The following is a 139,920-nucleotide window of genomic DNA, read 5'->3' on the forward strand; positions in this document are numbered from 1 at the left end:
CAGGACATGGTGCAGAATCCATCTCATCCCCGCTCCTGGCCATCCCAACCCTGCTCTCCGGAGCCTGAAAGGCAGGGTTGAGCTGACCAAAAGCTGGGACAAGATGGGTTCTGTACCACTTGCCTGTCCTCGAGGTGCATCCCTGTCCCCCAGTGCAGCAAGTCCCCATCCACTTCCTCCTGCTGTGGCCCCAGCCCCACTCAAGGAGCTACGTGCCAGCAAACATGCCACAGGGCACAGTCCCCACTGCTGCTAGACTGGCAAGCAGTCACACCGCAAAAAAGGGAAGAGATGGAAACCACACAAAAGAGTCAAAGTCCTGTGCCAGGAAGGGGGCATTGTGAGAGCTCCTGAGTGGCAAGTGGATTCATCTCTCGCAGCCCAGCCTGGAATATCGAGAGGCTGTTAACTGCTGGGGAATCCAGGAAGGAGCTGGGCACGATTGTACTAAGGGCTTATGGTACTCACCAACAGCTTCACATAAAAGCAGGGCTGACACTACAGCAGCTTCTGGACATGGTGAAGCAGAGTTGTGGATTTCTTCCACAAACCAGGCATCTCTGTTTAAATCCAGCAGACCCTGGAGCTCCTGGCTAGCATTGGGAAAGACATTGCTGGTTGCTGGCACTGCGTATTGTGTCAGTGTATGAAGAGGGAGTCACTGTATCTGAGGCACTCCGAATTCACTCTGGCTCTAGCCAAGGATACTCCAGCTGTAGCTGCTCTCCACAAGCTTTGCTACACCAGTTTGTGCCAGGCTGGGATCTGGCTGGGAAACATCACCTTCAAACCCCTTTGGCCGCTCTGGACCTGATGCTGCAAGGTCAGGCAGCTCTGGTGAGACACAACGGGACTCATACTCCAGGCGACACGTCCCGCCGTGTGGCACACCTCAGCCAGGCTACCCGGGGGATAGAACACCTTGGAGCAGAGGGGCCAGGAGTAAAGTGAGGAGGCGAATGGGACCATCAGGTCAGAGATGCCTTTCTGGGGCCAGAGAAGACATGAGTTTGAGCCAGAAACTCCAGACCACAGCAAAGGGCCTTCTCCAGCCAAAGTTTTCCCTGGTAACGCCAAACCCCACCAGCAGTGCTGAGAGGAGAGCCTGGAGGGAGCAGGCTCTGCTGGTGGAGAAAGCCCCCTGGGAAGTTTCCTCACCATGACTGGGAAGCCTCAGTCCCGCACAGGAGTTGGGGGCCAAGGCAAAGTGTGGGCTGGGTACTGCCAGCCCATCTCCAAAGCCTCCTTGCTCACCACAGTGTCCTTGCTTGGCGGAATCCAGCCCCATCCTGCTTCCCAGATGAAACAAAAGAGGAGGAGGGGGAAGGGAAGGGTCTAAGGAGAAACTTCTTCCAACTTCTGGGGAAGAGAAAAGCCTATTCAGGCAGGAAGAATACCCATGTGGAGCTGGTCACTAAGCAACCTGCAGCAATTTGGTATGGCCCTGACACACGGGCAAGGAACAAAGCGGCTTCACTGCCCACCGACAGCCCAGCCGAGCGAGTGCCAGGCAGGAAAAGCCTGGGGACAGAAGGCACCAGCCGCTACAGCCACCGTGAGGGGGAGAGATGCCCAGCGTGGTCTAGAGTTCCTGGGTGCAGGAGTTTGTCCTCCCTGAGCTCTGGAGCCCCCATCAGGCTCTCTCTTCACAAGGAAGCCGTCTGCTGCTCAAGAAGGATTTCTAGTCTGTTCCAAAGCCTGTGACAGCTTCCACAGAGCTGGTGTTTGCGCAAGTCTGCATACATCATTCCCAAGAGAGGCACAGTGTATTTCAGATAACTCCCTGCTCCCACGGACACTACAGGGCTTGTATGGGGAGAGTAGCCAAAGCAGGCTACACCCTCTCTCAGATAAGCTGAATTCTTCAGTGAGATTATCAGTGGAAGGGGTTGTCCTTTGCAAACAAACTTACTGAGACATGAGAAACTACTTGGCCTCTCCACAGCACAAGCAGAAAAAGGGACAAAGGAAATTAGACCGGACAAACTCTGCTGACAATCCATGCTGAAATGCCTCCCTCTGAGCCCAGGTGTCCCTGGAGATGCCACTGCCCCCAGCAGAAATGCTGCACAACAGGAAAACCACTTGCAGCCACAGCAGGTCCATAGGGACCAGCCAGTGTGCAGCTGGGCCCTGATCCAGAGCCTGATGAAACTGCAGAGAGGCACTGGACCTGCCTGGGCACTGGAAGTGGCTTTTTGCCTGCATGTGTCATGAGGGAAACATCCAGCCCTTCATCTATTTGTCTCCAGCACCTGATAGATCTGGAGAGCAGTTGTCAGGACAAGGACAAACTCACCAGGTGTTTACCAACTTCCTCAGGGAGGTGCTTGGCCAGCTCTGAACCCTGTCCCACGACAGCAAGGTGAACAAGTTAAGGATGTTCAGGTACGTCCACACAAGCTGCAGAGCACCTGCAGCTGGAGGCATTCTCATTAACACTCCATCCTGCCCTTTCCTGGCGGCATCATCCACTATCTCAGCCTGTAAGCAACTGCTTTGGACGCACGCTAAATAACCACATCCCACAGGGCTGCAATGAAAAATCAGCTTGGCAAAGCAGTGTCATTTATTTGGTTCGCAAAACCCCTTCCAGAAGGCAAATATGCTGCAGACTCGCTGGCTGCAACCAGGTCCCTCTCACTTCAAGGATGGAGGGCATCCACCCCTGGACTTGGAGAGCTTCCACCTTCTCTGGCAAGAGGGCAAACACGGCGCTCCTGGCACAGCTGGGAGCCAAGTGTGCCAAAGCACAGCTAAGCAAGGACTTGGCACACCAGGACCAAAACACAACGTTCACGTGTCCTGCAGCCAGGGCAGACCCAGAGTGAGAGGCACCAAGTCCAGCATGCCTACTGCACCACAAAGAGTGTTTACCCGCCCTTGAGCTGATGTTTCTGCTCCTTCAGAGTTCTCACGATGAGGCCACACTGGGAAGCAGAAGTGAGACTCATTCTCTCTCAAATCAGTCACCTGGAAGCGTCCAGTCAATTCTTTTTATCTAGAGGGAGTAGAGCAAGAACACCACCTCAAGGAATTAAGTCAATCTGAAACAGAATCTGTGTGACCACCCCCATTCACTGACTGAAGAGGGAGCTGGCTTAGACAAGACACCCAGCTCCAAGATGGGCACCACTAATGTAGAGGATCCACCCAGAATAGAAGTAGCTCCAGCCTGAGGAGCACCTCCTTGTAAAGAGAGAAAACCTGGGTGAAGATGCAGGACAGCGGACCGTAAGGAACCCAGATCCATCCTGGATTCTCTCTCCCAATACCAGTGCCTACAGCCATCAGCAACAGACTTGTAGCAAAGTCAGATGGGAGCTCTTTGCCAGCATGCTACGTTTTCTTGCTATTCTTCTCCTGGTCTGTATCATTTGCACTTTTGTAGAAACATTGTGAGAGAACAGAGGTGCTGAAGGAGGAAAATACCTTTGTGGGTATGAAATGTGCCTGGAATTCCAGACCTAACCTTGGCTATAGTGGTTCTCTTCCATTCCCAGTGAGGTGGTGTTGAGATTTCTCAGGTAATGGCCCCTATCACACAATCAAGATCCCTGGTAAAGCTTCATGATATTCTCATCGTGAAGCTTTTTCCATACTTCCTTCTCCAAGTTGAAGTCATGGTTAGTGTAGAAAATCAGACGTTTCCAGACCTTGTCATAGTAGTGATCCGAGTACTTCTGGTGACCCTCCGTGATGTAGCCATAGGCGCTCACCTGGGAAAGACAGAGAGCTCACTGGGGAGAGGAACCAAGGATGGAGAGCACTAAGTGAAAGGACACAGTTCCAAAAGCAGGGAGGGAGCACAGGACAGGGATGCTAGTCAGTGGGTCCTCCAAGTGACCCTGCATGTAGGCCCAGAAGGACCAGACTGTGAAAACGGGCTCCAGAGAGCGTGCTCGCCTCTCACTCTCTCCCTGGGAGGCAGGACAGTTCAGGCCACAGCAGGCTTCACAATCTCTGTGTGAACTACTCTGGGGCTGTTCCTCTTGCCTTCCGTCTGCTCCTCCATAGCTGACAAGAAATAATGTACCCTCAAGGCAGATGGTAGGCAGGGTTGGAGCCAGCCCTGCTCTGCCCTGTCATCCTATCCCTCCTTCCAGACAGTGCTGTGTGCAAAAATCATCGTTCCCTTACCCGGTCACAGAGATGGAGGGCAGTCAGCAGCAGGAAGGCCCCTGTGGTGGGTCTGTACAGGCGCCAGTAGGGCTTTTCCAGACTTTTAGATTTCAAAAACCTGCAAGAGGAGAGAAGGAAGCACAGAGCAGTTACTGGGTGTGGTGGTTCAAGCTGGGCACACCGTGTCCCCCCAGTGGCCTGTGTGGCATCTTCCCTCCTTGCAGCAGTTCGTGGCCACATGAGGCATTTCAGACAAGCCACCGATGTGCCCACGTGGGCGGTACCGCTGCGTGCTCAGTAAAGGGCAAGGCCAGCCCAGAATGCTCCGTCACCTGCAGTGAACCCTAAGCCCAGCTCTGCCCCTATGGAAGTGGTAGGTCTTGAGGCAGTGGGGATAAAGAGTGGGTGGATTAAAGGATGGACTGTGTTCAAGCCCACTCTTTAATCTGCCCTTTGCCTTGCAGTGCAGAAGTGGCTTTGAAGGTCCCTGGTATATCCTGCTCCCCACCCACATTTAGGAGTGAAACGAGACATTGAAAAAGTGCAAAAGAGGGTCACAAAACCCACTAGGAACTGCAGTGCTTTATGCTAGAAGCTGTTAGGAAGGCAGGAGTCCACACCTGGAAAAAAGAGCATTCTTGGAGAAGATCCGGGTCAGAGGGGAGAGAGTAGAACGAGCAGGGCCACGCAACTCATCTGGCATTGCATTTGCCTTCTCTCAGAGAAAGCAGAACTCAGCTCCCAAGGAGATCAAAGGCTAAACACAGCCAAAGCAGGGCACAACAGTAGCTCTTCCAACATCTCTTGCTCACGTGTGGCCCACGATTTGCAGATCTGACAGCAACAGTGATCAGCAGGCTGGTGAAAAGGATTAGCGAGGCAAAGAAGAGCAGCCGTGCCAGGCAAAGGGGATACCAAAGAAGTGCCTATCATTGTGTTTGAAGGCACAACCTCCTACATCAATAAGGGATCTCAGGAGAGAAGGGCTGTTACAGAGCCTTCCTCCAAGGGGCTAAGCAATGGGGAACATGAAAGGTCAGTCCTGAACTAGATCAACTGTTCTGGCACTTCACAGAATCACAGAATAACCAGGTTGGAAGAGACCCACCTGATCATTGAGTCCAACCGTTCCTATCAAACACTAAACCATATCCCTCAGCACCTTGTCCACCCGTGCCTTAAACACCTCCAGGGAAGTGGTTGAGTCCCCTTCCCTGAGGGGACTCAACCACTTCCCTGGACAGCCTGTTCCAGTGCCCAATGACCCTTTCTGTAAAGAATTTTTTCCTAATGTCCAGCCTAAACCTCCCCTGGTGGAGCTTGAGGCCATTCCCTCTTGTCCTGTCCCCTGTCACTTGGGAGAAGAGCCCAGCACCCTCCTCTCTACAACCTCCTTTCAGGTAGTTGTAGAGAGCAATGAGGTCACCCCTCAGCCTCCTCTTCTCCAGGCTAAACAACCCCAGCTCTCTCAGCCGCTCCTCATAAGGCCTGTTCTCCAGCCCCTTCACCAGCTTTGTTGCTCTTCTCTGGACTCGTTCCAGAGCCTCAACACCCTTCTTGTGGTGAGGGGCCCAGAACTGAACACAGGATTCGAGGAGCGGTCTCACCAGTGCCGAGTACAGAGGGAGAAGAACCTCCCTGGCCCTGCTGGTCACGCCGTTTCTGATCCAAGCCAAGATGCCATTGGCCTTCTTGGCCACCTGGGCCACTGCTGGCTCATGTTCAGTCGCTGTCAACCAACACCCCCAGGTCCCTCTCCTCCAGGCAGCTTTCTAGCCAGACTTCTCCTAGTCTGTAGCACTGCACAGGGTTGTTGTGCCCCAAGTGCAGGACCTGGCATTTGGCCTTGTTAAATCTCATGCCGTTGGACTCAGCCCAGCGGTCCAGCCTGTCCAGATCCCTTTGCAGAGCTTCTCTACCCTCCAGCAGATCGACACTTCCACCCAGCTTAGTGTCGTCCGCAAACTTGCTAAGGGTGCACTCGATGCCTTCATCCAGGTCATTGATGAAGACGTTGAACAGGGCTGGACCCAGCACTGAGCCCTGGGGAACCCCACTTGTCACTGGCATCACTTCAGCAACACTCTTCCCACAGATAAACTTGCCATTTGTCCAGGACCTTTTCTGGATGCAGAAAGTCAAACTGTCTGATGGCTGCTGCTTCTCCAGCTCAGAGACGCTGGACATCTACATGCCACTAACATCCCACTGCAGCACCACCAAGAATCCCAACTGATTGCACACTGACAGCAGTTACCCCCAGTCTGCTGGTGTGGCTGAACTGCAGTTACAAGGGAGCAAGCAGGGAGGAGAGAGACAAACACAGACAGAGAAGGGGCTGGCCAGAAATATTAAGCCTAGTAAAGCACATAACCCCCATCACCTGTTTTTCATGTATCTGAGGAAATCAGGGTGAACCACCAGGTATCTGTCCATCGTGAAGTCTTCATCAAATCTCTCCCGGGGCCTCTGCCTAAGGACAGGAATGAAAAGATTCAGGACAAGCTCCTGTATTTCATTACAGTTCAAAAGCATCAGCCCTGATGCACTTGGTGAGAAAAGAAGAATCACAAATACTGTCAAATTATTCAGCAATGTTTCCCAGATTGTGACAAAGCGTCCATAACCCAGGTGCATTGCAGAGGAAGAGATCGGGAAGGAGAAACAACAGCAGGAGACAGGAATATCAAAAGCACGTGTGTGTATAGACATGAATTGGTGAAACCAGGTCTTCATCCACGAGTAAGCCATCAGACCAGATAACATCATGTGTTCACCCCAGAAGGCCACAAAGCTTTCTCCAAGCTCTGGCCACACATTACTGAAATCAGCTGCTTCTGGGAAGGAGGTTTATTGGTTACAGCAGTGCTCAGAGCTGGGGAGGAAAGAAGATAATTCTCCAGATAAATCTACAAGAGAAGAGAGGCTTTAACCTTGCTTTACCCTGGCCTGCACCTCAGCAGGGCTGAGCGCTGTGGAGAGGAAGATGGCACAGCAGAGAGTTCCAAACCAAACGGTGCATAGGTAGTTTCATTTACCCATAGTGGTTCAAGAATCCTTTCCTGATGTTCTTGTTCAGTAGAAGAGCCTTCAGCCACTCGTAGTCTCTAGCTCCCTCCAGGAAGTGAATGTATCTGATGTGCTAAGAAAACAAGGGAACGTTAAGAAGCAACCCAAGCATCCTTTAAAAATGAAAAGCAAGCAGGCATCCAGGCTCACTGAGTTTCTCAGACACATATCGTTGGTCTGCAGCATTTAACTATCCCACAGAAGCAGAATGAAGAAAACACCTGATGTGCAGCTACTTGTACACGTCACAGGGCTGGGGTAGGACGCAGCTTGCCACTGCAAACACCACTCCGAGCCAAGCCAACGCGGGCTCCGTCATAAGGGTAAAGCAATGGTGCTCAGCCCCTTTGCTCCTCATGCATGGCGAGATCAGAACTGAAGGCCACAGACTTCCCTGTAAAAGCTGTGCATGAACACATCATGGACCCGACTTACTTTACCCTGTGGGATGTTGCTGAACCCTCTGTGTCCCAAGATCTGGAGAGAAGACACCAGGGAGAAGGCTGTGAATCCATAAAAGGAGGTTTTTGTCCCCACATCTTTTTCGTAACCTTTGATTACAGCCCCGCTCACTCTGGCCATAGAAATCAAACACAGAAGCAGAGTTAGCAAGCGACCATTGAAAAACCTCACATCCAAGTTTATAACAGTAAAACACAGTGTTGGTCTGGAGGAAGAGAAGATTAGGCTCACTTGAGCTACTCCTCTTGGTCTGCAGGAGAGCTGCCTCCCCCTGCTTTAGAGATGGCTCTTTAAGGCTCATCTGTGAATCCTAGGTGTTTAGGAACTTCTCAATTTCTTTTTATTTTTTCATCTCCTCCTGCCATCAGTCATTTTGGCTCTAGGGAGTCAGTGCAATACTAGGAGAGATGAAGTTATCCAGCCATAATTACCTGCTACAGAATAAGCTAGCTGTGTATCTTCTAAGAAGAAAGCCTGCCTTACCGGAAGACGTAGTCATGGGAGTCAATCTCCTGGCCCATCCCAGAGTTATTCAATATTCCTCCGTTCCCCACCACGGCACAGCTGATGCATGTCGGTTGGCTGCTGTTGCTATTGGCCAGGAGCAGCTGCTGGTGGCGATTTGGGGGCAGCAGGGACATGACCTCCTGCACCACTGTGAAGCAAACAGGGTGGAGAGTTAACATCAAGAGCCGTCAGGATGGACACAGTGAAACCACCACTGTTCCCACCATGAGATCAGCTTAGCCCAATTCTTTTGACATGGAGACGCTGCAGACCTGCAGCTACTTGGCATAATGTTCCTGCTGGGAGTTTGAGGTCCCATCCTGACATGCCCTGAGGGACTCACATGAATAATTCAGCTCCATGAAGCCATACGGAGGTGCAAAATGCTCCAGGCGTTGCCACTCACTGCCATTGAAGTATCTCTTGTCTGTGAAGAGCACGATGTTGGGCAGGAAAAGATCTCGCAGCCAGCCAGACTTGGTTGCTTTGGCCTTCACTGATTCAGAGCAGGTCTTGAAAAACAAAAAGAAAATAATAAAGGCTGATTAGCAGGGACCTGATAAACCTGACTGAGTGTCAGTGTTTGTGCACCTGTATGTGAAAGTATTGGAAAGAAGCGCAGAAACTCCAGTGGTGCATCATCCCCTCCCCTCAGTGTCCTCACAACCATAAGCAAGAGGCATAATTTCAGCTCTACATCGATAACTAGCTGGTGGGACGACACCTACAAGGAAGCTGGAGTGACTCCAGGTCTCTGAGACTTCTCTCTTCAGACCAACAGACCGGCAACGCTCATACGTTCTACTGGCTTTAGGCCTCATTAATTAAGGGCAAATTAACAGGTCTAACCTGAACACACCAAACAAGGCCAGCAGTCCCTGTTGGCAATGCTTCTCGCAAGGTCCTGGCCTCAGAGCGCACATTGAGCAAACACTCTGAGGAACATGCGAGAACAGATCACCGCTATCACTTCCTTTAAAGATGAGAAAAAGCATGCAAACAACTTGTTCAACACAATAGATTAATCACAGAGAAGCATGTGGCTGAGAAGGGAATCCAAGCCAGCTCAACCTTTCTAACAAGAGGAGCCTCATTGCAGCTGGCAAGAGTTAGGCTGTGTGTGCAGATGGAGAGCAAACAACTCCCCTGCGCTGGATTTTCCACTGAGTCTATTTGGGTTCTACTTTCTTCAATGCCTTCCTCGAGTACCTACTGCAATACCTGCTGAAGGACAAAGCAAGAGATGAAGCAGACCTGCACGCTCAGCTCAACGCCCCAGCCATCACCAAAGCCTGGCTGTGTTCTCCATGGCTGCGCTGGGCTCTGCTGTGGGTGAGGATGACAGCCCGGTCACAGCTTGAGGAGACAGTCACCATTCTGACTGTCACAACAGGAATGCAATGAGGACACTGGGGAGGGTTTCATGTTGGCATCATTCCATTTGCAGCACACTTTATGTCTAAAGACAGGGACGTGCCCCTCATGCTCAACCTGTATTCTGCACTGTTCAAGATGTGGTACTTCTTGCGCCTCCCCAGCTAGACTGGGTCGATAACACAGGAACTATGGAAAAGGCTGATCATCAGCAAGTGAAGGGGGTGGGAGTGCTTCCAGTCACTCTCTCTCTCTGCAGAATTAGAGATCAGGTTTGGAAATGAGACCTGACACGCAATATCTGGATCCATATCTTCACCAAATACTTTCTTGTGTGCCCTTGCTCCACTTTTCCCCACTAGGGCAGGGTTTTCCCTACTGTCTCAGCTGTTCTGCACACCCAGATACTCTGCAGCCCATTGCATCTGAAGATGCTCTCAGCTTCCTGCTGTGAGCTGTTGTTTCACACTTCTCTGCCAGCTCCTGCTCAGCGCTTCTGAGATGGCTCCGTGTGCTCTGCAGCTCATCAGATAAAACGGGAGCAGCTGGCAGTCAACCAGCAGGGCCTTCGTGACCTAATCCCACTGTGTCACAGGCAGTAACACTGGGCAGGAGGGCTTTGGCACTGTCTCATGTGGCATGTGCGCTCTTAATTCACCCACTCCCGTTTGTATTCTGGGTGCCTTGAGATCATGGGGAGCTCTGGGAGAAGGATGCGCATTGTGCACCACAGACTGGATCATCTGCCAGACCCTTCTGCTGTGACTCAGTAAGGCTGGGCCAGCGCGTGATCTCAAGCATTTAACAGCCAAATTCTGCATTTAATAGACACAGGTCTTTGGATAACAGAGGGATCTTTGGAGCCAGCTACTCCTCTCAAGCAGCTCAATGCCACACTGAAGAGTAAACCTGTCAGCAAAAGAATGGTTGCACTGCCAAAAGGGGCACTGGGGAACAACATTAAGATACCACGAGGAAAAGAGAACTCAAAAACAATCATCAAAATGATAAAACTCATCCTAGGATTTTTTTATCGACCCAGTCCATCTACCTCTGCTCTCTGCATGTCTCCCAGGGAATCCTGAAGTTGAGGAACACGGTTAAACTTTGCAAGAGCAGCTTCTGCTCCACTGGGGCTACAACAACAAGGTGCCCACAGCCCTGAGAGACTCCTGGAGCAACACCTACATTCCTCCCGATGCCACCAAAACGAGACATGGCAATGGTGGAATCCTGCAGCACTGAGACTCGAAAGAGGCAGAATGGGCTCATCTAAGACCACTGATCTAGAACAGGCACTCCCGTCCTCCACTCACCTGGGTTCCAGCAGCATCTGCATGTCCCAGAGAACTGACCTACCAGTTTGGAGAGCATCTTCAACTGCAAGGGGCACACATGCCCAGAGGACGGTAGACAGGGGGTCAACAGGGAGACATCATTCTTGGCGAACACACAACAACCATCACACCTACCGATGGTGGAGAGGAGTCGTCCAGCAGGTACTTGTCCTCAAAATCCCATCGTGGCTCAGACTTGAAGTCAGCAGCCCTCAGTTTCTTCTTTTTTGTCACTGCACCACCCTGAGGAACAGGTTTGGCAGTTTTCACTGATGCAGGAGGCTCTTTTGGCTTTGTTTGGTCTTTGGATATATTGTTTCCATGAGCTCCCTTCACCCCAGAGGATGGTTTCACTGCTGATTTCTCCTTGGCTCCCTCCACCTTGGGAAGTGGTTTCACTATTGTCTCTTCCTTGGCTTTTTCCACACCTGGGGGTGGTCTCTCTGTTGTTTTCTCCTTGTTTCCCTGCACCCTGGGGGCTGTTTTAACTGTTGTGTTCTTGATTCCTTCCAGCCCCAGGTGTGCTTTCACATTCATATTCTCCTTGGCTGTCTCTACCTTGGCAACTGCTTTTGCCGTTTTCTTCTGCTCCTCCTTTCCTTCCCATCTTGGTGTCCTCTCAACACTATCTTGTTTGAGCCTTTTGATGTCTCTCTCCAAAGTAACCTTTAAAAAGCTCCTTGGGTTCCCATGATCAGAAAAGTTTGAACCCAGTTGCTCTTGGGTGTCCGCTTGTAGTGTGTCATCTGCTGCATGTTGGAAGATGCTCAATGGTCTGAATGCAAGAACAGGAAAAGCGGATACATTAACACACCTTCCACTTAACAATTTCCAGCCCATTTCTAGTGCTCTTGTCTGTGCTTCAGAGCAACCACACGTATGACCGCCACATGCAAAGGACTCGCCTTGGCACCTGCCACTGAGTTTCTGCAGGATGCTGTGTGAATTCAATTTCATTTTCAACTCTGCCACCAAAGCATTATTCAACTTCCCACACCACTCTGGCCTGAATGCTGCTTATCACCCCACTAAGCAAATCCCAGAGGCTACACGCTTCTCTCCAGCACTTGGTTCATGAAACATCCACATTGACAGCGTGTAAACCAGCATGGAACAGCTTTGCCTGGCACTGGGCAGGTCCCCTGGCAGTGTCCCCAGAACACTGCAGGACTGGTTTGGAGGTCCTGAGCTCAGGACGTGGCACACACCATGAAGGCAGCCATCTGGCTCACTTCTTTGCCAGCAGAGCCAAATGCTTCAGCAACAGAGCATGAAGTTCTTCCAGAATTCAGTAAGGGAAGTCTAATAATAAGTGAAACTCACTCCTTTACCATACATCACTCCTTGGGCACGTTTGGGGCCACAAGGCAGCTTTTCCTCTCCTCCTCCCACTTAACCAGCTAGTGCAATGGCATCACACAGCACTCACCAGGTACACCTCTTAAGACAGGTACTCTGAAGCTGTTAAAATAGACTCTGAAGCTTAAAAATGTAAAATTTTTGCATTTCCAGCAATCACTTCTACTATAGCAGCTGCTCTGCTTCTTGATTCAGAGGCACAGGCAGGTATGGGGATATCACAGGAGGATGCAGCTGCCAGCAGCAGAAAAGCCACCTGCAACAAGACTGGGCTGAAACCCAGCAAATAAAATCAGACCAGAAGTGGTGGATTTTTGTGCTAAACATTCATTCCTATCTGCCCACAGCTCTAGGGTGGAACAGGAAAAAGGAAGGTGAAAAACTCCTGCAGCTGAGCTTCTACGTACATCAACGCTTTTCAGAAGAAACCGGTATAGTTGCAACAGGCTGATTCACACTCAAATTTGCTCTTTGCATGATGCATTTGTTCTGGAGAGCTGTGGACTGCTTCCAAGGTGATAAATGGGGAAAAAAAGTACCTCTGGAGACAGCAGGCTGTAGGTAACAGTTCAATTGCTGCTGAAGCCTCAGAGCAGTACAGCATTCATTAACCTGATCAGGAAATTATCAACTAAGGAGGCTTTTAAAAATCATTTTGTACCAGATAACCTATCAAAGGTAAAAGAGGTCATAGTAAATGCCCTATCAGCTCCTCCTCTGCCTCTCATAATCATTAGCCAGTTTCAAGCAAGTCTGCAGCAGCTGCTTTCTATCACAGTGCTTCATGTAGAAACTTGTGTTACTGTTTACTGCTTAATAAGAGGAAAGATTTTATACATACACTCTAAATAAGAGAAACTTGGTAAGGTAGTTCAGGGACATATTAAATCCCTGGGTGATTTTCTGTTGCATTTTTAAGATGATGTTTAAAAACTTAAAATTAAAGAGCAGAGAATGAATGAAACAGGGCAGCTTGACAAAGCACCCCCCTCCCCGACTTTCCGTATTTGCTGTCTCTCAGGGCACAGATTCCACCCCAGCTCTATTAAACTTTAATTTCAAATACTGTGCCAAACAGACAGAGACAAAACCAAGGGCCCTTCACATCCAAAACCTTGCTCCCTGCAGTCAAAACCACACGGCCAAGCACTTGTTCTTGCACAGGACTCTGCCCTCCTGACCAGCATTTTAAATCCAGACACACGGCCAAAGCAGCTCATCAAATTGCAGGCTCTAGAGTCCAGCTGGCAAACAACTAGAGAAGCTCAGTGATTTTTACTGTCATTTTCCTCTCCATTTACAAAGCCCCAGGACAAATAGAGGATAAAGCCATGAAAATGCTGCTTTGTGTATTTTACATTCATACAAAGGTACAGAAATAGAACTGACACACAGATAGCCACATGCAGCTCGTGCCTAGTTGTGTTATACTTCAGTCGCAAAACCAGGGACATTTCCATTATCTGAAACTATGGCAGAATGAAATTACTTCAAGCAGCTGGGCATGGGAAACCAGTTTTTGCCCCAGCTCTGCCACTGGGCTCTGTGATCAAGTACAACTCACTGTATTTCTCTACACCTTTTCCTTCTCCCCACCTCCCTTGTGCATCTTCCGACCTCTCCAAATCGGCAGCTTGCGGTGTGGTCTCAAGTCACTGGAGCTGAGCTAAGCTCAGGCCACCTCCAGAAGTTCCCAGCCTGTTCCCAGCATCATTCCTGAGAGAAACAGCTGAAAACTAACCCCACCAAGATGAGTCAGATGAGCTCATCGGGAGAGCCGGGACCACAGGAGGGCTGATGGGGAGATCTGGGAAGCAGGGCTTCCTATACACTGCACAGGGCACCAACACATAGGCGAGTCATGCTTGTATTGGAAAGGCTCAGATATCTGCTGTGCTCAGGCAAGGAATGGTGCTTCCAATGACATTGGAGACGTTTGAATTGCAGTTCCCTCCACACTCATTCTTGCAGGATTTACTTGACCATTTATAGAAAAAATAATACATATATTGATCATGTCTACACGGCATTGGTCTCCTAGTATTTTTATCAGTAATAAGATGTTGATCTCCCAAAAAATTCGAAGGCATCCCACCAAATTCCATGTCTAGCAATGCTGTCTGGACTAGTGTTGAGTGAAATCCTTCTGGGAGCCACCAGGAAACGCAAATACCACACAATGCCAAAGGAAAACAGGGAGCAGCAGTAAAGCCAAAGCTGCTTTCTTAAACAGCTACACAAAGAAACTCTGGAAACCAGCGATCCAGCAGAAAGAAGTATTTGACCGTGGATCTTCCAACACTATGCTCTGGTTGTACATAACATGGTTTGTTAAAGCAAAGTGGTCATCTAAGGAAGATCAGAAGTGCAAGTTTCAGGGTAAAAAGATGCAGAGACAGAGAGGGAGAAAGAAAGTGAGCACAAGCACCCTATTCAGACAGTGCAAATCACAAGGAAGTAGGTCTCTTACCTGAAAACCAAGCCACGCAAGGAGCCGAAATTAGCAATGAGGATGTAAATATGTGTTAAAACAACGAGCCAAATGAGGACTCTGGGAATTCTAGGAAGTTTTCTCCTCAAAAACCACATGGTGAGATGTCTGAGAGTGACAGAGGCTCTGCTGCTGCTCAGGGGTGCTCACCAAGTAGTGCTTTCCAAAGGCGTGTTGAATGAGAGGGCTGGTCTCTCTGGATTTCCCTACAAGAACTTGCACACCCTTTCTCACAACATCCCCGGACACTTTGCACACGGATACAATTTCTCAGACAAAACAGCAGCTTTCACCATTCCCATCTATCACCCTAAGCCCATTGTGACACAGAACAGGGAAAGAAGCACCTTTTACTGCAAACAACAGAAGTTTCCTATATTTGCCTTAATGAGGTTAGTCTGATATAAGAAGGAAACCCTTTACCTCTAATCTGGTAGAAGCATCACTGGTAGCATTTATGTGAAATACAGAAGTAGCCATAATTACAGTCAAAAAAATTAGCTTTTGGACCACCACCGACCCAAGGACTCAGGCAAGATTCTAGGCGTAACCATGAACAGGTTGTTATTTTCTCCTTCATGGCGTACTTGCCTGTAGCTCCAGCCCAGAAGCAATCCCTGCCCCTGAAAGCTGATGGCTAGATACACATCCATTTTGCCTTGTGATTGTTTTGAAACAAGTCAAAGCAGGACTCCTTGCAAATCCACCATAAAACAGAAGAAGCAAGAGAGGACACGGCTTGGAGTCAGGCAGTCCCCTCCCTCCTCCAATAAAGCTGACCTGTCTATAGGGCAACTGGAAAAACTTGAATCCAGCATCTCCCTTGTCTGAAAGGTGCCAACTTCAGCACACTCTAACCCTGCTACAGCTGACAAATTTGTTACACAGGCTGCCTGTAGCTCTGGCTCCTGAGCAGGCTCGAGAGCGCCACTTCAGCTCTGAGCAACGCACTCTTCAGCTGGCCTTCTTTGTGAGCTCTCAGTCAAGCTTCCCCCAGCATCAACTCCAGGACTGATCTTTCACTTTTGGCTTTTGAACTCTTGTCCCATCACTACACAGGGACCACTGAGTGGCCAGAAAATGATAGCTGTGTCAGTCCACCACTAAAACAAGATATGGATGGGTTTGAGTCTGTAGCCTGTTGTAGAACTGAAAAGAACTAGATCATCCTGGCAACCCCCACAGCACAGCACAGCACCTTGAAACGCAGCTGATTTCAAGGGAGCATCTAATATGTCTGAATTGTTATTTCACATAACACCAGAATACATTGCAGGTTTCTTGTATCTGTGAATCGCTGCCTTCTACATCACTGCCCTGCACAGGACTCTGGTCATTCGGGTTTTGTACAGCAGAACCAGGCTTTGCTCATCAACAGTGTCAGCTGAAACAAAGCTTTGCTAACGCCACATGCACATGAAACGCTCCAAGGGTAAGGAATCCCTGCCGCAACCCTAGAGGTTTGCATTACAATTGATTTGAGCCATGAGCATATTCAGAGCTGGAATATGTTGCTTCTCATTGACAGGTAGTACCTGACAATCCCTCTGCCCATCCCAAGTTGTGCAATACGTATCTCACCCTCTCCTCTTTATGAAAATCAGCGGCCTGCTGAGACATCGACCTTTAGCCCCCAGCAGAGGGAAAGATTAGCAGAGATGAACACCACAGGCACAGAAATGCTTACCTGTATCAGAGATGTAGTTTTACTCACCACAGCAAAGGGCTATTTTAACTCACACGGAGCTGTTAACTATTAACCCTGAGAGTTTAAGGGGAGATGGCCATATTTTTATTTACAACATAGCCTGCTTCTGCACAGCTCAAATCAAAAATTAAGTTCAAACAAAAAAAAAAAGCTTTTGTTGGTGATATCACAGACCTCAGAAGCTAGCACTGACACTGCTACTGAACACAAAGAGAACTGAAGATGTTTGCTCTAAGTTACAGGAAACCCACTCAACAGGTTTCACACCTACCTTGTATTCCTCCACACAACAGCAAAAACCAGCAAGGATTCCCCGTACAAGGTTCGGCTGTAGCTGCATTCCTTTGTTGTCCATACTTCCCGACAAGTTATTCTCTGTGGATTTAAGTGCAAGACATCAGTTATCAGAGGACCTAAGAGAGAAAAGTGAAACAATAACACAGGTTTTGTGATAGGAATAGAGGCAATGGGTATAAACTGGACAGGGGCAATTTAGACTAGACATGGGGAGGAATTTCTTCTCTATGAGAGTGGAGAGGCCCTGGCGCAGGTCACCCAGGGAAGCTGTGGCTGCCCCATCCCTGGAGGTGTTCAAGGCCAGGTTGGATGGGGCTTGGAGCCCCTGATCCAGTGGGAGGTGTCCCTGCCCATGGCAGGGGCGTTGGAACTAGATGATCTTTAAGGTCCCTTCCAACCCAAACTATTCTATGATTCTAGGTTTGAAAAGACTTTGAAGAAATATAATGGAGGTTCTTAGTCCAGGGTACAACCCTGCCTCCATCTACAGCAAAATGTTTCACTACTGCTCAAACTGAACTAGTACGATAGGAGATCTGTTGAATGATTACAGGCACTGAGACAGAGATCAGACACGGTTTTGCCATGTTCCTGGGCAGCCCTCATTAGCTTCTGGCAATTCTAGAGAGGCACAATACAGGTCTGGGTGTGCAGCAGGCAAGCAGCAACTCTGTGTCGCAAGATTTCCAACAGTCCTGAAGCACTGATAAGCAGCAATGGCTCCATTTCAGCCTTCCTCTTGCAAGCATCGTGCACTTTCCAGCACACTGCTTGGGAGAAGCTGCTTGTGAGTGACTACAAGGCTTTTTCTGGTTAATATGGTCCCAAAGGAAAATTCTGGAGGCAGCAAACATTTTCCTTCAACCTTCTCCATGTACCATTAGTGCAAAACTGGGGTTGTTTAGCCTGGAGAAGAGGAGGCTGAGGGGAGACCTCATTGCTCTCTCCAACTACCTGAAAGGAGGTTGTGGAGAGGAGGGTGCTGGCCTCTTCTCCCAAGTGACAGGGAACAGGACAAGAGGGAATGGCCTCAAGCTCCACCAGGGGAGGTTTAGGCTGGACATTAGGAAAAAATTTTTCATGGAAAGGGTCATTGGGCACTGGAACAGGCTGCCCAGGGAGGTGATTGAGTCACCTTTCCTGGAGGGGTTTAAGGGACGGGTGGATGATGTGCTGAGGGGACATAGTTTAGTGTTTGATAGGAATGGTTGGACTCGATGATCCTGTGGGTCTTTTCCAACCTGGTGATTCTATGAAACCAAGAGTCACGGGGAATAGCAAGATAACTACAACCAGGAAAAGGCAGCTTAACTTTTCTTGTAGGGGACTGTGCTGGCAATTGTGGAGAACACGTCCGCAGTACTCAGGACAGCCTGGTGAAAACTGAAGCCAAAAGCAGAGCTGCTCCCTTGTAAAGCTCTGTAAGAAGTATGATTTCTGGGATACACAGGGCTTCTAGAACATGGATGGGGAGATAACAAGTGAAGCACCTAACCCCGGGATTGGCAGCCTCCCAAGGGCCACAGACCAGATGCCAGCCTCCTTTTCCAAACAGTGAGTTTTGCCTGTTTCTCTGGTAGCCCTACCTCCAATCTCAGGAGGGGGGGTCTCTCATAGTGCAGAGACTCCAATCCCAGCACTGCTGCTCCATGTTCAGTGTATCCAGCTTCTAAAATCTATGCCCACAGCAGAAGTTCTTTCATTCTTCAGTGCTGTGAAAACAAGACCTTGTTAATTTTTTTTGTTCCAAGCAAACTCCACCTGGGACCATCAAGTGAAGACGATTATCTGTTAGCCCTTTTCCATCTTTAACAGTCCATTTAATTCCACATCCACTAAATTGCATCCTTAATTATATCCTGGACAGATAAAAGGCAGATTGGCCTTTCTATGTTGGGTTTTTTTATAAACAAACAGTATCTCCATTAGATTGTAAGTTGTGTGCGTTGTGGGTGTCAGCTAAAGTTTGAACTATGCCAACAATTCGTCTGTGTGCACATTCTCCAGGGGGCTGTGTATCAAATCCTGCTTTCTAGCCTGTGCCCGGCATGCTTTCAACTTTTCCATGGCTTTGGGCTGGGGAACAGAGGATCACAAGATGTACTTTAAGAATAAAGCTGTTCTAGGAATTGATCAAGTTTCACTGCAGGACAAACTTGACTTCCGGGGTCGTCCACATCATATCAAAACTGGTACTTGACTGACAGCCTGTGGAATAAGGACCTGCTAACGAAGCTGGGGATGTTTCGACCTGTTCGCTTGAAGATATAAGAACTGAGTGAGTTATAACTGGGAGAGAAAAAGAATGGATGTGACTGCTCAGTGGTCATGCCTGTGGGTTAGTAAAAAGGCTTGGCTTGGAAATGTTAGGTTCTTGTTTTCCCCTCCCAGTTCAGCAGTTCATCTTCAGAAGCACACGCTTTCAGGCTGGGAACCCAGGGAGGAAAGACATTACAAGAGCAAGCTCTGCATAGCTATTTGTCTTGCTTTCACCAAATAAAACCGATAACCCAAAAACTGCCAAGCTTGCTTTAATTCCATGCTCGCTGGCTATTTTCCAGCAAGCTCCTCTCTTTTGCGCCAAACCTTCTCACAAAAGACTGGCTAAACACCCAGAGACAATGGCATTTATTCGGGCAAAGACCCCACCTCTTCTACTGCTGCACTTGCAAGAATATCTGCAGTTTTGTCACAGAGCAAAGCCTCAGAGAACTGTGCCAGGGGGTGGGGAACAGCTTAGTGAGCCAACTGGTCTGTGCTCTCCACAGGCTGAAGTGCCCCAGGAGAGGAAGGCACAGTGGCTTTCATGGTGAAACACTAGCAAGTGCCTCCTTGGTGCCCACACAGTACAGCTGGAAAAGTTGTTGGGTTTTGATTAGTGCCATTTTGTCTGTTTGGTGTCCAGTCCCTCCCAGCTAATGCCCCAGTAAAGAAGCTGTCTTGAATCTATGTCGTAACACCTAATGACAGGAGTTCAAGGTCAAATATTTCCCCCTCTCCCACTCATTAATGGGAACACAGGCAGGTTCCTCTAGCTACATCCCATGAACAATGGAAAGTCCTCGCCTGAAGCAATCACTGGGAGATAGGGTATAAATGCTCTGAATTTGGGAAAATTACAGCCTCTCTTCACTGGAACTTATTTTAGTTCTCTCCAGAAGCACAATGACTTCCAGAGGAGTCATGTTATTGAGCATTTTCCCTGTGGCCACAGCCATAGGAGATAACTTTTCTGTATTGAGCAAAGCAGACTAAGTCTTGAATCACATTGCTTTTCTGCTTCTTGAGCCCTTCACCACTTACCCTGCCCTGCTGCAACACTGAAACAGCTCTGGGCCCAGCACTCCTTTCTCAGATACACAAAGCTAGGAAGACTGATAAGCCACTTCATCTGAGAATTAACAGAAAACCCAGAAAAAAACACTCCCAGCAACAATGGCTGGAAACGTCAGCTAGAGTTACACAGGCTGGAAAGAACCAGGGCTCTTTTATCCAAATGCCTCCCTCCAGAGCCTTTTGTCTGTGCCACCCCAGCAGGAAGCCTAGCACATCACCCGAGAGCTGACAGACAGAAAGACAAAACTGACACCACTTCAGGGCTGATTCGGGTTGTGCATTTTTTTCCCCTTTAAATTCTATTGATGGAAAGGAAGAAAATACTCTATTCCTTGGTCAGGAATCTCTCAGCAAGCTGTTCCTCCAAGGAGCAGGGCAGTACTGCAGACAGGTAAAGAGGTAATTTATTACACTCATGGCTAGCCCATCAGTAAAGCAGCTTCTCTAGCTCTTGTCCTGACAGCTGTCAGGAGCAGGAGCATTCGAGGATCCTTCACTGTTCCAGAGAAAGAAGTATAAGAATCACAAAGCCCAAATCCCTCTCTGCACCCCTGGCAAAAATGCAAGCATGTTATCTCAGCACTTCACATTTGGCTGCAAAACTCAGGTCCTGTAGTATCAATTGCAGAATCACATCTGTGCAGGGGTCTACTAATTTTAGAGCCAAAAGCGAACTAGTTCTTACTGAAGGTCTTTCCCATACTCTTCCCACTGAATCAACATCAGAAACTACCCCTCTTGACACCTGGCCAGACAAGTGAGCCATTTGGCATCCTTTGGGGTGAAAACTGCTAGAGGAATGTGAGATGTAAGCCTACTTCTTGAGTGGTATACATCATTGTGTCCCTGACTTACATTTGGAAAAACGTGGCCTCATGGTGCCTTCCTCTCTGTTCCTGACCGATGGACACATTGGAGAAGGGCAGTCACATTTTTAGCTGCAAGAGTGGCCTGACCACAGAAACCTGTGAGAAGCAAGATGGATTTACTGCTGGAAATCACATGCTTTTCCTCCCTTCTCTCTCTTTTGTCTAATTGCCTTCTATTTCATAGCTCTTCCTCTGCTGTATTTAGATACCTAGAGGGTCCTGTGCTACTGATCTCCATCCTCCTCCTGTTTATTTGTCAGAGGCTTTTGCCTGCCATGGAGAGAAGATAATTCTTTGCCAACCCAACAGCACAACACCCATCAACCTCACCCTAGGAAAACCCAGGGAAAAGTAATTACTTATCAGAAGAGCAGCACACTGTGCTATTGTAGTGGAAATGTGAGATCGTTGTGCCCAGGAAGGGCACGCCATTCCCTCCCAGTTCCCTGGCAGCTGCTTAGCATCTGTTGAATCCAGATTTGTTTCACAGGCCTTAGATCTGTGAGAAGGAAACTCCTGTTGCACCGGCTCAGCCAGATACAAGAGGACCAGCCAGCCTGTTTCAACAACATTATTCATCTCCTTCCGTGAGCTGCACTTCCTAAGATAGGTGTCACTCCAGTGAAAAGCATGGCACAGGGAAGTCAGGCAGGACATACACTGAGTGTCTTTGTTCCTAGCTCTGCAAACTCATATCTCAAACCTTGTGTCCCAGTTTTTAATTATCAAAGGAGAACAACCAGGTCTACAACAGGAACAGCCTAAGCTGTGCTGTTAACAGGACGATGCCAAATTCAGGTGGTGTCCAGCCCTTGTGCTGACCTCTGTGAGCCTGTTCTTACAGCTCCCTCCTCTGCAGCAGGTATTTCACACTGAGGCACTGTCCTTTCATCTAGGAGAAGTTATGCTGCAGAGCGACAGCAACAAAGGCTGGAAGAGACACCTTAAAACACCATCTCATGTGTTTCCAAACTTCAGTGATATCTAAACTCTCACTACTAGAAAGACATTGAGATGCTGGACCACACCCAGAGAAGGGCAACAGAGATGGGAAAGTGCCTGGAGCACAAGTCTTACAAGGAGTGGCTGAGGGAACCAGGGCTGTTTAGTCTGGGAAAGAGGAGGCTGAAAGAGACCTCATCGCTTTCTACAGCTCCCTGAAAGGAGGTTGTAGCAAGGTGGGTGTTGGCTTCTTCTTCCAAGTAACAAGTGATAGGACGAGAGGAAATGGCCTCAGGCTGCAGCAGGTGAGGTTTAGACTGGAAAAACCTCTTCATGGAAAGGGCTGTCCAGCATTGGAACAGGCTGCCCGGGGAAGTAATAGAGTTACCATCCCTGGAGGAATTTCAGAGACATGTAGATGTGTTGCTTAGGGACATGGTTAAGTGGTGGAGTTGGCAGCACTGAGTTTATAGTCGGACTCAAGGATCTTAAAGGTTTTTTCCAAACTAAACAATTCTATAAATCTATAAACCAGTCCTGTGACTCCAGATGTTAACTGGAGCTTGTTTATCTTTCAGCACTTGAGGTTTGCCTCCCTCTATCTAAGCAATCTACACCACTGTGTCATACTCCACTGACTGTCATCTTTGCTCTACCCCACCTTTCAGCTTGGTCAATGTTTGAGTTCATATTTACCCCTTGATACCGTAACTGTAGGTAAACGCAAAGCCGGTAAACTAATAATAATTGATATCTTAAGAGTAAATGCGCAAAACAATCAAGAGCAATAGAACACTGACAGCTCCATAAAAAAATAAGGACCTTTCCGGCTGTTTAACTATGGGTGCTACTCTGTGAAACCATATGGTAAAGCCCTTTGAGAATCCAAGAGCAAATAACAAGCACTTAGTTTTATAAAGTTTATGTAATTTACCCAAAACAATTGGAAATTACCTTACTGTGGTTCCTTCAGTGGATACTGAAAGGCAGTCATTGCCGAGAGGAACACGAGGAGCTATGCCACAGCACCACGCATTTTTCCAGACAAGTCTCTGAAATAGAGAGGAGAGAGCAGTAAAAGGCAGTTAATCACCTGAGAATTTAACCAGGATGGTGCCAACAGCCCCGCTTTTGCCCAGAGGTACGTGGATACCTTTTTGTTTTCAGTTTCACCCAGGCGCTGGTGGCTCCACCACAGCGTCCTTGGAGCCCTGACGGCTGAAGCCCCAGTGCTCCAGCAGCTCACAAGCCTGAGGTGGGATATTTGTTTTGCCACTCCTCAAATCTTTCAGTTGCATAGGAAGTCAATCATTTAAAAATATTTGAGTACATCAAGTCTCCCCCCAACCACATTGAAATAACCACACTGTCTCATGGACCGAATTCTAGGTCCTCCCTAAAATACAATCTGATTTGAGAATTAGATTTATCTCACATCTATAAAACATCTTTTTAACCCACATCTACAAACACACACCATCTCTTTCAAGATAAATAGGCAGCATTTTACTTGCGGAATTTCACATGGTTTGCTATCTAATCTACTCGAGGGAAAAAAAATTCCTCTCTTGTGTTGTGATCAGTTTTTGGCTTCTCTGTTTTCCTGCAAACCAACATCGCCTAGGGCTTGCAGCTGGACTGCAAGACAGTTTCTCTAGAAGGTCAGTTCCTTCAGTTGTTTACAGCTCCCTGGAGAATGCTGTACTCAGCCAGCCTCTCCCTTCTCTCAATATCAGCATTTGACAAGCTCTGGACTCACAACTTCAATTAAACCAGAAGACTGCAGTTCCATTTATGCATAAATAAATAGTGCATGCTTCACTAAAAAGGCCATTCTCTGTACATACCCCAAGCACAAGATTATATGCTACAAATTTGGAAGTGCACCACCGATCTGGAAAGTCAACAAAAATGGTTTCTGAAGGCTGCCAGAGCTTGTGCCAGGGACTCTAAGTTAGATATACTCAGTCACAGACCCTGTTCTACCTGCCCGCTCTGCTACCTGCACCTGAAACACCAAAATCAAGACAGGCTTGGCGATCACCAACATCACCAGGGTTTTCCTGCAGGCCAAACTGAATCACACTTGTGCCTACAAACCCTTGGTCAACAGCTTTATTAACCTGGTTTGAATCAGAGCAGACTCCAGGTGATCAAATCTTGTTCCAACACTGCAATTGGCAAGTGGAATTGATGCATGGAGAAGAGACAAGCAGAACCAGTAAACTACAGACCAGCCTTGCACGATCCCTTCCCATGTGCACCAAAATATGACTTTAAATAAAATACTTATCAACATCGTCAGCTAAATTACCTGAGGAGCACAGTCCCAGCACCCCATCTCCATCCTTCTCCAAAGCGAGCTGTATCCATGGATAGGTTGTGATATTTTGAGCTCACAAAGAAGGAAAGAGAATTGAGAACATGAGACAGGCAGCTAATGCAAAGCCCTGTCCTATTGTAGATTTGTTCAGAGAGAGAAAGAAGGTTTGTAGGAGGGGTTCTCAGCTCACAGCTCAGCTATCCCATCGCAAGCTTACGATGCCTGAGGTTGAGGGGAGAGAGCCATTGCCATCACCACAAGCTCTCCCATTTTAGAACAACATTATGGACGAGCCTTAGGCTCCCAGATGCTAACCCGATGTGTCTGCATGTGTGTGATCACAGAGTCATTGGAACAGTCCCATCTTCTCAGCTGTCAGCCCCTGTGACTGCAGAGAGCAGGAAAAAGCCCACTGTATTTTAAAACCATCAGCAAAAGGGTGTCTGCCCCATCTCTTGTTGAAGAAAGGTGAGCAGGGACATCAACACCATTGTCATGGGCTTCTCAGTACAAATATTACCAAACAGTCATGCATGGTGCAGATCAATCCTGGGTACAGACTATCTATGTACAAAGACAACCCACCCTTTACTAAGAAACCATTTCCCACAGAAGACTAGCGGAGAAGCTGGCACAAAGGATGGTGGGAGCCAAGAGAGAGCAGGCGCTGCTCCCGCAGCTCCATGGGATCCCACCCAGACAGGCTGCATTGCTCAGGTGCCAAGATACACCTCTGTCATGAAGAAGAAACACGCGGAATAGAGGGGCCTCCTAAGATAGCACTTCTGCGGGAAACCAGTGCAAAGGTACTGGATGTGGGTTCATCACCTTCTCTGCCAGTGCATCCAAAGTTTTGCAAGGATAAAGATGCCGCTCCCCACCAGCGCCAGCAACAGAGAAGCTGACTAGCAGCCTAGCATGGATGAAAGGGCATCTCATAAACCTGCAGCATCGCTGCTGAGATGACTGCTGAGCTGCAGGTGAAACAGGAAAATGCAAGAGGAGAGAGGCCATCCCAGTTTTTGCCTGCACAAGTTCTCAGCCTGCAGAACAGGAAACCACTTGCTAACACCACAGTCAGCAGGATCTTCACAGTCAGAACTGCACCTTGTCCCAGGCAGAACATTTCAGTGGTGAACACTTCCCAGGAGGCATTTCTTCAAGGTCCAAGAGTCACTGGTGCAGAGTTCTCTTTTTACGAGTTTATATCACCCAGGAACCCCTCCCTCCTGCAGTAAGTCACACTCTCAGTTAAATTAACACCAGATTTTCTCTCCTAGTTTTGCTTTCCATTCTATCTGTGAGAACAGGGGAAAAAAAGGAAGGCTTGGGAGCAGAGTCCTTTGCAGATGCCAGGGGCAGCACAAAGGATTGCTGTACCTTCTAGTTACCTGAATGATGTGTTAAATCAAACAGCCAAACAGCAAATGCTCCCCCTCAATGGTGCTGACAGGAGCTAAAAAAACCCCAAAAACCCAACAAAGGTGATGTGTAGGACAGCATGCAATTTCCTCGGGACATTTTAGGGAACCATGTCATCAACACAAACCCACCCACTGCCAGTTTAACAGTGCAACTGTAGGACTGTTGAACCTGTCATGGTCTACACGTGGAATGAGAGTGAAGGACTGAGGAACGGCACTCTTGGGTGTCCATAGGCAGCTTGGAAATAGCTGTAAGATAAAATCCCTCCCTAAAACCAAGTTTTCAGAATTCCTCTGCCTCTATCTCAGGGTGACTGTGTTCATATGTGGCAGTACTCTCCTCTTCACTAATGTCATGCAGTTCTATCCTTCCCCAAGGACAGAGGATGAGATGTAGAAATCCTTTATTGCAGGACAAAGGAACACAGCCCATCGAAGAAAAAGAATCGGAAACACTCAACCTACAATTTTCCTGCGGTATTGCCTGAAATAAAGTCTTCTTGCTACAAAGCTGATTTAAGTGTGTGGGTGTGAAAATTTCAGCGTAATCTGTATAGAGAAAAGCTGGGGTTTCTATTTTCTCCATCCAGTTCCCACTGCTCTTTCTACTGCTAAAATGCAGGTAACACCCTGTGTAATTCATCCAATCACTTCACATCACAGTGGAAAAACAAACAAAACAAAGACCATGGAAGAGGAACAGACACCATCTACCCAGGCAATCAAAACTGAAGTGCACAAATGCATACACAGAAATCTTACAAAAAAAAACCCAAAACAAACGAAGTTCAAGGTTCAGCAGGTGTGAGTCTCTCCCCAGCCACTCTGACTACACGTAGACCACATCTTCGAAACATCCAGAAGCTATAACTCCCTCCATTTTGCGAAAGACAGAGCTGTAACTTCCAAGACAAAAGTCAGGTGCTGGGACAAGCCTAGGCAGTCAGTCATTCTACCTCCCAGCAAATCTGTTTCCCAGTGCTGTTCCAGTTTATCCACCCAGTTGCATCATCAGTAAGTCCCTCTTCCCTCGAAAGGTCAGAGTCATCTCCATTAGCTGTTGGGCTGTAACATTTCTCCTCCAAAACGAAACTGCTGGGATTTTAAACAGTCCTTGCTGACATGCATGAACACACTCACACAAATTGAGTGAGAGCCACAGGGAATTTGGGGTGACAGGAGGGATTAGAGAGATCCCTTTCTTCAATGGGAAGCCATCACCCTGAGCCCAAACAGCTTGGGATGAGAGACCAAGGAATGAATCTGATGCTGCTATTCATCTGAAGTCAGGACTTGCTGCACGTATGAACCACTGGCATCCTCAAAACAAGATACTAACTCTTCTGAGCTTTCCCCCATGTTTGCAGCAGCCAGTCCCCAGAGGCCAGTCAGTCCCATCCATGCCTGCATCCCTCCCAGTCAGCTCTGGATTAGCTCAGACACAGGTGCCGTAGGCACACGAGCACCAACAGAAGCCTTGCCAGTGACACAGGATGCAATGCTCTGCACTGAGCCAGTGCCATCGCACAGAGCGTTTTACCTGTTCTCCACAGACAATGATCATCAGAAAGATTTAGTGCCAGCACACTGCACTTTTCCCTGCAAAGTTCTCTGCTACCAGAATTCGTGGTACATGGAAGCTGCAAGGAGCCAACAGCCTGTGTTGCTGGAAGGCACTAAAAATTCAAAGTATCACCTTTCAGAAGAGTTACTGAACCGGTATGGCCATCTTCACTTACTGCAAATGAAACACTTTCACCATTTCCCTTCCCACCCTTCCATTTCCCTAAACCCAGCACTCTGAACTGAGTTAATTTCTACTTCCATCAATTACCAGTAGCAAAATTTCAACAAGTGAGTCATAGGCAAAACAATGTCTCACACCACACAGGCCACTACTCTTTGTTTCCTTTCCAATAAAGGGCTGTGATGTTGACAAGGAAAGCAAATTACAGAGGCAATGATCCACAAAGTCCTCTCTGTAAGGGTCACGGCTATAGCTTTAAGAGAGTTATAAAACAATAAAATAAAGTTACAAGGGCATTAGAACAATGTCAAATAAGTTGCAAATACCTACTTCAGATCTTATCTGATGCTATGGGAGCTGACACTATGGTAGGCAAAGAAGCCCTCAGACTCAAGTCCTGGCCTCTGGAAAGGTGGTTTCCTCCAAGGAATGTGTCTTCTCTTCCCCACAATGTAGTATAAATACAGACTCTGGAAACAAGCTTTTCCACCAGCAGCTCCGAGCAAGGTCATCGTGCTTGACTTGAGCCAACAAAGGCTCATCCCACAGGTGAAACAGAGCTCAGCTCCTGGGGGCTGGTGGATTGAGGGAAGATTTAAATGAGATTTTTCAGAAAAGTTCTGGTCTTGACCAAAAGGAATTACTCAGAAAACATGAGTTTTCCCACCTGTAGTTGTTAGCTAAGCTCAGTCAGTCTCAGGAATGCTGGATAACAGGTGGGTTTCAGCATACAGGATTTGTGAGAGATTTGCTAAAGAGAAAAGGACTGTGGATACCCTTCTTCATTCCCTTTGGGGCAGAGCAGAGCTTGGTCTCTTCAGCCAGAGCTGGGCAGGACCTCTCTGCTGCTTGGATACAACAGCAGCACCACCCTGTGGATAAACAGTACTCACTTTTACTCTCCCACCATACACTGATCTACCGAAAATGCAGTATGTAAACCTGCTTCCAATTCTGAGCACTTTAGGGTTTCCATTTACCTTCACCTTAGGTTAGAAAAGGGGAGACATTTAGGGAAGAGCAGTAACAAATAGCTCCAAAAAGAATCATGCTTCCTACTGCCCAGCAGCTCTGTCACCAGCAGTGTCTCTCTCCAAGCATGGCAACCTTAACCGCTGTAGGGGTGGAAAAACGGACCCCACGGGAGGGAAGCGCTCACCATGCCTCATCCTTGGGTATTACCACTGGAAATAACCTCAAATTCAGGTGTGTGGCAGTAAGTCTGCATGGGACCAGAGGAGAAGGCATGCAGCCTCCCCTGCCACCTCTGGCTCATTTAGCTCTGCCAGTTTTGGAGAAGTGTGGAGCCTGCTTAGGATTCCCCAGGACAATGCTGGTTGCTGTTTCTTCTCATTCTGTAGCAGCATCCCTAACAATTTGGCTTAACACGTGAAAACAGCCACAAGCCCCACAGCAGGTACGACACTTCCCTCGCACAGAAAATAAAATCAATTATCCCCTTTATCTGAGACAAACAAAGGTGAAACAAACCACGTAATACCTCCTCTTTGTTAGTTTATCGTTCCTAATACAACTGAGCAGCTGCCAAATGCCAGAAGCATACAGCATTCCCAGCAGCTGATCCCATCATGGCTCACTCACTACATATACACATCCCTATTTGCTTCAGAAATTAAGAAAGCATTCCAGACAAGAGATGTTCCCCTTTAGAAAAGGGAGAGTCTTGCAGCTATCCAGAGCTGTTGGCTGGGAACCAGGGAATGGATGTGCTTAATGTGCAATAGATCTATTCTACATTTAAAAGAAAACCACAAGGACATCCACGTTTTCCTGTTTGCATCCTAGTGGAAAGGCAGATTCGAAACCACAGTACTAGCACTACACCCTCATCTCCTGAGCTCATCTTTAGGAATTCTTACCACCCAGTGCTACTTCCATAACTCAGTCTGAACATGTACTCATACAATAGAACCTCTGCTGCTTCGCTTGGCATTTAGAGGACTCACAGGAACAACCACATTCCTTGAATGTGCCAAAATCCCTTGAAACACCTTTGTGAGAAAAGCCTTAGTCATATATGGAGAAAGGAAAATCAACCAAAGTGCTGTTCACTTGTCACAAACAGAGGGCAGTGCACACCAATGTATATTTTCCACCTCTCCTGAGGTTACGGTGGCCAGACCGCTTCCAGGTAAGTGTAGGCAGAAAAGGCTGCAACACCAACGGTTCTACTGGGACGCTGCTCTTTGGCTGTTTTTACAGTCCTTATGTAACACCAAAACGCAATTCACCGACAGCAGTGTGGGTAGGAACAAAGGTGAAAGCACCTTCTTAACACAGGAGATGCTTTATACCACACATCCTCTGGTTGATTGCCATCAGTTACACTTCAGTTTCAGAACTCGTTATTTCACTCCTCAAAGGAAATGAGAGTCTCTAAAACGGACTATTCTCTACAACATGACTTTTTAACTTTTTATAACCCTCCACTACTCAATCACATCCCTAAGCACTTCATATACCTGTCTTTAAACTCCCTCTAGGGATGGCATCTCAATCACCTCCCTGGGCAGCCTCTGCCAGGGACTGAGAACCGTTTTGTTGAAGAAATTTTTCCCAACGCCCAGTCTGAATCTCCCCGATGCAGCTTGAAGCTATTCCCTCTTCCCTATCACTTGTTACCTGGGAGAAGAGACCAACATCCACCTTGCTACAACCTCCTTTCCAGGCAGTTGTAGAGTGATAAGGTTTCCTCTCAGCCTCCTTTTCTCCAGGCTGAACAATCCCAGTTCCCTCAGCTGCTCCTCGTAACACTTGTGCTCTGGCCCTTTCCCTGTCTCTGGATTCGCTCCAGGACCTCAATGTCCTTCTTTGAGTGAGGGACCCAAAACTGAACCCAGGATTCAAGGTGCAGCCTCACCAGTGCTGACTGCAGGGGCAGAATCTCTGTCCTGCTGGCCAGTTTCTGATTCAAGCCAGGAGGCTGTTGGCCTTCTCGGCCACCTGGGTCACTCCTGGCTCGCGTTCGGCTGCTGCCAACCAGCACCCCCAGGTCCTTTTCTACCTGGCAGCTTTCCAGCTGCTTTTCCCCAAGCCTGGAGCGCTGTGTGGGGTTGTTGTGTCGCAAATGCAGGACCCCGAATTGAATCTTGTTGCACTCCAGCCTGTCCAGCCCCCTCCGCGGAGCCTCTCTGCCTTCCAGCAGACCCACACTCCCATCCAGTCTGGTGCCACCCGCGAACTGAGGGAGTCCTCAATGCCCTCACCCAGATCACGGGTCAAGACATCGAACAGGACCGCTCCCATGACTGAGCCCAAAGCGACAGCCTCTCCCTCCCAGCCCCAGCGCCATTTTGTGGTGACGCGAGGAGCGCGACCCCGCCCCGCCCCGCCGCGGCGGCTACGGCGTCCGGCCAGGGACAAAGCGGCGCCGCGCGCGTTGCGGACGGGGCCGAGGGGGGACACGAGCGTGCGATGGCAATAGCAGCGCCCTGCTCCCCTCCCCAGGGAGCAGATGTGGCTGGGCATGAGCTGCTCCCAGCCATGGGGTGATCCCTGAATTACAGAATCACCAGGTTGGAAAGGACCCACTGGATCATCGAGTCCAACCATTCCCATCAATCACTAAACCATGTCCCTCAGCACCTCGTCCACCCGTCCCTTAAACCCCTCCAGGGAAGGTGACTCAACCCCCTCCCTGGGCAGCCTGTTCCAGTGCCCAATCACCCTTTCCATGAAAAATGTTTTTGCTGATGTCCAGCCTGAACCTCCCCTGGTGGAGCTTGAGGCCATTCCCTCTCGTCCTGTCCCCTGTCACTTGGGAGAAGAGCCCAGCTCCCTCCTCTCCACAACCTCCTTTCAGGTAGTTGGAGAGAGCAATGAGGTCTCCCCTCAGCCTCCTCTTCTCCAGGCTAAACACCCCCAGCTCCCTCAGCTGCTCCTCATAAGGCCTGTTCTCCAGCCCCTTCACCAGCAGGCGTGGCCAGCCATGAGCTTCTCCCTGCCTCAAGAGCAATCCTAAGGGAGCAGATGTGGCCATGAGCTGCTCCCAGCCACGAGATTGATCCCTGAGTGCAGGCATGAGCTGCTCCTGGCTGTAGGAGCAATCCTGGCAGCAGTCAAGGCCAGGGGAGCAGGCGTGACTGGGCATGAGCTTGATGCTGCGAAAACTGGTGAGACCACTCTTCGTGCCGTGGCAGCACTGGTGAGACCGCTCCTCGAATCCTGTGTTCAGTTCTGGGCCCCTCACCACAAGAAGGATGTTGAGGCTCTGGAGCGAGTCCAGAGAAGAGCAACGAAGCTGGTGAAGGGGCTGGAGAACAGGCCTTATGAGGAACGGCTGAGAGAGCTGGGGGTGTTTAGCCTGGAGAAGAGGAGGCTGAGGGGAGACCTCATTGCTCTCTCCAACTACCTGAAAGGAGGTTGTGGAGAGGAGGGAGCTGGGCTCTTCTGCCAAGTGACAGGGGACAGGACGAGAGGGAATGGCCTCAAGCTCTGCCGGGGGAGGTTTAAGCTGGACATTAGGAAAAAATATTTCACGGAAAGGGTCATTGGTCCCTGGCAGAGGCTGCCCAGGGAGGGGGTTGAGTCACCTTCCCCGGTGGGGTTTAAAGAACGGGTGGACGAGGTGCTGAGGGACATGGTTTAGTGAATTATAGGAATGGTTGGACTCGATGATCTGGTGGGTCTCTTCCAACCTGGTTATTCTATGATTCTATGAAAAAGGCCAAACTCAATAATCAATGCCAATTTGATTATTATGCAGATATTCCTTTAATATATAATATGATGTCGGACACACAGGGGGTCACTTCACCTAATGTGTGTCCATTGAGGCTGGTTACAGGACTTTTATACTGGTTAAACATACATATTCATATAGATTTGGAGAAACACTGCTTAGGTATTCCAGGAAATATTTGTTAAACATATGTAGAACTCATTATCGTATCTCATCACCCACTCTCGTATGTACATCACAGTTCCTTTGTGTCTTCAGAATCCTCTGATGGTCTTTCTGTTACCTCCTTCCTCACTGTGTCCTCTTGGTGAGCTCAGGTCTGTCCTTTGTTCCTGCTGGGGGACTGTCCTTGTTTCAACTAGTAAACAAGCTAAACTCCTGCTACAATCACATTCTTTCTTACTGCAAGCTGGCCAAGATTTGATTCTTATTATTTTTATTATTCTTAATGATTTATTCCTTCTTTCAAGCTTCTGGCCACAGGGGCTATTCCAGGGAATAAGGCCACTGCAGCAATCCTAGGGGAGCAGACGTAGCAGCGGCTGGGGCTCACAAGACGCCAGGGCCATGAGCAGACCCTCAGCACTATAAAATATTCTGTAAAGTCTACAGGACAAGCACAAAAAAAAAATCAAATAAACCCTATCTCTCCTTTGCTTACCTTCAAGAAGAGCTTTAGAAAAGATCCTGCCTTCAGTTTTGAATGAGAGAGAAGTCCCACATGCAAATTTCCTCTTTCTTTCCTTGCATGTTTGACAAAGGAAATTGTGGCTTAGGGACACAGCAAGCTGGCAGCCTGCGTGGTGTTTCGCATCATGAGAGTCCTTTTGCCACTTAAGTCTTTAATGTTGAATAAGCAGAGGTAATTTTCAGACATTAAATTTAGATTAAATCATGATTTGGTAGTAAAACCAGCTTGATTTCATAATACGTATGCCTTCACCTAAGTGAAAGCAATTAGAAGATGTAATTATTCTTAGAAGTCAAATAGTTCAGTGTTACCGAATACACTGTAGTGGGAAACAGAGAGCAGGTAATGAGATATTTGGTTTCTCAGAGCCAAAAGGATTACACAAAATAAAGCAAACCTAATCTTTTAAGCAATCATTCCCTAAAGCTGGGTTCAGAAAATGTTGCCTCCCTTTGTTGGCAGTTATTAAAACTGAGAGAATCCTTCCTGATAATAAAGAATTTGACAGGATTTCTTAGGCAAGAGAAGTCTACCAGAAACATTCAGTTAAAATTAAGAACGCTTGTTGATTTACTCTATCCAAACTTCCAAGGGTGAGTCCAAACTGTGCAAAATACTTGATAAACTCACAGAGCTTTCCTAAGTATGTTGTTTCCCCACATAATTTTTTATTTTATGAAAACAGGTCAGAATTGTACACAATCATCCTTGTCAAAATGCCAGACACCTTTCTGGACTAATGTTACCAGTGCCAAGAGGCGAAGAAATTGTGTTTCCAGGCTGAAGTTAGCTGCTGGTTTCTCAGGCGTGAAGATGAACTCAACAGGGTCAGCCGGAACCACCTCAGATTTGTTTCAGAAAGCCAGCGTGATGGAGGATGAAGTGTTCTTTCCAAGGAGATGAGAGCAGCAACTCACCTCTAACTGGCATACTAATGCCATGGCTTTGGCTATTAATTTTCTAGCTGTGGGCCTGGAAGCCTCTCTGCCAAGAGAGGTGGGGCAGTCTCCATCCTTGGAAGCTTTCAAGGCTCGATAGGATAAAGCCCTGAGTAGCTTGGCTTGGTCTCATAGCTGATGCTGCTTTGAGCAGGAGGCTGGACTACAGCCTTCTTTAGGTCCCTTCCAACCTCAGCTACTCCACGATTCTATTATTTTCTACATCTGTTATAGTCTACATCTATAATCTTTGGCTTTCTTCAGATATCAAACTGATAAAGGTTTGAAGGTGTATTTTTATAAAGCATGGCCAGAAAATAGTTATGAGTTTAACTATTTGTCTGACTGAGACATATGATCCAGCCAGAAAGAGGTAAAAATCTCTGTATGAGGTGAAAATATCCAATAGATCTTCAAGGAAAGATTATAAAAAGGTGAGAAATTATGTCTTTTGAAATATTTAGCACAGACCTTTATGTATTTGCGAAACAATCTGGAACTGCAAAATAACTACTGAAACAAGTTTATAGCGCTACAGTCTCCAGTGTGCTGCATAATAAAGACCAAGATGACTTTTGGGCATAGTCTCCACTGGCTGCAAGGTTATATATCGTACAGTCTAAGCTGCTCCTTCATGTCTCCTTCAGACATCTCTCCAAATGTGTCACTTTTTTCCTTCATGAGCCTGAAGATGGCAGCCAGCTGCTCTCTCTGAACCCTGTCAAGAAGAAAAGGAGAAGTAGGAATAGCGGGTTCCCAGAAGGCACTTTGAGCAAGAACACCGTGGTCAAGGGAAGCACAAAGCCAAATGCAGGTCATTTTACAAGCCTTACTGGGTGCAGGAAATCTGCCTATGTGAGATGAGAAAGAGAAAGCCTCTGGTTCTCCTTCCTCCAGCTTCCCATCAACCTGATTATCTCTCACATCTCTCTGCAGTTCTTTAAATACGGACATAAACCAGACTGCTTTAAAACCATCTTTGGAGTTTCTTAGGACTTACCTATGCCCAAAGTTTCAGGATAACTCGACGTGGAATTTCATAAGACCAACATAAGACCTTCTTGCTCTCTGCAACTACCTAAAAGGAAGTTGTGGAGAGGAGGGAGCTGGGCTCCCAAGTGACAGGGGACAGGACGAGAGGGAATGGCCTCAAGCTCCGCCAGGGGAGGTTTAGGCTGGATATTAGGAAAATTTTTTTCACAGAAAGGGTCATTGGGCACTGGAACAGGCTGCCCAGGGAGGGAGTTGGGTCACCTTCCCTGGAGGGGTTTAAAGGACGGGTGGACAAGGTGCTGAGGGACATAGTTTAGTATTTGATAGGAATGGTTGGACTCGATGATCCTGTGGGTCTTTTCCAACCTGGTGATTCTATGATTCTATGATATCTCAGTTTAGCAGACTCCATAATAAAATCAGATTAAGCTTCATCAACACAGTGTCCTTTAATTCTGTAATAAACGTATGTAGAAACCTTAAAAATAGAGACTAGACTGCCTTCCAGTGTGGATATGACTTTTAATCAGCCACAGGAAGATAAGATCACAGATACAAAACTGCTTTGATTCAAGGATTCATTTGCCAGTGTCAGATGGTGAGATGGACTCATGTAGCCAGTGATGCCACAAGGTGAACCCTATGTGGGCAGAGGCGAAGCAGTGGACCACCTAGCTCAGATTCCAGCCCTAGAAAGTCTCATGGTAGATGATTAACACCCTTCTTGCCATAACAGATGATATCCTGATTTTTCCCTAACCTGACACAGTTCAGCATTGCTGTATGTCCTGCAGGATGAAGACTGGTGTCTGTCACAGGGCTATATCTGAGGGAGCTTGGTCAGAGGGCTTATACTGGTCATACATCTACTGATTATCAGTCAGAGATACAGAAGGGTGGGCAGCACAGGAGTGTCATTCGTTTGCAAGTAGCTCATGAACTGGTGCAGCTGTCTATGAAATCCTCTTTCAGGGCAAAATGAACGTGCTCCTTGGCTCCAGTCAGGGCTGACTGTGGCTGGTTCATCCTCCCTGCTGGACTCCTACCTAGTTGAGATCATATTGCGGTACTGCCGAGCACTTCTCATACATCACTCTCCTGTGTGAGATTAAAAGAACTAATGAAGTTGTGGTGCTGTATGGATGTAAGAAGGGAGAAGCAGTTTCTGTTACTTCAAGGCTCATTTTACCCTTGTGTGACTGCAGGGCAGCACAGATCAGCCACAATTCTAGCTCCTCCTGCCTATTTAGCATCTTTAGACCTGTCCTGGGTGAGAAAGACAGACTCTGGCTTTTACTTCCACATTGTCACCCTGTCAGGAGCCCTCTGTCCCCATCACAGCCAGCATAAGGCTTTAATACACTGTAATTAATCTATTTAAACGCAAGCCATTAGTTAACTGGGACAAGCCCTGTGTGGTCAAGCTATGAGCTGTTCCAGTAATTGGAGGGGTAAAAATACCTATTGACGGGCGAAGCCAGGACACAATCTTTGCTTGAGAGAATGGAGGAGAGCATTAACACATCGGAAGCAACCACACCGTGAACAAGATTGATGGAAGGAGATGGTCAGGAACAAGCAGAGAAGCCTTTGCATGCTGAGCGCCTGCCAAGTGGGGCTCTGCATTTTCCCCTCTCCTGGGCTAAGTCCCAGCAGGAGCAGGAACACCAGGCTGCCCTCCCAGCACCACCAAAGCAGGCAGGGCAGGGGAAAAAAGCAGATCCTGGCAAAAGAAAGCTCATTTGCCAATTCTTTCTCATTGCAATTAACATGTGATTGTCCTAAGGCCAAACATATCCTGATAACGATGTGCGATCTTTTGGTTATGAAAGCTCTGGCCACAGGCTGTCAGGCTGCCTGGATTTCTCTCTCCTCTGTAATTTTTGTGCTCACACGAATAGCATCCAACTGCCCTTTCCAGATGAGAGGAAGGGAAGCACAGTCGTCAGCTATCGATATTTCATTTTAGATCACTGCTGGGCACCAGAGGGCACATTTCCAGTCTGGTCAGAGAAATTCAATACACAGCTTTGCCTGATGTGTCTGAAATGCGTGCCAGCTAATAGCGCTCCACATAGGTCTGCATCCCTCGCCCATAATTTCACAGACATTAACACTGCTGAGGCCTCCCCTAAGGCTCATTTCCTTGTTTCCAAACCTCCAAAAATCAAGATCACAGACAATATTCACTCTATTTTTTAAAGCACAACATCAATGCGTTTGGCCTCAACTTTAGATGTCATGACTGTGCATTTGAAGAGCAGAAATAAAAAAAAAAAAAGAGCTGTGACTGCTGTTACTTCTCTAGGCTACATAATCTACAACAAAGGGACAGCAAAATAAAGATAAAGAGAGAAAAGAGCCTGGGAAGGAAGAGTCAGGCATTGAAAACATGAAACTGATTTCCAAAAGGAGCTTCTCCTATCAAAGGTGACCTTGCAAAACAACTTTGTAGTGCTCCAGGTTGTTTTCATTTTGATGATTTCAAATCAAACCTACCCCATTCACAAATAAAATCATTCTCCACTCCCATAAGCGCTGTCCTCAAAACTTCGTGGAATCAGGAGGTCAAACAGGATTTTACTTATTGCTGACAAAATAGATTAATTAAGGATTTTCAAAGCAGCCTAATTCTTCTTGATAGGCAATTGAATTTGCATCCTTTACTCCCTTAGGCTCTTTTTAGATATTTCAGTTCAAGGCTTGTACAATTAACTGGAGGTTTGGGGCAGTAAGCCATAGGTTTGTTAAAGATCTCCAATTCAAGGACTGAGAGGCACGCCTGTTCACAGCAGCCTAAATCCTGGGCAGAGCTCTGCTTTGGGGACGTTATGAATTGCTCTGCAGCCAAACAAGACCAGGATCCTGCTGCAACATTGCATCGCTCGAGCAGAAATAAGGGAAAATCCCTGACTTTTGCCACTGGTCTGAATCTATTGTTAAGGAAGCCTGTGGTATCATTTATGGGGTAAAAGGCATTGGAAGGCAGAATGCACCTCTAACCTAAAATCTAGATTTTCAACACAAGTCTCTTGAGGAAGAAGTTGCAAGGGAGAACAAGCACAAACCAAATAAACTATTCAAAGGTTTATTGGACCAAACAAAGGCAATTTTTACAGATTCAAGCCACTAGAATTACAGTCCTTAATATAAGAGCCACTATCAGATACAAAACAAACAAACAAAACAAACAAAAGTAAAAAATACCCAGACAGCCATTTGAGTTGAAGAAATAGCTTGACTCGCTGCCACTAGCAAAAATCTGGACTCGACTATAGACTTTGCTCGATGTACATATTGCCATGTAACTTACACATAATGTATATAAGGCATTCTTTGCATAGTTGGGTGCTCGGGACACAGTCAGCCAGCCAGCACTGAGGGGAGACAGCTGCTGTACCAGCGGGACGCTGAAGCAGGGGGTCCAGATGTGCCTAAATCCATATGCAAACCCCTGAACACGCTTGCAGTTGTCGGCTGGGAAGGGGTAGCCCAGCCTCTTCTAAAGCTGAAGCCTCCTGCTGTTCTTTAAATGAGCCCTTTTATTAAGAGTTTGCCAACCCCAGGCGCTGGAAAGGACAACTGTGTACAAGGTTTCAAGTATTGTCTGCATAGGAATTAAAAAGGGAGGAAAGAAAAAGCAGCCTGTTTGGTTTCTGATATGTTTGCAGCCTTAGCTGAGAGGCAATTGTCCTGCAGTGGGAAAGAAACTTTGAAGGACACATCCCCACCCAGCCTGGTGTTTCTACAACATTGCTAGAGGACTCAGTTTCTCTTCTCACTCTCACAAACCAGCTGGGTTTGATTTGAACCTGCTGTGTCTGAAGCAGATACACGTGCCCAGCTGAATTAATCTTCTATATCGCAGAGCTGAGGAGCGGTGCTGAGCTCTGGCTCCAGTGGACAAACCACAGGGATAGCAAGAGGAGAGGGCACCAGAAAAGCATGCAGGCAGAGGAATGGGGAGGGTTATCTCTTCCAGAATTCCCACTATCTCATCCTGAGCCTTGATGCCATAGCTACCTCCTTGGGTCTCTCCTCTGGGGAACCAGAGTAGGGAAAAGTGAGATTCCAGATATTAACAGAAGCCAAAATGTGGTCTCATAAACCTCCACCACCAGCAGAACTGCTAAACTATCCATCTTCATCACTTCTCAAGTCTTCTGCCTACCTACAGAATCAGCTCTCTGCTAAAATAACTACAAAAGCAAGATTTGAGTCAGTCCAGTTACCATCTGCCATCCCTCACTTGGACCCCACTTTGTCCCTCTGCCCCTCAGCATAAAGCAGTTTAGTTCAACATTTGAAATCAGAGGCAGTTCCCACCCCTCAGCAGCAAGGAGGAGTTTGGCCCCAGGAAGAAACAACTTGATCGTCTGGTACAAGGTCCAGGCTGGTCTGGGAGAAGAGCTATGGTTCTCCCACCCCAATAAAGGAACACCACAGATTTCATGGCCTAATACAGCGTGATGAACACGACGAATAGACTACCTGCATATTTAGTGTCCAGCTTGGGTTCTCTTTGGGGGAGAGGGAGAAAGTTTCATCCCAGCCCCCCAAACACAACTCAAGTCACTGCTTGGGCTCAGCCCCAGTCCATGGAGCCACACAACAGCATCTCCTCAAACTTGACACCACAGGATTTTCTGGACAACTCAACTTCAGACTGAGAGGGGATCCCAAGTTTTGAGGGTTTATGGGTTTCTGTTATGGGTGTGGTTGGTTGGTTTTGGTATTTCTTTCAAGCCTTTAAGGATGCCAAGGGATGCCTTTAGGAGGAGGCTAGGGACAACTTCATATAGTCTTCAGTTCTGCAAAGAGAAACAGGGAGAGAAGAGAAATCATTTCAGTCATTTCACCCCTCAGGTTGGTTCATTATTCACATAAATGAGCAGGGGGCAAAATCTGTGTGTGTGGAAAGGCAAGACAACTTCCCACGTCAGGGCAGAACAAGCTGCTGTTTGCAAACCTCTTGCCTCTAAGGAGGTGGCACTTTGCTTCATCAACTGCAGCAGGATAGTGTAAATCAGTAGTGTAAAACCTTTTATCTGGCACCAATCTAAGTTACAACCCTTCTGGACCTACTGATGTGAGCTGGAGAAGCCAAACTAATTGGAAGCCTTTGCTAGCTCCAGGGTTACTGCCTCACTGTCCTGTGCAGAGCCTCCCTGGGCTGCTGGCACCCTTGCCCAGTCCAGATTCCTCTTCCCACCTGCAACGAGAAGAGCTGGGAACAAGTACCAGTTTCACAGGGCAGTGTCCCTGAACAGGTCAGCGTTTCTTAATCTTCCTGTATCTGTTCAAGGGAAGGAGGCAAAACCCCCAGACTCTCTGCATGTCATGATGTTTCCTTTTGACGGGAAGCTCTCCCAACAACCCAGGAAGGAGGGCGAGGTGATCAGATGTGTTTTATGGCTGGGGATATCCAGGAGGTCCTGCAGCACGTTGTGAGTAGAGCCAGGGCTAAAAAATGTGGTCCCTTGTTCTCAGCTTGAACCTTTCAGACACTGCCCTTACTGCCCCAGCATCTCTCACAACCCAACTCTCCACAGTGGGAAACACCCGACAGTAGGCTGGGCAGCTGCCCGTGGACAGAGATGCACTGAGGTAGAGGGAAGCTACAACACACATTATCTGGGTCCTTGCAAACACATATAGATGCAGCCCAGCCTAGTTCATCCTGAATTCAGTAGGGTTCACTGTCCGCAACACCTGAACTCCAGGATGAGAGGGAATGGCCTCAGGCTCCACCAGGGGAGGTTTAGGCTGAACATTAGGAAAAAAGTTTTCACACAAAGGGTCATTGGGCACTGGAACGGGCTGCCCAGGGAGGGGGTTGAGTCACCTTCCCTGGAGGTGTTTAAAGGACAGGTGGACAAGGTGCTGAGGGACATGGTTTAGTGTTTGATGGGAATGGTTGGACTCGATGATCCGGTGGGTCTCTTCCAACCTGGTGATTCCATGATTCTATGATATGAAAGTCCCTTCCTCCTGCCAGCCACAGCATGAAGGCAAGTCACGGCTTCACTTCTTCCTCAGTCTTCTGCCAAAGGTCGCCTTCTCCAGCAGCCTCGCAAGTGCAGCTGGTGACCCGGATCCCGGATGGGAGATGCAGGGTGAAGCATCACATGGGACCGGAGTTACTCAAGCAGCACTGCAGAGGCTCAGTGGCCGGCCCATTAGGACAAAGAAAGGAAATTCTCCGGAGTGGATAATCGCTCTGTGGGATTCACAGTGCTGAGGATCAGATCATCCTGCTCAAGTCACGCAAGCATAATCAGATTTCATGCGTGAGGGCATAAGCTTGTTGCCACGGGGGCCCAGCAGGCGAGGACTCCTCCAGTACATTGCATGTGGAGTAGGGAGAGACGGAGGATGTCAGGGAGGGTGGATGAGACTCAGCTGCAGCCTGCAGCCCCTCACAGGGATACTCACCTCCAGGCCAGGGCCAGGTCTACAGCTGGGGTGAGAAGAACATAAACCAAGCATGAACTTAATGGAGGATTTCTATCAGAGCCATAAATTCCCCAGCTGCACAACAGGGATACCCTTTCTGTTCCTGGAGCAAGCTGTGCAGGGGATTAGACTAAAGAGCAGGAGGCAGTCCATCACTCTGGACGTTGGGGTGATAAAGCCCCTCAGGCTGAGAAGCTCTGACATTTCTGCAATGGAGCCTGAAAGACTTAACTAGCCTGGGATGGAGGCCGAGAGATTTGAGCGACTGCTTGTTCTTGGCTCCTCGCTCCTTTCGCTTATATGAGGAAAAAAATTTTCACGGAAAGGGTCATTGGGCACTGGCAGAGGCTGCCCAGGGAGGGGGTTGAGTCACCTTCCCTGGGGGTGTTTAAAGGATGGGTGGATGAGGTGATGAGGGACATGGTTTAGTGATTGATGGGAATGGTTGGACTCGATGATCCTGTGGATCTTTTCCAACCTAATGATTCTGTGATTCCATGCCCTTCAGATGATGACATCAACCTGATCAGCATGCTTTACCCCAGCAGCACATCAATCAAAACAGGTTTGGGTCTTCTTTTGCTGGAAGACCATGCTGTTTCTTCAGATGTAGATTATCCAAGTATCTCTGCTTTGGTGCCAGCCAAGGGCATGATTTGTCAGTAGGACATGACTCCATGCAAGGAACAGCTGGAGAACAAGGAGCTCAAACATAGCAGGTCCTGAGTTACAAGGGAGGCTCAGGTAGTGAAGGTCTGAAAAGACAATGCTTCAGGAGAAGCTGGGTGTTCTGGTGGCATCGGAAGCATTCCACTCATTCCAATTCAGCCATGGCACTGGCACAAAGCTTTTTGCCTTTGAGAGCAGACAGCAACCCAGCATTGACAAACGGGGTGGGCAGGGGCATTCCCACGCACATTTATCCCTCTCGTGTGCAAATCCACAGCAGCTCTGGAAATCCTGTAGCCCATCCACAAACTATAGCTTTCCAAAGGAGTCCTGGCCCACTCTAAGGATATCCCAGAGCATCTCGCTGTAACAACATCTGGTAAATGCTTTTAGCCTTCCCAGGAACAGTTTCACTTCAAAATCTGATTTTCAGAAGTGTGGAGTATTCCCAGCTCCTTCCCCTGGCAGAGGGAGAAGGTGCTTGTCTTGTCGGGACCATCTTATATGGAGCGGCTGAGAGAGCTGGGGGTGTTTAGCCTGGAGAAGAGGAGGCTGAGGGGAGACCTCATTGCTCTCTCCAACTACCTGAAAGGAGGTTGTGGAGAGGAGGGAGCTGGGCTCTTCTCCCAAGTGACGGGGGACAGGATGAGAGGGAATGGCCTCAAGCTCCACCAGGGGAGATTTAGGCTGGACATTAGAAGAAAATTCTTCACAGAAAGGGTCATTGGGCAGTGGAACAGGCTGCCCAGGGAGGAGGTTGATTCACCTTCCCTGGAGGTGTTTAAGGGACGGGTGGACGAAGTGCTGAGGGACATGGTTTAGTGTTTGATGGGAATGGTTGGACTCGATGATCCGTTGGGTCTCTTCCAACCTGGTGATTCTATGATTCTCTGATCAATCCTCCAGTCTGAATTCCTGGCAGGGGAGGCAAATAGCAGTCTGGCTCCAGACTCTTCTCACTCCAGGCAAGCTAGGACTGATCCTTGAGGATCCAGAGGGGTAAAGCGAGGCCACGTGCAGACCTAGCAATGGGTGGTCGGGCTCTCCTTGGGCAGTTCCCTCCCACTTCACTGCTGGGGATAGTCCCATCACCACTGCTCCCCATTTCTTTACCATGGGGACAGTTACCACCTCATTTCTGGTAGAGACCATAACCCAGTCTTGTCCAGGATTTGGGTATTTCAGGAATATGAGGAATGACATACTAAATCTAAGCTTTCCCAGTGGTCCCAAAAGTGAGGGCCAGTTGCTTCAGCCAACAGGTGAAACACAGAGAGAGAGAAGACTGAAATGCAGAACAGGGAGAGACAGTGCTTAGGACAGTGCAAGAGGGCGAGAAGGCACGAAAGGGAGCTTCTATCAATACAAATCGAAATGCCTCCAGTGGGATTGAAAAGTTGAGAGGTTCACTCAGGAAATACCTACTGCTCCTCAGGAACACGCCAGGAAAGCAGCCGAGGTTGCCGGTGCCTGTGTGACCAGAGAGCACAAGTCCCATTGGCTTTTGGATAGGGACCAGTGAGGAGCCAGTGGAGTCAGGGACTGCGTCACCTCCCGAGTGGACCTTGCCCACCGCAGCTTCAAGGCAGAAGCCTCCCATGCTTCCCAGCTGCAGCAGCAAACGCCAAAAAAGGCCACTGCACAGCCAGGAAGGTGGCTCGAGCTCCTGGCCAGCTCAGCCATGAGGCCATGATCGCCTCCTTCAGTCGTGTGTCCACCCCTTGCAACACTCCTGACCCCCCCAGCCAACACCACAGCAGTAGAGAAAGCCATGGATGGGCCAGCTTGCACTTTCCTGCATCGTTTTTGTGCTCCAGCTCGCTCTCTGCCAGTTTGCATCCAGCCTGGTGTGATGCCCTGAGTCCCTGCAGCCCTTGGTCTCCCCCGGCCACAGGGGAGCAGCAGGAGAGGCAGAGCCAAGCTCCCAGAGAGTTAGCAGGGAGAGAATATCAAGCTGCCCATGCTGCACAGGATTAAGCAGAAGCAGATGAAGACAATTTGTGAGCACTGGGGGAGAGAAACATGGAGAAGCAGCCACAAGCTGGGGCAATTTAGGACCTGGGCCAAAAGAAAAAAACCCGGGAGCTAAAGCAGAGCTGCTGTCTTCTCTGAAATCTCATGTTAGGACAGGGTCAGACACTCACACCCTGCAAAGGCTATGGGGAACAGGAGAGGAGATGGGGAAGGGGCTTCTCGGCCTCCCCTTCCCTGGGTTTCCAAGGGAGGCATCCTGAGTTACTCAGTTTTCAGAACTCCTGGGGACTCCTGACTCAATCAGATGATCTATAAATAGGGCCAGAGCTCAAGTACACTGATCTCATAGGTCTGAGGAAATTTTCCCTGGGGATATGGTGGAGGGCAGGGACTCCCTCCTCCTGCAAGCAGAATCTGGCACCTACAGAAGGAGCATCAGAGCAGGGGGAGCTCAGTAGGAACCCCCAAACACACCGTGCCCCTTTCTTACAAAAGGCAGATGGGAAGGAAACGTGCCTCATATGCTGGGTATTTTACAGCTGAAAGTAGCCTTGCCCATGGTTGGTGCCATCCCCATGGCTAGTGGCCACAGAGAAGCAGTGGCCAGCCTGACCTGAAGAATCCCATGGCCCTAAGCTTTGGGGTCGCTTGCTGTGACTCCTCCTCCCTCAGCCCAGGATGACTATCGTGCTGCAGAAGATGAAAAGCAAACAAATAATAAAAACCCAAAGAAAGCCCAAACTTACCAGCTTCCCTCATCCAAAAGAAGCACCATGCTGGACAGGACAGGACAGCAAAGCCGCTGGGTTGGGGGTGAAGGTTAGCAGAAGAGAAGGGAGGAAAAAAGAGGCCCAGATCCCATGCTATAGAGAGGGGGGAGCACACAGGTGAGTCAGGGCTATGTGATGGCAGCGCAGGGGTGGACAGGGACAGATGCTGATGGAGAGCTCTCCCGAAATGCCATCTCCTCCAACCCATTCCACCTACTTCTTTTTGAAGGACCAGTAGTGGAGGTGTTCAAAATAGGTCACGATCTTTCAACACCATCATTAAACCCCTGCAGCTGCTTCCTGCCCTTGTGTGCTCTGGAGCTGTCATCCCAAGCATTGTCTCCTTCAAATCTGAACGTCAGCATGGCTCTCCCTCAAGACACAGCTGCGTCCCTGCTTTGATCTGGGATGTCTAGCAGAGCAGGAGAAGGTCTCTCCTTCCTGTCATTCCCCAGAGTCAGGGTCTACCCAGGGCACCCTGCCTTGCTGAAACTCCAGAGGCGAAGCCCAGTTTTGTTCAGTGCCTCATAACCAAGAGGTACGTGGAACCCAGCTGGGCAGGAGACAGATTTCCTTTGCTAAACTACCACCAAGTAAAGGACAGCGAGCTCTACAACCATCCAATTCCCCTTGCACTAATTCCAGTTTGCAGTTGGGTCCTAGGGTTAAGTCTGGCCTGGATTCCAACAGCATCTCCATGGCTGGCCTGGAGATGGGAGGATAGGGAGGCAGGAGGAGAACTTGCTCTTCGAATGGGTCACCTGGCTGCAGGAACTGAGCCCGTTAGCCAGGGAAACTGGGCAGCCACCCCTGCCTCTTCCAGAGGCTGGACTGTTGTCTGGGGTATCACCGGCTCCATCCAGGAATGCACCAGCAAACAGCGGAGCACGTCCGAGCAGTTTGGTGCCATCCACTCAGACCCTGCGCAAAGCGTCTGTAAGGATGTTCCAGCTGAGGCCCCACGGGCACCTTCTGGCTCTCCACCTCTTCCGAAACCCCAGCAGCAAGAGAGAGGACAGAGAGGAGAGACCTTTCCACAGACTGTCACATGGGATCTGCTGTCCCTTCTCCAGTCAATACACCTAGTGGTGCAACAAGGACAGAGCGCAGACAGCTCAGCTCCTCGGCATCACTGAAGCCAACCAAGGCTTGGTCAGGACCTGCTCTTCCTCATGGAAAGAGAGAACTGAAAGCAGAGACCTAAGGGAGCCACTTCTGACTGTTTCGTCTTTTATTATGAGTGGAGCCTCACTGCAGCTGTCAATGCTCAACACAGTCCTGATCGTGCTCCTTTCTAACCACAAAAAACCCACACACACTAACTTCTTTCAACCTCAAGGGAGGTTTGACAAGCAGCTGGCAGAGACCACTTCAATCCATCCATGTCAGCCATGCCCTGAAGCCGCACTGAGGAGCCGTTCCTCTTCCTGACTCATCCGCACGAGGTGCCCAACCAGGACAGCAACACCTGAGCAGCCCAGCCCTTGCAGGCCGTCTCACACCTCCATAACCCAGCCAAGCTGCACCACTACCGGTCACATCTCTCAGCCTGAGTGAGCGCTTTGCATTGTAGCAGCTACAGTTGGCAACAGATGGCCAAAAGCCTCAGGTGCAGAAGAGAAGGATTTGGGAATAAGGGCTGCATCCTTCCCCTGCCCTCATCCCCTTCCTGCCCAGACTGTTCTCCTCCCCCAGGGGAGCGAACGCTACGTGTTTCTGTTGTACAAGTCCTGCTTCCCCACCAGGTGTGACTGAGCACAGCCACCACCCTAGCAGATGTGTTTTCCAACTAGATTTACTGTCCTCCTCCCTCACAGAGAAGTCCCTCTGTTTTTTAAGGCTGAAGTAACCAGAAGCAGGAAGTTGTGTCACTCAGTAAAGGTCACATTCCTTCCCCTTTCAGTCCAGATTTAGCACTGGTTTGAAGCCACAAGACTCAAGTGAATACCAAGCAAGACAACCAAAGCTTCTGAAGTGATGCAGGTTAGAGCAGAAGTGGGGTTTTTGGTTAAATAATCCAATTTACTGCAAGCCTGTCTTCTCCTGTCTGAAGCCCTATAGCTCTCCCGCAAAAAAGCAAGTAATTCCAGAATCAGGAGTCTCCAAATTAAGACTCGCATACTACTGATCACCACAGCAAGTAGCCCCAAGGGGGCCTGGGGCAACCCCTTGCGTTTTTGAGGAGCTTGCTTACAAGCTGTTTCACACAGGATCCTCTTAGGAAAACTGGAGGGCTGATAGGGCTGGAAACTAGGACTAAGCCAGTCTCAGCTTTGGTTATGTGCCATAGGACTAACTACCCACTCACCGTAGGACTAACTACCCACTCACTCAGCAGCCCTCATTTTCCAAATCAGGAAACAAAAGTGGTGGTGGGATGTCCCACTCCAGGCATCCAAGATGGAAGAGGCAAGCATCCGAATGTGAGGATCCCCATCGCCCCCGGAGCGCTCATGGAAAGCGAGATGGAGGCAGAGGGAGGTGAACTCATTGGTCTGTTATGAGGAGAGAAGGGAGAGGGAGGTGGGGAAGGAGGTAGGACAGGCTGGAACTCAGAAACAGACCCTCCCCCAGAAAATGAGACCCAAAAGCAAAAAAAACCCACGTTAGCAGATCCCATCAGTGGTACCACTACTTCTAAGAAAAGGCGTGTCCTTACCAAAAAGATTTGCAAGAATGTTTGTGGCCGAGGACCTAAGGTACTTGCTACAGAGATGTGAGATCAGAGGTCAGCTCAATCCTGCAACATAAAGGTGGCAAACCTGGGTCACAGCAGATCGGCAGCACGGTCGGGGTGTGCGGAGTTGGGGAGAGGGATGGGGCTGCCGAGGGAGAAAGATGCAGGACTGGGGCTGAGCTGCTGCGCTCAGCTCGCCCAGGAGCTTACCTGGCAGCAGCCCTGCCCTTACAGCACCTGCGAGGCCTGAAATGAAAAGCTGCTGATGCCGCAGTGAAGATTTGGCGGGGGGGAAATGTAAGCCAGCAACAAAGCAAGACAAACAAATTTCACAAAGCTGCCTTAAAGAAATGAAAAACACAAATATGGAAGAGAAGAAAACAAAGGAGCAATAGGAAAAACACACCTGCCAACAGCCCTCAGCGTGGGAGGCTGCTGACCTGCTGCCCAGGCACTGTCCATGGGTTTTAGGTGCCCTGTCCTGCCCTGGGACCGCTGCGGTCAGACACAAGCTGCAATGCCTGCAAGGTCCCACTTGCCCAGGAAAGGTCCATCACCCCGTGGAACCTGCTCTACAGACCTGAGTGCCACCTCTCTATCCCACCTCTGTCCCCTCAGTGTCCCCAGGCGACAGCAGGAGCATTCGTTGCCACAGAGGAACTAGCTCGAGGCCCTGCAGGACTCTTGCCCCTGAAAACCAGAGCAGCGATTGCTCAGCTGGTTTGGATGGAGCTGCTGGTGCTCAGGGTTTGAACTTGCCTGCTGCAGGTACATTTTTGCATTGGTGCTTAGCAGATCCTGAAAAGCAATTCCCACTGAGCCCCACTGGTTTCTCTCACATGCACTCAGTTCATTCCACTGCCACCCTCCCCAGGCGAAAAATACAGTGACACAAACAGGTCTGCTTAGTGTCTTACAGGTTGGGGGCTTCAGGCATGCTAAAGATAAAACAGAAGGAAGAAAGCAAACAACATTTTTCCTGATGTCACCAATGCAGAATCAACCCTGTGCCAGAGGGATGTAGAGCTCGTCTCTCTTGCTGACCCCAAAGCACACAGCCCTTGCAGACCTTTGTTCCTGGCAGTGCTATAAGGCAGGTGAAGCCCGAGATCTGAGGACAACTGGGAGTCCAGAAGCCAGGGGAGAAAGGGAAGACATCTCTTACTGGGAAAGTCAGGTTTGACATGGGAAAAATGGCTGCAGCCTTGGCTAGTGAGCCCTGTGCACCACCCGACCTCTGCCAGGACCCAAGTAAGTGTGTGTCAGTGCCAGCCCTTGGGCAGGTCTCTAGATTTATGCTGCCCACCACAGAGCCCTGCTCCTGCCACAGAAACAAACCTTGGCAGCTCCATCCTTGCCTTCCCTGTTGCACTCAAGTGCCCACTTGATCCATGTCAGACATTCACACTGTGCTGGTTGTGGTGGTACTTGGACCACAGCATCACAGGCAAGGGGTGACAAACTCCCCCAAACCATTCTGGGAGGTTCACACCACTGGATGAAGAGCTGCATCCCACAGCCTTTGGACACAATGGAGAGAACATCTCCCAGGCTTGATGAGCCGCCACTGGGAAATCAGTTCCCTGCAGCTCACCCAAGAGGGAAGGGGCACCAGCAGCATCCATCTGCTAGGGAGCAATCTGCCACAGAGCCTGCATGCAGGGCAAAGCCCTTGGCTGCAGGACTGGACATCTCTGGTTCAGCATGGGCTCTACACGCCCATGGGCTGAAGGACTCCCTGTGCACGTGGCCAGAGACTTCACACTGACAGCACAGACTGGCTTTGGACAGGGCTTTGCAGCTCAAGGTGTGAGGTTGGGCTTGCCTTCCCTATGTATAGGCTGGGAAATCTCAAGCTAGAAAGCTTGTTATTGATAATAGGACAGGCTCTTCCTTTCTTCATGCAGGGCTCAGGTGGAAGCTTGTACCAAGAAGTGTGAAATGGACAATTCCCCATCTCTCCCAGGCCCACTGTGTGGCAAATCCCCTCCACTTACAGCTCAGAGGCCAGCCCTGCCTACAGACATTTCCAGGCTCAGCCCCATCACAGCGAACTCTAAAGCTCCAAGCTCACTCACTTTGCTCCAGTATTTCGGAGCTACACTTATGTCGTCTATTTGGACGCCATCCTCAGGGTAAAGGGAGGGGAAGTAGCTAGAGACCAGGTCCTCAACAAATGTAGATCAGCGTGGTGCTAATGGGATCAAGGGAACTACAGCAGCTTTCATTAGTTGGGAAATCTGGTCTGAGCATCCAGAGAAGGAGTGTGAACAGCTCCAAAGGGAGACTCTGTGGCCCCATACTGGTCTCCTAAATCATGGTGACTTTATTTGTTCGCATGTCATCCTAGGTGAGAGAGGTCTGGACCACAGTGCAATGAGACATTGAGTTACCAAGGTGTTATGGGGACAGAGAGGTCTGAACACATCCCACTTGCTTCAAGAGGATGACAACCAGACCTTGGGCAAGTAGAAAAAGGAAATGCAATTTACCTTTGTTCTTCCTCAAGTTCTTCTTTGGTCATCATTGACTTGTACTGGTTTCCCCTCAGCTTTCCAGGACTGTATTTAAAAGAGAACGTCTCATCTGTAGCTGGAGAGTGGGAGTGGGAGAGACAAAGAAGAGCAAGAAACTGCATGAGGCAAAGACCTTTTGAAAGCAACAATCAGCAGCAGTGGGCTTGTTCCCTTGAGATGCTCACTGACCCCTGCTCCTGCACACAAACCTCAAACAGCCACCCCAAAACACTGCAGCCACCCCAAAACACTGCAGCCACCCCAAAACATCATTCCTTGTTCATTCCAGTCTCCAGAAAGCCTGGGCAGGGTCGGGAAGGCTGTTTGCATTGAGAGCCAAGGAGGGGCTGGGCAGAGGATGGCAGGACTTCTGGCTGCAGCCCAAAACAGTGAGGACTGCTGCAAGCGAGCAGCCCTGCTTGGAAGCAGACACAAGTAAATCCTACAGCACAGGAACCATATGCTATTGCTCTCCACGGATTCAAAGCCTTCCAGGCCTATCTTGGCTTATCAAGAGATGCTAATCCTGCCCTGATTAGCTCGCAGCATTTTCCACTTCTCCTCTCCAGACCTGCATTCCTCCTCCCTCCCTCTCCTCGACCGGGGCCCTTTCCTGTGCCTGGGGCTCAGCGATGGTGCCACAAGCAGAGCAGTTCCAGGCCACACAGCCCAGCCGCTCTCCTGCAGCCCATGACAAAGCCTGTGAAAAAAGGAGGTGCCACACCGAAAATCCTTCAGTGCAAACGAAGCTGAGCCAAGGCAGCCCCAGGAGCACCAACGCAGCTGGGTCCAAGTCCCTCCGTCACCAGCTGATGGACCTGAAGAGGAAAATGAGGTCTCCTTCTCCAGGCCTGGGTGCTCTTCTACCCAGCTGGCCAGACTCAGCCCTGTGCTAATTAGAGCACCGAAGCTCACAGACTCTGAGCCAAAGCCGATCCTTTTCCAATCGGATTTTGTTTGAGCACTATTTGCTTTTAAAAACCTCTCCCCTTCTTTATATTGCTACAGATGGGAGAAAACAACAGGAGTGGAGGTCAATCCAAAGAGTGGCCCAGGAAGAGCGGCTGCTTTGGGTAGTTACTGGTTGTCTGTGGGCTGTTTATCTGCAAGCCTTTATCTCCCAAGGACTGCAGGACTCGGCTGCGTCACATCAAACCATCCAGCATTACTGTTTCCACATCCACCCAGAAACATCTGCTGCTCCCACCAACCTTCAGAGCCCTGGAGATGCTTCTATGGGGTCCACAAAAGGAAGAGGTTATTGTATTATCTGCATGGCCCTGAAAAATTGCACATTATCCACAAACCAAACATCCAAGATGATACCTCCCAGCACCAGCAAGCCACCCAAAGTGCTGAAATTCTGCTGACTTCTGCGGCAGGAAAGAAAGCCCCAAGTTGTACACAACCCCTGGACTCACCCCCTGTCCCCAGCCACCTAGGAAACGCCTTCCAGTCCTCACTGCTGCTATTGCAGGCACCACATTCATGCAAGTCCCTCCTCCTCCAACTGCTCAAACGATAAACACCCCACATGCTCTCTCCTCCCTTCCTCACACCTGAAAGGATTCAGCATCAGTGGCTTCCCTTTATTTTCCCCTCCATACTGTCCATAAGGATTTTCTCCCTGTGTCCAAGGTCAGCTGCTTGATGGAGCAATTTCTCTATGCTCTGTATGCACTCAGCTGCTCCCAGAGCTCTCACAGACCTTGGGGACCACACACAAGGGGTAGATCAGAGCCTCATTTTGTAAGTGGGGAAGCCCAAGATCTCAAAACCTCGTGGTGCAAGGCTGTGCTGCCAGGTATGGGACTGAGCGTGCCAGCTGCTAGCATGCTGCTAGCGTACAGAGTGCCTGGAGCAATGGTAGCAGGCTGGGAATTTAACAGAAACCTCCTCCCTGCAGAAATCCACATTACTTCCCTTCTTATAATCACCCCATCCCTTATCTTAGGGAGCTTCCCTACAAAATCCTGGATTACTGATCCAGAGTGTTTCTCGAACGTCAAAACACCATCGTGGCTCCCAGGGGAAGAACGAGGCAAACCCTTTCCTTGACATCTGCACAAGCATCCAAACACCAGGACCCCGATGCTCCCACAGCCCCAAACACTCAGCTCATCCATATCCCACTTCCCTCAGTGGGAAAACCCTCAGAACAGGCAGACAAGCAACTCTGGCCAGCTGAAAACAAGCAGTAATGCTGTGGCTTATCAGCCCTTCGGGGGGTCATAAAAGTGCATGGAAAGAAAATTCCGCTGGCTGCTGCTTTGGGACAAGTTAAGAGAAAGGGGAGGGGAAAAAAGAGGGTGGAACATCCTGTTTCTTAGCCTGATGCAGAGCAGGAGCCATTTCGTTACCTCTGTATAGCCTGCTTGATATCAAGGACAATTAAGTTCATTTCCCTTACGTGGTTTTCTACCAAGTACACTGAAATTTGGGATTTTGCCTGTCCCCAAAAGAGCAGTTTAATTGCCACCCTGCCAGAAAAGAATAAGAAACGGGGAGCCTGCCCACCTCCCTGCCCACACGTTGTGGTTAAAAAAGAGCCAGTGTGCGGCTTTGGAAACCACTGGATGTTTTCTGAGCTCAGGAACTTTCTTTGCAGACTGAAAACAAACTTCAGGAAACGCAAAGGAAAAGGGGAGGCCCGGGTTTTCATGTGGACAGTGAAAACACTACAGAAATATGAGGTGACCTACTTACTGGGAGCCTCTGTGAGTTCATATTAAAGAAAACATTTGTCTTTCATCTCTCTGCCCTTGCGTTGCCAGTGCTGTGGCCCCGGGCTGGTGGGGTAGAAGCAGCCCCACAATCACCTCTGCTCCCAACACGCTCACAGCGAGTATCTGCCTCCCCGCTGCCAGCCGTGCTGCCCAAAGCCAGCACAAGGTTGCTCCAGTGGTTTGGGCCACGACAGCAGCATCCCGGGCTGGTGACAGACTGCCCACGCCATCCCCGTGTGCCCCAGGGGAATCCTTGCTGACAGGTTTGCTTGGCAAACTCGGTGGCTTGAGTTGGGCCAAGGGCATCTTGGCTTGGATCAGAAATGGTGCGACCAGCAGGTCCAGGGAGGTTCTTCTCCCTCTGGACTCGGCACTGGGGAGACCGCTCCTCGAATCCTGTGTTCAGTTCTGGGCCCCTCACCACAAGAAGGATGTTGAGGCTCTGGAGCGAGTCCAGAGAAGAGCAACAAAGCTGGTGAAGGGGCTGGAGAACAGGCTTTATGAGGAGCGGCTGAGAGAGCTGGGGGTGTTTAGCCTGGAGAAGAGGAGGCTGAGGGGAGACCTCATTGCTCTCTGCAACTACCTGAAAGGACGTTGTGGAGAGGAGGGAGCTTGGCTCTTCTCCCAAGTGACAGGGGACAGGACGAGAGGGAATGGCCTCAAGCTCCACCAGGGGAGGTTTAGGCTGGACATTAGGAAAATATTTGTCATGGAAAGGGCATTGGGCTGCTCAGGGAGGGGGATGAGTCACCTTCCCTGGAGGGGTTTAAGGGATAGGTGGACAAGGTGCTGAGGGGCCTGGTTTAGTGAATTATAGGAATGGTTGGACTCGATGATCCAGTGGGTCTTTTCATAGAATCATAGAATAACCAGGTTGGAAGAGGCCTGGTGATTCTATAATTCCAACCTGGTGAGAGACCTGGTGATTCTATAATTTCCAATCTGGTGATTCTATAATTCTACGACGGAGCGACGTGTGGGGCAGACAGTGAAGGAAGGAGCGAGGTTGCTCCCCAGCAGAGCCAGGGCACTGCCGTAATTCCCATCTGCACATCGCTTGCCTCCTCCTCCTCCTCCTCAGGCTAAGCTGTACCCAGTCCTGTTTTAAAACACCCGAGAAACGGTGCAAATAATTCTAGCAAGGAGTCAGCAGGAGGTGCTTAAGGAGGATGCTGGGCTGGTGATGGCCCATGGCCAGGGACTGTCATCTCCACCTGATCCTGAACTGCAGCCGTTTTGTGGTGAAGCACAGCAGCCCTGAAACAGACCTGAACCAAAGGAGGCAGCCCGGGGCAGAGCAGCGTTACTGAGCATCGCTTTGGATCCATCATTTCCCAAACCAGGTCTCGCACAGTCCCACACGGTAACATCTCTGATCACTGGTGCTGCGAGGAAGCCTAATGGGGTGGAATAACCCGGGACTCCATCTCCAAAGGCGCTTCCCTCACCTTGCAGGCACAGCACCAGGATTAAAGTTTGATTCTCTGTGGCATTAGGTGTAATCCTCCTGCACCGGGGGATTGCCAGAAGGGCAGACGGAAGGCAGGGGAGGGAAGGGGGAACACCCCAAGCTCTCCTGCCTCCCCAGCTGCCCATGGCCACCACGGGCAGGGGTTCCTGGCGACATCCCAGCATCTTCGGGGCTGCTCGGGAAAGCGGAGTCCCCTGCGGACACACACTCTTGCTTTGCACCATCTGTTTCATTTTCTTAGGAGCGCAGCAGTTGTCACTCCAATTAGACAATTAATCATTTTCCAATCAACTAATTGGCTAATCAGTTAAACATGGCTCTGACCAAAGCCCCGGGGAGATCGTCCTGGATGTGAGGAAGGAGCTTTTGGGGCAGCTTCATCACAAAGCTGCCTCATGGCAAACAGCCCAAGGGCATCTGGGGAAGCAACCAGGAGCTGCTGCTGGGGCAGGAATCTCCTTTGCATTCCCTGGAGGAAGGAGAGCACCTCAAGCACTTCGGGCTTCAGCCCCTTGAACCCGTCCGTACTCTCCTCCATGCAAACTGCTGGCTTGCTTAGCACTCACCCTCCTCATCCTCCGGCTCCCTCACCACCAGCTTCTCGTTTTCTGAGTCCGGATCTTCCTCCTGGAGGAGTCAAAAACAGAGCAGCCGTGAGGAAAAGTTGCTGTGCTGAAAAACACGTGCTCAACCAGGGCACCAGAGCCCATGGGGCAGGGAGGCACAGCCCAGAGCTCCTGGGGCAAGGGCTGGCTGCTCCTTCCCTGCCTCCTTTAGGGAACAGGCCAAAAGGATGCTCGCTAGCAAGCGAGGTTCGTTAGGCTGCTTTCCTCTCACCAGTCAGTGGTGGGGATTTAGCCTGGCTTACTGCAGTCCCACCCAAAGGCTGCAAGTGCCTCCTCATAATCGAGGGGATAGAACCTGCTGTCCCAGTGTCCCCAGGCACAGCCTTGTGCCCAAGCACCCTCCTGGGCTGGCGCCCCCACCAGCACCCACTGCACCCCATCCAGGCCAGGGATGGGCAGGGGATGGAGCTACGAGCCATGGGGACTTCTCTTGTGTGGCCTCAGGCCCTCCAAGGTGGCACGGCTGATGTCTGGAGCATGGACAGGAGCAGCAACAGCACAATTTATTCTTTTTTTATAAATGTAAAGGCATTTTGGAAGTTTTCAGGGGTGCCTCCTGCAAGCTCCAACAAGCTTTATCAAGCTCACATTCCTCCCCCTTGCTGTACACACAGCAGAGTCGTGCAAACAGCAAGAAGGGAGGGAGAGGAGCTTTCCAGCTCTAGAGATAAGACAGAGACCCAGGGCAGAGCCCCTGCAAAGGGCAGCACCCGGCACCCTGGCTGCAAACCCCTGCGAGACGAGCCTTGAGGTCAACAGCACCCCAGAGTCCTCCTGCATCCTCCCTGGCCCCACGCACCTGGTTTGAAGCACTGAGGTTGGTGTGCAAAGAGCAAAGCACGTGGGAGAGAGGGGAAAAGCAGCACGGAAGGAGCCTGGCGAGCTGCTACGCTATTGAGGGGGACGTGGGAAAAGTTGGGGTGAAGGAGACCTGAGGGAAATGAAGATGGTTCGAGAAGGACCCCGCACAGAGCTGAGCGCTGGCTTTGCAGTGCACAGCTTTAGATAAACTGCTGGAGCGTGGTATGCAGCCCAGACCCACAACTAGGTTAGTTTGTCATCGGTGAGGAATGCGCATTATTCACAGCCATTTGGCTTCTTCTCGCCACCCTGCTCTCGGGCTCCCCAGAAGGACAAGCGACCAGGCCCTCCCGCCCCCAGAAGCCACCGCTATTTCGGGCCACGCTTCCAAACATGGGCACTTCCCAGGCTTCCCCCAGGGACGGCTGGGAGCAGGGCAGCACCCAAAGGAGCGGCCTTGGGGAGGGTGTGAGGAGGGAATGCTCAGCATGACCCTAAGGACTCAGTCACGAGCCTGGGGCAGTGGTTCCTCATCATATCTGCCTCTCCGACCCTCCAGCAGCTGGCACAAGAAGGGACAGTTCAGTCTGCGCCATCCCCAGGCATCAGGAACCAAGCATTTCTGGGCATTTAACAGTGGAAGAAAATAGGAAATTTGGGTGCCAAACGTCCAAGGATGGAAAAGGATTTCCACTGCAACCCAGAAGAAGAAACATTTGATGTGAGCAGAGAGGGAGCAGCCAGGGTTGCTGGGCTGGCAGGCAACAGCAACGTGCCACGGGTGTGCTGGGAACTCCCAGCAGCTGGTAGCTCACTGCAGCCCAAGGTTTTTTCTGCTTGGATGGCTTAGAGGCAGATGCCAGCACCTCCCTTCCCCCCGTGCTGCAGCCCTGGCCTTGACATCCCCGTCCGTCATACTCGCAGCAACCTCCTTGTCATCCCCAGAGCCACCCAAGCTGCTTCAGAGCAGCCCCACTTGCTGACCCCCAACAGGAGCCAGACGTCGCTCCCTGCACATCTGAGAAGCACACCTGCACCCGGAGCATTGTTTCTCTCAGCTTTAAATGGACCAAGCCTTAAAATCTCACCCAACCTGCCTTTCATAGACTCATAGAATCGCCAGGTTGGAAAAGACCCACCGGATCATCGAGTCCAACCATTCCTATCAAACACCAAACCATGTCCCTCAGCGCCTCGTCCACCTGTCCCTTAAACACCTCCAGGGAAGGTGACTTTGCCCCGTCCTCGGCCGCTGCTGCCCCAGGACGATGTCCCATCCGCGCAGGGCCACCAGCACACTGTGCGCTGTGCCACCCTCCCCAGCCGGTTCTCCATCCCACACACCTCTGCCTTGCTGGAAAGCTCTGCGTGGTCGCATCCACCCTCTGCTTGTCCCGTGTGCCCGAGGCTGGACTCAGGTGAGGCGTCCAAAGGTGGGATCTGGAAAGAGACAAAAGTTTTGCATACAAACACCCCTCGAGTCCTCCTCATGCTTAACCACCCAGCCCTGAGTCCATGCGGACAAATCTCCAGACAGAGCCGTTAGCCGCTGCCTCCAATTCGTGTGCCGAGCTACAACGTGGCTACTGGAGCAAGAAACACCAGAGATTTCAATGCCCAGCCCTGAAACCAGGCTTTGGAGCTCATGAGCTGCCCTCTGCACCATCCCCATCCCACGGGGCCAGGAGCCTTGCAAGGTGCTGCTGCTGATGGGGAGCAGCTTGGCTGCCTGGGATGCTGATGCAGGAGAGAGGAGAGGGGAGAGGGGAGAGGGGAGAAGGGAGACTGGAGAAGGCAGAGGGGAGAGAGGAGAAGAGAGAGGGGAGGGGGGAGAGGGGAGAAGGGAGAGGGGAGAGGGGAGAGGGGAGAGGGGAGAGGGGAGAGGGGAGAGGGGAGAGGGGAGAGGGGAGAGGGGAGAGGGGAGAGGGGAGAGGGGAGAAAGAAGAGGGGAGAGAGGAGAGGAAGGGCTCACTTCCTTAACGCTTGCAGGGCCTTCCCTGCCAGCTGCCTTCTCCATCACTGGGTGATGCCCCCCTGAAGCCCTCCTGTCCTCACCCACTGCAGTCCCAGAGCTGGAGCTTTCCCCTGCCCTCCCAGCCCCATGTCAGCTTTGAAAGCAGATTGGCCTCGACCCTGTGCAAAGCCTCCCTTCCCCTGCCCTCTCCAGCCCCACCGCTTCCCAGCTGAACCTTCCCGCAGTGTGCTGGGTTGTGGAGGAGGGTTTGCCCGGGCAGGGAGTGGGGACATCATATCTGTTGGCCTTGCAGCAAAATAGCAGCGCCGGCTGGGAGCAGCCTCTAGCCTGGCTTGAAAAACAGGCAGCAGGGATACAACCCCCTTGCCAGCCAGAGCAGAGGAGAGAGACCTCCCTACCTGGAGCATCCCAACACCCTCAGGGAGTCCAGCCCCACATTTCAGGGCTCCTCAGCCCTGCCACAGCCAGAGAGTGCTGCTGGGCCAGCTCCCTCACAAGGATGGGGCAGGAGCAGCCGAGCTGGGGGTCGCTGTGCCCTGGGCATGGGATGCTCTACAAGAGCAGGGACGTTATCCTGCTGCTGGAAAACCGAGAGGGAAGGTGTTGGGACAACACCGGGAGACCTGACCACCAAAGAGACCACTAGAACGCCAAGGGCATTGCTCCTCCATGTGAAGCACAGCCAGGGGCAATACAGGGAGACTGTTTGAGGCAGTGGGGAGTGAGGGAAGTGTGGACGGGGTCCAGATGGCAGCGGGAGCTGCTGGAGGAGCAGAGACCCGAGTGCTTCAGCAGCCAGCCTGCCAGCCAGCATCTCTCCGCAGTCGCACGCTGACCGAGAAAGCCTCCCCACAGGAGGAAAAGGGCAACAAGAAGGGCAGAGTGACGGCACATGTCATCTAGGAGCATCTGGAGGAGACTTGACACGGCCGCCCAGGCCAGCTGCTGCAGCAAACAAAGATCGCATTGCTGCTGGCATCAGCAAGGGGACACGTTCAGTGGCAGCTGCTCGGCCCCGAGGCCACACGGGGCTGGGAACCTGCCCCACGCTCCCTGCCTGCTCCTGCTTGTGGGCAGGATGGACTCAGCCCACACCACAGCACATCCCACGCCTGCTGACATCCAAATCCTACTTCTGCACAGCTTGCCAGTGGCTTTGGAAAGCCGCTGCAGGGTTAAAATCCAACAAGTGCTCTACCTTAAATAACAATGCAGCAATCCATCTGTCTTGGCTTTTGGCAGCTCTTGGCTTTAGAGCTGAAGCATTTGTTGGATCATCAGAAACAGGCTTTTGCCCTTTAGCTCCCACAGCCAACAAGCAAGACGCCCGCGCGTGAAGCTGACTCCAGCAGCGGAGGCTTTGGACCAAAGCAGGAGCAAGGACAAGACCTCCAGGGACATTTTGGGCATCGGCAGCACCAAGTCACTCAGGGAAGATGGTTCAGATGCCAAGAACTTGGTGTTGTCTCCCCAGAATCCCCCCTCACGGCTCTCTCCCCATGCCAGCCCTCTGCCAGCCCTACGGGAGATGGAGGCTGGGCTCCCCGTCACAGCATCATCTGGTTTTCAGCTCATTTCTGGCCATTTCCTCCCCACTTCCTCCAAACCTGGCACAAATCCCTCTGAGCAAGGAGTTTCCCTTCCAGAAAAGGGCACAAGGAGGCCACGGGGCTGGTGCGTCCATCTCCTTAGTTGGAGGGACAGCTCTGGCTCCTGTGGGCAGGATGGTGGGACAAATGAGTGCCCCACTCCAGCTCCAGGAGAAGGGAAGATCCCAGGCTGGAAAGCCAGGAGAGAAAATTATCTTAGATTAAACTCCTGGGCCCTGTGTGTTGCCATTTATGGCTGCACTTTCTGCTCCAAGCCTGATGCAAGAGGCTGCAAGAGGGAAAGAAAGCAGACAGGAGACAGCCAGCCAGAGAGAGAAAAGCCAGGAGGGAAAGGAGAAGGAAAAAGCTTTTAAAAAAGAGAATAAACAGCAATGTTGGGCAGAGTTTAGCAAAGCAAAGCAGCTGCTCTGTTGGCAGCTCCCTTTCACCCCATTGCTGGGCTCTCTGTCCTCCCACCAGGCAGAAGGCAGCTGCTATGGGAGAGCAGTTTTCCTGCCGTGGGCGATGGTTCTGCCAGCCCCAGGGTGCCTGGCAGGGGACGTGCCTCGAGCAGAGGCAGCACATCCAGGTCTGTTCCCCCAAGAGCACAGGGAGCATCTGCTCCCCCCAGCTCCCCCATCACCACAGACAAGGACAAGTCATGGAGCAGCCCTGCTGAAGCTCTGGGGCCATCCAGGCCCTGGTGAGGAACCAGGCAGTGCCAGGTCTGATGAGAAGAACATCAGCATGTCTCACAGTGCGGCGAGGAGTCCCAGCTCCACAGCACCCACCCCTGCAGGCACCGTGCAGCTCCCCCAGCACTGCACCCAGCCAGCCTGTCTGCTGCTCTCCTCCTTTTGGCTCTGGCCTCTGGCAAGAACACCCCATGGGCACCACCACCCAGGCATCTCTTGCTGCCGTGATGGGCCAGATGGCAGCCTCGGGCAGAGAGCAGGGGCAGGCAAAGTCCTTGTGGCCTCTGCTCCAGCAGCACACGGGCTCTGTGCGGAGTTCCAGGGCTGTACCCAACTCAGAAGAGTCTGAGCAGCAGTCTGACCACCCTCTGGAGGGGATGCAACGAAAAGCCCCGACACAGCTGTGCCCCCACACTGTGTTCCTGCACACAAGCCTTGTGTTCCAGCCCTGTCACTGGGATGGAGACGAGGACACAACATGAGCACAGGCTCCCTGGGGCTGGGGGACACACATCTCGCCTCGCTTCCCACTTTGCAGACACCGCAAGAGATGATGCATTCATTATTGCACCCGGGAAGAGACAGGGCACATCCAAGCAGTAATGGGTCCAGCAGGAGAGCCCCACATCCCTTTGGCAGGGCCTGTGCTGCTGCTGAGGCTGCACAGAGGGGTAGCACATCACTGCACCCCTCCCCACCTTGTCAGAGCTCCTGCCCCATCGCTGCATCCCTCCCCACCTCGTCAGAGCTCCTGCCCCATCACTGCATCCCTCCCCACCTTGTCAGAGCTCCTGCCCCATCACTGCATCCCTCCCCACCTTGTCAGAGCTCCTGCCCCATCGCTGCATCCCTCCCCACCTTGTCAGAGCTCCTGCCCCATCACTGCATCCCTCCCCACCTTGTCAGAGCTCCTGCCCATCACTGCATCCCTCCCCACCTCTTCAGAGCTCCTGCCCCAGCCCTGTGGCAGCACAGCGGCAGCCTGCACAACTGCAAATTAAAGCCAGACTAATTAGACACCCTCTCCCCTCAGGCACAGGGAAGGCAGACAGGAGGTTTTAGAGGGGGAGATGCTGACTTTTTTAATTTAAAGAGTGTCCCTGCTGGGTGCTGGGTGGTTTGTGCTTCTGTCACCTGTGTCCAGGGGTGCTGGGAGCCCTGAGAAGGTACAGATTGGGGTGGGGGCAGAGGGGAAAGCCGCCAGGAGCTTTGTAGGAGAGGCAGGTGACATCCTCTTGGTGCCTTTGCTGTGGGTGACAGCACAGCACACTGCCTGAGCCCACAGGGTGGGCATGACGTGCCCTGGCCAGGACGAGCCGGGTACCTCCAGGGGCGAGCTCACTCCTTGCATCCAGAGCCATCCCCTCTCTCCTCACTTTCACCCACTTGACCTGCTCTCTTTGAAGCCACCGGCTATGGTGGCAAACCAGCCAGGCTGCTGTGGCTGGCAGAGCCCCCGGCACTGCCCGCTCGCCCTCCCCATCTCCCGAGCATCCTGGCCAGGACAGCACCCCAGCTCTGGGCCACCACTGCAAACCCTGCCCCATCCCTGCCATCTGCCATTTCCACAGCACAAATACCCATCAGGGAATTGAAGTTTTCCGACCGTTTCTTGCAAGAACAAGACTCGGCAGCCCCAGTGACACCACGGTTCTCACCCAAGAGCTTTTCATTAGGGGATCGCTTTGACAGCACCGCCTCATCCGTTAACAAGCTGGGGACGGGGATGAGAGCAGACAGCGACACACTAATTAACTTTTTTTTCAGTGATGGGAGCCAGCAGAGACGAGAGGAACCACTACCAGCAGTTAATGGAAACAAAGACTCCTGAGCTCCTTTCCCTGTGCTGCACTGCTGCCTTTCACAGCCATAGGCACGACGCCACAACCTTCCATTCCTCCCAGAGAGGGATTTGGGGAAGCCTCGACTCACACTGATTTACCAGCCCGTCTCACATCGCAGCTGCCCTCGCAATAGGGGTGCTGAGCCCCACGGCTGCCCCAGCGCAGGGTGCTCAGCAGCTCCTGGTTTGCAGAAGCAGGAGGGATGAAGGCAGCGGGGTGCACGGCTCCAGCCATTAAACACGCCAAGGCTGGTCTCCCCACACGAGTTCATCCATCAGCATTTTGGTCGAGTGGTTAATGGCTGCAGAGAATCCAGACCCACCTGGCGCAGTACGTGCTGAGCAAAAGGCCGGGGGGGGGGAAATCAAGTGAGCTCTCTGAGTGCCAAGCACAGCCCTTCGCTTGCTGATGTACCAAGGAGCCCCGAGCCTGCAGCAGCCCCGACATTGCAGCGAGCGGACAGCGTCTGGGAGCCTCGTCTGCTGAGTCACATCAGGGGACTGCAGCCTTCAGCCGAGCCAAGATGGGCTTGATAGAGCACGTTTCCACCAGCAGCCACCTGCAAAGCCCCTGCTGCTCTGCCCAGGGCCAGTCTCACCCCTGCCTGCAACACCTGGTTGACAGTGACTGAACATGAGCCAGCAGTGGCCCAGGTGGCCAAGGGCATCTTGGCTTGGATCAGAAACGGCGTGGCCAGAAGGTCCAGGGAGGTTATTCTCCCTCTGGACTCAGCACTGGGGAGACCGCTCCTCGAATCCTGTGTTCAGTTCTGGGCCCCTCACCACAAGAAGGATGTTGAGGCTCTGGAGCGAGTCCAGAGAAGAGCAACAAAGCTGGTGAAGGGGCTGGAGAACAGGCCTTATGAGGAACGGCTGAGAGAGCTGGGGGTGTTTAGCCTGGAGAAGAGGAGGCTGAGGGGAGACCTCATTGCTCTCTCCAACTACCTGAGAGGAGGTTGTGGAGAGGAGGGAGCTGGGCTCTTCTCCCAAGTGACAGGGGACAGGATGAGAGGGAATGGCCTCAAGCTCTGCCAGGGGAGGTTCAGGCTGGACATTAGGAAAAAATTTTTCACAGAAAGGGTCATTGGGCACTGGAACAGGCTGCCCAGGGAGGGGGTTGAGTCACCTTCCCTGGAGGGGTTTAAGGGATGGGTGGATGAGGTGCTGAGGGACATGGTTTAGTGACTGATGGGGATGGTTGGACTTGATGATCCTGTAGGTCCTTTCCAACCTGGTGATTCTATGGTTCTATGATTCTACGGTTCTATGATTCTACAATTCTATGATCAGCCTGGCTTTGGCCTAAGCAGCGCTGGAGGAAGAGGAGGAGGAAGCAGCTTTGGGGATATTTACAGACCTGGGGGAGACTGCAGAGCTGTGGACAGCCTCTCCCACTCTGCCTGCAGGATCAGCACCCGGCTCAGCAGCCCGGGCACTGCTCCCCGCTCACACGTGTGCAGAGCTTGCTGGAACGACACGTCGTCCCTCCGCCGTGCCACCCAGCGCCGTGGGACCGCCAGCCCCAGGCAGGCAGCCTGCTCTGAGCCGCCCTGGCAGCTGCGAGATCACATGCAGGCCAGCGCTCCCCAACACTTACTCAGCAGTGGGAAGCATCCTTCCCCCTTCCCGCTGCTCCCCATCACCCCCCACCCCGCAGCCACCACCTGGTCCCTGTTTTCCAAAGAGATGCTGCTCAGGTCCGGGGCAACTTGCCCTGCTTTGCTCCTATGGTGCAGTAAACCATTTCCCAGGAGGAAAAACTGGACAAAGCCCTCCTCAGCTCTGGTGTCCCCTCTGCTCTGCTGCTCCCCGGCCCCTGGAGCCCAGCCAGCCTTCTGGAGAACACAACTCCCTGTGCCTTGAGTGAGGATAAAGGAGGTGAGCCCATTTCTGAAGGCAACAAACATTGCAGCACTGCCTGTTCAAAGAAATGGGGACTGAAGAGCAGCTGGAGAGGAGGAAAAACATTCCTAAGAGTCAAGCCAGCCAGACAGCAGAAGAACTGGTAAGCTCTGGCAGCACGGGCTACATCCACCTGTCCCAGCAGGGTGCTGCACCTCAGAGACCACAGGAGCGCCCCAGGCCCTGCAGCAGCTCCAGCTTTGGTGCTGAGCTAGCCCAGTCGGGACCCAGCAGGCCAAGGATGGCCCAGGGGCTCTCCAGCTTGATAAGGCACCAATAAATCACATGACAGAGGGACAGATGTGGCTTCAAGGACGCAGGACGAGGGAGGGGGGCATTTGAGAGCCAAACCTTTGCCAAGGGGTGCCAGGAAGGGGAGAGAGTGAGCTCTGAGGTTCATAAACAACAAGGGGAGGTAAGGAGGAGCAGGGGGAGGCAGATCCACATTCCAGCTCTGAAAGCAGCTCCAGGCTCTCCCTGGGCGATGCAGAGCATCCCCTGGGACTCACCCAGGGCCGTCCAGTGAGTCAGTGGAGATGCTTTCCTAGGCGAGGGCTGTCTGGGCGCTGCCCCACAGCCTGGAGACAGTCGCTGAGGATTACAAATCCTGCTAATAATAGCCAGCAGGCGCCTGGCCCACAGGCCTGCGCTCCCCAGCAGAACCACGCCGCTGGCTCACGGACGACGCATCGCTCCTGGATTTCCGAGCCACCCCAATACCCGATTCCCTGCATCGAGATAAGGGGCTGCCCCGGGAAAAAGCCACCAACACCACGAGGGCAGAACCTCGGATTGTCACCCAGTCCCACGTGAGCCAGGCAAGAGCAGAGCAAGCTTTTTCCATGGATGCTGGGTCGGCCTTTTATTTTTAAACAAGATCCGGTGCTGGAGGAGGATTTATCAGGCATTTATAGGCATCGCTGCCCCAGTTCAGTCAGGGGTCAGACCTTCGAGCCAGTGTCCTGCTGGGGTTCGGAGGGAGAGGGACACCAGCCCCTTCCCCCGGGGCAGGCAAGGACACCGGGCTGGGGACAGTGTGAGAGAACCCCACGCTGGCAAGGGGACAGTTTGCAGCAACCCACAGAAGGAGGATGCAGATGAAAAGAATAAAGAATCACTCCCCCAGCACCTGGATTAGCTCTTGGGAAAAGAAGACTCCTAGGGGCTGGGTGTGCACACAGGAGAGAGTCATACAAACACTTGTCTTCTCTTAAATCTTCCCAATCTTGATTATTTTTAAGAGTAATCCGTGGGTGGAAAGGAGGCTGAACCCCCCACTGCCGCACTCAAGGACAACGAGCTTGTCCCCACCGAGGGCAAACCCGGGCTTTGGCCAAGCCCTCCCTTGTCCCCCAAGAAGGACAAACCTGGGCTCCGGTCAGGACCACTCTTGCCCCCATCCAAGGGCAAACCCGGGCTCTGGCTGGGACACCCCTTGTCCCCTGTAAAAGGGCAAACTCTGGCTTTGACCAGAGCCTCCTCTGTCCCCCCAAAAGGGCAAACCTGGGCTCTGTCCAGGTGCCCCCCTCGCTGCGGCGCAGACCCCTGCCCCAGCCCCTGCGGGGGGATGGAGCCGGCCGGGAGGGGACCCTGCGGGGGGACCGCGGCTGCGGGGACCCGGGGGGGGCGTCGCCGGCCTCACCTTGCTCTCCGCATCCTCCTTTGGCGCAGGGATGCTCGGGGCAGCCGAAGGGACGCTGGATGCCGAGGGGATGCTCGGGGCGGCCGGGGGGATGCTCGGGGCGGCCGGGGCGTTGCTTGATGCCGAAGGGATGCTCGGAGCAGCCGAAGGGATGCTCGATTCCGAGGGGATGCTTGGAGTGGCCGAGGGGATGCTCGATTCCGAGGGGATGCTCGGGGCGGCCGAAGGGATGCTCGGGGCGGCGGGGCTCGGCTCCGCCGCCTCCTCTCGCTGCTCTGCAGCCGCCTCCTTCGCTTCCTCGCCCGCCCCGACCTCCTCCACGGGCAGCCGGTTCCCTTCGCCCTCCGGCAGCCGGTTCCCCTCGTCCCCGCGCGCCGCCGCCGCCGCCCCCGGGGCCGCCGCCCCGCCGCCTGATGAAGATGGAGGCGAGGAAGAGGGCGAGGAAGGTGAAGAGCAGCGCGAAGACCACGCTCGAGTCCAGCGCCAGGTCCATGCTGCCGCCCGGCTGCGCGGCTGCCCGGGGCTGGGCCGGATCGCGGCTGCCCTTACCCGGCGTCACCGGCCCGAGCCCTGCCCCCCGAGCCCTGCCCCCCGCCCCCGGCTCCCCCCCCGGCTCCCCCTCTGCTCCCCCGGCTCCCCTCTGCTTCCCCCCCCCCCTTCTCCCCCCTGCTCCTCCTGTTCCCCCTGGCTCTCCCCTTGCTCCCCCCGGCTCCCCCCCTGCTCCCCCTTCTCCCCCGCTTCTCCCCCCCTGCTCCCCCTGTTCACCCCGGCTCCTCCCCTTCTCCCCCCTCTGCTCCCCCCCCCCCGGTTCTCCCTCGGCTCCCCCCTTCTCCCCCCTGCTCCCTCCTTGCTCCCCCTCTGCTCACCTCCTGCTCCCCCCCTTCTCCTCCCCTGCTCCCCTCTTCTCCCCCACTTGCTCCCTCCTGGCTCCCTCTTCCCCCTCCCGCTCCCCCCTTGCTCCCCCTCGGCTCCCCTCTTCTCCCCCTCTTCTCCCCCTCTTCTCCTCCCCTGCTCCCCCTCTGCTCCCCGTTCTCCCCCCAGGCTCCCCCTGCTCTCCATTCTACCCCCCCGCCCCCGCTCTCCTGTGTCCCCTCGGCTCCCCCTTCTCCCCCCCTTCTCCCTCCCTGCACCCCTTTCTCCTCCCCTGCTCCCCTTTCTCCCCCCCGGCGCCCCCAGCTCTCAGGGATGTGGGGCAGCCCTCCCCTGGGGGCTCCGGCTGGCAATAAACGCTGCCCTGTACCCAAAGAGCTGCAGAATCGCTGGGTGGGAGAAGACCTTGGGAAACATCAAGCCCAACTGTACCCAGCGAATGCTCAAGCACATCCCTAAGCGCTTTGTCCGTCTTTCAAACCCCTCCAGGGATGGGGACTCATCCACCTCCCTGGGCAGCCCCTGCCAGGGTTTGAATCACAGAATCACCAGGTTGGAAAACATCTCTTGGATCATCGAGTCCAACCGTTCTTCTCTGCCTCTAAACCATCGAGAACCCTTTCAACGAAGAAATTATTTTCTATTGTTCAATCTGAACCTGCCCTGGTGCAACATGAGTCTGTTCCCTCTCGTCCTTCCATCTGGGAGAAGAACTCAGCACCCATTCTGTTACAACCTCCCTTCAGGCAGTTGTAGGCAGTGATAAGGTCTCCCCTCAGCTTCCTTTTCTCCAGGCTAAACCACCCCAGGTCATAGAATCATAGAATCACCAGGTTCGAAAGGACCCACTGGATCATCAAGTCCAACCATTCCCATCAGTCACTAAACCATATCCCTCAGCACCTCATCCACCTGTCCCTTAAACACCTCCAGGGAAGGTGACTCAACTCCACCCTGTTGGGCAGCCTGTTCCAGTGCCCAATGACCCTTTCCCTGTAATATTTTTCCTAGTGTCCAGCCTGAACCTCCCCTGGTGGAGCTTGAGGCCGTTGTCCCTTGTCCTGCCCCTGTCCCTTGGGAGAAGAGCCCAGCTCCCTCCTCTCCACAACCTCCTCTCAGGTAGTTGGAGAGAGCAGTGAGGTCTCCCCTCAGCCTCCTCTTCTCCAGGCTAAACACCCCCAGCTCTCTCAGCCGTTCCTCATAAGGCCTGTTCTCCAGCCCCTTCACCAGCTTCGTTGCTCTTCTCTGGACTCGCTCCAGAGCCTCAACATCCTTCTTGTGGTGAGGGGCCCAGACCTGAACACAGGATTCGAGGAGCGGTCTCACCAGTGCTGAGTCCAGAGGGAGAAGAACCTCCCTGGACCTTCTGGTCACGCTGTTTCTGATCCAAGCCAAGATGCCCTTGGCCTTCTTGGCCACCTGGGCCACTGCTGGCTCATGTTCAGTCGCTGTCAACCAACACCCACAGGCCCCTCAGCTGCCTCTCATAGGGTTTGCTCTCCAGACCCTTCCCCAGCTCCATTCCCTCCTCTGGATTCGCTCCAGCCCCTCAATGCCTTTCTTGTAGTGAGGGGCCCAAAACTGAACTCAGCATTCAAAGTGCATCTTTCACTAAATATTGTTCTGCACCCAAAAAATCATCCCCAGCCCCTGTGGCACAGGCACCTGCGTCATTCCTAACCGATTGATTTGGGAAGGTCTCAGAGCCTGAGGGCCACAAAGATGATCCCCAGTTAGGACAGGCTGAGAGAGCTGGGGTTGTTCAGCCTGGAGAAGAGAAGGCTCTGGGGAGACTTTGGAGCAGCTTCCAGGGCTGATAGGGGCTCCAGGAGAGCTGGGGAGGGGCTCTTGAGCAGGGAGAGGATGAGGGGAATGGTTTTCAGCAGAAAGAGGAGAGATTGGGATGAGATCTTAGGGAGAAATGTTTTCCTGTGAGGGTGGGGAAGCCCTGGCCCAGGTTGCCCAGAGCAGGGGTGGCTGCCCCATCCCTGGAGGTGTTCAAGGCCAGGTTGGATGGGGCTTGGAGTCCCTGATCCAGTGGGAGGTGTCCCTGCCCATGGCAGGGGTGGAACTGGATGGGCTTTGAGGTCCCTTCCAACCCAAACCAGCCTGTGGTTCTGCGCTCACAGTGGACACACAGGCACCCACAGGTGGGTGAGCTGAGCACTGAAGCGAGGCCTGCACAGGCCGGGTGTCACTGGGCTCCATGAAGGGCTTAACGAGTGCACCTTGGTTGCCCTCAGCTGGGTAATGGAGGAGCTAGAGAGGCCAGGGAAGGGTATCCTGACTCTGCTCCGCGAGGAGCACCTGGCAGCACACCTATGCCAAGCTTCTGAGCGTCGCTCCACCTTCCCCAGCAACTGTGGGCAATATTGGTGGCATGTTTGTGCCATAAACTGCTGTCACACCCCTCAGGCGCGTGGGTGCTGATGCAGCCAGGCTGCGAGAGCCTCCCACCCCTCTGAACACACAAACAGGAGGATCAAAAACCAAGGTGTGCCCCGAAGCCATCCTGAGCCAGCAAGGAGACGGGCCAAGGGGTTGTCAGGCCCTTCCAGACGCTGCCACCAAGGATTTCCTGCCTCTTGAGACTGCTGGGAGGATTAGCCAACCTTTCACAAAGCGGGCTGAAATTAGAAGGCCTAAGCTATTCCTGCCAGGGTAAAACCAGCACGGAGCAATCTTCCAGCTGCAGACACGGGGGCAGACGTGGGAATCCGTCCCCGAAGTTTCCTCCAGGGAAAAGGCTTTGGAAATATCTCTGAGAGCAGAGATTTTTATGGACTGGCTAAAACCAAAACACGAACAAAGACGGGATTAAATCCCCCGGGCTGGAAGGAAGGAAATGAAGCCATGATCCTCAGTGCGGTTTGTCTTTATTGGTAATCCTATCAGGCAGGCGATCGTTAGCATATGGATAATGGTATTCTTAGTAACAACCAACCACAGTGCTTACCTTCCCCTCTCCTGCACAGCTTCCCATTTCTTGGGCCCTGATCATCAAAGCTGCTCTAGACCTGAGCTGGAGATGGTGGCATCACAGCGCTGTCTGCTTCAGCATCTTTGTTGGTGTATATTTGGTCCCATATCCTCCTTTCCTGTCTGAATCCATTCTTTTGCTTGGTGAAGCTATTGACTTCCCAAAGTTTGACTCACTAGATGGAAGCAGCGGAAGAGCACGAGGTCCATGACAGGCAAGGCTGCTCCACCAGGCCAGTAAAAGGGGGTATAAAATGATCTGGAGCACAGTGAGACTGTAAGTCTCTTTCAAGCAGCAATGGGGGTTTGGAGGAGCAAAGAGCCTCGGCCGCAGGGCTTATGGACAAGGTGATCGTGGATTAGAGCCTGGCACAGCCTGGGGGATGGGATACATCGCTGTGTGTTTAGGGAGGCAGTTTGGGAATCAGAAGTTAATATCAGCTCGGTTTGTAGTTCTTCTCTTTTTGAGTAGCCTCAGCGCTGAGCTGACTGCCTGCAGTAGCCATGAGAGCATCGTCTCGAATCCAAGGCAACACTTGCTTTTGGAGCCTGGAAATTGCTCACAGCTGGAGACAGAAGCAGGGTGGGAAACTCATGGCATGGGGTCTTTGCTCCTGTGCCCACACAGACTATCAGCTTTGGGGACAAAGAAGAATTTGGGGTGAGACTACCCGGAGTGGCCTGCTAGTAGGGTGACTTGGGGTGGTTTTGCCTTGCACACTGATGCACGCATTTGCAGCTGTCAGAGAGCCCTCACTTGTTGATATCCAGGCATCTCCTGCCCTCTTTCCCTGGCACCGTGCACTCTCCGTGGCTCGTGGCTGGAAGCCTGTCAGAGGGAGTTTGCCTGCCCAGGAACACAGCAGCGCACGGCTCACGTTGACCCCCTGGAGCACTCCAGCGAATACCCTCCCAAGCACGATTTATCACCACATTAAAGTAAGGGGCACTGCCCCTCATGGCTTCTTCTGAGATTGAGATCACTGATGGAGGAACCAAAGAGGAGCTACAGCCATAGGTGACCACTGGCAGCTTCTGCCTTCAGCCCTGAAACTAGTCACTGTGGGGCCGCTGGAGCCTGCGGCGCTCAGAGGAGTCGTGAGAACTGCAGGGCTCAGAGATCTCTGAAAACCAACACTTCTGGTCTTGGAAGCAACAGTCAGGAGCATCAAGGACACCCCCACACAAACATCTGTTCTAGCCAAGCGAACTTCATCCAGTAACAAGGTGGCAGAATCAGCCACAGGGCTCAGCTCCCCACATTCAGATCTGCAGCAAGAGCCAGACTCTCCTGCAGAATATGAGCCAATGGGGATGATCCCCAGGCAGAAACCAGCCCCAGCAGGTCCCTGTGATAGCCTCTTGTCCCCTCCACAGCTCTCCAGAGACAACTGGATGGAGTAAACTTGCAGCAAGGCTCCCACCAGGAGGGACAGAGGACATCTGTACTGTTCCCCCACCAACTCACAAGGCAGGATCATAGAATGGTTCAGGTTGGAAGGAACCTCAAAACCCATCCAGTTCCACCCCCCTGCCACGGGCAGGGACACCTTCCAGGTTGCTCCAAGCCCCATCCAACCTGGCCTTGAACCCCTCCAAGGATGGGGCAGCCACGGCTTTTCTGGACAACCTGTGCTAGGGCCTCCCCACTCTCACAGGAGAACATTTCTTCCTAAGATCTCATCTCCCTGTCCCCTCAGCTCAGTTTTCAGCTGAAAACCGTTTCCCCTGGTACTGTCCCTCCTCTCCCCGGTAACGAGCACGGTGCCCTCTCCCGGGAGGAGAACAGCTCTGCAGTGGCTCTGGCGGGGACACGGCTGGCCCAGAGCTGCTGTCACAGGGCTGTCAGCTCCAGGGCTGGGGAGCAGCTGATGAGCTTTGCCAACAAAGGGGGATTCAGGGAGCTGCGCTGACAACTGCTCGGGGAATCATCCCCCGCTGCGGAAAATGCTGTGCTGCAGATCTGCCTGCAAGAGGGATTTAGCTCGGTCACCCCTCTGCAGCCCAGGGGTGGGACAGCCAGGAGAGCCTCTGTAGGCACAAAACAGATGATTTACCACGTTGCACGTTCTTACTGCCACAGTAGGAGCTGCTCCCAGGTCCTCTGCGCACACGGGCACATCCCTCCCACCCAAAGTGGGAACGTCTGCTGAAGCAAGCTGGGTTTCGGGACCCCTCTCTCCTCCACAGCCATAACCCAAGCACGGGTCTGCAAGATCCCGTGATGCAAGGGGAGCAGATACTTGCTGGCTTCCAGCAGGTGAAGCAGCAGCTGCTGGTTTGCACAGACCATGCCAGTTCCAGACAGATGATTCTGTGCTCCCAGGTCCTCCAAGAACCCATTTCCCCTCACATAAAACTGGAGCACAGCCTGGGCTTAGAACTGGTCCAAAGTCAGATAACTTCTACGAGTCCCAGTCACGCTCCCCATCACAAATACTCATTTTTATCTTGTCAAGAACAGCAACATCCCTTCCACATGGATGCCAGAAATCAGAAGCTATCCCAGGGAATGTCACTGTCCTTGCCCTGGAGGTCACTAACCTATCCAGCTCTCTGCTTTTTCCCACCTGGCCGTGTCCTGGCTCTGACGCTGCAGGTTTGCTCAGAGAGCTGGTTCAGTTCACAAGTAGCACAAGACTAAATGAGTTCGGCTCACCAAGAGGTCTGAGCTAGCACAAGAACAGGGATGGCCACACCTTGCCTCTATGGAAAGGAAGGATCCTACCAAAATGATCCTACTTGTCTCCATACCTTCCGCTTAAGCTCCCATTCCTAACCCCTCTGAGGCTTCTGGTCTCTCCCAGTACAGCTCTTCTTCCATCGTGTTAAAGTTCATTTTACAGTTTAATCTCTGAGCTCGTCAGGCTCCAAGTCATTGTTGATGGTCTTCAAGGTTTCAAACCAGCTGTACAATTGGCCTTGCCCGTGAAGGTGAGCTGATAGAGCTGATAGTCCTAACAGCAACCCAAAAGTTCAGGGACCCTGGCAGCCAGTCGAGTCCCAACTGCAACAGAGCAGCTGAGAAAAGACACAGCCTTGGGCCTAAACAAGGCAGCGCTGCATCAGAAAAGCATCTCCTGTGGCCCTGGGACGCCCTCCCTGCCTGCACAGCTGGGGCACGGCTGGCCCAGCTGCTGCTCCTCCAGCTGCCCTCCTCCTCCTCCTCTGGCAGGCGGCACAGACCTTCACTGCAGCAGCAGTTCTTCAGTTTCAGGTCCTGCTGAAGGAGAGGACACGCAGGGGCTACAGGCGTCACCCATGGGTGGGAGCCGCCAGCTCTCAAACCAGAAGGGACATGGAATGATTTCCTTTTGCACACATTTCCAATCGTCTCTGCTTGCCTTGACTTACACCTCCCCAGAAATAGAAGAGGTGCTGTCCTGCAGAGGGGCCTTGAAAAAAAGATAAGACTCTGCAAGCATGTTAGTTCAATCCCAAGCCACACAGCTACTTAACGCTGCAGCCAACACTCAAGTAGGAATGCGGCCCTGTTCTGTTTGTGATTTGCTTCCTAACTGCCACAAAAGAAATGGTTGTAATTATTTGCCTTTACACCTAAATGGATGAGAGGAGCAAGGATGCAGCCTAGACAATCCAACCTCCTCATCCCCACTCAGGTAATCTTGTCCTGTTGACTCCTCAGTAACCATTTAACAATTCAGTATGCCATTCTCCATGTTGAAATGAGATATAAGGCTGTAACGGTCACAAAAGGGAACAAAAATCAGAGGAATAAAAATAAATTGAGCCCAGGTTGCAAGGCTACACAGGCACTGAAGGAGGTACCTACCGCTACCTGCAGAACAATGGGATCATCTTCAAGCTGGGAGCACATAAAACCACCTCTCTTGGGAATGAAAAGCAGGAGGTATGTTATAAAATCATTTCTATAATGGCTCTACACTGCTTTTAGCCACAATTCATACCATTTTCTGGAAGGGGGTCTTGTTAAATGCCGAGCACCGACACACTGAGAGTGTCCACACAGAGAGCAGGGGATCGTGTGCCAGTTGTGACTGCACGGAGCCAGGCACAGCTAGCAGAGGGGTGAGCAGGGCACAGGGACAGAGCTGAAGAGCAACTGGAAAGGAGAAAAAGAATTGGTTTTATAGGTGACAACAATCAAGAGGAGTGTTTACATCAGTGTTTGAGAAAGGAAGGACACAGGTTTATGCAGAAACCAGCAAACTTGCTGTGTTCACAAAACCCTTTACTCTGCAAGGTGTTTCATTCTACAATACATACTCCAAAAGGATCCAAGCTGCTGTCTCACACTCTGCTTCACCTTATTCACCCACTAGTTTCACCAGATCAGTAAGAAAAGTTTTTCCACTTTCCCAGTTGTTCCACTACCCAGCCAAATGCGCAAGAGGCAGCTTCAAGCACCTAAGAGCACACTCAGACATGGCTCTTCCCCGAATCCCCGGGCAAGAGGGCAGAAATTCAGTTGTCTACTTGGAGCCCAGCCCGTCCACAGCCACCCTGCACTGTGTGTCTTGTCCAGAAGCTAAGGTGAAAGCAGCACGCGATGCCTGGAAGATGAAACCCCTTCTCACTTATATTAGGTAGCAAGAGAAACACAAGACAAGTCTTCCTGCAACACAGCCTGGGGAGGGCAGAAAACGGCACAGAGCACACGCTGCAGTCTGGTAGCAAAGCTACTGGCATAAACCTTCCCCCAAAGCTGCCACAGACCCAGCAGCTTCCCAAACACCGTGCAGACGTACTAATCACAGGTGAGAAAGAGCCAGAGAATGTGCCCAAAGCACCTCACAGCGATTACCCAAATGCCCACCAGCACACGGCAGCGCTCCGTAAACTTACGGGGTTTTCAGATCACGATACCCAAACCCCCAAAAGGACCAGCCAGCAGGATAATGCAAAATAATTGATTTTATTTAAAATAAAAAGCAAAACCACAATCATCCAAACAAGACAATTAAGAATAACCCAGCTCTGCTGGACAGGGTGATAAAAGCAGCTAATGGCAGCGGCAGGGCTTGGAGCTGACAGCGTGACTGTCAAACGGATCAGTGTGCTCTTTCCTTCCCCCTCTTTGCAAGGGGGATGCCAAAAACCTCCCATAGCGATCAGCCCACACAGGCATTTCGGAGTTGATTCAGTCAACAGTCTCGCTTCCTGCCCCACGATGGCAGGGAGGAAAAGGGGATTGGTTAATTATAAAAGAGGTTGCTGTCTTTCTTCTAAGCATTTGGAGCTTAATGTAACTGAGAAGACAAACTGGAGCCAGTGGAGCCAGGCTGGGAAGGGAAGGAAGGTTTGCCAGTGCTTCCTCGGCATCACCTGCTCCCACAGCACTTGTGCAGGGAACAGGTGCAGAGACCAGGGTGCCTGCTGTTCACATCCACAGATCTGACGGGTATTTATTCCTTTATTCCTGAACTCTCAGAGCAGACAAGTCTGTATTGGTTACCACACCCAAAATAATGGCCAGAGCTCACAAATCCCTTCTCCTTTCGCCAGAGCAGGCAGGCAGGACAGTGACACCGATACACACAGTACAACTGGGAAGCCTGCAGTCCAAACGCAGCACGCAGCTCCCTAAGGCCACCCCGAGGGGACAGGGCAGATCCCCCAGCACCACCAGGCTGAGGCAGCACTGCTGCTCTGGGTCTCAAAGGAATGAGAGGCCCATGGGGTTTGGGTGCTGGACCACAGCAGCCTGCTACATCTAGAGGCTCTACAGTACACAAAAGCAGAGGGGGTGGAACAAGAGACATGGATGCCCCAAGAAGCACAAGCCTAGAGAAGTGAGAGCACAAAACCCCTCTCCCCAGTCAGCCTCCCACAAGCATGGAGCTAGGCACAAGGGGAGCACAGTTTTGAACTTCATTCCTCATTCACCCAGCCTGGAACGAGGGCCTGAGAAGCACCAGCTCGCCTTCTTCCTGTAAGGCCAGTGAAGCTGACTCCGTGATGAGAGATAATTAAATCTATTCCTATTTTTAAAAACCCCCGATCTAGCAGGACCTCCTATTCAGAGGGGGCCATGAAATGCCAACAGTTAAACTCTGGTGAAAACAAAAAGCCTTGTGCCGCTACAATTACCGTACCACACAGCAATTCTGGAAGGGCCTCCGCAGAACACCACGTGGTCAGGAGTGCTGAACAACATCCCCAATGTTTTCTGCTACAAAACGCTAACACCAGGTTAGGAAGTCTCAGGTTGCTTAGGACGTCTGGAACACTTTTATGGGAGAACAACTTCAAAGCATCGTACACAGTAATTACATTTCAGCCTCACAACACCCCTGCGAGGTAGGTATTTTCCTCAAAGACAAGCTCACCATTTCAGCTGAGGCAAGAGCCTGTAAGCGGAAGAACCAGAGATCCCGGGAGTCCAGATTCCCAGGTAGCCAAAACAGACACACCTTTGTTTCATACCAGAAAGTGCCGTGTGGAGAAGCGAGTGCAGCATTGCTGGTATCACGATGCCTGCAGCCCATTTTGGACACCCAGCCTTTCCAAAGAACGCAGGCTTGAATCTTGAACTGTTTTATTTCACACCATGGAAGAGTTCACTGATACGGAAGAATAATCTGTCCTCTGGATCTTCCCACTGTGCTTCTGGTGGTGGAGGTGCAGCTTTCCTGGTGCAGCCATCAGGTTTTCATGAACATGTAAGAACTTAAGACTGCAAAACTGAACCGTGCGTGCCAGATGCAATTGCAAGCAATGCCATCTGACTGACGTATTGGCTGTCCGGCCACGAAACAGGGCAGCAGCCAGTTCTCCAGGGGCTCCCCTCACTGTGACAGAGCTGAGCCTTTGCCTCTCCAGGCCCCCAGAGTCTTCCAAAAGGCAGCAGCCATAGCACACTCTCTCTGAGATGATGTACAGATTGTGTGGGCTCCCAGGCTGTTCAACCAGGCAGGAAAAAAGGCAACCTCGGCCAGAAATGCCAGGAGCTCAAGAAGTTTGTTGTTTTGTTTTTTTTTTAAATTAAGTAATCTTGTGGAAGAATCTGCAGCAGTATGCAGAGCCAGCGTGCTCACGTGTGCCTGGCTATCAGGGGGAATTCAGACTCTGGACAGCTAAAGAGCTTATTGGGAAATCTTTCCTCTCTGTTTTCCTACCATCATGCTGCTCCTACAGAAAGGAGATCCAGAAACAGAGATCCTGACAAACATACTTAGGATTCCCTTGTACAACAGGACATGGCTCTGTCTCCCAGAAGGGAAAGAGTGTTTAAATAGGAAGAGACAAGGCTAAAAACCAAAAGATTATGAAACCCAGACAAGCAACATTCTGGGTTCCATCAAATGCAATATGTATAGGAAAGTCACAGTTAAGGCTACCAATCCGCTTTTCAATTCAATACCAGTGCCTGGGCATCACTGCGTGTTCACTGCAGGCACAACATATCCTCTTTAAAGTTTCCTCTCCCAAAGAACAGCTGAAATGATCCAATACCCACCTCCACGATCCCAGAAAAGCACCCAAGGAAGAACTCCAACCCAGCCAGCTCCCTGCTGTGCAGCTCAGACAAAGGATCATTTCCTCGCAGCACACAGAACCCATTGCTGACACTAACACCAGAAGCCCCTGCTAAAACAAACAGTGGCTCCAACAGATCCCTTGGGGATGAGTGCTTTACCCAGCAAAACACAAACGAAACTACACAGACCTAAGCAACACATTGCATTTTTAAGAAGCTTAAACAACAAGGTGTCCCCCTCCCAGCCCTTTAAAAACGGTATCGCAAGTTCCAGAAACATCTGAACCCATAAACTCAAAAAACGCCATTTAGGTATGTGAACTGCACCGGCTTAACGAGCCCACGGCCCTGTAACTGCCTGGTATTTAAAGCCCAGCAACTGTTGTTATACAGTCAGTTTGTCAGTTGCTGCCTAGTGCTACACATTACGCCTGCACCTAAAGGACTGCAACTACTAGCAAAGGCTGACTTTTTCCCCATGGTTTTTGCTGTGCAAGAAACTCCAGGATTCCTCTGCTCCATCGAGCTTCCCATGGCAAGGTGCTAGTGCATTTTTGTCACCAGTTATCATACAGACACAGAACAAAAGTAATCGGGCTGTTGCTGGTTAAGGTGTTGTACCTTAGATGCATGCGTGTAGACTAAGACCACGAAAGATGCTTCAAGGTTGGTGGTCACCTCCTCTGAAGTTGCTTCAGTGTTTGGAGCATTCATAACACCTTCCCCACCTGAAATACTGGTGTGAGATCCGCCAGACGTTCCAACAGGCCAAAAGGGCTGGTGTTCCTCTCCTCAAGTGTACAGGACAACATGTAAACATATGACAGTGTCAAAGCAAGGCAGGTTTTTAAGTTTACCTGCTGGTTTTAAAAAGAGTTCTTTAAAAACTGACCGTCGTCTTCCTTGCCAGTTACAGGAACCATTAAATACTTGGCATGTCCGTACCCAAAGCTGGGTTCTTAGTGCACTCACTTGGGGCGCAGAGGGGACAAAGCATTGCACAAAACTGGAGTCGGGGCATTCCCCTGGACGTTATAAAGGAGCCAACCTTCGACAGCACATAATGAAGACGGATGTTTGGGTTGAGGAAGAGTAAAAAAACTTAAGGACTGTGAGAAATAGAAGCAGGAGGGGGTAGAACAGAGCTGGCTGGCTGCTAACGGAGCTTCGATCGGCAGCTGCCTCTAGGCGGGTGTTGTAATCGCTCAGGGGTAGCTGCGGCCTCCACAAGACTCCCTAATCCTGTCAAGAAAGTACAACTGCCTGTCAACAACTACAGCATTGCCCTCACATCAGGACATAAGATTGCAGCATGCAGGTTAATTGTGTGCCTATTCTTCCTATAGAACTCTACCAGCTAGGCAAGATTTTACGTTTGAAACTGTTTCTATTGACTAATCCATCCCACAGCTGGAACAGAAAGCCACCCATCCTCACAGACTGAAACAATTAACAAAAAGAGGGAAGAACAGTGAAACCTGGAAAGCAAGCGGTCAGGGCAATGTGCTAGGTTTAATATTAACGGTATTAATTTCAAAATTTGAAGTGCAAACACCTTAAAAATGCGTAGGATTTTCAGAAGAACAGATCTGCACATGCTCTGCATTTTTACAGCTTTGGAAAACCCAGGGTCTGCCATAAGGTTTGTTATCTCTTGCTGCTCACTGTCTGATGTCATGCTGGTGGCTGAAATGGGATTTGGCAATGTCACAACAAACTAATTAAAACCTCCAAGGCAAAAATAAGCAGTCAGTACAGTTCTCTAACTGTTTAATGATACCCTGTACCTGTGATTCAATCATATTCAGGTATGAGCAACTCCTGAAGACAAGAGAGCAATAGATCACAGTAAGATAAAAGGCAACACAGACAGGAGCAAACAGGTCTTTAGGCAGTAGCCTACACTGGGAAGTCAGGCACAATACTGGGAACCTGGACTTCCTCAGGTAAAATACCATCGCATGGCACCCAGTAAGTCACCACAGCACCTGCATTCATGCCAGACCTGGAGTATCCAACAGCTCAGTAACAAGAGCACCCAAATGCAGCAGCGTTGGTTAACGCTGGAAAATGCAAGGAGTTTGCTGCAGCATTTCAGCAACCCGCAAGCTATATGAGAAAAACACTTCCCTTAGCAAAGAATTTCCAAGTTCCTTCCTGCAGTTTACTCCTGCATTTCCAGTGTTTCACTGTTCGTAACCTGGCAAGTCCCAGGAACTGCCTTACTCAGCAGCTTTATACTAAGCAATATCCATTCTTGGTTCTGCAATATTAATGTCCCAGCCCCCAGATTCACCAGAGACTTGCTCTTTTTTCTTTTTTTTCAGTAGGTAAAACCAGACATTTAGGATGAATTTTGCCTTTAACAGATAAAACAGTGGGCCAGACTAAAGCAATCCAGGCAACAATAAGAGAAACTGTACAACTCTTTGAAGATTTTCTGTTTGGAGAAGGCATTGATACCCAAGCCTTGCCTGATCTTTAACTGTTGACTATTCGTTTGTGTCCCTGAGGAACACAGTTAAAATACCTCACCTCTCCCATTGCAAAAAACAAATCAACTTTCTCTATTAGAAGAGACAAATAGGAAAGGTAATAAAACTGTTTATTTAATAAAGTAAAAAAAACCTCTTTAAAAAAAACCTCAAGAATCTTAATTTTCAGTTTGGACAAATTAAAATAATCCACAGACGGAAGATATCACCACTGGCCAATTGCTTTACATTCTGTAAGGGACCCCTTGCCCTCCACCCCTCTACCCTGACAAAAGTCCCTATCTTAACTCTGCCAGCTCTGCCTTTTAAAAAAACAACAGTTGCCATCGGGTCACCTGGAAGAGCTGCGCTCTTTGCTCACGCAGTCGTCCTGGGAAGTTGTATCACCGTTACCCATCATGCTGCATGTTCTCCTCTTTTTCCTCCGGTGCATCATCCCCTCTGTCTCAGAGCCAGAGTCACACTGAAGTAGGAAAAGATGAAATCAGAATTCATAGAAACCCAGTGAGCTGTTTGTGCTGTGGAATTCACTGTAAGAGCTACCTCAAGTAATCAATATCCAAAGAATGTGCTATTTTAGATCAGACTCATGAAGCAAATTCTCAACTGTCTAAAAATCAGGAACAGCTATATTCTAAATTCCATCACTGCCTAACCTGGCTTGTGGCAAGACAATTGTTGTGTTCATTTGGCTCCTAGGAGGACCTAAGCTTCCAAGGGGACTCAGTGTATTGTGGAGAACTTCTGTACTAAAAAAAGACCCCTGGCAGTCCAGGTTTGGATCTTGTCCCCTCTCCTCCTTTTTATAACATTTATTTTGCAGCCATTTTACACAAGCACAGCTTGGCTACAAATCAGCCACAGATTTATATACAATATAAACATAGATCAAACAAACCAAATTCATTTAGCCATACGAGGAGTCTTCAGCAAACAGAACCTGCTAAGACCACAGGCTCCTCCACCATGTGGATTTGTAATTGCTTTCTATTCATTTCTTCCATAAGACACAAGTATTAGGATGAGGACATACAATCGGGTATGGAAAAAACATAATTGCAGGATATGGATCACCTGTTGTAGCAAAAAACATTACCTCTGAATCAGAGTCTGAGGAGCTGGAGCTTGAGGAACTGGAAGAATCGCTAGAACTGTCGGAAGCAATACCGGTAGATTCCTGCAGGTCAACTGAATCAGCCAAGGCTGCCAAGTCAGGATGTTCCTGCTTTAGGATCCTAAATGCAGTTGAAATTCCAGAGTTAGAACAGTAACACTGCATGCAAGTGAATGGGTATTTGGGGGTTTTGTTTTAAATAAAGGATATGAGAAGAAGGTATAAATCTCTTACCTGTACCATTTCCGTGACAATTTGGGTCTCCCTCTTACTGTCTTGTGCCACACCACAGGGAAGTTGGTACAGCTGGCAAAGTTTTGCGTGATGGCAATAGTTGTGTCAAGATTGAGAACTACGTGCCACCAGCCACCTACAAACACAGCACCAATGACAATTTCTGGCTACACAGCAGAAAGCAGGTTCAAAAACAGCTGCGCACACTTTTTTTCCCACAGCACAGGTGGAAACCGGACCTTATCTCCCAAACCTAGGTGAGTTTGCCACCACGTTGTCTTTCCTCAGTCTTATTTCAGTGTTCCCTTTACGGATTCTCATTACAAAAGCTGATGAATGCTCTGACCAAACTTCCAGCTCATGAGCAGCACAGAAGATCTGACTTGACAGCAACACACTGTCTACTGACAGATTATTTAACAGCAAGAGCTGCCATAGCCCGAACCGCACAGAGACCCTCTGTTAAGCTGGAGAGCGCTTTCCATGCCCATTTAGTAAGGTTCTTATGACTACAAAGTAACCTTTCATTTAAAAATAGACGCAAAATTGTTTCCCCACACAGGATAAAAATAGACAGCAGTGTTCCTACAACCCACTTATAACCTCGTAAGAAGATGAAGGAAACAGTTTAATGGAACCTGACAGCTACACAATCATAACAGAAGGTACGCCGAGGAGTCACTAATAAGTGCCAAGCAAATCACAAGGCACTCTTCAAACATGAAGTCTGCTGTATGCTAGAGACAAGCAACGTGGATGGAATGGGCCGTGCTGCACAAGGATGATGCAAGGTTTACAGGTCAGAATTCGGCACTGAACTCCCTCACTTTATCTACTAGCCACTTCACCTCCCAGTTATACCAGGTACAGAAAGTGCAGCCACTTGAAGCGAATGGTTTCCTTATTAGACCTTTCCTCAGGTTTTGATGAGGCATAACCACAGAGAAATGGGTGGGAAGCGTTAGTGCCTTTATATAGTTCTTTTCCCACCACTAAGGGAAATTCATATTCAATCAGAATACTCAGGCTGCAAAACCCAGTCACAAATTTGCTGCAGCGTACATATACTTGAACATTTTCGTCTAAGAAGTTACTAATAGGCAAACTCCTCTATTTTATGCCTTGATGGTTTCCCATTACTGCAATTTAGATCAGGACCACATTCCTGCAACGCTGCAACCAAGGTCCCATATCTTCTGTCATCTGTACTGCAGGCAATCATAGGATCATAGAATAGTTTGGGTTGGAAGGAACCTTCAAGATCACCTAGTTCCAGCCACCCTGCGATGGGCAGGGACATTCCCCTAGATCAGGGCCGCCACGCCACAGGCCACGAGTGTTCAGGGCACAGAAGAAATAACTGCACAGTCTCAAATTGCACCTCACGATGTCCCTTATGAAACAGCTCAGATTAGTTTCTTACATAAGAAATGGCCAATACGAGAAAGCTGAAATATTTTCTTCATCTCTACTACACACAAATGTTATAAATATGCTTTTCTCCCTCAAAATTCCTTACTGGAGAGATTCGTACATACCTGGCACAAAGACTGTCTCGCCCGGTTTCTGCAGGATTTCCAGGGGTTTGAATTCCGGGGGCCAAGTGGGGAGCTGCGTCCTAGGATAGATGACATTGAACCAAGTGATAGCCTCATCCTGCTGGTTCCCTCCCTCTTCTCGCGTCACTTTGATCAGCTCTCTGGGAGTGCTGGTAGGGAACAGGCACCAACGCTTATGTCCCTGGACTAAGGCATTCCACGCGCTCGTTCCCAAGGGATCGATGTGAATTCCTGTTCCAGAACGAGGTGGGCCCATCACAAACCATCTGCATGGGAGATAAAAAAATATGTAGTCACACAGCAAGCACGTGGCTACTTTCTCTTTTCTTCACATCAGACTGAAAATTACAGCTGTTACAGTTCACATGCAGTTAGAAATCAAGGCAGTTACACTTCCTTAAGTTTGACTTCTTGAGATTGTTAGGCTCATGTTACAGCAAAAGATATGACTTGGTTCTAACCTAAAAAACAACATGAATTGGGACTGGAATTGGGACTCTGTGCCAAGAAAGTGAAGATAGCTTTCTAACACAAAATATAGCTATGAAATATGAACAGCTTTTCAAGAAAATATAAGCTTATTTCAAGGTTTACGAATGCGATGATGTTGTAACAGCCTGCCTTAGGATTCTTACTGTGCAGAGGGATTCTCTTAACCCTATGTTTTTGTAAAAATTCTCTACTCATAAATGGACCCAGAACTGCATAACAAGGAGGAACAAACAAAAGGCAATACAAACAAGGAACAGAGCAAAGTTATGCAACCCTGGCTTCCCTCTATGCCTCTGTTCATGTACAACAGGCTTTTCATTCTAACATGTAACTAGTTGGAGCTTGTTCTCTGATGACCATTGCAGATGGGGTGTGTGTATTCCCATCCCACATTTGCAAGGATTTCTCCCTATAGAGAATTTTATCTGCTCTACATGTTTAACAGCAACAGCACCTTCAATTGCTCACTTTCCCTGTAAGATCTACCACATCTGATAATGGAGTCTAAGCGAGGCAACTCAATACCAAACATCAAGATGAAAAACATGGCAATAACTGTTTAACAGGCAGTAGAGAGGGAATAAACTAAACCACAACAAGATCCTGCCATCGTGTAGCTGACAGGCTGGTGATATCCAGCAAGAGGCGTTCAAAGGTTCAGAAAACACCCAAAGCCACCAAGCTCTCCATCTCCTCTTTCCAATGTGGCTGTAAATTAAGCTGGTTTCCAAGTGTCATTTGCTAGAGCCAACTGCAGGGCTGTAACTTTAGTTATCAAGCTGCGCTCTTCCTGCTTCACAAAGGAGCCATAAACAAGCAGGTGTTTCAGTTCTATGCTCAGTTCACTCTTTAGATCCATATTAGCTATGGAAATTTAATTAAACCACAAGCAGGACAGTCAAAGCTTTTACTAAGCAGTCAGAAGAAATTAACCACAAATATCTGTCTGATAGGCAGGAAGATGCACCTCTTAATATAATTTTTCCGACTTTAACCTGAATTTACACATGTGGAAGACCTTAAAATCCTTACTTAGCAACACTAATCTACTAGCATCTTCCTCCATGTACTGAATTTACAGGGAACATAGCCCCGTTCCTTTATTTTAAAAAGGAACAACTCCAGTAGAAATGCTCCAAACAGCGCGAGTTCTTACTTTAAGTTCTATACAGTTTAAGATCTATCACACACCTCTCAATCCAGGGATCAAACTTTACAGTTCACAGCCTCATCATATGATTAGAAAACATCACTTATGGCTGGATTTTAAGTTAAGCTCTTAAACTACTGGATATTCTTCCATCCATTCCTGTACCTGGACAAACTCCCTAACTCCAGGAGGCACCAGGGTGCCCTCTTGCATCCTCTCAAAAAAATAATTACAGCCTCAAACAAACCCACATCTTCCAGAACAAAGTACAAGATCATGAGTTAGGAGCTGAACATGTGGCTGTAGGTGGGGAGGGTGTGGGAAAGAGATATCGATATAAATGAGTCACAATCAGATTATCTATTTACCTATAACTTGGATAAATAGTTCCCAGTTCTGTAAGTGGATTCAGTTTCTGCTAGAGACTACACCCCATCTGCTTTTGCGTTTGATCACAGTACTGCATATTCTTCTTAGAAGCAAATTATAAAAAGGGTCTGTTAAAACGCTGTAAAACCACCTACTTTGGTGATCTTAAATAGAACCAGTTTCATATTTCCTCCTGCAAAAGCATAACTGGACTACAGACACATGAAAGACTGCAGAGAGGAGAAGAGTACCATTACTCATTACTTGTCCCATTTTATTAATAAAAAACGAAGCAACAAAACCCCACATCACAGCCACCTGACACTCAAAGGGCAAGATGTTCTCTGACAATCACGATGTGGCTGTAAAGTCTTTAATTACTGTAGAGCTTTCAGCTTATGCTTGTACTGCTACGAAGCATTATGTTAACATAGATAGAAATCACTTTTGTACAAGAGCCCAAACACGAGGCTGTTGCATTTGAATTCAGGAATGAAGTATCATTTCAACCCTTTTCCAACCAGGCCAAAAGAAAATGAGTTAAAAAGACAATATAGATGTGAAATATTGTTCTCTCTCAAAATCATCTGAAGGGGCACCAAGAACAAGTCTCCACTAATCTAGCTTAAGATCTTTACCTTAAAAGGACTGACTCATAATTAAGAAAAATTCCACGCTGCGCTGAGGCAAAACCCAGGAGCTAGTCCTGAGGTACTTGAGAGTTTGAAAGCCAGAAGACTCAGGCAGCAAGAGAGAGAGTAGGCTTTTTTAAAGCCTAATAAGCAAAGTAAAGAAAAACCCCATAAACTTATAGCAACACTGGAGGCAGAACTAGAAATTGTAATAGACAAATCTGCCCTTCCCTCCCTATGGGTTACAGTTGTACACTCATTTCGGCAGAGCAGACAAAAATATCACTTTGTTTTAGGTAAGACCATCATACCTGTTTAGAAATAGCTAACGAGATGGGAAATACCTCATTTTATCTTGCTGTCACTGCACTATACCTGTAAGGCGGCCTTCGTTTCTCCCCTGCATACTGAAAGAGATCATCAGTGAAGAATTTGGGTACTTTGTAGTCCTCCAGGAGTTTCCTGCGCTTCGGATGCTCCCCGTAACTGCTGTCGAAGATGTAGAGCGGGCTGTCATCGCGCGTGGTTTCCATATACTCTATGTAGTATTTCATCTTCATCTTCACAGAATAACCGTCGTTGTCTTCTCCACATTTGAACTTCTGGTTCCTATACTTGCGTTTTAGCCGTTCCAGAGTCCACTTCTCCTGGGCAGACCAGCCCACCTGAGCATTCAGCAAGACTACAGGCTTGTACGGTTTTTCATAGCGCTCAACAAATTCTTCCACTGTTAACTGGAGTGCATCTGCCCTCTCCACGTTATCCTGTGAAAGCAAGAGAGGAACACAGACCAGATGTTAGGACAGATTAATATATATACAGCCAGGACGTCCGAGCTGTGTGGAGGAGCTCTACAGACACATTGCTCTGTGCATCACAAGGGCACCAAGCTGCCCACATGCTATTTTAAGCTCCCTGAGGCTGCAGTCCTACTTCCCGTGCCCAGCTACTTGCACCCACCAAAACGTTTGGCCCTCTTCGCCGCTGAGATGACTCCTGGCACGCAGAGGCCACCCTCGTGCTTCCAGGGGACACATTCCCTCCTGTATTTTGCCAACAGGAAAGGCACCTAGGAACTGCGTGGGCGCTCTTGCACCAAGGGTGCCTCCCCATGGCAGGGCTCTGACCTCCCACATCCTGCAAGGGGAAGGAAAACTGCTTGGCCTCACCCTCACCCTTCGCCCTCAGGGTCCCTGCTCCGGCACCCCAGGGAGCGCCACTAGCTCCAAGACAACCCCGGCCTCAAGAAAACACCCTTTCCCACCAGACTTGCCCCAGCCCACGGTTCCTCTCATAATACCACAATCCCCTCAGTGTCTCCTCATCCCCATTCCCCTCAGCCTCCCCCATTTCCCTCGACTCCCCTCTTCCTGTCAGAAGTGCCCCCAGGTGTCCTCAGTCCCCACTGCCCCTCCTGTTCCCCCCAGGGCCATTCCCTTTCTCCTCAGCCCCCCACATTTCAAGAGGTAGAATCACAAAATAGTTTTGGTTAGAAGGAACCTTAAAGATCATTTAGTTACAAGCCCCCTGCCATGGGCAGGGACACCTCCCACTGGATCAGGCTGCCCAAGACCCATCCAACCTGGCTTTGAACACCTCCAGAGACGGGGCAGCCACAGCTTCCCTGGGCAACCTGTGCCAGTGCCTCACCAATCTCACAATGAAGAAATTCCTCTTTATAGCTTGTCTAAGTAGTTATTATTACAAAAAATGGAATATTTTTGATTTAAGTTAAAGCACAGCTAAGTTTCATCTAAATGGTATTTTCTGAAAGTCAGACAGAATGTCCCTCCAAGAGCAAGTTTTCCTTCGAACAGTGTTTTTTCCACACACTGTTCATTCTTCAGAGACGATAATGTCTTCTGCTGTGTGATCTGTGCTAGACAGATGTGTTCTGTTATCATCTTCGTTTGCAGCGTTTCCCCATCTTAAATACAAGGACAGAGAGGGCTGGAGCCGGATCCAAATTAGCAAGAGATTGAGCTGCTGTGAAATTCATTAAAATTAGTCCTTGGAAAATATTCGAATGTGCTTATATTTGGGGCTAGAATTTATCCACGTGCCTGTAAGTGTGAAACACACGTTGTCCAGCTCCTCCTCGGCTGCACACGGCGGATGGGGATCGCTGCCTCGTGCTGCCCAGCTCTGATAAAGGATACCGGCTGGCTAAAACTCCAAAACGAGCCTTGGAGAGTTTATTTGCCGACATTTTCGGTCTCACCTTGCGGCCTCCTCAGCCCCCTCTCTCCCTCCAGCCCCCCCGGTGCCCTCAGGGCCCCTCCTCACCTTGCAGGCGGCGGGGCTGAGGGGGAAGGTCTCGCAGTAGTTGTGGCGGGTCCAGTCCAGCGAGTCCTTCAGCTCGGGCCGGGCGCTGCGCTTCGCCTCGCGGATCCGCTTCTTGCTCTTGTGGTTCATGGCGGCGGCGCTGGAGGCGGGGTCCGCCCGCCGTCACCCACAAGTCACCCCCCAACCCCGGCGCCGCCGCTCGCCCCGGCCCGAGCCCCGCCGGCACCTTCCAGAAATTTCACCCCCTCGCCGCCGCCCGGGCCCGGCCCCGCCGCGCTCCCATTGGCTGCCGCACCGCCCACTTCCGCTCGGCCGCGCTCCCATTGGCTGCCGTCCCTCTCATTTCCCCCTGGCTCCGCCCCCGCCGCGCTCTTAGTGGCTGCTGCGAGGCCCGCTTCCGGCCAGGCCCTCCCGCCGCGTTCCCATTGGCTCGCTGCACCTCCCGCTTCCGCCACGCCTCGCCCGCCCTCGAGCGCTGATTGGCTGAGGAGGGTAAGCGGCGTGGCCGGGCCGCCATGTTGGGGAGGGAAGCGACGCGGGCGGCAGGAGGCGGTGCGGGCGCCGGTCGCCCTTCGCTGGAAGGCCCCTCTCGGGAACGTCGGGCCGCCTCGCCCCTTCTGCCGGTAGCGGCGCCCCGGCCCGCGGGGAGAAGGTCCCGTCCAGCCCCGGCGCGGGCAGCCCGGAGTGACCGCGACAGGCGGCGGCGGCGCCCCGCGTGACGTCACCGCCGCGACACGCACCGCTCGGTCCGCGCGCGCCCTCGGGCCATGGCGGGGCGGGACGGCCCGCGGCGGTTCCGGTTCGGGGAGGGGCCGGCGGTGCTGGCGCTGCGCATCCCCGAGGTACCGGGGAGGGGGAGAGGGGGCGGTGCTGGCGCTGCACACCCCCGGGGCACCGGGGAGAGGGGGCACCGGCCCCGCGCCCCCAGCGCCTCTCCCGGTGCGTTGCAGGTGGCGGACGCGCAGTACGGGCTGTACGTGTGGCCCTGCGCCGTGGTGCTGGCGCAGTTCCTGTGGGCGCACCGGGAGGACCTGCCCGGGAAGCGAGTGCTGGAGGTACAGCCGGAGCCCCCCCCCCACCCCGCGGTGTCCGTCCCCCGTCCCGCTGAGGCCGCCGCGGGCTCAGCGCGTTGCTGTTGCAGGTGGGGGCCGGTGCCGGCCTTCCCGGCGTGCTGGCGGCCCGGTGCGGCGCGGAGGTGATCCTGTCGGACGGCGAGGAGCTGCCCCGCTGCCTGCGGCACTGCCGGCGCAGCTGCCGGCTCAACGGGCTGCCCCACGTCCCGGTGCTCGGGCTCACCTGGGGGCGGCTGGCCCCAGCGCTGCTCACCCTGCCGCCCCTCGACATCATCCTGGGCTCCGATGTGTTCTTTGACCCGGAAGGTACGTTGACATCCTGGGGCAGCTTAGATGGGGGGATGCCTCGTCCAAGGAGCACTGGGAACGCTGGGAGGGATCGGGGACGGCGTTTACAGGGGCCCCGGGGCACCAGAGCTGTTACTCTTGGGGCACCTCTGGCATTAAGGCCTCCAACAGCTGCAGGTGGGGAACAGAGAAGGGTCATTAACTGTCAGGCCACACTCTTGGGCCTCCCCTACAGCCACAGTTAGTGGTGCAGCAGCTTCCACTTATTGTTCCATAACCGGGCAAAATAAACTACTTCTAGAACCCAGAGACTAACCCTGACTGCTTCTCTCCCCAAACCACACAGATTTTGAAGATATTTTAACCACGGTTTACTTCTTGCTGGAGAAGAATCCACACGCCCAATTCTGGACCACTTACCAAGTCCGAAGGTAACCTCTGGTGTATCTAAGATTCAAACCTTAGTTCTTGTCTCATCTTTTAGAGCGTGTTCACTTCTCAGAGGTGCCCTGCACCAATTCCAGGGCAGCTCCAGAGTTCTTAGCCAAGTAAATCCTAGAGGTAGCAGACATGAGCAGACAAACCAGAATGTAACCCAAGAACCACAAGAGCTTTTTCACCACAAATCAGCTCCAAACCCACTGTGTGAGCTGTTGCAAGCCAGGTGACCATCCCCTGCTGAAGGCACGTGCTCTGGTGAGGCGTTCACCCCTGCTATTTCCTCCCCTCAGTGCAGACTGGTCTATCGAAGCTTTGCTCTGCAAATGGAAACTGAAGGCCACCCGCGTTCCCTTACATTCGTTCGGCGCAGACAAAGAGCACCTGGCTGGCTCTTCTCTACCAGGAAGACACACAATTGAAATGATGATCATCTCACTAACCACACCAGATGGGACTTAACTTTATTCCACTTGTTGGTTCCAGTACAAGATGACACTGAACTGTTCGCTGTAGCACGGAACTGCAGAAAGCAGTCCTGTTTACAGCAAACCTCCTGTATTTTTGGGGAAGCTGATCACCTTTGCAGCAATTCTTAAAACGTGCATTGTAAAAATAAAGCTGTTTAATTTGTTTAGCTATGGCTTTTGAAAAATTTATGCTTGTACCCAGAGGCCACAGGATAGTCCAAAGACTCAATTCCATTACGTAAGTCACCATACAATATAGCATAACAACCTGAGAAGCTATGAGATTCAGCTTAAACTCAGCTATAAAAAAATTAACTACAGTCTTTCAAGATAAAAAGCATCCCCGTAAGATCTATTTCCTGAAGGAAATGGGAAGTTCTGGAACTGAAGCTGTTTCCCAGAGACTCATACAGAGAAGCCACCCCTTGTGTTAACTGCTACTAGCCACACAGTCCCGAAACACAAACACTCCTCAAGTTGGTAGAAAAGTACTTTTAATCCTCAACCAAACCAGACTGCAAGTATTCAGATGTTTCCATTCCCGTTTAACATACATGCATGAAGTTGACAAGGCATTACAGTAACCCTTGACAGATGGCTGAAATTACAACTCATTTGGTATCCAAATCAAGAAATAAAAGTTATCACAGTCAAATTAGCTACCATCAAGCAACAACCAGCCTGCTGAGTCAGGGCAAGCACACAGCAAATGCAATTAGCCATGTATCTCCCCTAACGATGCCCAACGGACCTGTCCAAATCCACATTCATAGGCTGGTGGGCAACACTTGCCATACAACATCTGGGTTAGTCACAATACTAGTTAAATTTGCCCATAGTAATTTAAAAGCAACCCCAGTGGGTAAAATTTATAAGCAGTAGAATGCAGTTACTACATAGAAGTTAAACATTGACAGTATAATTGCAGAAATCTTTTCAAGCTAAAAATAAGATGACTCGGACATTAAGTTGAGAAAAGTTAACACAGAAAACGTTTAATATTAACTACAGAGACAGTGGATATAGTACAGAATGTCTTAAGCAAAAGATACACCAATCAGTACTTACAAAGGAATGAACCATTTCTTTTCTTAACGTTACATTTTTTCATATTTAAGTTCATATATGCAGGTTGGTAAGTTTTACCATTCTGGAAAAAATAAGGTGTGTATATCATCAGCTAGATGTGCTCACTGTATGCTCCATTATTTTTACGCAAGGCCCGGGTGACTGGAAGTGCAGTTGTCAGGCATTTTAATTAACGGGACAGCCATTTGTTTCTGCACGACAAGGCATCGTTACACAGGAGCAATCAGGAGAAAACAGGAAACAGCCAAGCACTCTGCACTGCAACACGCCACCTTAACAGCTAACCAGCATTACTCAACTGCTACACAACTGCGCCTAGTGCACAAAAATACATAAGAGAAGAGATTAGAATTGAGTCTGATAAAGCAATCCTTTCAAATATCAAACTGTAACCTGAAAAGATTTCTACCAATTTGAATTTGAAGATACTATTTAAATTCAAAGTGAAAAAAAAAAAGCATTTACATTTAAGTTTCAAATTGAACTTTTGCAGGATTTTATTAAGGAATGAAGACAAAATTGAGAATACTTTTTGACAGATTTAACTACTCGGCATATAATAGCTGCACGTTTCCTCAGTATGAAACTGGAGGCAGCAGGATACCATCTGTTTTAATTTCAAATAGAAGTCAACACTATATAAACAAAAATGAAGTTTTACCTCAAATATCCAAGCCAATAATGAAATCTGTAGTCGTTCACTTCACTAAATTACAAGAAATTTGAATAACAGCAACAAAATGGCACATAAAATGTAAAATCTGCCACTTGAGGCTCAACTTAAACAAGTAAAAAGTTAGACAAAATGTTACAAAATAACCTTTTCAACAGCTGGTTGCTCTGCCACAGGTCTCTCCAATGGGCTGCAGACTCAAGCGATCTTTCCCCCCAAAGGCGTCCTTTATGTGGATTCTCATTTATCTGATGCATCTAGGTTTGAAGAAAGAAAAGTTCAGACAGGTTTCTACCTTGCCTCTTTCCATCGTGTGGATGAGTTCAGGTATAACTCTAGTTGTGCTTCAACTGGCTTGCCTAATTTAATTAAGTTTTAGGAATTTCCATAGTGTTCCACCTCCCCCCACATGTCGCTTTACTTCTTCTGCCAAAGTATTTAGTTACAAAGAGCAATAAGCATCAGGCTGTGGACTGAGCCATGGTTAACTTCAATTCAGCCTGTCCGACAATAAATTATTAAACATTATGTAAAAATTACAGAACTACGTACTTCTCAATAACTTAACTAAACTAATCAGCATTCAAACAGAAAGTGTAACTAATTTCACTACCGTTATCTAACTCCAGAGCTAGCGTAGGCCCTTTCCTTTTAAAAACAGGACCGAACAGTTTGAAGGGTTAAAGACACACTATCCTTTCCCCGCCCGGTGTATCCTTAGGTGCCTCTTCAAGGTGTCCACTTGAGGAAAAACTAGTTTCTGTGGTTTTCTCATTGCAAGGCATTTGTTACTTTTCTACAACAGCGATTACCTCCAGTCAGTACAACGGCCACTGAACCGATCTTCCATTATCAAAGGATAGTGCATCTTTAACGTTTAAAGACAAACCTGCTCCAATACACGCCCACAGAAACTGGTCCCTGGAGGATCAGCCAAATCAGCTAAAATCTGCAATACTGGCCAATATTCTTTTAGCAAACAGGAGACCGCAGCTTTAAAGGGGAAAATGCAGATGTTGGATAAATACAGTAAGAAATAGTCATTTTCATCATAGGTTGCGTCTCATACAATATTTTATTAAAACCAAGCCATTAATCTGTCAATAAAACATTTTCTCTGTAAAAAAACTCTCCGTAGAAATCCCTTCTGCATTAATTTCCCTAAACCAATAACAAAAAAAGCACTACTCAAGAAAAAAAACCAACAAACAAACACAAAGCTAACAGTATGCCCCGTTAGGATTCACTTGGTCCAGGCTATTAATACTCCAAAAACTACCCAACACCCCACCTAAGTGCTATCATAAAATATCATGCAACACGCGCCCAACCCGAGGTACATTACCATGTTCCTAGGAGGATACCGCTCCTTCTTCTTCCGGAGACTTGGGAGGGCTCTTAGACCTGGATCTAGAGTTGGATTCCCTCTTTGAGGCAGGGGGAGGGCTTCTAGATCTGGAGCGGGACCTTGACCTGGACCGGGATCTGGACACAGACGAGGACTTTGACTTGGATCTCCTGGCAGACCGGGACTTGGAGGTGGAGCGAGACCGGGAGCGTGTGCGAGACCGGGATTTGGAACGACTGTAGCGGGACCGACTGCGGGATCTAGAGCGGCTCCTGCTTCTAGATCGGCTGCGACGGCGTCTTCTAGGGCTAAAACGTACCAGCAGGGGAAAAAAGACAAGGGTTAGAAGTTGAACACGAGCCGCCTTAACAGAACCCAACAGCCGCTTCGGGACAGGGAGGGTGGAACGCGGCGCACGTGGGCAGGGAAAGGAGCGCTCGGAGGGCGCCATTGTTCGAGCGAGTGGCCGGGGGCTAAACCTGCCGCACCGCGAAGCCCGAACTGCCGGGCCTCCCTCGGGAAAGGGAGAACTCCACCTGGAGCACTATGTGCAGTTCTGCAATCCCCAAAAGAAGAAGGAGATGCAACCGTTGGAACGGGTCCAGAGGAGGCCATGAATGGGATACAAGGGCTGGAATTAGGAGAACACGCTGAGAGTTGGGGTTGTTAAGCCTGAAGAAGGCTCCGGGGAGACCTTAGAGCAGCTTCCAGTACTAGAAGGGGCTCCAGGAAAGCTGGGGAGGAGCTCTTGTTCAGGGAGGACAGGGCGAGTGTCCAGGGATAGGCTTTACATTGGAAGGGGGATGATTTAGACTATACATTTGGAGTAATTTTTTCACGATAAGGGTGGCGAGGCCCTGGCCCGGGTTGCCCAGAGCAGTGGTGGCTGCCCCATCCCTGGCGGGGTTCAAGACCAGGCTGGATGGGGCTTTGAGCAGCCTGATCCACTGCGAGGTGTCCCTGCCCGTGGCAGGGAGGCTGGAACCGGATCACAGAATCACAGAACGGTTTGGGTTGGACAGGACCTTGAAGATCATCACGAGCTTTAATTCAGCTAATAAGTAGCTCTAAGTAATCGTTATTTTAACGCTTTTTTTTGTTTGTTTTACTCTTCTCGCGTGTTTGTTTTTAACGGAGGTTAGATGAAACTTTTAAAGAGAACTTTTCCGTTTTAACGGCGGCTAAGAGGAAACTTTTAAATAAAGCTTTTCCGTTTTTAGCGAAGGTTAACCTTTTCCGTTTTTAACGGAGGTTAAGACTAAACTTTTAAGTAAAGCTTTTTCGTTTTTAACGGGGATTAAGGTGCAACTTTTAAATAAAGCTTTTCCGGTTTTAACGAAGATTAAGACGAAACTTTTAAATAGAGCTTTTTCGTTTCTAGCGAAGGTTAAGCTTTTCCGTTTTTAACGGAGATTAATACGAAGTTTTTAAATAGAGCTCCTCCGTTTTAACGGAGGTTAAGATGAAACTTTTAAGTGAAGCTTTTCCGGTTTAAAAGGAGATGAAGACAAAACTTTTAAAAGAAAAAGAGCTTTTTCCAGCTCTGTTCTGTAGCTGAGGACTTAGCAAGAAAACCCCACATCTCCTGAACCAAGAAAACCTCACCATAATCATTTTGCGAACCTCGTTTACGCTTGTTCTCCCTGCTTTCCAAGCACGTGGCAACATGGATTTCAAAGCACGCCCTATAGCAGGGATGAGGACGATCTCCAGCCCCCCCCAACCCCTCCGTGTCCCCGCTCACCTGCGGCTGCGGCGCCCGTAGCCGCTGCTCCCGTAGCGGCGAGGGGGCGGCCCGCGGCGGCTGTGGTGCGAGTCGGGGGGGCGGCCGTAGCGGGCCATCTGCACCCGCAGCTCACGCCCGTCCAGCACGGCCCCGTCCATCGCGTCCATCGCGTCCTCGGCGTCGCGTTTGTCGTGGAAGCGGACGAAAGCGAAACCTCGACTCTCCTTGGTGTAACGGTCGCGGGGGATGTAGACGTCTCCCACCCGTCCGTACTTCTCGAAAACCCTCCGGAGCGTGTCCGGGGAGGTGCGGTAGGTCAGGTTATCCACCTTGAGGGACGTCATGCCCTCCACATCTGGCGGAGGGCGCCCGTAGCTCATGGCGGACAACAGCCCCGCGAGGGGCGGCGGCGGATGAGGAGAAAGAAACCCGCGGGGAGAAGGGAGGGGGGAAAAGAGTCAGGCGGCGCGGCCCTGAGGGGCGGCGAACGCCTCACACCGCGCCCGAGCGGCGGCCCAGCGCAGTCCAGAAAGGCGGGGAGCTACAGGGCATAGGGGAGAGCGGCGCAGGGGAGGAATCCTCGGCGGAGGAGCGGGCACCCACCTCTGAGGCGAGGGTGGGGCCGGAGCGGAGCGAGCGAGGCGCGGGCAACGGCGGCTGCCAGGGAATGAGGGGGGCGCCGCCCGCGCGCGCCGACTTAGCGCCACAAAATGGCGGCGGGCGACCCGGAAGGGAAATGGCGGCGCGGCGCGCGCTGCACGCTTCCCCCCTCTCCCCCCCCACCCGCGTCTCTCTCTCTCGCGCGCGCGCTTTGGCCCCGCCCCCTCCTTACCCCTCATTGGCCGCCAGGCCTGGAGAGCGCGCTCTGGCCCCGCCCCCCTCTTTATCTCTCATTGGCTGCGGGGCCTGAGGGGCGGGGGGAACGCGCGGCCCCCCCCTCACGGCGCTCAGGCCCCGCCCCCCTTCTGGCCCCGCCCTATTTTAATCTCCCATTGGCCCGCGCCTTTTTAAACCTCCGCTGGCCACTCCCCTTTCACTCCCTCGCTGGCCCCGCCCCTCGCCCCCTCATTGGCCCCCCGCCATTTTTTACTCCCTCACTGGCCCCGCCTCCTTTTTCCTCCCCCGCTGACCCCGCCCCTTTAACCCCTTGTTGGCCGCGTTTCTTTTTCAGTCCTCGCTGGCCCCGCCCTTCTCTTCCCCATCATTTCCCCTCAAAGCTTCTAATGGAAAGCGGAATATTTTGATCTAAGCTCTAGTGGAGTTTTCATCCAAGTGACTGTATTTTTTTGAAAGTCAGACAGAGCGGCCCGCTGATGGCATGTGTTTTTATAATCTTTCCCTGTTGATACAGAGTAGTTAGACTACAAATCATGTAATATATCGATTTAATCTAAAGTAGAGTTAATTTAATCCAAATAACTAAATAAAACTTTGCTCTGATACCGTGTTTGGGTGTTTTTTTCAGTGACTGTTCATTCTTTGAGGATAATGTCTTATGTTCAGTGTGATCTGTGCTGAGCAGATGTTTCTTCTTCCATAATCACCCCTGCTTGCATTCTTTCTCTATTGATAATTAGACTACAAGACATGGAACATTTTATTTTAATCTAAAGTAGACTTAATTTCATCCAAATAACTAAACAGAACTTCACCCTGATACCATGTTTGGGGTTTTTTTCAATGTTTTTTCCAGACATTGGTCATTCTTTGAGGATGACAATGTCTTGTGTTCGGTAAGATAAAGTAGAATAGTTTGAATTGGAAGAGGCCTTAAAGATCTGGGCTGAACAGATGTTTTCTATAATCACCTCTGTAGTCTTCCCTATTGATACAAAAAGTAGTTACTGTGAGAAACACTTATTCACTGGTAAAATATCGAAAAGGACAAAGTCTTCGAAGCAAAGGCAATAATATTTTTATTTTACAATTCAGCACTGGATACCCTTCTAAAAAAGGCCTCCCGTCTTACAAAAGCCGTGGGTGTATGTACTAGTTTTAGACAAAGAACCGTTTAAGTCCTCGAAGAATGTTTATTTTCGAGGTTATCCAACCATGTCTGGAGACTCCCTTCAGGATATCTCTTGACCTAAGAACAACTACATCTTACAAGACAATTAAGCACATCAATACATTCTTGCGACTCTAAGAGAGCTTCTATCCTCTCAGGTTATTCCTCCATGTCTGGAGATTATAGACTCATAGACTCATAGAATAACCAGGTTGGAAAAGACCCATCGGATCATCGAGTCCAACCATTCATTATCTGCATATTATCTCTTGATACCAGACAGATTCATATTACAAGATAATTAAACATACAAACCAGCTGCAGCAAAACGTATCCATTCATTCTGTTATCATCTCTGTTTGCAGCCTTTCCTCATCTCAAATGCAAGGTCAGAGAGGGCTGGAGACAGCTCCGAATTAGCAAGAGCTTGGATTGTTGTGAAGTTCATAATGACATTAAAACAAGTCCTTGGGGAGAAACAGAATGTGCTTGTTTTGAGGGGTAGACTTTATCCATCATGTCCAGCTCCTGCCTGGCTGCACAGGGCAGACGGGGATCGCTCCCTCGTGCTGCCCGGCTCTGAGAAAGGATGCTCACTTTCTAAAACTCCAAAACGAATCTTGGAGAGTTTATTTGCTGGCATTTTCGGTCTCAAACCGGTTTATGAACCCCCAGCTCGCTGTTCACACCGGGCGTTTGGGCCGTGGCCCGGAAGGACTTGAGGGAGGCGGGGAAATTTTGAACAATGTGTGCCGTAAACAGTCAAAAACACAGGACCAAGAGGAAGAGGGGGGGAGAAATGTCCTCCAAGGGGAGAGAAGGGGAGAACGGATCCCATGGGGGTTCTGATGCGCTGGAGATCCAGCCCTGCTCCTTCCTGATCCCATTCTGATCCCATCCTGGTCCAGTCCTGCTCCCATTCTGCTTCCCTTCTGCTACCATCCTGCTCCCATTCCGATCCCATCCTGCTTCCATCCTGCTCCCATTCCAATCCCATCCTGCTCCCATTCTGTTCTCATTCTGATCCCATCCTGCTCCCATTCTGCTCCCATCCTGCTCCCATTCCGATCCCATCCTGTTTCCATTCTGTTCCCATTCTGATTCCACCTTGTTCCCATTCTGATCCTGTCCTGTTCCCGTTCTGCTCCCATCCTGCTCCCATTCCGATCCCATCCTGCTTCCATCCTGCTCCCATTCCAATCCCATCCTGCTTCCATTCTGTTCTCGTTCTGATCCCATCCTGCTCCCATTCCAATCCCATCCTGCTTCAATTCTGATTCCATCTTGCTCCCATCCTGCTCCCATTCTGATCCTGTCCTGTTCCCATTCTGCTCCCATCCTGCTTCCATTCTGATCCCATCCTGCTCCCATTCTGATCCCATCCTGCTCCCATTCTGATCCCATCCTGTCCCCATTCTACTCCCATTTTGCTTCTCTTCTGCCGCCATCCTGCTCCCCTGGTGTTCCTGTTCTGCTCCAGTCCTGCTCCCATTCTGCTTCCATCCTACTCCTGTCCAGCTCCCATTCTGTTCCCATCCCACTCCTGTGCTGTTCCCATTCTCTTCCCATTCTGCTCCTGTCCTGTTCCCATTCTACTCTGGTCCTGTTCCTACCCTGCTCCTGTCACGCTCTCATTCCGCTCCCATCCTGTTCCTGCCCTGCTCCGGCTGCAGCAGTGTGCAAATGCTTCAACATGAAAGAAAGCATAAAATCATGAAATTGTAAAACTGCAAAAATGAGAAACTTTCCTCAATTTGTTATTTTACAAAAGGGAGACATTACCCTCAATTTGTCATTAAAAAAAAAAAAAGAGAGAGACACTTGATTCCATGTACAGTCTTTTTAGCAAAGCTAACCTTGAATCGATGCCATGGGGCAAACTGAATATCAGAAATAGTCTGAGTCAAATAGTAGTGACACTAGAAGTAATTACTATTACAAAAAGTGGAATATTTTTATTTAAGCTAAAATAAGGTTTCATCAAAGTAATCGTGTTCTTTGAAAGTTAGACAGAATGTCCCTCTGAGAGTAAGTTTTCTTTCAAACACTTTTTCTAGACACTTCATTCTTTGTGGATGATGACATCTTACGTTCAGTATGATCCGTGCTGAACAGATATGTCTTCTGTAATCACCCCTAGAGTTTTCTTCCTATCTTAAAGGCAAGGCCAAGCAGAGCTGGAGCCAGCTAGAAAGCAGCAAGAGTTTTTACTGTTGCAAAATTTCGTAACATTGAAATTAGACCTTGGAAAGTAATAGAACATGCACGGAGTATTTTGTCCAGTTCTGGAATCCTCAACATAAGGAGATGCAGCTGTTGGAACGGGTCCAGAGGAGGCTACAAGGATGATCAGAGGGCTGGAGCACTTTCCATGTGAGGACAGGCTGAGAGAGTTGGGGTTGTTCAGCCTGGAAGAAGAGAAGGCTCCGAGATCTTATAGTGACCTTCCAGTACCTGAAGGGGCTACATGAAAGCTGGGGAGGGACTGTTCATAAAGGCTTGTGGTGATAGGATGAGGGGCAGTGGGTATAAACTGGAAGGGAGCAGATTTAGACTAGACATAAGGAAGAATTTCTTTGTGTGAGTGGTGAGACACTGGAAGAAGTTGCCCAGAGAAGTTGTGGCTTCCCCATCCCTGGAGGTGTTCAAGGCCAGGTTGGATGGGGGCTTGGGATTAGCATTTAAATCCTTCTTGTTGTAATTATGTTTAGTATTGTTTGGTCTGTAAAAGTAAGCAATGATACCTACACAAATCTAGCAGGAACACTTTGTTTCTTTCTACAAGAGACTTAAGAAATCAAATAAACTATTATTGGTTTTAACCTTTGTGTTGCCTCAGGCTTTTTCCCCAGAGAATTTGGATTGAAAGTTTTCTCATTCATCTGCTGAAACCCTGTCTCTAAGGAGAAATTTGAAGATCATTTTTGCAATGATTTCCCCAAAATGACAGAGTTTCCTGTGTCGTGTGTTCACTCGTTTCATAGTCACTTCAAACCAATACATCGTGCTGCTGCAAGAACTGGTCCAGCACACCAGCCCAGTTGCCACGCAGCTACGTGAATGCTGGCACAAGGAGAAGGATGTGTGAGCAGGACACAGTGCCCAGAGGATCTTAAAAAACTGTTACTGTAAATGCATAACATCAAAAAGGACAAAAAGAGCTTTACTTTTATCAGTAAGAATAAACAGCATCCATTCAGTTGATACAGGATCTGTGATCCTCTTCTGTGATGCTGATGCTTTGATGGAGATCTTCAAAACTTAAAAGATCAATTGCTCTTCAATTTATTATTTAGAAATACTGTCATTGCTGAAAATAAAAGCTCTTCCTTGAGACAAAGCAGCGGAAGATTATGAAGATTCTGCCCTCTCCCAAGTCACCGAGATGATGCGAGGCAGAAATGCCGTGCAGAGTGCGTGCTGGTGGCACTGAGATGCGGAGTTCCTTCCAGGTAGGAATAATTTTCCCTTTGGAATAACTTTGTGTGTGTTTGATTTTGGCTAATTAATCAGTTACCTTAGATGACTTAGGGTCCCTGCTCATGGGGGCGGGGGGGTTGGAACTAAATGATCATTAAGGTCCCTTCCAACCCAAACTGTTCTATGATTCTATGACTTTAAAAGATTTTTTTTATCTTGCTAGGTGTTATTTAGTGGAAAGAGATAATAATTCTTAAAAGCTAGTATAAATATTTTTATTTTAAGGGTTTTATTTTCACATTTTCAAGCAGAAATAGAGCCAGAACTGCATTTCCCATGGTGCACAAGGGCTGCCTGGGCAGATCAGCTGATCCTGATGGTGAAATGTTCTCTATTTCCTGTCCAACATGCATGGAAATCACTCGTGTGCACCAATGTCTCATCGTTCCTTCGTCAGGTGATTTAAAGGTTTTGCACGGCAATTCTCATTTAGAACAATGGCCAGAAACTAGCTTCGTGGCTGGAAAACTGCTTCCTTTGAGGGAACAAGATGTCGTGAGAGAAGTAACGCGCTGCAGCCTGCCCTGCTAACTTCATGGGAGAAGGTAGAGAGAATCTTGATCTTCACCTTTGCCACTAGACCTTTAGCTTTGTTTTTTTACTGAGTTACTGATTTTTCTGTACATTATTTAAGAGCGTTACCAGATCTCTTGCTTAGTTGATGATTATGTTCTAGCAGCTAATAAGTAGCTCTAAGTAATCATTATTTTTTAAGCTTTCTTTTTTTGTTTGTTTGTTTTATTCTTTTACTTGTTTGTTTTTAACAGAGGAAGCTTTCAAAAGAAAATAGAGCTTTTCCAGACTGAAGCTGGGGACTTGGCAAGAAAACAACAAAAAAATGTCTCCTGAATCAAAAAAACTTTTCAACATAATTATTCTGGGAGTCTCGTTTATGTTTATCTTCACTGCTTTCCAAACATGTGGAAACATTGCGGTAGGTGTGAATTTCAAAATATGCCACATTTCTATCATGGTTGTTTTTCCTTTATTGTCTTTAGTGTGCTCTCATGTAAGAGTTGCTTTACTTGGGATTTTTTAAAATGCAAAACGCCTTGACGTTTTGTCTCTTTTGTTTTGGTTTATGTTAACTCCATTGAGCTGTTTAACTGGGTAATGAATCAGTTTATATCTTTAACATAGGTTAGCTACATATGTAACTGATTGCTTAGCAGAAAATTATTGAATCCTGTCAAATGTTTGGACTTTAAAATAGCGTCTGTTTTGACACTTGCAGTATTTAACAATTGAATTGCATTGGACTTGCCTTATTTCTGATTATTCTATGTAGTCCTTTTAAAAATATTTGCTCAAGTTGTTATTATTAGCCATGCCCCTAGTTCTTACTAGAATGTTTTTCCTAATCTCACATACTTTTCTGTTCTAACAAGCTAGACGTTGAGGGGGAGTATGAGGATAGCATCTGACAAGGAGTCAGACTTCCACAATTGCTGGAACTGCCAAGTCACCTTCCATCAGAATAAGTAATTTACTGCTTTGGTATCATGTATCTCTTCGCATGCTGAAGCAAAATTTGGCATAACATAATCCATACTTACTATAAAAAACAGATTGCACTCTTACTACTTAAATTTTTAGATTGCTGCTGACATACTTAGCTCAACTCCTGTAACTTATTAAGCCGTTAACGTCGCTTTCCCTATTAGTTGTGTGCCTGAAGGACTGTTAGATTTCAATATACCTCTTGATCCTAAAGGTTTTATGGCTTCTGTTTTCTTGCGTGTGAGAAGAATCCTTCCTGAGTTCAGACATACGGATGTCCTTCTCTTCATTATAGAAATAGCTACTTAGAATCGTTCTTGTGAGATATCGTACGTGAGTAGGGCTCAGGGATCTTAGAAGTGGTGCAATGAATTCACAGTGTCTCTCTGAATTGGACCTGGTGATCGTGCAGTCATGTAATTTATTGTCACTAGAGTTAGTACAAGTGACTTTCAATCAGCTCTGCCTGCCAGTCCAACTAATTATGTGGTCTCATGATCACTAACGCTGATTCAAGGGGAAAAAAACGGAACAGGGAAATAGTGGTAAGCCAAAAAAAACGGAAACTCTTATCTGAAGCTCATAGGTCACATTAAGAGTATTTGGAAACTTCTCGGTTTTTTTCCTGTTTTTAAATGAATAGAATCATGTGTATCTACCTAAGAAAAGTGTCTAGTGTAGCCAAAGTTCTGTGAAATATTTCAAGGTATCTGATGAAATTATAATATAGCCCTAAGGTACCAGTTGCTGCTTCAGAGATGCTTCCCTGCCAAACATCTCCTTTGCCTTCATTGTGGAGGTCCTGTGAGGTGTAATTAACATTTTAAATTACTTTAAGTTCTTTGTAGAATCCATTAATGATTAATTCTAGTGTTTGATACCGACTTCAAACTGATGGAAGCGTTCTCACAGTAGAAGCTGGATTCTAACATATTACAATGTGTGATTTCTCCTCACAGCAAACTGTTATCACCAATTTAAACAACACAGATTTTCATGGCAGTGGCTACACAAGGTAATTTGCACAGCTCTTATTACTTTGCTCCTTGCAGGGTGAAGGTAGTGATAATTCCATCTGGTAGAGACAGACTCTTAAGAGATTGTAGCGTTCTGCTGACTTCACAATTTAATAACATACTTAAAGCTGTTTCAAACATAGGCTTCTCTGTAGTTCTCCCCTGTAGTTCTACTCTGAATAATGTCTCGTTGAACTACATATCTGTTTTGCATGTTTTCTTTGTGGGGAGACAAAAACCTAGGTGGTCATCACATTCTCAGCATTTTATCTTAGGAGATAAAGAACATGGAAGTTTTAAAATAAACAAAACTGCTAACTAAGGCCTTGGTTGTTTGCCCTCTGTGCATTTATTTAGGAGAGGTGGTGTGGATCAACTTCCAGGAAATACTGCAATGTAAATGTGAAAGGAGCAGTCAGAAAGAGGAGAAGCAAAGCCACAAGAAGACATTCATTTTTTTATTGCGCTGTCATAGACAAACTCGCTAAGCATGATCAGGGACCTTTTGTACCCCAGATTCACCTGTCATATGGGAAAACCTGGTGGTTGCTGCTGCGAAGGGTTTATTGTCTTCATTTAAACTAAAAATACAAACTGGCACAAAAGATATCTGTAAAATTTCTGTGGTGTATTTGGCAGAAGATGAAAACCTCACTGACAGATGAATGAGGCTCTGGAACGTGAAGTATGGGGTACAATATACAATAATTGTTGCTAAGGCACAGTTTGACAAATGCATATTGTAAATTACAAGACATGCTCACCTGCAATAGCTTGGGACTCTATTCTGTAGTCTCAGAAACACCGTACACTCTTGTATTCCCATATAGAGTGCAGTGGGTAACAGGAAAGAAAGGAAATATTTGACCATGGGAGTTTTGCAGTTATTGGAAGTGATATTTTGGAATTGACAGAACATTCTTAAATCAGTTCACTCATGCCCTATATTTTATTTTAAGTTCTTAATCATTTTTGTATTTATTTGTGTAGCATGTCCATTATTTATGGAGTATTCTCTGCGTCAAATCTTATATCACCTTCAGTGGTTGCCATAGTAGGACCTCAGCTCTCCATGGTTGCTAGTGGCGTATTTTATAGGTGAGTATTCATTTTGAACTTTTGTCTGCTTCCTTTAAAGTCTTTCCTTCATTTTTTCACACTTAAATTTCTCGCCATACATGAAGTTGTACTGGCTGAGGGAGGTGTCTTGCAGAGATACTGTCTGAGTGAGTAGATGTGTAACTGCAGAGTACTGCAGCCTGCTGGAAACAGAGTGTATTTTCACAGCTTTTCCAGACTTAGCTGCCTGTGGAGTTCAGGTTGTGGTCTCAGATTAAAAGTTATATAAAAGAAATCCTACCTGCTTGGTGGAGTAAAAAGTTATATGACCTAAACTATTTTCTAGTGTCACTTAGGAGAGAGTAGTTTAAAAGCAGCTAAATGAGATATCAGATTGTTAAAGAGCATTGTCCACTTTTAGACTACATTCAGTAAACTGATTTGTTCTATTCTAGCCTGTACATTGCAGTTTTTATCCAACCTACTACGTGGGCTTTCTACACTGCTTCTGTTTTAATTGGCATTGCAGCTGCTGGTAAGCATCATTCTTACGCTGCTTACTGTTTGGTACATTTACCCCTAAAGTATTTTTATTTCCTGAGCAATATATTCTGTGTATTTCAGTACTCTGGACGGCACAGGGAAATTGTTTAACTGTAAATTCTAATGAAAACACAATTGGAAGGAACAGTGGAGTATTCTGGGCACTCCTGCAATCCAGGTAAACTTTGGTTTTAATATATTTGTTGTTGTTGTTGTTGTTTACACATACTACTTTTTATGATTTTTATAAGAGAGAGACTGCATCAGAAATATCCTACTGGTTCCTTGGGTGGGAAGGCTGGGAGCAGCATTTCTGTGCTATTGTGCAATACAGAACATTGAAGGAAAGTTACGTATTGCAAACCTCTGCTCTCAATAGGCTAAAAGGTACTTTGCTGTGAGGGGAGCATTTGACATAATTACAGAAATCACGTTGATGGTGGAGGGCTGCGATCGTTTGTGTCAGGATGTGGAATGCACTGAAAAGCCTGAGGGTCCTAAGCAGCCTCACATGGGACCCCACCACACCCTTCCCACCTGCCCATGGGCTCAGGAGCCCATTTAAACTCAGCCGTGGGTCTCTGGGGTTGCATTGGAGGAGAGCTGGGTTCTTGTTCTGCTGTAGCTGTACCAGCCTTGTCAAGGCAAGCATGTGTGATGGTCTGGGCTCTCATCTGACCCTGCCTACAACCTCTAGATCTACCCTGCTTCCCTTGCTCGGCTGCTGTGGGGCTTGGCTCTACTTGATGAGGCACCTTCTCTGCTGGATATTATCCCCCTGCTCCCTGACCTTGCTGCTTACCGACAAGTTAAAGCAAAGATGCTCAAGCTGGACCTGGCAGTCTGAAAAGGGATCTTGTTGTTAGTAGTTCTCTGATATTAAGCTTGAAGTGCTGCATCAACTGAAAATATCAACAAAAGGCTTGGCATCAGGGAAGGTAATGAGAATAAGGTAGCAGATGCTGTGTTGCTCCTGTGGAGTATTTTGTGTGGTTGAGGTTTATGTCTTTTGGGGGAGTGTAATGTAATTAGAGCAATGAAATGAAAAAGTGCAAGAAGGTAGACCTGCTGGCTTGAAGAGAGACTGGAAAAACTGAGACTCTTTCCATTGGAGAAAAGTCCTCAGGTATTTATCTATATGATATATTATACTGGTGGGTTACTGAAACAGGAAGGCAGCAGGTGAGCTGCGTGCAAGAACTGTTGCTCATCAAATGGTGCTGTACTAGAGCTCTAGTCACTTGTTGAGACCAGAAGAGGATTAATTAAAAACAAATAAAGTGCTCCTTTACAGAATGGGAGGTTAAACTTTTAGAGCTTGCTGCTGCGGGGGAGTGTAGGGTTGGATCAGGAAAGGATCAGATGTTAATTTGCAACAGGTCCAGAAATGGCTCTTGAAGAGAGATACCTTTCACCACCCCTAATATAGAGTTGTGAATATTGGGAGATAACAAGGGAGTGAATTTCAGGAAGGGCTTTGGTTGGTGAGCCTGCACTAGGTGGCATAGTTACTGCTACTGTGAGGAGAGAATACTGGATTAGTAGAGCAGCAGACTGGACCAGTGGCCTGCTTCTTGTGTTCCTGAAGCGTCAGGTTCCACAATTAACATACTGGTGTATTATCACAGTAGCAATTTCCACAAAACCAACTAATTGTGTATTTTACAGTGAGCCAAATGGATGACTTTGTGAGGAATTGTGACTCTAAGGTTGTTTTCAATCACTATTCGTTCAGAATTACTGTATTTCAGGAAACTGTAGGTAGGAACAGAGAATCTCCCTTGAGTTGTTAGCAGCTACTTTACCATTGCTGGGGCAATGCTTCAAACAAGACCTATGACTTTTCTTAGAAAGTGTTACAAAGCCATCTCTGTAAATGTCTGTTTTCTAACCTATACCCTTCCGAAACTAGAGAGAGGCAATTTCAATACAGATTTCCTCATTTTTGCTACCACCTTGTGCCTTGATCACTGGAAATGAACAGCCGGTATTATGGGGAAGAATCTTCTACTGTGTTTGAAGTTTTATGTAGAGTAAGTAGTTTTCATGGAGAGCGACTGGCGTCTTCATTTCTTTCACAATTGCACAGTACTGCTTCTTTTGCATAGGATAGTGTTACTATGATGCTACAGCCTTAATCTTAGCTGTTCACCTTTGTCCTTTTTGTTTACAGCTTGTTTTTTGGAAACCTTTATATATACTTCGCTTGGCAAGGAAAAACTCGCATATCAGGTGGGTATTACTTATTTATGTGGGAGGCCATCCTTTGAAGTGTGGTAGAATAAATAAACAGATGAAGTAATGAACTGGAAAGTGGCAAGATACTTAGACAGTAGCAGAGATATTATTTTTTCCAATTTATTGTTAGATTGTTTTCAGAGTATGTTTTTGATTCAGTATTCCATGGTACTCATGGGCCTTGGATTATGAATGTTGTTTTGCTGCATACAATGGACTTTGAGTACCTTCTTTTAGGGTTTCATCTATGAAATTATTTGGAGTACTAGTTTAGAATAAGGTTTTCCGCAACAGCTACTCTGTGATTTTTTTTTGCTATGCAGATGTGCTTATGCCAAAATACACATATTTTAGGGAAGGGTAATCTGGAATGTTAGATATGCACACTATCCTGTTCCAAGGTAAGTTCTTGGTATAGATTGCTATTTTAAATCAGACTGGAGACTGGTTAACCTATGAAATAAAGGAAAAGAAGGCAAACCATCCCAGTTCCCTTTAAGGGTGTGCTAATTATTGGGCTGGCACAAAGTAATAGCAAAACAGAGCTGAGCTGTGCAGCTGGACTAAGAGTGGTGGCTACTGCTGCTTAAACTAGCAGTACTGTTGGGAGAGTGTGTGAAGAACTGGGTTTTCTTTCCTTGGAGTAGTTTATGAAGACTGTCATTAATACGGTAGGGTTTTTTGATCGACACTGTGCTAAACTGGTAAGGAGCAAAATAGGGAATAATATTCTTCGGAAGGTAGTGGTAGAGCTCATTGGTTTTAAAGTGAGTTTTCTACTTAAGTAAGCAAGGCAAGGTGGAGGTGTCAGCTAAGAAAATGGCAGTGGTGAATATAGAACAAAATAAGGTTTTTAATTATAGAACTTGAATATTGCTGGGAAACAAATGTTCTGTAAATAAATAGGGTCTGTTGCCCTGTTCTGTAGTGACCGAGTTTTCTTCTTTATTGTAGTGTTAATATAGTATCTATTAGAATGGTCAATTTGTTTATCCTTTGGAAGATAAGGACACTTCTGCTGTTGATTTTTAAATGATAGTTATCAGGCTTCAGAAGTACTGCCCTGTTGAGATCAATAGCCAATGTCATGTCTCTGTCAGAGCTGTCTTTTCAGGTTTCCCACAGAGAAGGTCTTGGTAGCACAGCACAGGTTAGTTTTGGAAGGTCGGCTCCCATATTCCCTCACCTCTACCCCAAAGGCTTAATGTTACTGAAAGTATTGGAGACACTTGGATCTGGTGGGACTGAGGCTCAGGGCATTCTAAATTTCATTGGTCTTTTAAACCACAGATGAAAGCAACTAACTATGAGGGAGTTTGGCTGTCATGTTCCTGCCTGTCTTTATGTCTTGAGACTCCTCTTTATTAAAAGAAATGTTGGTATCAGGAGATCTGACAGTATTTATTTAAAAATTCTTCCCTTTTTTTACTACCTATATAAAAATATTACTGACATATTGAGGTGAAGCCTGTATTCTTTTTATCTACAATCATACATGTTGTTAATTGATGTAGAGTGATTCGTTTACCTTTAAGGTAAAAGGGAAGTAAATACAGGTGTAGGTGATATCTTCAGAATTGTACTCTAGTTCAAACACAAGTATTAGCTGTTTCTTGGCTTCCACTCTGCCCCTGCTTAATGTTTGTAAATGGGAATGACTAATGTATTGTTGATTTTCCCATGCCAAAGAAATTGGTTAGTGCAGCAGAGCTGGTGCAAAGGGCAGCAGATACTTTCCTCCAACTGCACATTGTATGCTGTGTCAGTGAGATATCGGTGGCTTTAAGGCCTTTGAAGTTTACAAGCCTACCAGTTTATAGCACTAATATTTCTGGTACTGGTAAAGAGCTGCTTTTTTTTTTTTTTTTCTATCTGAAGGGTTTTGGGGTAGTTTGCTCTGTCCACTGTGAATTCTATAAGTCTTGAAAGATGTACTTTCTTCTGCTAATAGTTCATGCACTTCCTTTGTTAATTGGCTCCTCCTTGGTCATAGCCTTTGCATGGCAGAAAATAGAAGTGACACTCTTAAATATGCCAGTATTTTATTGGCATCATAAAACTGAGACAGGAATTTGCCAACAGCTGAGTATCTTTTGCTCCATGTGGAAGGTAAGTTAGAAAATGAGTATGTGTTTTATGTAGTATGCTTGTATTGGTTCTTTGAAGGTAGTTGTATTAGTTTGAACTGCTTTTCCACATCTAGTTATGGCTCTTGTTTGTTTTTCCGCAGAGAGCGATCGCAGAACTGTCTTCATTGCTCTGACTGTTATCAGTCTTGTGGGCACAGTTCTCTTCTTTCTGATTAGGAAACAAGAGGACACAAAAGCTCCAGGGGAGGAAGATTCTGCTAATGAAATCCTGGGGGACAGTTCGTAAGTGCTTATGGCAATAATGTGTTGTCACATGCTTGTTTGTGCTCCTACTCCTCCATGGAATGTCGCGTATGCTTCCCCCCTGAATTAGAAACAAATATAATGAACAACTTGTAGAATTTACAGTTTTAATAGAAAAGTGCCTGTATCTTAACAAGTGAGGATTAATGTTCTTTACATGACATTCTCAAGGGTGGTGTGCTGTACTGCACATTAAGTTTTTCTGTTTATGACTGCCTTTGAAAAGATACCATTTATCTCTTCTCCACCAATTATTATTAAATGTGTATCTGCCTTTCACAGTCTGTCTTGCCCTCATCAGCGTAGTTTAAAGGCTGGAATAAGCAGAAATTACTCCTCTTTATAGGTTCTTTTATGTACTGAAACAAGTTTTTTCACATCTTCCTTAAATATAGATATGCAACACGCTGATAAATACAAGTGCATAGCTGCACAGACTCAGTACAGTTTTGCCTGAGGCATCAGTTCAAATATTTTGCTTTAAGAAAAATAAAGTTAGAAAAACAATGGTAAGTATACTGGTTAAAAATGCTTTTTCAAAGCTAGCAGTGCTCAGAAGAGACTGCTAGGCAGGTTAATTTTTGAATTCACTAGCCTGGAAAGCAAATAAATTTTCTGATTAGCAGTTTAGATTCTCAGAAGCTTTTAATAATACATTAGTATATTCCAGTGCGTAATGCTAGGCTGGGAAATGTACAGAAAACTTGAAAAATGAAACTGCCTTCCCGCATAGCTGTACAATATGGTGGTGGTTCTTCTGTTTTGACAAAGTCATTTGTTTATCCAGGTCTGCAAAAGCAAAAATGACGAGAGCAGTGGCTGCCTTCAGTAAGTACTCTTTCACATACGGGTTGCTTCAAAAACCACTAACATCCTTTCAAGCTCTCAGCAATTCTGCTGATAATGTGATCACTTAGAACAAATCGCTTGGGAAGAGAAAATTGTGAACAAATAAGGCTTTAAGAATGCATTTCAATTATTTCACTACAGATATAGCCCTTCAGGGATGCCTACTTGGAAAAACAACTGCCAGATGGCAATGGTTTTCAGACCAGAGATGATGACTCGTGCAGGGAAAGAGGACTGAGTGTTGAGCCTGATAGGAATTCAGTTGTTTGTGTGAGCATTTGTGATTTTGAGCCTTGTCAAAATACAGCATGCAACTAGAAAGGCTTGGGAGCCACTCAAGTGATGTGTGGGCAAGTGGCTGTTGGTGTGTGATTGGTGTGAGCTGACTGTCGGTGCTTCAGAAGTGCTTCTTCTGAGTGAAGACACCATGCAAACAAAGCTTGACTGAAAGCAAAGGAAGTGAAATATACACACTTCAACTGCATACTGGTATAGTCCAGGAGGGGTGCTTCCTTGATGTAGTTTCAGATCAAAGGTACTTTACAGCTGCTTCCTTATATAGATCATCGAATAGTTGGGGTTGGAAGGGACCTTAAAGCCCATCCAGTTCCAACTCCGCTGCCATGGTCAGGGACACCTCCCACTGGATCAGGCTGCCCAAGGCCCGTCCAACCTGGCCTTGAACACCTCCAGGGATGGGGCAGCCACCACTTCCCCGAGCAACCTGTTCTGGTGCCTCACCACTCTCATTCTTCTTTGTCTAGTCTAAATCTGCCCCTCTCCAATTTATACCCATTGGCCCTTGTCCTGTCACTCCAAGACTTTGTAAACAGTCCCTCCTCAGCTTTCTTGTAGCCTGTTCAGATACTAGAAGGTTGCTACAAGATCTCCTCAGAGCCTTCTCTTCTCCAGGCTGAACAAGCCCAACTCTCTCAGCCTGTCCTTGTACAGGAGGTGCTCCAGCCCTGTGATCATCCTTGTAGCCTCCTCTGGACACTTTCCAACACCTCCATCTCATGTTGAGGATTCCAAATGATGTTAAGAAGAGCAGGTCACCCTTTGGGAAAGCTACTGCGTTAAAGCTTGTGGGCTTACAAGATAAAGGAAATAACATACAGGATATATAACAGCATAAAGGAAAAGTTTCGTGTTGTTTTATTTTGTCACCATATGATGGCAGTTAAACCCAACAATTTTGACCTGGAGCATCTGCAGTTCCCACTAAAGTTTGATGTTGTCTGCCTGTGACTGTTTGGTTTGAGAACATGGGGATCATCCCTGAGAGTTTATTAATCTTTTTAAGTGGGAATTGCCATGATCTGAGAGTATGAAAATACAACGAGCAGAAGACTGTGTGTTCCCTCTTTAATTCCCCCTTGCATTTATTACAGAAAAGGATTTTGGATAACAGTGTTTCTTTCAAAGAACAAGTCAATGTTCATTGTGATAAAGTCAATTTGTGTAATTTTAACCTGTTTTTGCAAAGACCAGAATGAAGTGTAGATTGTCTTAACAGCATTATTGATTATATTAATTTCCATTATTATGTCTTTACAGAGAAATCGATAAAGCTGAGCTTCACCAAAGAGATTCTGCTTCTCAGTGTGACAACAGCCTACACGGGTATGCAGCAAGCAGAGTGTGTAATTGCGTACTGGTGCCAGGATATTTTTTTGAGTTTTAACCCCAGAGCAGGATCATAGTTCCATTACTCTGCAAACATTACTTCAGTATTTCAAATAAGTTTCTCACTTATGGCATTTCTGTGTTCTGGGACATGTTTCTGTATGGGAGGAGGGATGCCCCTAAATCTGCAGATTCTGACAGATGTAGCGGTGTTTGGTTCATCGTGCTTCTGGGTCACCCGAACTGAGGATCGGGCAAAGCTTACGTAGCTGGTTTTTGTGATTCGGCCTTTACACTGGCAACAGGTTGTAGATTGTTTAATGCAGTTCAGTTGCATTTGAATTAAAATTATTTTTGTAAAATACACTGTGTCCCCTCTGCTGAAGTGTTGGAGCCTACTAACAGTCTTCATTTTAGTTTTGGTTCTATTGGGGAAAAAAATTAGCTTTTTTTGTCACTAGTATTTGCTGTGGCAAGAGCTCTCTTTAGTGTCTTTAGTTAAACCTGGTCTGGTATTTTTAGACCAAGGTATGAGTTGTCAAATACGTTTATTTTTGCCTTAAACTGAAGTTTTTTTCCCTACAAAAATATTATAGTGTGTTCAAAATGTTACTGGGATCCTTCAGATCCAACATTTTGAGGGTTTCTTGCTACTTATTTGGCTTAGGATGTAGTTTTGCTCATGGTCAATTTAAATTTGAGGAAGAATAGATGCATTTTCAGAGTCTTGACTCTTAGTCACTGTTATGAAAAACTGTTGCTGGCTCTGGTAGGTGAAAAGAGAGACTTGGATGTGAACAAACTAAACAGTGTTGTAACACTTGCTGAAGACTGCAGTCAGCTTCTGGTAAAGAAATAGTAATATTGACTATGAAGTCGGCTTGCACCAACCGCTAATCAGAGTTGCAGGTTACTTCAGAGCATCTCCAGTGTTGTGTTAATCCAAGTTAACTGAATTGAATTCCTTGTGGATGTTTAGTGCAATAGGAATGCAAAGCAGTATAACTGGAGAAGGGAGTCAGGTTTTGCCTGTTCAATCTGAAATTTGCCCTTACAGGTAGCCGGAAAAAAAAAAATTGGGTTCGGTTTGCAAGAAATAGCTGGTGCCATCTGGTGGCTCTCAGACAATAGTGTCAGGAAAATGTGACAACTAAAGCTTTTTATTGCCAAAATTGATGGTTGGATTGTAAAGACTGCTCAAAGATCACACTTTCTGAGGCTACGCAGTTCATAGACTCTTAGAATATCTTGTGTTGGAAGGAACCTTAAAGATCATCCAGTTCCACCCTCCTATGATGGGCAGGGGCACCTCCCCCTTAAACCACATTACCATGTTAAGTAGCCTGTGATGTGTGGACCAGGATATGGTGTACCACATTTTTGCGGTAGCAAAAGGTGAAGAAGGTAAATTTAGAAACAGTTCTGTATTTTGAACTGTTTTTCTTTGTTCAGGCATAACACTTTGTATTGCTTTAAATACACTTTCTATTAAGGAATGAGTATTTGTTCACTGATAGTTGCTCGTAGTCAGGTGAGTTGGAATCAGCTGTGTTACCTTTCTTCACATTAGGAAGAAATAAGAGTTTAAAATAAATAACAGTTTTTCTTTCTCAGTTGTAGTTCATTACATATAGAAAAGCAGCCGTTCATTATGGGAATCTCTTAAAACCGACGTGGGTGGAACTTGTGTGAAATTCCAAGCAGAAATATAAACTATATGTAGACATGGGGTCAAGAGAAGCAGGATGAAGTGCCTGAGGTGCTAATTAGTGATTGGCTTCTCTTATATTAGATTATAACTTATGAAAACTGGTGTAGGAGACTACCAAAATTACACAGTTTAAGATTCCCTAACTGCTTCTATTACACAGACATAGTTTAAATATATGTATTTGAAAGGTACTTCGGGGGAGAAATAACCTTTAGACATAATGGGTTTATTAACAACTTTCATAATAGTTTATCAATTTTCTTTGGTTTCTTGCACAGGTTTGGAATTAACTTTCTTTTCTGGAGTATATGGAACATGTATTGGTGCTGTGAATAGGTTCGGCAGTGAGGAGAAAAGCCTTATTGGTCTCTCTGGTATTTTTATTGGTGTTGGAGAAATTTTAGGTGAGTCTAAATTTACTACCTTATTGACAAAAAAGGATTGAGATGATGTAGTTACTCAAAATGGGGGGTTTGTGTTTCACTGAATTGTGTCTTTCAAGTTTCCAGCAATGATTATGTAAACAAAAGATGAAAGATTGGAAATAAAATTGTCAACATTGTTCTTTATTGCACTGTGGAGAGTATTATAGCATGTAAAACGAGTGCAGACCCAGGTGTGAAATACCTGTGACAGAATCCTAAGATCTTTGTGTTCTTTTTGGCTCAATGTGAAGAAATACACAAGAATTAAAATGAGAGAAATGGGGGTGGGGTGACAGTGTTATTAGGGAATCTTCAGTGTTTTGATAGTCTGCTTTTAAGTAGTATTCTGTTTAATTTTTATTACTTGTTAAGGGATGTGACAACTGTTTTAGATGTATTTTAAAAGTATTACTTCTAAATGGAAAAAGATTTTTCTTTAAAAAAGTTAGCCTGTATGAAATGAAATCTGATATTTGAATAAAATAGAATACAGGTAATGTTCATTAAGTAAACTATTATGTTTTTGTTTAAACTCAAGTAATTCAGTGTTTAAATTAAAAAAGTAAACCCTGAACCACTGTCTTTATGGATCCATGTTGCTAGTGAAGACATTCGTGGTTTTGCAATTGAGAGCTAAGCACAAGGCCATGCATTTTCACTCAGTCCTTTGCTGAAGGAAACAGTGGCTGCTGGGAAGATACTTGCAAAAAGGTTAAGTGTCTTCGTCAGCATCGTCTGATGAATGTCCTGCCCATGTTTTGCAGACACCTCTAGCAACCCAAAGGTTATATCATCTGGCAAGTGGGTCTGGTGGGTCTGGCAAACTCTTTGGGGCTGTTTTCATGCTTGCTGATCTTTCAATACAGGGAATTTTATAATCTGAGTTTCCAGTGTTTTGAGTTTGGTTCTGTTCTTTACATCTTCTGTTCTGATTATCCAATCTTTTCTGCCTGTGCAGGTGGAGGAATCTTTGGTTTACTGAGCAAGAATAACCGCTTTGGCAGGAACCCCATTGTGATGCTGGGCATCATTGTCCATTTCATAGCCTTTTATTTAATTTTTTTCAACATGCCAAATGATGCCCCTATTGCTCCGATGGAAGGAACAGATCATGTTGCATTTATGACTCCAAGGTATGTAAACTTTTGCCTTTGGCTGGTATAACTCAAGATGTATATAAACAGCTTGTTCTTCTCTTAGAAAACTTGAAGCTGCTTTTCTGTGTGGTTGCAAACTCCATAGAAAAGGCTTTGAGGAATTTGGTTGTTATTAAAGGTAGATATTCTACCAGTGGCATAAGAATAAAATGCATGAAGATGTCTGATAGCAGTTCTGTCACTTGCGAATTGGCATTCCTGACATCTGTTACAGCAGTAAGCCCAGCAACTGTTGTACAAAGTGTCAGGAATTTGGTTTATATTAAAACAGTGGGCTCAGTTTTACTGCTGCGGGAAGCACCAGCCCTGTGCTGTTGCGCTCGTTTCCAAAGACTTTGCATGCTCATGGTTAAAATCCACTTGATCTAATTGGAGCCATGCCATGTCTGTCTCTTATACCACTCAGCCCTGGGGAAGAATACAAGGTTTCTTATCTCATCATTGCAACCTTCTTGTGGGGTGTATTCTTGCTAATTTGTGTGAAAACAGTGTTGTCAGTTTGTGCAGCTGCTAACTTGCAATTATAAGCATTTGTGTCTGTGCAGGTGACAATTGATTTAACTGGAGTATTTTTCTGTGAAATGAATTGGAATTTCTCTAACATTGCTGCAGCTCTTAATGAGCTTGCCACGTGTCTTGGCTTTTATTCACTGCCTTGTGGGCTTTGTGGCTTTAAGCACCCAAGCTTTCCTTTAGCAGTCCTAAATCAGTGCAGAATTGACTGCAGGTAACAGTAGCAGAAATGTTAGCATTCAAGAAATGAAAATGTGATGAAACTATTCCCCTTGCCAAGCCAAGCGTTCAGCTCTTTTCCAGTGGAATTGAAAGTTGGATAACTTTCTTCCATTCTCACCTTCCAAACAACTCTGCCAAGAATAGTTTATAGATGTGCAAGCTGTTTGAATGAATGGCTTTTGATTTTTGCCTTGCTTTCTTCTTCAGCAAAGAAGTGGCCATACTCTGCAGCTTTCTCTTGGGCCTGGGGGACAGCTGCTTTAATACCCAGCTCCTCAGTATTTTAGGATTCCTCTACTCCGAAGACAGTGCTCCTGCCTTTGCCATCTTTAAGTTTGTTCAGGTATTATGTAACATGGCCTTTCAAAAGTCTGGCTGTTTGAATGTTATTAAAATACTATGTTTGTTTTTTAATGAGCTGAGAGAAATGGTTTCTGCAAAGGATTTCAGATTATCTTTCACAGGAGAGAAGTTTTTTTAGGTGGGTGTATCTTGGTGTGATAATGTAAGAAATAGCAGTTTGATTATAAGTTTTGAGGGGAGCTAGAGTTGGGACTTGTAGTCAAAAGGCAAGTACAATTAGCCAGACTTGGATTTTATTTAAATAATCATTCACTGAATTTATATTCTCAAGTTTTTGATGGAGGGGTATGAGTTAAAAGGGAAGAAGTTGTGTGAATAGTATTTGAAGAATTTGGATATTGTGTCACTGGGAGTTACCAGGTGGGTATGCAGACAAAAGGGATTGAGTAATGTCCTTGTGTTGTCAGAATGCCAAAATAAATGCATCTAGGCTAGCTGGAGACTAAATGGAAAGTCTTCGAACAGTAGAAATACACCTGCTGTATTTTGGGTAGATCACTTCACTCACAGGCATTAGTCCTATTTGGTACTGAATGTTCCAGGTCAAGCTCTGTGTTACAGAGGTACTGGTAGAAAAAGGATGATGGAAAGCGTTGAGACTGTTCATTTGTGGTCCCACCAAGAGCAAGTGCCGAGAGTAGAGGTCAGGTTAAAAAGTTTAAAAGCTAACAGCTGCTTGCTTCAAAAACATTGTCTTTTTTCCTTATACATGGCCTCATTTTTGTATCGTTCTCAGTGACACGTAAGAATTGGAGGTAGACACAGAATATAAAGATTCTTTATATGAGTTCTAATGAAAATTTTACTTTTAGAAAGGATGGATTGCAAGTATGCAACACTGCCTGTCAAAGCCTCTAGCTATTTTGATACAGAACAGTTTGTGATGCTGTAAAACTTGAAATAGTTTTCTGAATTTTATCTTAAAGGCTTGGCAGTCTCATTTGCAGACAAACTGCTTCAAGCTACCAGAGAACTGCACTTGTGACGCTATAAACACTTTTGAGTTTTGTATTTGCCTTCTGCAGTGAATGCTATTTAAATAACAAGTAAAACCAACATCTGTTGTATATCATATTAAGGCATATGTTGAGGTATAATGAAGTTTTAGGATTATATATCTTATATAGAAGCACATGACTGAGTTGCATATTAAACCGTGTATGTCAATTTGATAATCCTTGTATAGCAATACAGCCTGGGTACCTCTGCTGATAATCTTTATGTTGTGTTTTTCTCTCAGTCCATCTGTGCTGCAGTTGCGTATTTCTACAGCAACTACTTCCTTCTGCAGTGGCAGCTCCTGATCATGGTGGTTGTGGGCTTCTTTGGAACAATTACCTTCTTTGCAGTGGAGTGGGAAGCAGCAGCAGCTCTTGCTGCCCGTGGCTCGGACTACAGCAGCATTTGATCTGGACACCGTTCCTGGGCCGACATAAGGGAAAACACAGGCACGTTTAAGTGATATGAGAAGGTGAAAACATCAAGTTGCTCTAGAGGCTGAGATGGAGGAAGCTAGTACAAAATAGCCCTCAGTCCGAGTGTGAAACGTTGGTGAAAAATGCCAAATCTGAAAGGTTTTTTCTTGCTTTAATCAACTGGACCTTGTATGTGTGTTCTTAGAAATCCAGTGTAAGAAATGGAAGGAAATGTAGAGATCTATGTATCGAACAGCTCTGTTCAGAGATGTACCTTTCATCACGTAATTGCCTAATTTCACTCTACCATGCACTACAGAATTACAGTTTTTTTCCTCTTAAATTATTTTTCCTATATTCTGGTTCTGCAGACATGTGGATTCTTGTATTGAGTGAATAATATTTTTATATATATATCGCAGAGTGTCTGCACAGCTGAGAAATCAATTTATCATTGACTTTTTTCAACAATTAGACATGTAGAAGTATTTCTGTGAGGGAAGTTGCTGCCTTATTCTGTATCACCCAGTTTCTTGTTTCCTAGCTGTTTGTTTATCAATCTATTTCATGGGCTTAAACTTTGTCAGGTGCCTGTTTTTACTTAAAGAAAGTAAATCAGGTTGTAGTGTGATACAAAAGATTTTACCAGAATTAAGAAGTTACCCCTGGGCATCTAAAGGATGCAATCCTGAGAGCTCTGAGATACTGATAATCAGAAACAGGGTAGCTGATGAAACTCTCTCAGGGTAATGCTGTACGAAGGACCATAGGACACAGCTTTCCTCTGAGTCCCAAAGAATTTTCTTGAGGAATTTACATCATAATCTGTGTGCGAACGTTGTCGAAGAACTTTTAAAAGTACAAATAGACTCAATGTGAACTGTAGGAATAATCTTCCAGTGCTTATTCTACTACATAGTCTAAAAATACCTGAAACAGTTGATGTAAGCTGTTTCATTTAATGTATTTTGGGAAGATTGTACTGTAATTTTATTCTGCCAAATGTGAAAACAGGGATAGTAGCATAGTAACTAAGCTTTAGTCCAAAACTGTTAGATGTAATACAGGCAGTGAAATGCAACTCACCTTGGTTTTATGTCTGGGATTCTAGTATTCGCAGTTATGTTTTAGTTCAGCAGACAAGATGCAATGGAGAGCAGGTATGGAAGGCTGAGAAGCTGGGTTTGGACACTCCACGTAGCTGTTTTTAGGAAAGTACCATTCACCAACCTTTTTTTACTGTGCAGTCAGAATGTTAATGTCTTATCTTTAAAGATGAGTTAAAGCTGACTCTGTATGTGTCAAACTCCTACATGTCTTAAATATGTAGGTGTAGCCAAGGTTAAACTTGGTGAGGTCGTATGGCATCTCCTGTGACATCTGCTGTCACTCCTGCTCTCCCAGGGCATGTAACACAACTCCTGTGAAGCACAGACCTCTTTGTGCACAGTGGAACCGCAGTGAGGGATCATTGTACAGGAATATAGAAAGGGATTTTTAAATTCAGTGCAGGTTTTTGCTGTGAGATCAGTGAGGTGTTAATGGGAGGGTGAGAGGGCATGCCTGAATGTTTGGCAAGCAAAAAAATCTGTGAGGACAGCCAGGAACGAGAGCCTTGCATGTTCCCAGGAGATTTAATGAGTGATGTAAAAGAAAATGAGACAGAACACACATTTGAGTGAGGAGTACCGAAGCCATTCCAATTTGTCAGACAAACTGAAAGCATTCATTCAGTATTCAATCAATACATATGATTGATGTGACTAGCAGCACTCTAATGCCTTTGCTCTTATCCACTTCTGTTATCCTATAATTTGAAGCATACTATTTTTATATACTGAGCACTCTAAAAGGTATAGATGATAGGATGCTGCCAGTGATTAGAATTCTCTTGTTGCCGCACATTTGTGTTTTCTCCCAAGTATTGAAAGGGATAAAGAGCTTTAAGATGGGGAATTTCTTCTTTTACTGTACAAATCAAGAGGAAGACTTGGAGGTTCACTAGGAACAATATTGTCTTGCAGTACATGGGGGCAGGGAGTGATTCCTGGGTCTTGTGGCGATGACTAACTTATATGTGCTTTTAAAGCAATGCCATTTAGCTATAGCTATGTTATGGCTCTCATGAGGTTGCTTTTTAAACTGATCTCTTTGAATGATGGACTATGTGGTTCATCTACCGTGTAATTTTATCAACTTTTTTATTAGAAAGTAAAGAAAGTTGCTAGGTTTATGTAGTTTCAAAAAGCATTTTGAGAGCTGCTTTCAGGGATACTAATGAACTAGGACTTGTGGATTTTCAGTACCTCTGAATCTACTGCTTTACTTCCTTTTTTTTTTTTTTTGTTCTGCTTGCTCTGACTCAATATCTCATAATACTAAAATGCTGTTCAGAGCTATTTATTGGGTCATTAAAGTGAAGTAGTATTGTTCTGTGACAAGTTTTACAAGAAATCATGAAATTATCAAAACTGCATCATGAATAGCCAATTTTTTTGCTATTAACTGTACAAGTATTGCTTTTGACATTCGATCTTAAGAGACAGTTCTCAGTTAGTCAAGCTGATGACACATGATTGCTTTTCACTTACTTGTATTTCTTTGATCTGTGGGGAGGTGAAAAATCCATCCAGCTATACACAATTGTTAGTTTGGTCAGAATTTTTGGTATAGCAGTGTAAAGAACAGTAATGCTGACATCCACTTATGTTTCAATATCTTAATCTTTTTATCAGCATTTTCCAGCCCTGAAACTGCACCCCATTCACTTCACCTCCTTGGCCTTGGAAAAGTTTTGGGTTAATCTGAATTGGGAGCTTGCTGTTCAGATAAGTGGGATTTGGAAAAAAAGGCTTTTGCTGTATTTGTGGTATTGTGGGTTTGTTTTGCAGTAGGGATTTTATCTTTATAAGCAAAATTACACATGAAGTTGCTTGGGCTTATTGAAAAGAAGTCTTTCATTTGTTTTTTTTCTCTTATCTTTTTAGATTGTTTCTAAGGTTTAATATCTTGACATATCACATCCCCAAGTTTTTCAAACAAATGCTAAAGAGGAAATGAAAACTGATATTCTTGACAGCTGAGTGCCAAAGAAGCTGCTGCAAAGTAGTCCTTAACGTGTGTCAGAAGCACCTGTATTTTTATCTTGCCAGCTGGTTTTCATTTTGATGTATGAAAGTATGGAAAGAGAATCTCTGCAGCTGTGGACCTTGTTCATAATTGTCTGTTGTTAATTCTGTTGAAAACAATCTATGTTAGTGAGTTGTGATAAAGAGCCATTTATAAAGTGTTCTTTGTTAGTAATGTATAAATGTCTGCACATACAGTTAAACTCATAACGGATATTAAAAAAAAATCATAACCTTTAGTGACCATTTTAAACTATGCTGGAAAGAACTTCCTGGAGGGGTTTGTTGGTATAAGTTTATGGAAAAATAAGTGTAGAAACTCATGAATTCAGGACTGTGTGTCAGGGAACCAGACTGGGAAAGCTCCATTTGACTGACTTTGAACTCCACAAGTTTACTTCAGGTGGGGAGTGTGGTTCCATGGGCACCAACCTGTCTAAGTGCCAGTAATTGCTGCTGCAGAGGTTGTGTAGCAGCTTGCCAGAAGAGTGGGTGTGTAGGAGAGAACCTCAAAGATGGTTTTCTAGGGCACGGATTGTTTCCTGTCGGTATAAATAGGAACAACTGTGTTCAACAACTGTGTTCAATGTCATGCCAGTAGGCATGGTGCTGTGACTCAAATGGTGCAAGTATCTTTTTTAAGACAGGATCTTACAATCATTAGCATAAATCTTTCTAGTGAAATGTGTTCTTGAAGACTTTATCCACACCACTGTTTTCCTTGGAGGGCTTCTAGCCCCATGTAATGAATGGCAGCTGTAGTTAACACCATGTTTTCCTTGTTACCTGTTAGGTCTTGTAATGTGCTGGCTGAAATATTAAAAAATGGGAGGGTTTAAAGACAGATATAAAGTCAAAGCCAGTTGCTTAATGGGATGCTTGCCAATCTGGTACAACCACACTGGTTCAGGAGCTAAAACCACCAGAGGAGGCTCGTGTAGTTTTTATGGATAGAATCAGAAGTTTTTGTGGATAGAATCAGAATGAGGCTTTGATAAGCTTAACTTCAGGGGTCGTGTTAGCACCGCAGAGAAGGGGGAGAGTGTGGGGAAACCATCCTTTAAGTGCAATAGAAAGCAAATCTGGAAAGGAGTAATTCTTAGTGGGTATGTGAAGGGGATGCTCTGTTCAATTGAGTGGGAATTTGGCTGCTGCTGCCATCAACTCCATTCTTATTTGTTTCATCCTTTCTCCGCTATCTTATTTCAGCTGTTGATGTGTCTCCCTCCAAGCTATCCTTTTTTTGTTTACATTTTGATACTGTGCAGAAGTCTAATTAAAATGATTGAAACTTTTTTACTTTAATAAAAGGTGTCTTTGGGTTAGAATTGGTGATAATTGAGAACAACCTCACACAGTGATTATCTTAATGAAAATGCTGATTTCAAGTGTTTCAAGCGAGTTCCTGACTCTGCTCTATTTCATTTCATGGTCACAGCCATGCAAATAAAAGCAAATCACAGACAATGCTTTTGTTAATATACTGGTTGTCAGAATTATTCTTGTCATGCCAGGGGCTTTCAGAAAGGGAGATGCAGTCTTAACTGATGGGGCTCAGAATGCTTTGTGCACCTGTAAGGGTCTGCTTAGGGAAATTAAAGTGGTTTAGTGCTAAACAGCTCTCTCGAACCACTTAATTCCAGGCCTAGCATAGACAACTGAAATGGCTTAGGGAAATCAGAATGATGCAGTCCTGCCCTGTTTGAGAGCCCATCTTAAGAAAACTGCTGCTGTTATTGAGAGAAGAATGTGTCTAATGTATTTTTTTTTTGATATGAGTTCCTCTCCCACTATCCTTTCTCACAACTTGAGGTGTTTTTCTCTTAACTCGAATATTGCACGTCTGAAAGACTCCACAAATTTAATCAGAATTGCGGAGTATCTGGGTCCTGTTCATCTAAAATTAAATGTAGATGCAGGGAGCCATTGTCAGTCAATCTCTGTGGCTAAAAAGCACCATTCAGTCCTGGCTTCAGTCGTGATGAAAGGACATGGTTGGACTCAATGATCCGGTGGGTCTTTTCCAACCTGGTGATTCTATGATTCTATGACATGGGGGAGCAGTAGGGAACAGCTTTGCTGGCCATCGTGTGGCTGGATGGTGAGGAAGAACGTGGTTGCAGAGATGAAGGTGTAGAGGGAAGGGTAATGAGTGCCTTAGGCAAGGAGGACAGTACAGGTGAATTTTGCCTGCTGCATTTTCTTCCCCCTCAATTCTGTGATTTGCAGATTTGCAAAATCCACTGTGGTTCTGCTGGTGTGATCTTTGAGTGACCTCGGTGTTCTGATTTCTGAGAGGAGGAATCTGTAGTCAATAAGTGACTGTAAAATCTGTTATGTGAACAAATAGAAAGGCCCTTGCAGGTGAACTTCCACTATGCGCAGCCCTTTGAGTCTTTGGATAAAAGAGCAGTTAGGAGCTTGCACTTCATGCTGGATCATGAAAGGAGGAAAAAAATAGGTTTGTCCCTTAAATGAAAAAAATAACATTCATCCTGTCATAATAAAGGGAAATCACTATTTGTTAAGGTCACTTAGTGAAATTAGCTTCAATTAAGCATCCATAATAAATGCAGTGGTGGCTGTTTATTGTCAGGGCCACTCATCTTATGCTAATGCCTGACCTGTAGAGTTTGTTACAATTATTAATCCTTGTAAAAAAAAAAAAAAACAATTACACAGATAACCTGTTTAAAAGAGCCTCACCACCGTACATCACTGTTCTGTGCTCAGAGAGGTGTAACTGTGGTACAGAGCATATAACAGCTCCAGTGCTGGATGATTATGCGAAGGAAGTGAAGTATTTCCTTGGAAGCAATAAAACCCTGGGGCTGTGTGCTGTGCTCCTTTGCCATCAGTGTGGTGCTAAAAGTGGGGGGTGAGGGAAAGACTCAGAAGCTGCTGGAGCTCCCCTGCCCTGCTCAAGGAGCTGGGCTGATGGAGAGGAGGGCAGCAGCGAGGGCTCAGCCTTCGCCTTTGCTGATATTTCTCCCTAATGCTCGACTAGAATTTGCAGGCTAAATTTCTGAACTACCTTTCATCGTACATCATTCCTATCAAATTATACATTATACATGTTCCTATCAAATATCTACATAGAATCATAGAATAGTTTGGGTTGGAAGGGACCTTAAAGATCACCTAGTTCCAACCCCCCTGCCATGGGCAGGGACATCCCACTGGATTAGGCTGCCCAAAGCCCATCCAACCTGGCCTTGGACACCTCCAGGCAGCAGCCACAACCTCCCTGGGCAACCTGTTCTAGTGCCACACCACTCTCATGGTGAAGAAATTCTTCCTTATGTCTAGAAATTTATCTAGAATTTCTTCCTTGTATCTAGAACACCTCTAAGGCTTGAAGTAACTGCTGTCTTATACCCCTATGCTCAGCTTGGTATGGTAAAACCAACAATTTCAGCTGGTGTTTATAGAATCATTAAGGCTGTAAAAGACCTCTGCAATCATCCAGTCCGACTGTCAGCTACTTCCATTGGGATGCTTTGCCTGGGTAGGTGCCCCAGCCTAGCAGCATGATGGAAGTAGCTGCTCTTCCTCCCTGTGGGGCTGGGATTCCTTGTCCGCCTCCCGTGGCAGCAGGTGGATGCTCTGCTGTGTTAGGGTTGGCAGGGCTAAACTCACCCGTACAGCAGCTGTTTGTGCTGTAATTGGAAGTTTTGGGTGCAATACAGCATGAGCGAGCCTGAAAAATGTGTGTTCATATGCCTTTCCTACCTCTCTGCAGAGTGAAATAATGCAGCAGTCGCAGGCAGAGCTTGATGACATTTATGAATAATTATAGTAATTATACTTCCTAAGAGCTTAATTCTGTGAATTCTCAGATGTGCTGGTAGGACACAAGGTGCTGCCCTTCAACAGCTGGTGGCAGGGACAGCGTTTGGTGCCCCTGGGGGTGTTTGTCGGGATCAGCGAGGGGCCGTGTTGCCTACACCTTGTGCTTTCAAGCTGCCGCAATGTGATACACACGTAAAAAATAACTGTAGGGGAAGGAAAGGGCATTATGCATGCTGGGTTTCATTGCGTGTGGAAAGCAATTGGACTTCAATTGCTAGCCAGTAAAAATATTTATGATGTTCTGCAGCAAGCAAATAAACCAGCAGGATTGGGAAGGGAGGATGATGTGAAGTGGTGTAACACGGGAAGCTGCGTGTTCAGGGTGTGCTCCCTGGATAAGGCACCTTTGTACTAAGAGAGATCCGGGCGCATGGTGTAATGCTGTTAGCTGGCACAAGAGCCTGTCTGGCTCCAGTGGAGAAAGGCTGGAGAGTGGAGCTATCTCCGAGATGGTCACAGGGACGCTTTCCCCCTGTGGGCTACTTATAAACATGTTTGCATGTGGATATTTCCCAGACCCTGCAGCCTGCTTGGCCAGCCTTCTCCCTGGTGGAGCTGTGTGTGAGCTCAGGTCCTTGCTGTTGCTCCTCAGTTAAGCTACAAAGTAGGTGCATACCTGTTTTTGGCTTTTTACTGTGTTGATCCTGACTATGTTTTCTGATAAGCCATGTTCCTTCAGCCCTGCCTCGTCTGTGGATCACCAGCTGTGGTTCCCCCTGGCTGCTGGACCCTGTTTGGGTCCCATGGGGCTGTGCCCTGGCTGGGGTTGGTGCTCTCGTGGCTGGCCCTGCAGAGCTGTCACTGCTGCTGCTCCTGGATGTTGAGCAGCTCAGCCTTGATCCTTCCTTGGGGAGCCCTGTGGATGGAGCTCTGAGTTGACAGATGCATTTCTGGTGCTGCCATAGGGCTATGGACAATCCTACCATGGGCTCTTCTTTTGGCCAGGTGAGGAGGGTGTTGCTTAGCATTTACAACTGGGCTGGGGAAAGGGTCCTCAGGGCATAAACTGGTTCTGCTTAGGTAGTTTTACACACCTTAGTCTGAACTTTGGAAAAAAACCCCAAACATATCTGGATGTCATTCTGCTTTCCAACACCAGCTCACCCCCACCCTGGCTCTGGATTCACTGCAGGATCAAAGCAAAGGTTTCAGTCTGCGTGGGAGCTGAAGGCTGTGCTGACCTGTGGCCAGGTGAGACGCAGGGGTGAGTGCTTAGATACGTAGGATAAAAACAAGGAGATTCTTTATCATATTTGGGAAACTGGTAGTTAGGAAATGATGGTGTGTTGACAAGCAGCAATAATGAGGGATCAGTAAAGCTCAGAGCCCGATTGTTCATGAAGAAGAACCTTTGAGCCTTCAGCAAGGGCGAGTTAGGCTTGTGCTAAGCGCTTTCCATGCCTGTCTTCCCTGGCTTTTCATCTCCCAGCATGCTGTGAAGTGGTTTAGTTTTGCTCTGTGTGTGTACATGAGCCACTTTATTTGGAGAGGAATGAAGGGTCACGTTGCACCATTAAAAATTAAACTTCTTTTCAGATGGTGAAGATTTAAGGTGGCGGGAGAGAAAAGGAGATCTAAGCAGCTGCAAGTGCAGTCTGATGGTCAATATTTTCATGAGAGACTAGATTTAGCAAGAATAATAATGTTCCTGGGTCATTGGCTGAAACTCTTAAATGAACTTGTTTTGTCTCTGGTGGAATTAAAGGCTTAAGATATTGATAATATTTAGATGTGGAGACTGCTCGATATTTTCCTCTGCAAAGCACTGTTGGGAAATACTCAGTTTCTTTTCCCTCTGCTAATAAATTCCTCCCCCAAAAAGCTTCATTGAGCAGATAAATATTGCAAAACAGGAGAATTCCGAAATGGGAAGCTGAGTGATGTGCCCAGGACGACAGGCATCCCAGCGATGGAGCTGGGATTAGCAGCTGGGGGCTCCAGCTAATCCAGCGTGCAAATCTCCAGCCAGCACTGCTGTCCTGGGAGATGCTTCCAGCTGTAAACAGCTTTTCCCCTCGCCCCAGGATGTGAAATACCATCCCAAAAAACCTAACACAAGCCTTCCTGTCTGAGGGTGGGGCGGTGGGGTGACTTACACCTCTACGGGGTGATACTCGGGGGGCAGGCTGCGAGTACTCGAGGGACTGTGTGGCTTGTGAAGCTGTTGGAGGTGCAGCTGCAGCAGAACCTCCTGTAGAAGGCACCTGGTCCCAGGTTGGCTCTCATCCTAGTTTTTCTGGCCCAGTTGTTGTTAGAAAGGGTGGGCGTTCGTCCTGAGCGGAGGAAGCTGTGAGGTTTGGGTGAGCAAGGAGAAATGAGGTGTAGCTGCTCCATGCTTGGCAGTGCTGGGGGAAAACCTCTGTGGAGAAACACCTTGAAATGGGCTTCTACGTCCAGGTGCTGCCAGACAGACGGCTGGATCTTGCTGCCTCGAGATGGGCGTTCTTGGTGCTGGATGTGTGCGTGAGTGGTGTCCTCTGATGTACCCTGTGCCGAGTGTGAACACGCTGGAGCTGGTGTAACGGGACAGGAGCTGATGGCACACCAAGGGGTCTTAAACCCAGACCCAAAGAACCCAAGCTGTCCACATCCAGGCTCTGGCTCTCCTCGGCGTAGCTGCAGAGGATGCTCTGCTTGTGCAGCTCCTGCCCACCTGGGCTCCCTTTCTGATCTCTCACTCCCACGGCCAACAACTGACTTTCAATTAAACCCAGCTCAGGTCAGCTCTTGACAAGCAGCCTTCCTTGTAACTCGAGCAGGTTACCAGCCAGCGGGTTCTTGAAATGCATCTTAAGAAAAGAAAACTTGGGCCGGGAGCAAAGATAATTTTATTTCTTCTTCTCTATTTTTTTTGCTTTCTCTCTCCTCTTCTCTGGAGCAACAACTGTGGCTCTGGCTCGGAGGGGAGGCTGCGGAATGGAGAGGTGATAGGGTCTGTGTAATGCTAATTAGCTGTTGTACCTGCAGCACCTCAGCATGCAAACCCCTGGTAGACCCAGTTGTCATAATTAATGACCACAAAAATAGCAGAAGGACTCTTAGACCTTGTGCTGGGGGATTTAAGCCAATTTCTAATTGCTAGAAACCAGGAATAGGCTTGAGCGAGGACAGGTTGTCCCATGTGCTTGTAAAAGGCTTTTTGCATCCTCTTGAAGCCGTCAGAACATGATGCTCTGTGATTCGGGATGTGGGATAAAGCTGCTCTCAAACATGAGCTCTTCTCACGGGGTTTCTGCGTTCACCGCTGTGTCAATGATTATAATCGCCCTCGCTTAATAAGAAGGTGCTTGGTGCTGTACAGGAGAAATGGAAGAGATGATTTTTATCTTATATTTTAGGCCTCTAGCATATTTTATATGGAGCAAAAAAAAAAAAGAATGAAGAGATTTTGCGTGCTTTGAGGCTCTAAACACGGGCAGCCTCGTTCTTTTGCTGTCACAGGGCATAAATCAGGAATTGCTGGTGGAATGGGAGAGGAGCTGGGCCCCCTGTGATGAGCAAGCTGGCAATTTTAGTTGCACCAGCACCCAGGTGTAAAGGTTACTCCATCTTCCAGCCAAGAGCCAGCAGGAGCCGCTGTCCCTTGAATGGGTGCAGGCGCTGCAGGTTCTGGGTTTGGGGTCAGCTCAGGTGGGAAACCAAGGGAGCAACTGGGAGCGGCGTGGGGCTGATCTCTGCTCTGGGAAGGACTGGGCTTTGGAGCAAACCCTCCGAGATGAGGAGGAGAGAGCTTTGGAGAGGCAGAAGGGCAAAAGGGACACAGAAAGGGATGGGGAGATGTTGTGGCATTGGTTGGAAATTCATGGCCAGCTGGGAAAGGGCTGGGGGACAGGACACTGCTCTGGATGCACATTTGAGGATGAGGTTGATGCTGGAAAGTTGCCCTGCTCTCAGTGGGGTGGCAGCTTCTTCTGTTGGTTCAGGAAGGTGATTAAGAGTCTCTGAGTGTTCTCCTATGAGATTGAGGTGTGGAATGGGAGGCACTTTGTGATATTTTTGCATTTAACGCGGGGAGGGTGGTTTGTGCGTGACCTCGATAGCCCCTCACCCTCCCAGTGTGACTGCACAGGGGCCAAGCTTGAAGCAATGAAGCTGGGGGTCTGTGCGGGGTCTTGGGTGCAGGAGACGAGGTCCCACCTCCCTGCCCTGCTTTGGGGTGGGGATACATCCCAGCTGCGCAGCGGGACTCGGTCCTGCCCCTGTGGCTGCTGGCTGACCGCAGTGCCTCCACAGAGCTCCTGATCTCCTTTGCAAAGCACCTGCAGATGAGTGGGTGGAAATAAGCAGGTGCAGAGAGCCCGAGGGGAGCAGAGGAAACCTTTTCTAGCTGGATACAGCAGGCAGTAAAGTTTCTGAACGTGGCAGCATCTCTTCTCCCCAGGGCATCATTATTTCATCCACCAGGCTGGACCTGTAGCCGGGGCTGCCCGGGTTAGCTGAGCACGCAGCGCTCGTGCCATCCCCTGCTAGGGCTGGTTTTAGCAGCGCTGGCTGGCAGAGTTTATTGCTCCGTTGGGCACGTACAGCTGCTGACCTGCATTTGGCTTCCTTCTTATCTAGCAGAGAGACAATTCCAGCCTCTGTAATTAATGAGGCTCTCCTGCCAGGGTCTTGGGTGAAGCATCAACACAGGAAATCAGCCAGGCTAAGTGGTGTCTGTGCTCGGATCCTGGCTGCAGAGGCAGACCCTGGCCAGCTGAGATGAATTGTGGCTGGGTTGCTGAATTCATTTTTCAACCTTGGCTCTGAAGGCAGACGTGGGAACAGCTCCTGTGCCGGCTGAGCTGCACGCTTACCATGCTCCTTCTCTGCCTGGGGCCTCATCTGTTGCAAATACCCCATGTATGATGAGAAAAGGGAGAAGGAGGCTTGTTGGTCTGTGCTCCTGTGCTCTGGTTGTGCAACGGCGCTTAGGGTCCAGGCAGTCCAACACCATCCCTAGGGAGACAAGGTTATAAGGCAAGGGGTTAATTCATGGAGAACAAGCAGGCTGCGAAAAGGCAACAGAGCCACTCTGATCTGGGCTTTGGTTTTTCTCAGCAGCTCACCCTGGACTTGGTTTTGAGTTGCCGTCAGGCTCCCAGGCACAGTGACAACGTGCATCGTTTCAGACAAAGCCAATCCGCTTAGCTTGTAGTGAAGCGTAAGATGAAACATGCAGCAGGCTGCTAATTGTTTAAGGTAGATTCCTGTTCCCATACCCTCGTGCTCACTCGTTGCATCCTTTTGTATAAATCTGAATTCTGGCTGAATCCTCCCTGCTGCCACCGGGATGGGCTGTGAAACCCTTCTGTCAGGCTGTGCAGCACAGATGCATCACATGAGCACCAGAGAGAGATGGATAAATGACCATGGAGTTGACTTGCCAGGTCTTCAGAGCGATGTCCGTACAGCCTGGGCCCTGGCTTTCCAAGTGCTGTTGCAATACAAATAGTTAGGTTAATGTGAAACGGCACGTCCTGCGGTGCAGAGCTCTGCTGTGGATCCGTGGGTGGGTTTGTCGTGGAAAAGGAATGTGTGGAAGGAGGAGTTCTGCGCTTCTACAAGCCGAGGGTTTGTAGATTATCGGCAAAGTCCAAAAGCCAGGAGAAACTGCAGCTGATGAGAACTGCTGGCAAAGAAATCCATCATCCACCCAGGTGGGGTGTCTGCTTTATTTTCACCTGTGGTGTTTGCTTAGGAAAGTATTGGGCTCCTTGAAAACTGTGTTCAGTTCTGGGCCCCTCACCACAAGAAGGATGTTGAGGCTCTGGAGCAAGTCCAGAGAAGAGCAACGAAGCTGGTGAGGGGGCTGGAGAACAGGCCTTATGAGGAACGGCTGAGAGAGCTGGGGGTGTTTAGCCTGGAGAAGAGGAGGCTGAGGGGAAACCTCATTGCTCCCTGCAACTACCTGAAAGGAGGTTGTGGAGAGGAGGGAGCTGGGCTCTTCTCCCAAGTGACAGGGGACAGGACGAGAGGGAATGGCCTCAAGCTCCACCAGGGGAGGTTCAGGCTGGACATCAGGAAAAAATATTTCATGGAAAAGGTCATTGGGCACTGGCAGAGGCTGCCCAGGGAGGGGGTTGAGTCACCTTCCCTAGAGGTGTTTAAGGGACGGGTGGATGAGGTGCTGAGGGACATGGTTTAGTGATTGATGGGAATGGTTGGACTCGATGATCCAGTGGGTCTCTTCCAATCTGGTGATTCTACGATTCTAAAATGTGCTGGCCAAGGTGGGACATGCTGGGTAGCAGCAGGCAGCTCAGGGCAGGGCTCTCGGGCAGAGCAGGCTCTTGGCCAGTGCTACCGTCCCCTTCCTGCTGCTGCTCCAGGAGGAGCTCTGGGAGATACTGAAGTCTGGAAGAAAGAGTGGGGCTGGATTTGGCCTAGTTTTTTTTTCTTCTCAAAGCCAAATACTCTATGAATGCCTTGCAGAGTGCAGCCTGAAGTCAGAATCACACAGAATCATAGAATCACCAGGTTGGAAAGGACCCATCGGATCATCGAGTCCAACCATTCCTATCAATCACTAAACCATGTCCCTCAGCACCTCGTCCACCCGTCCCTTAAACCCCTCCAGGGAAGGGGACTCAACCCTCTCCCTGGGCAGCCTGTCAGGCTCCAGCCCTCGCTGGCAGCACAGGTCCTGTGGCTGCACGACTCTGCCGGGGTCCAACACCAGCACCAACAGGGCAACCCCATTCCCCGGCAGCAGTAAAGACTCATGCCTGTAGAGAAAACAAGCAAAAACTCCCATGGTGGACTTGGGGTATTGAATGTGTGGTTACCTCCCTGCTTCCCTCTCTCTTCTTTACTTTCCCTGCTTCTTGCCTGCCCCTCCATCAGTTTATCTCTTTTTTTCCTTGCTGCTTCCTTCCCCTCTAGCTACTTATTGGAAGGCAACGGTGGTCAAAGCTGTCTCAAAGGTTCAGCAATGTCACCTTGTGCCACGTCCACATGTGGTACCGATGAGGCAGTCTAGTGAGCTGAGCTTTGAGCTCTGAATTTCTAATCCTGGCGCCTTTGCTGGCCTTAGGCAGGTGCCTCAGGGCAGGTCTTGCCATCCTTGCCTGCAGGATGGGACTGCGCTAAAACAGCCCAGCCCTGGGGCAGTGTGAGGCACGCTTGCTGGGTCAGGTTCAAGTTAAAGCACTTGAATTATTCAGACTTGCTGGCCAGCAACGTGCAGCTTCAGTAGCTCGCCCTTCCCTGAGTTGGGAGCGATGGCTGCAGGGACAGCCCCGCTTTGGGGCTGCAGTCGGATACACGGGCTGCAGGCTGGGCTTCTAGATGTGATGCCCGCCTTCAGGCAGCCCAAATAAGCTGCCCTGCACCCAGGAGGGGGATTAGTGTTTGCCACTTCGCTGCAGTGGCAGCTGGGAGCAGGCGATGCTGCTGGAAACACTCAGTTATTTTTGTAGACTGTGTAAGGTAAACGGGAAGCATCTGCCTTCTTTGCAGAAGCTGAGCTGAGAGGCTGGCCTGCCAGTCAGCCCCAGCTCCTGAAAAGCCGTGGATGTTAAAATCAACCCTTCACCTTCCTGGGATGTCTTTGGAGATGCAGCCTGTTCCTGGGCTCCCACACCCTTTTACAAGAGCAGCTGAGGGAAGTTTAGCCCTGGGGCAAAGCTGTGACAGTGCTGGGGTTCATAGAATCATAGAATCACCAGGTTGGAAGAGACCCACCGGATCATCGAGTCCAACCATTCCTATCAATCACTAACCCATGTCCCTCAGCACCTCGTCCACCCGTCCCTCAAACCCCTCCAGGGAAGGTGACTCAACCCCCTCCCTGGGCAGCCTCTGCCAGGGACCAATGACCCTCTCCATGAAAATTCTTTTCCTGATGTCCAGCCTGAACCTCCCCTGGCGGAGCTTGAGGCCATTCCCTCTCGTCCTGTCCCCTGTCACTTGGGAGAAGAGCCCAGCTCCCTCCTCTCCACAACCTCCTTTCAGGTAGTTGGAGAGAGCAATGAGGTCTCCCCTCAGCCTCCTCTTCTCCAGGCTAAACACCCCCAGCTCTCTCAGCCGCTCCTCATAAGGCCTGTTCTCCAGCCCCTTCACCAGCTTTGTTGCTCTTCTCTGGACTCGCTCCAGAGCCTCAACATCCTTCTTGTGGTGAGGGGCCCAGAACTGAACACAGGATTCGAGGAGCGGTCTCACCAGTGCCGAGTCCAGAGGGAGAAGAACCTCCCTGGACCCGCTGGCCACGCCGTTTCTGATCCAAGCCAAGATGCCATTGGCCTTCTTGGCCACCTGGGCCACTGCTGGCTCATGTTCAGTCGCTGTTGACCAACACCCCCAGGTCCCTCTCCTCCAGGCAGCTTTCTAGACAGACTTCTCCTAGTCTGGAGCTGCACAGGGTTGAGCTGCTTCTACCTGTGATTTCTTCTGCCCAGGGTACCTGACATTTGAGGTGTTTACATTTGCTGTTGTTGGCAAATAAGGACAATTTGGAGGCTGTTGGCTGGCCGGGCAAGAACTGCAGCAGCTCCCCATTGCAGGGACGATGCTCTGCCAGCTCGCTGCAAGGGAAGGAGCAGAACTGCATGAGTCCCCGAGGAGGAAAGATACCGAATGCCTTCAGCTGGGGTGGATTTAAGCCTGTGCACGCACGAGTGGGAAAGCGCATTTCATAGAAGTAACTTTTTCCTGGCATTGCAGTTCATCTTGTTAATAAATCTCTTGTAACACCTCCCTGCAGAGCCCCTCAAGAAATTGGCTAACCGGGAAAAAGTCGAGACCAAAGATAAGCCTCCTAATCCATTATCAGCAAATGCAATCAGACACTCCATCTGCTATCAAAGACCCCTGCAACCTGACAACTGGGAGCCAGCCCGCACAGATGCTCCGTCACTGCCGCCCCTGCGCTTGCTGCTCTCCAGATTCAGCTTAGTGTCATCTTAGATTAGTAGGTTTGTGTCCAAAGTCTGTGCCTCCTCTCGGAAAGAGCCAGGTAGAGCTGAAGCAAGCACACGCACCCTGGCTGAAAAACAAGCCCTGGGTGGTTTAGAAAGCCATGTTCAATTTAGCACCGTGTGCTCCGGAACAGAAATAAGAGCCTGCTCTTGGACAGGGTTGCTTTTGAGCATCTGCAGAAGGAGAGGAGCTCTTGGGATGGGAATTCATTAATGACATGAGTGGGAGTGCTTGGTTTCCTTGGAGCTCAGACCCGTTCAGAGGGGAGCATCGGTGGTGCCTGGGCAGTGCTGGGGCGTGCAGCTGCAGTCATGTTGCTATAGCTGCTCACCAAGAGGACAGTCCTGCCTCAGAAGAGTTTGTGGTCTAAACTGAGGACCCTATTTTGCAGGTAATACATGAAAATATTACCCAACTTCTCAATGGCATCTCAGCATGGGGCAGTGGTTTGCAGGCAGGGCTGTGGTGTGCGGAGTTACCTTTCCTACAAGACCATCTTTCCCGTCCTCCTGCTCCTCAGGTTGGTGATCAGAGAATCCCAGACTGGCTGAAGTTAGCAGGAACTTCTGGAGGTCATCTGATCCAACACCCTACTCAAGTGGTGCCACCCCCAGAAGATTACCCAGGACTATGTCCACCTGGCTTTTTGGACATCTCCAAGGACAGAGACTCCACCCCTTGTCTCATCTTCAGGTCATCAATGTGATCTATGGTTGAATCCATGAACAACATGGCAATCTTGCTCAGAGGACTGATAGAGTTGAAGGTTGCAGGGGGTTTGGACTGGATGGTCTTCAAAGGCCTTCCAACCAAACCATTTTCTGACCTCTTAAGCTCAAGATGCAGAGGTTTTGCCTCTGTTGGTGGCCCTTGTTTGTCTTGTAGTGATGGAGCAACAGTGGGATGGTTTGGAGATCTATCAGCTCACTAGCTATGCAGCCTTGCAGGCATGATTCAGTCTGTTCCAACCGTATCATGCTTTTCCCATCAGCTGCATTTTAAGGTTTGGGGACCCACTAACTCTTCCTACTTTTCTTCTGTCTCCGTTTCTTTTGAAATATTTCTTATTAAAAACAAAAATCCGCTGTAGGTGAATTCAGGATCCAACTTGCTGTACAAAACGAGCAAAACAGCAAAAATAACAGTGGGTAAAGAATGGTTTAATTTAGTAACCCATCTTCTATAAAGTAATTATTTCTTTAAAAACGTGGGGTTTGCTAAAAGTATCCCAATTACTTTTTTCATTATGGCTACAGAATGAAGCGCTCGTTTAATTAGTAAACATTTGGCATGTCATTAAATTGGTTTTTAATTACATTAAAAGGACACTGTCAAGGTGTCTTTCATCATTTTTAATAGACCTGGATTTTATTTTTTCCCCTCACAGTTGGATGCAACTGTTTGGTTTGATTGGCTGCTCCAGACAAAAACTGGAGGAAAGATAAAAATAAAAGGCTTGTTTGTAGGTTCAGAGCTGAGATGTGGTCTCCCTGTTGCCTCTGCTTCTTGAGTTGCTGGCAGCAGGACTTGGAGCCTGCTCCTTGTTGTGCTACCGGTGGGGCTGAGGGGAGGTTGATGGTTGGACTTGAAGATCTTAGAGGTCTTTTCCAGCTTTAATGATTCTATGGGGTGGAGGTGTCTCTGTCCCCAGGTGCTGCCACCCATGGTGGGTCTTGGCCAACCCGCTGTGGGACAACTCTACACAGCCAATCCTCTTCATGGGGCCAACTCTACGTGGGGATTGTCTCTTTCCATCTACAGCTCATCACCCAGGGATCCTTTGGGCTTGGTGGCAGCTCTCCTACCCCAGCCAGCCCCAAGGGTCACCCCTTGCTGTCCACCCCATGCTACAGCAGCAGCTTTTGCCCCATAAATCACCCTGTGTTGTTCACCCCCCTCCCCGCTGAAGGAGATGCCTGCACCACAGCCTCGTGTCTTGGAACTTCTCCAAGGAGCAGCTCTCCTAATAAATCACTGAGGCTCTAACTGAGCTTGATGGGAGCTCCCGGAGGAAATCCAGCTCTGGGTGAGTCCACAGGCTCCTGCTTGCCTTCAGATACACAGCGTGCTCCTTCCCCAGCCGTGAGATGACGTTGGCAGGGGACAAATGTGATTAACCCTCGCTGGCGCTAGGGAGGCTGGGAACGCCGATGCTGTTGGTAAATGATAAATGAGGTGCTGAGCAGTGAACCCAAGCATGGCAGAGGCTGTTTGCCTGCATCCCCCTACTCTGCCTTGCAGGAGCTGTGGGTTCAGGCTCCTTTTTTTGTGGGAAAGTCTCTCTAATTGAAATAGATGGAAGTTGCTGCTGGTAGAGCAGCCTGGCTCAAGCGAAGGTTTCCTGGGGCATCCCTGAAGGGAAAGAAATAACAGCAAAAACCAGAGCACGGCAGTGGGGCAGCAGTGCCAGCAGCACCTCCTGGGCATGTGATGTGGAGGTGGCACTGGGACCGGCTGGGTCCTTTCTGCCCTGCTCTGAGCCACATCTCTGCTGTGCACCCTGGTCCTTTTACAGGCTGAACCACCACACCAAGATGCCTCTTGTTTAATTTCTTTTGAGTTTCAGTCATCGCTGCTGTTCTCTGAGGAGCAGAAGCCACAGGGAATTAAAATATCCTGTGTCTTTGCTTTAATATTCTTGACTTTCTGCCCCGCTGGGTGCTGGCAGGTTTCCTTGCAGCCACATCCTTCTCCAGCATGGTCTGAGCATCTCTTCTGGGGTTCCTCAATTTTTTTCCTTACTCCTATCTTTTCTTCTTCACCCCTTCTTCCACCTGCCCCTTCCTCCTTCGCTTGTCCTACAGTGGCTGTCACCACCTCACGTGCCCTTGAGTGAAGGCGCTCAGTATCCTTGAGCCTGGAGCAAGTAGAGATGTGGAAAAGTGAGGAGAGGCAGGGATGGCTTGTGCCCTTCCAGAGCCTTGGGGAGACCCGGACAGGAAGGGTCATGCCTGCCACACCTTGAGCTGAGCAGCAGAGGAGCCTCTCCTCTATCCTTGAGGGAAGGAACTGCTGCACAGCTTGGCAGCCCACCTTTCCTAAAAGGAGGAGATGGCCCTTCCTGCCTCCCACCTCTGCTCCAGTTCCAGTTTCCAGGGAGACAGCCGCTGGGAAAGCAGTGGAAGCACTGGAGGTGTCAGGATTGCACAGCTCAGCATCAGGAGATGGGGGCCTGAGGGTTTCTCTCCATCCCACCCACCGGGGGACAGAGGGACCCACTCCCCCAGGAGCAGCTGCTGCCTGTTCACTCTGCTCGGCATCGCTGTGTGACGGCTTGGCAGGAACCATCCCTTTCTTGGGTCCCTCTTTGTAGGTTTTCAGGACAACTCTCCATGGAGAAAACACCATGGGAGGTGGCAGATGCAGGAATGGGGTTGTGGTGGGAGCTGTGCTGTGTCCGTGACTGCCTGTGCCCCCTCTGCCCTGGGGTGCCTGGCCCCTGGAGGTACTGGAGGGATGGATATTGGGATGGAGGGGTAAGATCCAGCCTATGCGCTGCCCTGGGGATGTGGCTGCTCTGTGCCCTTGTCCCCAGTGCCATGGGAGCACAGGTCCATAAGGTGTAACCTGCACGTTGGCTTCATTGATGGAGAAGGGGAGCAAAAGGTTGTGAATAACCATGATCACAGCTTTGCAAGGCTTTCATAAAACAGGAATGCATGATAGCACCCGCATAAATTATTCAAAATAATCAGCACGGGGGATTTTTCTCTGGCAATTTCACGTGGGCTCCTGAAGATTGATTGTCCCACCCGCCGGGTGTGCAGCAGAAAGGGAAGGTCCTGAGCATCCCAGGTCTCCCAGCTCCTCCAGTCGCTCTTCTCAGATTGCAAACTGTTCTCCCTCCTGCCTCGATGCGCTTTCCCCCAGCTCCCAACGCTATTAACACCTCTAATTTGAGCTGCTTATTGATGTACTGCTGTTTGCCTAAGTGTAGCTCATCAAGGCAGAGGAGCCATCCAGCTCAAACATGAATTGCACCTCCCTGCCTTGCAGCTCAGCAGCCTGCAGGGCCAAGACGATGCTTCTGGGGGAACAAGGAGAGAAGAAACCAGATAGGAAAGAATTTGCAAAATAAACTTGTGCTGCCAGCCAGCCGTGGCCATGCCTTGTGCAAGTGACTGCAGGTGATGCTGGCATTTTCCTCTCTTTTCTTTACAGAAAGCAGAACCAGCATCAAGAAAGAGGACCCAGCGCCCAGGGATGGGTGGATGGCTGGGTGCTCACGGCTGGAGAGGCATGAGTACCAGCTCTTGTGAGTGTAAGAATGGGGGCAGGATCCAACCCCCAAGAGCAGCTGGGCACACGGGTCTGTCCCCACGACTGGGGTGCTGCGGGACACGGTCCTGCTCTCTCCTCCCAGCACAGGTACCTGGAAGGACCTGGGTGTTTGCATCTGCCTGGTTCCTGGTGCTGAGGAAACGCTCCGAGCATACAGCTGCTACTGGTATAGTGGTAGAGAAAGGAAGGATTAAGGAAGCACCATGAAAGCAGCTGCCTGGAGGAGAAGGACCTGGAGGTGTTGGTTGACAGTGACTGAACATGAGCCAGCAGTGGCCCAGGTGGCCAAGAAGGCCAAGGGCATCTTGGCTTGGATCAGACACGGCGTGACCAGCAGGTCCAGGGAGGTTCTTCTCCCTCTGGACTCGGCACTGGGGAGACCGCTCCTCGAATCCTGTGTTCAGTTCTGGGCCCCTCACCACAAGAAGGATGTTGAGGCTCCGGAGCGAGTCCAGAGAAGAGCAACAAAGCTGGTGAGGGGGCTGGAGAACAGGCCTTATGAGGAACGGCTGAGAGAGCTGGGGGTGTTTAGCCTGGAGAAGAGGAGGCTGAGGGGAGACCTCATTGCTCTCTGCAACTACCTGAAAGGAGGTTGTGGAGAGGAGGGAGCTGGGCTCTTCTCCCAAGTGACAGGGGACAGGACGAGAGGGAGTGGCCTCAAGCTCCACCAGGGGAGTTTCAGGCTGGACATTAGGAAAGAATTTTTCATGGAAAGGGTCATTGGGCACTGGCAGAGGCTGCCCAGGGAGGTGGTTGAGTCACCTTCCCTGGAGGGGTTTAAGGGACGGGTGGACGAGGTGCTGAGGGACATGGTTTAGTGTTTGATGGGAATGGTTGGACTCGATCCAGTGGGTCTTTTCCAACCTGGTGATTCTATGATTCTATGAAAACATGCATTTGGACTCTGCCTCCTGCCAGTGGCTGGGCCAGGCTCTGTGCAGCGACCTGTATGTGCTAAGGCAGCTTTCCTGATCTCCTCATCTTGCTTTGAACCAGCAGCTCCTCCTGGACTGCTGCTGGGGGTTTGGCTGCAGGACAGGCAAGTGGGTGCTGCAGGAGGTAGGATGCTGTCTGCCCCTAAGCACAGCAGCCCCCCAGCCCCTCTCACCATCAGACATCCTGAGGACAAGCCGGAGAGGGCAACGCACTCCAGAAGGAGTGTTTCCCTTCCCCCTCACTCTCGGGTTTCATTAATTCCTCATGCAGTGAAGTCTCTATTAATAATGGCTCTAGGATCTGGCTGGTAAGCTGGGTAATGAGATTCTCTACCTGCTGTTCCTGTGCTGCGGTGATTGTGTTTGGAGGACAAAATTCTGTGCGGATTAATTAAAATGAAAAGCAAAAGCAAAAAAAAAAAGGGGTTTGTTTGAATTATTTACTAGTTTCCAGGAGACAAAGCAGTAATTGCAAGTGTCTTATTGCAGGTGTTTGGAGGGGGACGCTCCTTCCTCTGAGCGAGGAACGAAGTCTGGCTATTTACTGGTGTTGGAGGAGATTTATCAGGCCTCACAAATGCCAAGTGTAACTCCAATTGCTCCTTAATTTGCTGATTCTGATTTTCTCTCCTCTTGGTTTTGGAAATTCAGAAGAGACGGGCTCCGAGACCGCTTTGGTGTGGGTAAATGTGGTAACAGATGCTCTCCAGCAGCACGCTCTTTCCTCCTGTGTAAGTAAACGTGGGGGAAAAACACATCCCAAGCATCATGCCCTGAGGAACTGCTGGTTCTCAGTTGGCTTTCCACCCCTTCCAGGGTCCCTCTGCATCTCACAAATGCCATTGTGTGTTCCTTGGTGTGTCCCTCTCTGAAGCTCCATCGTGCCAGGGGCATCCTGAGGCTGAAGCAAAGGATGGGATGAAGGCAAGTGAACTCTGGGGATGGCTGAGGTCTCATCCCTAACAGACACGGCTGGGTCCCTACCTCACAGCTGGATCCCTACCTCACAGCTGGATCCAGCTCCAAGGAAACCCATCCTGAGCTGTGTCACAGCTGTCCCACCAACCTGGGGTCCCACAGCCAGATCGGCTATGCTTTGCTGGGGTGGAATCGGGAAGCTGAGATGAAATCAAGCGTCCAGAGTCTTCTCCTTCACAGACTCTCTTAGCTGATGGATCAGCAGCATTTTAGGGAATCACTCTGTGCTTTTACTGCTCTTTTACTCAATTGCTTCTCCCTCTGATTGCCTGCGTCTCCTCTCATCCAAGGTCCTTGGGAGCTGCCAAATTGACTTCAAAGGGAACAGGACTTGCTTGAAATTGGGTTTTGCATTCCTCTCAGCCTCTGTGATGGAGCACCTGTGACCCCAGCTTTGGCTCCTGCAGCAGCTCACCATCACCGGTTCATCTAAAGGAGAAGAATGATAGAAAGAAAAATGAAAGAAAAAGGTGAAAATATTCCATTTAGTAACATACGGCTTAATCATTATTCCTTTGTCTCCATATTAAAATTGTGAATCCTGCTGAGAACAAACAAGTGGAGCTGCCTCATTGGAGATGAGAAGTTAATCTTTAAAGCCAATAAAGATTTGGGGCAGTGTAATTGCTTTAAGATTTGATACTTTAGACTATTCAAACTTTCAGTTTTTAACCCAATGCCCCAGATCCTTGGCAGTGGAGATGATTCAAGATGAGGAGCAATGACACCTTGGTACCCTGGAGACAACACGTGCTGATGCTCCGTGCCCTGGGATGCAGACCCTTGCAGTTACTCGTGGCTCGGTGATGGAGGGAACATGAAGGATATCCAAGAGCAGAGAAGGACTTGGGGGTGCTGGTTGATGAGAAGCTTGACATCAGCCCGCAATGCACACTCGCAGCCCAGAAGGACAACTGTGTCCTGGGCTGCGTCCAAAGCAGTGTGACCAGCAGGGCGAGGGAGGTGATTCTGCCTCTCTGTTCTTCTCTTGTGAGACCTCATCTGAGTTTTGTGTCCAGGTCTGCCCCCGATTTCAGGACAGACTAAAGCTTTCCACTGCGGATGTGAAGACCTGGATCTTGCTCCAGATGCTGCCTAGGAGATGATGGACCAGCCCAAATGGGGCTGGCAAAGCACAGCACCGCTTTCCCTTCCTTGCTGGGAGGGAAGCAGAATTAAATCCCAATCTTTTCTGCCGTTGTGGTTTTGCAGTGTTTATACAGGAAAGTAGAACATCAGCGATGAGGTAGATCATTATGAGCTTTTATTATCAGCAGTAAAGCAAAGTTGCTTTTAATTCCTAATTCCACCATTGTCTGACACATTTCTCTGTGAGTTTTCTATTCATCCATATTTTTTTCCCCTGGATCTCGACTAATGGAAATTGCTTTGTTGTTAAACTCAATTTCACTCTTGACTGGATTGAAATATGCTTATTTCCCTTCCAAAATAATAATAATAAAAATCTAAAATTATTTCCACTCATCGTATATGAAAAGTGAACATTTGTCTTCATACGACCTATCAGGTTTAAGTGTCCGAGGGTTTCAGAGGTTTATT

The 139,920-nt window shown here is 48.7% G+C and overlaps 6 protein-coding genes and 1 long non-coding RNA gene across 13 annotated transcripts; 2 read left to right on the plus strand and 5 right to left on the minus strand.

The window, feature by feature from the left end:
• Positions 1–2,567: 2,567 nt before the first annotated feature.
• ST6GALNAC1 (ST6 N-acetylgalactosaminide alpha-2,6-sialyltransferase 1) lies at positions 2,568–12,894 on the minus strand. The gene is made up of 9 exons (XM_069872337.1): positions 12,770–12,894; positions 11,007–11,646; positions 8,504–8,672; positions 8,137–8,308; positions 7,627–7,765; positions 7,161–7,264; positions 6,506–6,595; positions 4,141–4,240; positions 2,568–3,719 (listed from the first exon to the last, which is right to left on the minus strand). The coding sequence occupies exons 1-9, from the start codon at positions 12,832–12,834 to the stop codon at positions 3,549–3,551; spliced, it is 1,650 nt and encodes a 549-aa protein (XP_069728438.1). The 5' UTR covers positions 12,835–12,894; the 3' UTR covers positions 2,568–3,548.
• A 3,837-nt stretch (positions 12,895–16,731) lies between these two features.
• LOC138728780 (uncharacterized) lies at positions 16,732–23,123 on the minus strand. The gene is made up of 3 exons (XR_011338755.1): positions 23,027–23,123; positions 22,828–22,925; positions 16,732–16,842 (listed from the first exon to the last, which is right to left on the minus strand). It is a non-coding gene; the product is annotated as an uncharacterized lncRNA (long non-coding RNA).
• A 10,283-nt stretch (positions 23,124–33,406) lies between these two features.
• On the minus strand, positions 33,407–65,551 carry MXRA7 (matrix remodeling associated 7). The gene is given in 6 exon segments (XM_069872877.1): positions 33,407–34,416; positions 49,730–49,829; positions 54,517–54,577; positions 56,722–56,817; positions 65,024–65,417; positions 65,419–65,551. Coding segments are annotated over 6 exon segments (864 nt in total). The 5' UTR covers positions 65,517–65,551; the 3' UTR covers positions 33,407–34,301.
• An 8,199-nt stretch (positions 65,552–73,750) lies between these two features.
• On the minus strand, positions 73,751–86,897 carry JMJD6 (jumonji domain containing 6, arginine demethylase and lysine hydroxylase). Its single transcript, XM_069872873.1, has 7 exons — positions 86,666–86,897; positions 84,755–85,143; positions 81,716–82,002; positions 80,178–80,313; positions 79,926–80,064; positions 79,165–79,292; positions 73,751–77,576 (listed from the first exon to the last, which is right to left on the minus strand). The coding sequence occupies exons 1-7, from the start codon at positions 86,792–86,794 to the stop codon at positions 77,540–77,542; spliced, it is 1,245 nt and encodes a 414-aa protein (XP_069728974.1). The 5' UTR covers positions 86,795–86,897; the 3' UTR covers positions 73,751–77,539.
• A 466-nt stretch (positions 86,898–87,363) lies between these two features.
• On the plus strand, positions 87,364–89,101 carry METTL23 (methyltransferase 23, arginine). Its single transcript, XM_069872878.1, has 5 exons — positions 87,364–87,507; positions 87,616–87,720; positions 87,807–88,044; positions 88,373–88,457; positions 88,758–89,101. The coding sequence occupies exons 1-5, from the start codon at positions 87,433–87,435 to the stop codon at positions 88,924–88,926; spliced, it is 672 nt and encodes a 223-aa protein (XP_069728979.1). The 5' UTR covers positions 87,364–87,432; the 3' UTR covers positions 88,927–89,101.
• An 802-nt stretch (positions 89,102–89,903) lies between these two features.
• SRSF2 (serine and arginine rich splicing factor 2) lies at positions 89,904–94,513 on the minus strand. 6 transcript variants are annotated; one of them, XR_011338808.1, is made up of 4 exons: positions 93,789–94,513; positions 92,042–92,352; positions 91,586–91,689; positions 89,904–90,953 (listed from the first exon to the last, which is right to left on the minus strand). XR_011338808.1 is itself a non-coding variant. In XM_069872879.1 (3 exons), the coding sequence occupies exons 1-2, from the start codon at positions 94,148–94,150 to the stop codon at positions 92,049–92,051; spliced, it is 666 nt and encodes a 221-aa protein (XP_069728980.1). In that variant the 5' UTR covers positions 94,151–94,513; the 3' UTR covers positions 89,904–91,689; positions 92,042–92,048. The 6 variants fall into 6 exon arrangements, 2 of the variants coding, with proteins under 2 accessions (XP_069728980.1, XP_069728981.1); XR_011338809.1 differs by having other exon boundaries at positions 89,904–90,338; positions 90,844–90,953; positions 91,586–92,352; XR_011338810.1 differs by lacking the exon at positions 91,586–91,689 and having other exon boundaries at positions 89,904–90,338; positions 90,844–90,953; positions 93,789–94,512.
• A 5,067-nt stretch (positions 94,514–99,580) lies between these two features.
• Positions 99,581–121,041, plus strand: MFSD11 (major facilitator superfamily domain containing 11). Of its 2 annotated transcripts, none has more exons than XM_069872413.1 (14): positions 99,581–99,803; positions 100,026–100,192; positions 101,718–101,773; positions 102,765–102,872; positions 103,289–103,368; positions 103,458–103,554; positions 105,550–105,608; positions 107,845–107,986; positions 108,795–108,835; positions 110,414–110,479; positions 112,472–112,597; positions 113,577–113,751; positions 114,718–114,853; positions 116,114–121,041. In XM_069872413.1, exons 2-14 carry the CDS (start codon positions 100,097–100,099, stop codon positions 116,279–116,281), a joined length of 1,350 nt encoding a protein of 449 aa, XP_069728514.1. In that variant the 5' UTR covers positions 99,581–99,803; positions 100,026–100,096; the 3' UTR covers positions 116,282–121,041. The 2 variants fall into 2 exon arrangements, with proteins under 2 accessions (XP_069728514.1, XP_069728515.1); XM_069872414.1 differs by having other exon boundaries at positions 99,585–99,655.
• Positions 121,042–139,920: the final 18,879 nt, after the last annotated feature.

This window comes from Phaenicophaeus curvirostris, chromosome 19 (assembly GCF_032191515.1).
Source record: "Phaenicophaeus curvirostris isolate KB17595 chromosome 19, BPBGC_Pcur_1.0, whole genome shotgun sequence".
Taxonomy (NCBI): Eukaryota; Metazoa; Chordata; class Aves; order Cuculiformes; family Cuculidae; genus Phaenicophaeus; species Phaenicophaeus curvirostris.

Excerpts from the sequence above, each read along its gene's own strand:
- ST6GALNAC1 (XM_069872337.1), bottom strand. The coding sequence starts at position 12,834 with ATGCTGTACTGCTCTGAGGCTTCAGCAGCAATTGAACTGTTACCTACA. Across the intron at positions 11,647-12,769 it reads ACAGCCTGCTGTCTCCAGAG|ACCATTGAGCATCTTCCAAC; the intron begins GTACTTTTTTTC and ends TCTTGCATTCAG. Across the intron at positions 6,596-7,160 it reads GGATTCTTGAACCACTATGG|GCAGAGGCCCCGGGAGAGAT; the intron begins GTAAATGAAACT and ends TCCTGTCCTTAG.
- JMJD6 (XM_069872873.1), bottom strand. The coding sequence starts at position 86,794 with ATGAACCACAAGAGCAAGAAGCGGATCCGCGAGGCGAAGCGCAGCGCC. Across the intron at positions 82,003-84,754 it reads AAACGAAGGCCGCCTTACAG|ATGGTTTGTGATGGGCCCAC; the intron begins GTATAGTGCAGT and ends TCTCCCATGCAG. Across the intron at positions 79,293-79,925 it reads CCTCAGACTCTGATTCAGAG|TGTGACTCTGGCTCTGAGAC; the intron begins GTAATGTTTTTT and ends TTCCTACTTCAG.
- METTL23 (XM_069872878.1), top strand. The coding sequence starts at position 87,433 with ATGGCGGGGCGGGACGGCCCGCGGCGGTTCCGGTTCGGGGAGGGGCCG. Across the intron at positions 87,508-87,615 it reads TGGCGCTGCGCATCCCCGAG|GTGGCGGACGCGCAGTACGG; the intron begins GTACCGGGGAGG and ends GGTGCGTTGCAG. Across the intron at positions 88,045-88,372 it reads TGTGTTCTTTGACCCGGAAG|ATTTTGAAGATATTTTAACC; the intron begins GTACGTTGACAT and ends CAAACCACACAG.
- SRSF2 (XM_069872879.1), bottom strand. The coding sequence starts at position 94,150 with ATGAGCTACGGGCGCCCTCCGCCAGATGTGGAGGGCATGACGTCCCTC. Across the intron at positions 92,353-93,788 it reads TACGGGCGCCGCAGCCGCAG|CCCTAGAAGACGCCGTCGCA; the intron begins GTGAGCGGGGAC and ends GGTACGTTTTAG.
- MFSD11 (XM_069872413.1), top strand. The coding sequence starts at position 100,097 with ATGTCTCCTGAATCAAAAAAACTTTTCAACATAATTATTCTGGGAGTC. Across the intron at positions 107,987-108,794 it reads GAAATCCTGGGGGACAGTTC|GTCTGCAAAAGCAAAAATGA; the intron begins GTAAGTGCTTAT and ends TTGTTTATCCAG. Across the intron at positions 114,854-116,113 it reads CCATCTTTAAGTTTGTTCAG|TCCATCTGTGCTGCAGTTGC; the intron begins GTATTATGTAAC and ends TTTTTCTCTCAG.